The sequence below is a fragment of the Magnolia sinica genome, chromosome 17 (assembly GCF_029962835.1).
Source record: "Magnolia sinica isolate HGM2019 chromosome 17, MsV1, whole genome shotgun sequence".
Lineage (NCBI taxonomy): Eukaryota > Viridiplantae > Streptophyta > Magnoliopsida > Magnoliales > Magnoliaceae > Magnolia > Magnolia sinica.
In genome coordinates, this window is record NC_080589.1 from 25285119 (window position 1) to 25429297 (window position 144179).

The 144179-nt window shown below is 40.3% G+C and overlaps 2 protein-coding genes, 1 long non-coding RNA gene and 1 other non-coding gene across 9 annotated transcripts; 1 reads left to right on the forward strand and 3 right to left on the reverse strand.

The window, feature by feature from the left end:
• Positions 1–27933: 27933 nt before the first annotated feature.
• Positions 27934–84037, forward strand: LOC131231720 (SAC3 family protein B). 4 transcript variants are annotated; one of them, XM_058228017.1, is made up of 16 exons: positions 27934–28140; positions 37527–37769; positions 62685–62744; positions 64606–64851; positions 74128–74262; positions 74778–75251; positions 75379–75629; positions 75821–75921; positions 76279–76494; positions 76582–76809; positions 78390–78481; positions 78582–78675; positions 80439–80531; positions 80619–81325; positions 81415–81529; positions 82133–84037. In XM_058228017.1, exons 1-16 carry the CDS (start codon positions 28001–28003, stop codon positions 83918–83920), a joined length of 4983 nt encoding a protein of 1660 aa, XP_058084000.1. In that variant the 5' UTR covers positions 27934–28000; the 3' UTR covers positions 83921–84037. The 4 variants fall into 4 exon arrangements, with proteins under 4 accessions (XP_058084000.1, XP_058084004.1, XP_058084002.1 ...); XM_058228021.1 differs by lacking the exon at positions 74778–75251; XM_058228019.1 differs by lacking the exon at positions 62685–62744.
• A 2688-nt stretch (positions 84038–86725) lies between these two features.
• On the reverse strand, positions 86726–87863 carry LOC131231955 (uncharacterized). The gene is made up of 2 exons (XR_009164582.1): positions 87404–87863; positions 86726–87163 (listed from the first exon to the last, which is right to left on the reverse strand). It is a non-coding gene; the product is annotated as an uncharacterized LOC131231955 (long non-coding RNA).
• An 882-nt stretch (positions 87864–88745) lies between these two features.
• LOC131231954 (probable protein phosphatase 2C 35) lies at positions 88746–111210 on the reverse strand. 3 transcript variants are annotated; one of them, XR_009164580.1, is made up of 5 exons: positions 109084–111207; positions 91258–91389; positions 90580–90804; positions 90437–90499; positions 88746–88935 (listed from the first exon to the last, which is right to left on the reverse strand). XR_009164580.1 is itself a non-coding variant. In XM_058228377.1 (4 exons), exons 1-4 carry the CDS (start codon positions 110017–110019, stop codon positions 88846–88848), a joined length of 1383 nt encoding a protein of 460 aa, XP_058084360.1. In that variant the 5' UTR covers positions 110020–111209; the 3' UTR covers positions 88746–88845. The 3 variants fall into 3 exon arrangements, 1 of the variants encoding a protein (XP_058084360.1); XR_009164581.1 differs by lacking the exon at positions 90580–90804 and having other exon boundaries at positions 109084–111210; XM_058228377.1 differs by lacking the exon at positions 90437–90499 and having other exon boundaries at positions 109084–111209.
• A 24960-nt stretch (positions 111211–136170) lies between these two features.
• Positions 136171–136277, reverse strand: LOC131231999 (small nucleolar RNA R71). The gene has a single exon (XR_009164609.1). It is a non-coding gene; the product is annotated as a small nucleolar RNA R71 (small nucleolar RNA).
• Positions 136278–144179: the final 7902 nt, after the last annotated feature.

Consider the following 144179-nt stretch of genomic DNA (forward strand, 5'->3'; position numbering starts at 1 on the left):
ATCATCTACATAGTTGGTTTCGTAGTTGGACGGTTGTTAAGAATGACAATCTGTTTATCGTAAGTTGGGCTTCGTTATGTGATACTATCATCGTTCACAGGAGGTTTGGAGGTTTGTTCATCCCTTAGGTAGCTTCGTGTATGGACAGTCATTGTAGCAACTATCAATTTGTCGTGTAGGACCAGGTTTCGCGACAAGACAGTCAATGGTGGGCAGATCTCTAATAGTCCATTCATCGTACGGTGGAGTTTCGTGGTAAGATAGTCGTTAAGAAACGACAACCCCTTCGTTACTTCACAGGATTTAAATTTGTGGGCAAGTTGATCGTTCTTTAAGGATCGATCGTTTGGCACTCGGCTACATTACTTTGTGACGAAAGGGTCATTGGAGTGACAACATATTCGTTACTTCGGGTCCTCGCCTCTTGGAAAGACAGTCATATAAACAACTATCCATTTGTTGCTTGGATCCTTGACTCTATGGGCAACGTTGACATTGGATGACTACCTGTTCATCGCTCAACTAGGCTCTGTGGTAAGGCAATCATAGTTAAATGGTGACATGTTCATGACTTGGTCGAACTCTGTGGTAAGATGGTCAAGCAGAATCATTAAACATGTGGCAAGATAGTCCTACTAGCCATCCATTTGAGACCTAGAGATCTTCCTAGGTCTAACAACATTGTTATAGACATAGGATGCCTAACTTCCTTATTCTAGCCTACTCAATCCAGACTGGTTTTGCATCACTGAGCTAGCTTCGACAAAGGAGTTAAATTGAATGATAATAATAAGTGTCTATGGCAGACGAAAGATAGGCAGTGTTGAGCTAAAAAATAATGTTGTGTTGTATTGGAGTGGCAATGGGCTTTGAGCTCTCTATTCTTTGTTGAATATATAGATGTGTAAGATGGTTTTATAGAGATGCATATTGGAATTAGCCTCTAGGATCATTCTTGATTGATTGACCATTTAACATATGTGGTCATTTACAATTATAACTCAAGACGAGTTTGTGAAATTTTATTCTAATCGGCAAGTGGTTTAGCAAACATAGTTGATCATGCTTCTATTTAAAGATAACCGTCTGTGATTTGCAGTAATCAGTTTGCTTTCATATGATCTTGATTAATTACGTCGCGTCATGTGTCCCTAATAATCACTACCTTAGCTAATTATGTGTATCGAAAATCTCCACTTATGGCTTCACATGTGTGGAGCAACTCACTTTTTGCCATGCATCATAAGAAGCATCACCGCCAACTAAAACAATGGCCATGACTTATTTTCTAGGCCAATATGGAGTTTATGGCCTCTCATGTTGTCATGTGTCATGCAACATCTTTTTACCCAGGCGCGATGACGTGCTCTCATGGTAGCAACATTAATTTTGTTTCATGATCTCCTCTTGTCGATCATATTGATTGGGAGAATCTCGTGTTGATCTTTCATATAGCGATTATGTCATGTGTCGGCTTATTAGCCGTTAGATTTGGCATGATAAGATTAAATGGAAACACTAATTACTTTAAATGGGCCTCATTTTCTAACAAAGCTTGACCTACTAGCCGATTAGCTTGGCCCAAACGATCATTAAAAGTGGGGTCAACATGCCAATTGACACCCTTGCTTGTATATGAGCTATGACCAATCATCCTGACCCACGCGTGGCATCCACACTTCGCCGACGATGATAATTCACCATCAAAATAAAAGAATAACTAAAAACTTAGTTTAAAATGAAGAATACAAGAAAAACTTCATATGTATTAGGATGGCACTTGCAAATAACCATAAATAGAGAAAAATTAAAATTTTACCTATCTAAATAATCGTACATAGAAAAAAATTTATTTTTATTTTTTAAATGAATAACTATAAATCTATAGAAACTCCTATACATAAAATAATAAAATTATCTAAAAGGATGGCACTTGCAAATGATAAAGCAAAAAATGAAATGAATGATAAACCATGTACGCAGGTTGTAAGAAGCATATTGTATGCAATATTATATATTAGACCTAACATGAGTTTTGTGATAGGACCAGTTAATAGATATCAATGAATGACGGTTTTGATGAAACTTTTTTTAAAAAATCTCTCTCTCTCTCTCTCTCTCTCTCTCTCTCTCTCTCTCTCTCTCTTCTCATTTCCCTTGAATTTAGGGATTGCTCATGTATAAAAATTAAATGCATTATGCAATATATTTAAAGAATTAAAAATATTCATAAGATAAATATTCATTTTAGGATGATGAGTTGTATCTTATAGTAAGAAATAAAATTCTGTAGCTAAATTCACTATAGAGGCGAAATACATTGTTTATAATACAACGACTGCTAAAGCTGCATGAATTAGATGATATGCAACTAACTTAAGACTAAAAGAATTCCTTGAACAACCAATGCATATTTACTATGACAATTAGGCCGCAATAACCGCAATAAAAAAATGAAATAGCAAGCTCAAAAGAAAAACATATTGAAATGTAATATCATATAATACATATCTCATGTTCTCAAAAAAATAAAATAATTGTAAATTTTTTATCATATAAAAAAAGATAGCAGACACATTAACAAAAATTGTGATTAATTAATATTATAGAAAACACATATTTGTTGCGGGTCTAAAAATTGAATAATGATTGGTTGAATTGAATGACTTATCTACTATATTCATAAATGATGGAAAAAAATTCTCATACCATGGAATAAATGAAGTAACACTTGATGATCAGAATGATGGAAAAAATTCACATATCATATAATAAAAGAAAATAATATAATAAAAATTAACCATGTTGTGAATATCATAACGATAAAAATATCGTGACTGTTCAAATAACCTAACCGAAAGATTAAATATCATATTAGTAAATGAGAGTATAAATGTAGACAAAAAGTAGCCACAATGGCTAAGTGGAATTGTTGACAATGGCAATATATGTATGTTAGTTGTGGCTACATGATCTCGATTATTTTGGCCTGAACGAGTCTCCCACAACAACTGAAAAAAGACTCGGTTACATTGGAAAACAACTGAATAAAGGCCGGCTTTTTTGATAGGCAATGGGTATGAATCTTAATGATTAGAATCTTATACGTATAAAAATAAGTATACATGGCTAACAGGAAAGCATGCACTTATAGTGATAGCAATTAAATAAAATATAAGTGTTTGGGTGGGTTAAGAATACTAGCACGAGGGGGAGAACCATATGTTGCCCAGTGATCCAGTGCCCAACGGCAGATTAAGCCTCCGTTGACTATAAATTTTAACACAAGCTCTCTTTAATTGATAATCTACCTTGATATTAACAATACATGACCACACACCATATTTATGCTTTAATAATCAATTATATTATTCAAAATATTTATTATTAGTGAAATATTCTTTTTAATTTAATTATTGAGCCTAAACAATATCCCTTCTTGTAGTTATCTTTTTAGCAAAGATAAATTTGCTAGCTCACATGTGCAGACAATTATACCATTTATGTGCCATCGAATGTACTAACTTTCTATATAACTATAATATCTCAGTCATCCACCAAGTGAGTTAAACTATACAGATATTATCACAAAAAAATAAAGATAATCTATTGCTAGAAATATGTGGACAATTGAAACACTTGATGTAAGACCCGTGTCCTAGTCCGTACTGTTCCGTTGGCTTCCGCGGTCCTTCCGGTCAAATTCCGGCAACCTTGGCACCGTATTCGGTGTTTGCGCACGATCCTAAGCTAGGTCCCGCGCACCGACGTCGGCTTGATCCGAAAGTTGTATCATAGCGACCGTGTCGTCACCGCGGTTCCAACGCCGTGACTTGCGCACCGAACCGATACCCTGTCTAGAAGATGTTAATCTGCGTTTATTCCAAAGAAACACCGCGCGTTGCGGATTTCGAGGGAATCTCTACTCAATTAGTCCCATCAATCAACCATTAATGCAAGCCTTACCCAAGTACATCAACCCATCCCTCTTTCTCCACAAAGTCAACTCTCTCTCTCTTCAACCATCTCTCTTTTACTCACTTTTCAAACAAACCCATGCTTCATTAATTACACCCATCACTCCATCACCTCATATCACTCCCATCCTCTCATTTTCTCTCTCATTTCTCAAATCTCTCCAAGCAACTCAATCCCTAAACGTCCAAGCTTTGCTCTCCCTCCCAAGTGTGGTCCACCTTCTTAACTTCCATCTCAACCATCTAAACCCCATCAACCTCCATCAAAGTTGAAGCTAAGGAGCATTGGAGTCTAAGGGACCAAAAAGAAGGAAGATAAGGTAGGTGATTTGTCATTATTTTAAAATTTAGGGCCCACTTGTTGGTGGGACCCATTTGGATGTATGTGATTTAATCAAGAGGGCCCATAGTGGCGGGGTTCCTCTATCTCACCGTATATCTCTCTCTATCTCTCTCTCTCTCTCTTTCTTTGTAACGGTGTGGATCCCACCAATATGTGTTACATCTATCCCGTCCATCTACATCAGACGGTGTGGCCCACTCTATTACAGGTGATGATCCACACCATCCACTGTTTGGATGGACCCAATGCTTTATATATATATATGTTATATTTTGTATAATATATATATATAATATAATATAATATGTATAATATATATAAATAATATATGTATTATATGTATATATTTGGTGGGCCACGTTCATGTGGGACCCATCACAATGTATGTGTTTGTCCACACCGTCCAGCGTCACTGGACGCTGGACGGGCGTGGCCAACTTTGAGTGTGTATACTGACAGTGGTGTATACTCACAAGCTAACAAAAAAGTTATAAAGGGAGCCCTTTTGGAGTAGGCTGCCCATGCAGGCCCCACCTTGATGTATAGACACAATCCAAGCCGTCCATCCTTCTCCTCAGATCACTTTAGACGTTGAGCTGAAAAATGAGGCTGACCCCATTTTCGGCGGGCCATACCATAGGAACTAGTGGTATTACCCTTAAAATCCACCGTGACCCTTCTATTTGCCAAAAATAGGGCGAATATTGGACTCCTTTGGTCTGTCTTGGACCAAGGAATCCAATGACTGGTGTGGATCTGGCTGATGTGGGCCCCGTCTGTGGAAAACCACAGAAAATCATTTTTTCCAAAAAAAAAGAAGGAAGAAGCAGCAGCGCTGCTGCTGCTGTCAGAGCGCCACAGGCGCTGCCTGTGCCCGACGATGGATGGACGGACTGGGCTCACGGCCCCAGTTGTGGGCCCCATCTTGATGCCTTTCGACCATCCACACCGTGCATTTGATGGGTCCCTATGGACCATCCGTCCATACCAAAAATCAGACTTATACGGAACTCATGTGGACCACACCATTTAAAATCATGTGAAGACATGCCTAAATATATAAAATCACTTGGTGGGCCCTACCTGAGTTTTGAACGTTGCTGAAACTTGGTCTGTACCGTCAGTTAGATGGGACCCACATAATGGATGGGCTGGATTTGTGAACCACATTTTGATGGGCCCCACGTCCACCCCCATTCGGGTGGCCCTATAAACAGGTTAGACGTCAAATAAACATTTCGGTGGGCTCCCTGCCCGCGCGACCTGATCAACAGGTTAGATGAAAAATAAACATTTCAGTGGGCCCCTGGTCCACACGACCTATCAATAGGTTGTATGGAAAACAAACATTACAGTGGGCCCTATCCAGGCCCACGTGACCTTATGGATAGATTGGATGATAAAAAAATAAAAATTAAAAAAAAATACAGTGGGCTCTACCCTGGTCCACATGACCCTATGAATAGTTGGGTGGAAAATAAACATTATGTTGGCCTTAAGTTGGGTGGAAAATAAACATTATGTTGGGCCTTAAGTTGGTTGGAAAATAAACATTATGTTGGGCCTTAAGTTGGGTGGAAAATAAACATTATGTTGGGCCTCAAGTTGGGTGGAAAATAAACATTATATTGGACCTTAAGCTGGGTGGAAAATGAGCATTTTGGTGGGCCCCACTTATGTAAGTATTGTAAACCACACCCTCTATTAGTGTGGGCTCCATCATAATGTATGTATTTCATCCAACTGTCCAACTGTTTTGGAGATAATTTAAGGTCCATTGTGGAGGCCCATCTTCATGTATTAGTGGTCTTTGTTGAGGCCTACCTTGATTTATATTAGGCCCATATTATGAGGCCCATTTGATGTACTGGAAGCCCACGGGTCAAGGCCTAATATGGTGTAATTCCACCATGGTATATGTATTGATTTTGTAATGGGCCACGCCTTGGGAGCAATGCTGGTTTGACGTCCACATTGAATGGATAATGTTGGTTAAATGTCCGCATTATAACTCTCCCTAAGGCGCACTGATAGGCCCATACTTGTGGTAAGTAGGCCATCTAGGCCCATCTCCGTTATGCATAGAGCTCATCTCATTATACATGTTTAGTATAGATCCATGATTCATGATCATCCGCATCATATGTATGCCTGATGTGAGGAGTGACCGATCATATCATATGCCTTCGGGTGGACTGTCTATGGGCTCCCTGATAGGCGGAGTTGCCCCATATAAATGCATGGTACACACAGGACTGTTGCATGACTGATAGCATGATTCATACACTTGTATTTGTGTGATTGTAGTTACTATATGCCCTAGCAACATCAGGGCCATAGCCTTCACAGACACATCGTGGATGGCTGGGTTGGATACCGAAAATGTTTGGTTCTAGCATACGGGCGCCATAGACGTCCCTGGGTGAAAATTCCTAAACCCGATGGTACCAAAGGATGACTCCAACGTCGAGACCGAGTGGATATACGAGCGTATGAGGGCCGAATACTAGGAGGTCGCGTCTCCCACTGTGTCGTGGTCGGTTGGAAAGGAGTGTGGCCTTACTCGCCCGAGGGTAGGGGGTAATACTAGGCTGAGTTTGACCAGCTCGCGAATGGGTCCGCTATCGACGTGCGAGATAGGTATTCTATTGTCAGCGGGATAGTGAGGTTTCTTACGCTCACTGGACTGCGAACGGCAGGAGAGCGATGTTCCCGCATTTTTAAATCACGATATTATCCAGAATGAGAACTGTACTGATACATGATGAGGATTGGCATGCTTGATTTGCATCTCGCATCGCATGGCCGTATTATGGCCGATAGCATTCATATCTTGTACCGCATAGCCTTGGTACGGCTGACTGTATTCATGTGCTCATCACCATGATTCCGCATTACTCTGACCTTGCATTTTGAGCACGCTTATATTGCGCACATACTCACACCACCCTCTAAGCTTTCTATAAGCTTATGCACGATTGATGCGTGCAGGTGACGCCAAGACACAACCGTAGCTTAGTAGGCGTAGGAGCAGCGTGCAGCCGAGCTTCTGGAGTTTTGTTTCTTTTGTTACATTGTATTTTCCCTTTCTATCGCATTGTACTCAAAAGTTTTTGATCATAGTGGATTTTGTGGTGGTGTTCTTGTGGTTATTGTTTGTGGGTTATGCTTTTGTTATGCTCATTATGAATCAGACTGATGACTTGAAATCCTCCTTGTAGTATCCCAAGGATCGGAACCTGGTGAATGGGTGCCGGGATCCGAAAATGGAGTTCTGCGGAGGCTGTCGGCGCCGGATTCAGCGATCGGGAATTTTGTGAGCCCGGTTTCCGAGTTCGGGGCGTGACACTTCAACTAATTAATTTTCAATAATTTCATTCATTAATGAAGCCTTAAGGGAGCTTGCTTTATATACATTTGAGTGAATGCACTAGATTTTGTGTCATGGGCTATATGGTTGATGAAGCCTTGAGGAGCTTGGTTCTTCCTCTCTTCTATCAACTTTGAGTTTAAGAGGTGCGTACGAGCTTGAAATGAAAATGGAAGTAAGACTATTTAAGTAAAATGTCTTGTCATGTATTATCTCTATCAATGAGTCACTTGACTATTCAAGTCTCCATACCTTAAAACTTGCAAGTTTACTTGGAATTCCATACACAGGAAAAATATATAAGTGTAACTATTGGGGCTATGCTATAGGAAATTAATTTTTGATTGCTTCTTAACCTATTTTTATGCATGAATTATTCGTTTATTTATTGGTCATGCTAATGTGCATAGAGATTGTTTGTTCTTATAAGGTTGTGAGGCTTGCCTTTATTGTTACTGGGTACCTAAAGATTGAACATAACTGTCAATGGCTATGTAAAAGTTGTGATCCATATTTCTTAATGCCTTGGTCATGACCATGTAGGGCTTTAAGCATGCTATGTCATTTAGATTGATCATTTTGTGTAAGGGGATTGACTTGTTGTCATGATGGCTCCATTATTGGGACTAACTTGTGCCAACTTTACTTTTACTTACCCCACACAAGTATGTGTCATGGATGGTACATTGGTAAGACCTTTGATTCCTATATTAGTAGAATCGTTTGTAAGTAACTTGGAATGTCTTTCATGCCTAAACTAAAAGAGGCTTGTGATTGCACTAGCTTTGTCTTCCTTGATTAAAGGATGTGTGGATGGAGAGATCATCTTTTTAGTCCATGTGAATAATTATATGACGTGCCCTGTAATTTTCTATCGCATATACCTGTTGAGACTCAAATATTGCATATTTTCCCTCATTTATATCTTGGTTTTATGAACATGATACTGCTTAATGGTATATTTTATACATATTTATGTTGCAAGGTGAGTTTAAGAGCTTGGATTGAAAAGAACGTTAAAAATATGAATTTAATGCTCAAGAATTGCCAAAGCAAAGAACGGATTTTTGGAAACCAAGATTGAAGATTTCAAGACCCTCGGATCCAAGAAAACCAAGTAAAGAAGGAAGTTGGAAAAATTAAGTGCTGAAATTCACTTCAAAATTTGTGTCATCGACCACCTGTCGATGACATTGAAGCCACGGTTCGATGACAACGACCACAACTTGATGACATTGAATTTTCACAGGAAAATCAAGTTGGTTGCTGGACATTGGATGCAATTCTCGATAAATCGAAGTCATGTTCGATGACTCGAAGAAGATGTTCAATGACATCGAAGTTATTGAAGAAATTGAAGCAACTCACTGGACTGTTTTAGACACTTTACCGATAGATCGAAGGACTTCTCGATGACATCGAAAGAAGATTCGATGACACAAGAACTTACGCAGTGCGTAAAGGCGCGACTTTCAGAATTTGAACACCCTTCGATGACATCGAAGGACGTTCGATGACATCGAATGAGTTACGCAAAGTTACATAGACTGTGTAAATTTGAGGCGGTTTTGCCATTTTATGCAGTGAAGGATATAAATATGAGTTTTCATGCGATTTTTAAGATATCCAGGGTTTGGAAGAGCAAAGCAAAGGTGTGGAGCTATCATGCAAGAGTTTTTTCTTCTCTTCTTCTTAGTTTTCAATGCTTTTTTTTAGGGTTTTGAATCCAATCATGTCTATGGTTGGCTAAATTACTTCGTTAGGGTTAAGGGGTGAAGCTTGTAGCGTGATTGAGATGTTTTTCTTATTTGGTTCTTGTTCTTATTGAACAGCTTTGATTCTAATTTGATATTTAAGGAATACTTTTAGTTTTTAATGGTTTGTTGTGACTCAAATTACAATAGATCTGCAATAGCTTTAAGTATCTTCTTTTTTTAAATTGAGATTGTGAAGTTAGTAAATCCTGTTGCTCACCATCGTCCCTTGGGCATGGTTGGGTGAGAAAATCCCTTCTAATCTTCACAATTCTCCTATGTTTGATTGTGGGATCGGTATATCCTGTTGTTTGCCATTGTCTCCTGAACATGGTCAGATGATGGAATCACTTTTAATCCTTACAACTCTCATCCATTGAGAATTAGGTCAAAGGAAGTTCAGATCTGATCTTATTGTTATACCTTCCAATTGGATAGGATAGGACTCCAATTCCACTTGAGTTCATTGAATCAAATAAGAAAACATCCTAATAGCTGCAAGTGGATCCCCGGAAACCCTGGTTCCCACCTTTGAATTCTTAAGTTTCTAATTAAATACCTCACAATTACTCCATTTTATTTCCAATTTATATTTAGATCTTCTTCTAGTTCTATTTCTAGTTACTTTCAGAATAAACACAAGATTAGTCCCTGTGGATTCGACTTTAGTCTTATCGAGATTTTTACTACATCACGACCCTACACTTGAGGTTGTGAGAAATATCCATTTTTAGTTCTCACAAGTCTAGGTAATTGCTTGGTTATCATATCATTAGCATATTGCGTTCAACCGATGATAAATTGCTTTTTGAAAAAAAAAAATCTCTTTTACTGAACGATATCAATATTCTCATCCATGACATAAAAATAAACCACTCAAAAATGAAATATAACAAGGGCCCATGTTCATTTGGAATCTATCAACTTGGGAATTGTAGAGGCACTCCATCCATGGTAGTAGCAAAAACGATAAGACAATATGGATTATTAAAACATGGACCCACTTAAAAAATTGAAAACACGTGTATTGTAACATCCCGGATTTTTTCCGAACTTGGCAATGGATGTCCTTGGACGTAGAACTGCCCTAGGACCTTATTCTGTTGTAATTAGGGCATAATTTAGTTAAGTATTAATAGCTTGGATCACTTTTTATACAAACTATAAGGACCCAAGTACCACCTCAGGCAGAAATCACCCAGGACCAAAACCTTTAGAAATTAGGTTAATATTAGCAAGTGCTAAACTAGAGTACTTGTGAAATTAGCACTAATCACTTTAAATATGATCTGCAAGACCCAAACTGCGCAGTATCATTGACGCTACATTACCCTGAAATTTAGAATCCATCATGAAACCCGGTTGCTCTCGGGAGCACACCGAAACTCTGTATTGGACCTGTACCGCACGTCGAAAGTCCGATGACCGCAAAACTATTCAGTTATGACCGCATTACTGGACTTGATAGCCCCCTCGGAAATCAAGTCTTAATTGTGTCTAGAAATGCACAACTTGAGCCCGGAGCAAAGTGTATGAGGAACGTGAATATCTTTAGAAATGAAATCCGAATTTAAGTAATCTGAGTCGTGTTGCTTGCGAGCCAAATATAAAGATTCAGACCGTCAGAATATGACTCAAATATACCCTCGGATCAGGGAAAATGTCCCATACATGGCCATGCGCTTGTGGCCCTGATCGAGTGATCGTGACCGTTGAACTGAAATTGGTCCGCCACGGTCGATCTGCAAACCCGATCGGAGCGAGAACTCAACCTGACCTAGATCCAATGTCAGGGAGCTTAAGTCCGACCGTACGTGGAAAAAGGGCCACCAAAAGTGCTCCGATGAGCTAAAACAGATGCCCTTTGGATATAACCTAAGTATACCTTGGCCCTGGGGTCATTTCCATCAATCTTAGGCCTATATAAGGATCTTAAACTCTCTCTCTCTCTCTCTCGTATTCCATACGAATTCTAAAACCCTAAGAAAGAGAGTAAAGAAAAAGGAAAGGAAAAAAAGAGAAAGTGAGAGTGAGAGTTGGAGATTCTTCCTGGGATTCGATCCCGCTATTCCACGCACTCAACCACCATTCCAGTATCACTATACAGGCGATTCCGATTCCTTTCTTAGGTAAGAAAATCTAGATAGTGTAAGTTATGAAATAGCTAACCTAATTCATGTTATAGGTTGCCAATCCCCCGTTGATAAAGACTGAGTGTCTAAAACAAATCCGTTACGCGTTTACCGGCGTAAGGTGCGGACTATAAATGTTTAGGTTATGGTTTTCAAGGCTTTCAATGTCAGCTAATGATTTATTATTGACATAGGTGTCATTTCACATGCCTAATGCGTTGTCTGTTTTGCCTTACATGTACATATAAACTATGTCGAAGTAGTACAATTCATGTGTTTGTTAAAATGTTGGTATGAGTATGGAATCTAGAGTTGGGTTTACCATGATTAACTGTTGTAGACATATGGTTGAGGTATACGTGACAATTCCTTAGTGAAAAGATTTGCCCTAATACGTGTTATCACCAACATACATCATGTATGTTAGAATATGTAGTCTAAGTGTTTGTAGAAATGTCTGAATGACCAAGTGTGTAGTAAATTGTACTTTGTATGGGCGTTGAGATGAGATTCTCAACTACCTTAATGATGTGTATGATTTCCTCCATATAACTTATATTCTTTGTCTGTTTTACTTAGGGACTGCATATGTGTGAATTCATGTTTAAGTTGAAATCCATCAAATGCTCACATGCTTGTATGATTGGAATTGTTGATCCATTACTGTTTTGATTATCTTATATGATTATTTGTTATAATTGAATGTGTTTGAGACAATGGAATAGTCCAGGCAATCGGTAACAGATCTCGATTTGGTGGCTGAGGTTGTTTTCGCCCCACAGGATGTGTTCGATCAGTCCGAGACGTACTTCAGTTGTCGACAGTGGTTAGGCCACACGGAGTGCTAGTGCATTTCATGTCGATCAATTCGATGTGCGCTCGTACCGGTCGAGCTCGTCAAGTAACCCGATTAACCCGATGTATGTTCATCATGTATGGATGCTACTGCTTGAATCTAAGGTACCAAACTCACCAATGACAATCCCTTTAACCTTGGTACCTCGATCCGCTAAGACTTATTAGCCGGGCATGATGGTATGGGACACCGTGGTCGAGCTGTCGGCCTACGCTGGGGTGACGAGCCTCCCCGTAGTGTCCAGTGAGCAACACAGCCTCGTGAGCCGAATATGGTGGTATGAGACACTGTATTCGAGCTGTCAGCCTACACTGATAAGGTGACGAGCCCTTTGTAGTGATCTCGAGGGTACTCTAAGACCGCGTAGAGGCGACGAGCCCTTACGTAACAACAAGAGTACATACTAGGCCTGCACTGATAAGGTGACGAGCCCTTTGCAGTGACCTAGAACCGTAACATCGTATGAGATTTACTAGGATTGACGACCTAGAATGGATCATCGTTTGAGAATTGATATAAGGGAGGTACCTTAGCTTCTCAATCCTTTTATATGAAAAGGATTAATAAGAACTTGATAATCACGCTCATGCACCGCACTGCATGTGCCATTTGGCGTTGAGTAGAGAGCACAATGAAGTGACTGACATGCGCGACCATTAGATGAAGATCATTTATACATATCATTCTTGCATTAATCAGAGTACTTAAGGATGTTTGATTGTATTATTTTATCATTACTGCTTGACTGAATTGAGAACATGTTAACCTTTGCTTTATTATTCAACTGAGTTGATCACTCACTCCCACGTTATGGGGCGGTGTTTTAAACACCAACCAGACTCTGTCTTAGTTGCAGATGGAGACCCGACTGATGAGGCAGAGGCGGACTTCGCAGACGATGAGGATGCTTTCTCATATATGCAGTATTCAGGTGGGTTTACATAGACCGTTCTGATCGGCGGGGCTTCAGGGTTATACTTGTAGTGGACTATTACATTTTTGACATTTTGTATTTTAAAATAATACATGTAATTATTGAGCTGGCAATGCATACATACTTTGGAGACCTATACTGATTTATAAAGTTATAGATATTTGAGTCAGTCTTCCGCTTGCATATTGCAATTGCCCCTGGATTATGTTTTGCTGATTTGACTTAATCTTATTAATGTTTTATGCACTAATACAGACAACATTTAATCATCATTAAATATATTGCATAAGTGATGCGTTGGAACTCGGGAGTTGGACTTCTACTCGACCTCCGATTTTCAGGGCGTTACAAGATGGTATAAGAGCATGATTTGGATTAAACTGGACCTGGGTTCTGGTAACACGACGCACTCTGACACACTCTGATTTAGGAAGGGGGTGATAGAATTTAGAAACCACATTAAAATCCCAAGTTTCGCCGACAGGCGAGACTGAATACTGTAATTTAGTCCATAACGTATCTTCGATCACGTGAATCGACCTAAGTCGCCTCTAGGCCGTCAGTTGACGAGTTTGAATCGTTAGTTGACAAATTCTAAACCTGGAAATAGATGTCCTTAGGCAATGGATCGATCATAACACCTTATTAACTTTCCAGAACTCAATTTCAAAGCGTAAAGTCCCTTTTTAACCCTTTTCCTTCGAAATCTCACCTTTCACCATCCTATCCTTCAAAGTTTTCTAAGCACATTCATAATACACACCAATCTTAGGGTATAAATGATGAAGAACAATACCAAAGCTAAAACTTACCATAAATAGTAAATTAATGGATAAAATGAGTTTTTGACCCTTAACCTTTTATAATATAACAAAATAAATAGGTTAGTTGGATGGATTAGCGTCTCCTACCCCAAAATCATATATTGCACATCAAATAAACTCATTCTGGTTTGCAAATTGGACCTAAAAACGCCTCACACGAACATGGGGGCCACACGACACAAATCGGGGGGACCCGAGGTGGGTCCCACATGTATCCGGCACCCGGGGGGGCGGGGGGGGACCTCGCCCGAAGGTCCAGCGACCAGCGAGGCCTCGCCAAATTGCGGGCCTGGCAGGGCCGTAGTAGGCCGGCGGCCCGTTTTCGGCAGAAAAATTCTGCAATATACGTTCGACTATGAAAAATCATATCTCCCTCGTTATAACTCTGATTTAGGTGATTCAAAAGCCAAATTGAAGCTTAATAAGTATAATTTTGTATAAAAATAAGTGAAAATATAATAAAAATTTAAATATAGATAAATACAGGTCATTATGACAACTGTCCCAAATAGATTAGCGTGGACAACTGCTGCTTCTCGAATTTTTAGAATTTTTCTATAAGACAAAATCTAATGAAATTTGACAAAGTTGAAGTAAACTTGATGAATAACTACTAAAAAAATAATTAAAATAATACACAAATTAAAAGTACCAAAAAAAGGACATAGAATTACCCTAGGACGACATTGAGTGTTGGTACTCATAAATTTCGAAAAATTCGACAGTATAGGAAATCTATTGATGTAATAACCTGAACCCTAAGACCTTCTTAAATAGTATGGGCATATGTGTAGTACTCAAGTGGAGTTAAATTCAAGTTTAGGCAACTCAATTTCAACCAGACAACTTTTGACCCTAAGCGATAAAACATCTTATTGTATTAGAAATGGTACGAAATCATCTAGCGTATGAGCATAGACTTTGGATTACAACTATTGGAGTACAACTACTTCCAAGTTAAGACTAAGATACTAGTTACATTAAGGAATGTAAAAAACTAATTATGCTAAGGTAATTGAAATATAGACTTAGTTAGTTGTCATGATTAAGTTAGAGTGAGACCTCGTTCCTTCGTTGAATTCCCTTAATACTTATAGGCTTCTTTAATAACTCTTAGGAAGCTTGCTTTGATTCAAAATTAGTTACACTCTGAGAACAACTCATCGGATTGAACGTTAGGTCAAATAACACACCCCCTAGAATTGCCTTCTCAAGGACTCGATACACTCGGGAACACGGAGTAGAGGAACTATATATGAGCGAAGTATTCGTGGTTTAAATCGAATTTTCAATCTTGGTAGTTGCCCATGAACTCAATGCTCTAATCAAACATAAAGTCGAGATCAACTAAGATTAAGAACTAATACGACAAACTTTTTGTCATAGCTAGGCAGAAGGTCCATGTATCCGATTTAGACCCACTACACAACTTTCCTTCCGTGTTGGCCCAACCACTTACAATCACAAATTTCATACTTGTCTTTGAGAGGTGTTGAGAATATATAGCCAATAAAGATTTTTCCCTTTAGGTACAAGAAATTTCTTAAATGGGCAATAGACAGTTAGGAATTAGATCCCGAATCACAGACCATTCTAGCCTACGTATGAACTTAGAAGGAGAGTCTGCCCATTAACCTGTTTTGTCCAACTTCCTTATGTACTACCAATGTATAGATTATCTTACGGTATTAAACTAAACATGATTAAAGAGGGTAAGTTAGGACCGTAGCAAAAGTTCCTTCTTGGATAGAATTAGACATCTTGCCACAAACTCACACCCGCCCCTGGAATCAACCACGACACCTATCATTTAACTTTCCTCTATAACCATAGGTACCAATACCATAGCACACATCATCGATGGAAGGAAGACCAATGTATTGGAAGATCGTATCCCATTTCATGCCAATGATAGGTCATAAATTACACCTTGTTCCGACATACGGATCAGGACATAGATCCTTGAGCCTTGAGGGTGAAAATAATTTTTAAGGGAGGTAGAGCATTATGAGCCCAAATTAATTAGGTCAGTTAATGCTTCAATTTAATCAAAGTGGCGAAGCGGAAGCGTGGTTGACCCTTGCCCCACTGGCCCAGGATCGAAGGAAATTGATCCAGGTTAGACGAAAGGATAGGTCACTAAATAGGAGCTGAACCTTCGTATTAAAGAATAGGCTTAACAATAGTTACGAGTTAAGTCACAATAAACAAAGTTAGTGTATCCGTAAATGTTAATAGAAACCTTAGCCAACTCTATACTATTAGAAACCTCCTTAGGATGATCTATTACGATATTGATTTATCCCTTCCTTGGATATAGATTAAAATGAGGACTCTCTTAGACCAAGACCTAAAGGGCAACCTTAAAAATCGAAAATTTGAACCTTTCAGTGATAGGCATTCCTTAAGCTTTTAGAGTGATCGGACTACGGAGTTACTGAAATATACAACTACGAAACATTCGTGGCTTGACCAAATTCTCAATCCTGGGTGACTACCAATGGACTCACTGCTTGACCGAGCAGAAGACCAGGAGCCACCATGACTACGAAGGGATACGATGAGCCTTCTACCCTAGTTAGGTAGATGATCGATGTATCGAGATCAAGCCCACTATAACCGTCTCTCCGTATTGGTCAAACATTGAACAAAAGCTATCTTACTCTAAATAGATGTGAATCGTCGTCAAGACTCCAAATAGGGAAAAAAATCTATTGTAGCAAACCATCAGGATATAAGTAAAAGATAAAGAAGTAAGTTTTTAAGGGGGGTAGAGACTGAAATGTACCAGACTAGCATGGACAATGTACACCCTACCACGCATATAAACTTGAAATAAATAAAATGTAGGCAAATGAAATAATCAAATCGTTATTTATTCCTCTTAGGCAATTTCAGGGACGAAATTGGTTTTTAAGGGGGGTAGATTGTAACATCTCAGATTTTTTTCTAACTTGGCAATGGACGTCCTTGGACGTAGAACTGCCCTAGGACCTTATTTTATTGTAATTAGGGCATAATTTAGTTAAGTATTAATAGCTTGGATCACTTTCTATACAAACTACAAGGACCCGAGTACCACCTCAGGCAGAAATCACCCAGGACCAAAACCTTTAGAAATTAGGTTAATATTAGCAAGTACTAAACTAGAGTACTTGTGAAATTAGTACTAATCATTTTAAATATGATCTATAAGACCCAAACCATGCAGTATTATTGACACTACATTACCTTGAAATTTAGAATCCATCATGAAACTCGGTTGCTCTCGGGAGCACACCGAAATTTCGTATCGGACTTGGACCGCACGTCGAAAGTCTGATGATCGCAAAACTATTCAGTTATGACCGCATTACTGGACTTGACAATCCCCTCGGAAATTAAGTCTTAATTGTGTCTAGAAATGCACAACTTGAGCTTGGAGCAAAGTGTGTGAGGAACGTGAATATCTTTAGAAATGAAATCCGAATTTAAGTAATCTGAGTCGTGTTGCTTGCGGGCCAAATATAAGGATTTAGACCGTCAGAATCCGATCCAAATATACCCTCGGATCAGGGAAAATGTCCCATACATTGCCATGTGCTTGTGGCCCTAATCGAATGACTGTGATCGTTGAACTGAAACTAGTTCGCCATGGTCGATCTACAAACCCGATCAGAGCGAGAACTCAGCCTGACCTAGATCCAATGTCAGGGAGCTTAAGTCTGACCGCACGTGGAAAAGAAGCTACCAGAAGTGCTCTGATGGGCTGAAACAGACGCCCTTTGGATATAACCTAAGTATACCTTGGCCCTAGGGCCATTTCCATCAATCCTGGGCCTATATAAGGACCTTAAACTCTCTCTCTCTCATATTCCATACGAATTATAAAACTCTAAGAAAGAGAGTAGAGGAAAAGGAAAGGAAAAGGAGAGAAAGTGAGAGTGAGAGTTAGAGATTCTTCTTGGGATTCGATCCCGTTATTCCACGCACTCAACCACCATTCCTGTATCGCTATACAGGAGATTCCGATTATGTTCTTAGGTAAGAAAACCTAACCCTAATCTGTTTTAGGGTTTCAGATAGTGTAAGTTATGAAATAACTAACCTAATTCATGCTATAAGTTGTCAATCCGCCGTTGACAAAGACTGAGTGTCTAAAACGAATCCGTTACGTGTTTACTGGCGTAAGGTTCGGACTATAAATGTTTAGATTATGGTTTTCAAGGCTTTCAATGTTAGCTAATGATTTATTATTGACATGGGTGCCATTTCACATGCCTAATGCATTGTCTGTTTCGTCTTACATGTACATATAAACTATGTCGAAGTAGTGCAATTCATGTGTTTGTTAAAATGTTGGTATGAGTATGGAATCTAGAGTTGGGTTTACTATGATTAACTGTTGTAGACATATGGTTGAGGTATACGTGATAATTCCTTAGTAAAAGGATTTGCCCTAATACATGTCATCACCAACATACGTCATGTATGTTAGAATATGTAGTCTAAGTGTTTATAAAAATGTCTGAATGACCAAGTGTGTAGTAAATTGTACTTTTTATGGGCGTTGAGATGAGATTCTTAACTACCTTAATGATGTGTATAATTTTCTCCATGTAACTTATATTCTGTATGTTTTACTTAAGGACTGCATATGTGTGAATTCATGTTTAAGTTGAAATCCATCAAATGCTCGCATGCTTGTATGATTGGAATTATTGATCCATTACTGTTTTTATTATCTTATATGATTATTTGTTATAATTGAATGTGTTTGGGACAACGGAATAGTCCAGGCAAGAGGTAACAAATCTCGATTTGGTGGCTGAGGTTGTTTTCACCCCATAGGACATGTTCGATGAGTCCGAGCGGTACTTCCGTTGTTGACAGTGGTTAGGCCACATGGAGTGTTCGTGCACTTCATGTCGATCAATTCGATGTGCGCTCGTACCGGTCGAGCTCATCAAGTAACCCGATTGACCCGATGTATGTTCACTATATATGGACGCTACTGCTTGAATCTAAGGTACTAAACTCACCAATGACAATTCCTTTAACCTTGGTGCCTCGATCCGCTAAGACTCATGAGCCGGGCATGGTAGTATGGGACATCGTAGTCAAGCTGTCGGCCTACGTTGGGGTGATGAGCCTCCCCGTAGTGTCCAGTGAGCAACACAGCCTTATGAGCCGAATACGGTGGTATGTGATACTGTATTCAAGCTGTCGGCCTACACTGATAAGGTGACGAGCCCTTTGTAGTGACCTCGAGCGTACTCTAAGATCGCGTAGAGACGACGAGCCCTTATGTAGCAACAAGAGTACATACTAGGCCTGCACTGATAAGGTGACGAGCCCTTTGCAGTGACCTGAAACCGTAACATCGTATGAGATTTACTAGGATTGACGACCCAAGAATGGATCATCATTTGAGAATTGATATAAGGGAGGTACCTTAGCTTCTCAATCTTGCTGTATGAAAAAGACTAATAAGAACTTGGTAATCACGCTCATGCACCGCACTGCATGTGCCGTTTGACGTTGAGTAGAAAGCACGAGGAAGTGACTGACATGCGCGACCGTTAAATGAAGATCGCGGATGGAGTATAGGCGAGGGCATTCATCATTTATACATACCATTCTTGTATTAATCAGAGTACTTAGGGATGTTTGATTGTATTGTTTTATCATTACTTCTTGACTGAATTGAGAACATATTAACTTTTACTTTATTGTTCCACTAAGCTGATCACTCACTCCCATGTTATGGGACGGTGTTTTAAACACCAACCAGACTCTGTCTTAGTTGCAGATGGAGACCTGACTGATGAGGCAGAGGCAGACTTCGCAGACGATGAGGATGTTTTCTCATATATGCAGTATTCAGGCGGGTTTACATAGACCGTTCTAATCGGTGGGGCTTCAGGGTTATACTTGTAGTGGACTATTACATTTTTAACATTTTGTATTTTGAAACAATATATATAATTATTGACCTGGCAATGCATACATACTTTGGGGACCTATACTGATTTATAAAGTTATACATATTTGAGTTAGTCTTCCGCTTGCGTATTATAATTGTCCCTGTATTATGTTTCGCTGATTTGGCTTAATCTTATTCATGTTTTATGCACTAATACAGACAACATTTAATCATCATTAAATATGTTGCATAAGTGATGCGTTGGAACTCGGGAGTTGGACTTTTACTCAACCCCCGATTTTCAGGGCGTTACATGTATTCTTTGTAAAGCAAAATGACATATCTATTATGTCGAATTTAGTCGCATGTGTCATGTGCGCATGTTATGTGCCGAGCATGCCAAAGTCGATAGTGACTCAACTTGTACTAAACACCTTGTGATCCTAAGCACCCAGATTGACAAATTAGGATTGGATATGTAAAGATCAGTCGACTATCAACCCATCAATTACATAGAATGAAGCGATTTACAAATAATAGGGTTCATCCTTCTAATTTGTTCCTTTTGCCTTTGGAGAATGGACTTTACATTATTCAATATTAAGAGAATAAAACTTAAAACTAGGGCGGAGCAAATAAGTTTTAACTATATATGACTAGAAAATAAACAGAAAAAAATAAAAAGAAAATTAATAACTAACGTTAATTTGTTTATAACAATATAGTAATCGGGAATGACTGCCTATTTGCGACAAGAAGGTCGTTGGGCATGAAAGCTGGATCACTTGCTCAGCTGGCTTTATGGCTGGAATGTCACAAAATGACAAGCCATTCGTTGTAGGCTTCGTTAGACAATCATAGTTCACGAGAAATGGGTGAATGTCTGTTCATTACACGGTTGGCTTGGCATTATGGTTAGATAGTCGTTTGTAGCGACTACCTGTTCGTCTCGCAAGGCTGGGTTCTGTGGTGAGATGGTTGATAGCAGGCAGATCTTTGAGAGTTTGTTTGTCACACGGCTAGGCTTTGTAGCTAAATGATCATTGGAAAACGATAGTCCATTGGTTACCCCGCATCACTGAGCTTCGTGGGAAATCGATCATGGTTAGATAATTGGCTATTCCTCACTTAGCAATGTACTTCGTGGAAGGAAATGAGATGAGATGATAGCTTGTTATTCACTTTAGGTCCTCAATTCGTGGTGAGACAGTCGTGGGAACGACTATCCATTTGTTGCTTGGAATCTAACTCCGTGGACAAGGCTGTCGTGGAATGACCATTGTATGTTGTTTGATTGGGATTTGTGGTGAGGCTACCATAATTAAATCGTGACATATTCATAGCATTGATAAAACTTAGTGGCGAGTTGGTTGAGTGAAATCTTTAGTCACATAGAAAGATGGCCCGCCGACCATTCATTCCAAACTTAGAGATCTTTGTTTTGAGGATGTAATCATGAGCGTAGGGTGGCTAGTTATCATATTCTAATTTAATTGATTCAGTCTGGTTTGCAGTATTGTGTTGGATGGCAATATAGGAGTTCGATTAAATAACAATAATGATAATTGCCCACTATAGGCAAAGGATAGACAACTATGTTATGAAAATAGTAGTGTTGTATTGTATTGTATTGCAGTGGCGTGGACCTTGAGCTCTTCATTTTTTATTGAATTTATAGATGTGTAAGGCAGTTTGCTAGAGATTTGTATTGGAATTGACCTTCGAAATCTTCTCTTGATTGATTGGTGAATTAACATACATGGCTGATTATACTTCTAATTGCGAAAGAGTTTGCAAGATTCTCCTCTTAATCGGCCAATCGTTTAGCAAGCATGTCTTATAATAATTATATTCTGAGTAATGTTTTTATGATATTTCATAATCAACTTAGTTCTTCATACACATGACCAATCACATTAGTCATGTGTTGTTGTTGATCCACATCTTAGTTAATAGTGTGCAACAAAACTTTTCATTTATGGTTAGAGGTGTACACGAGTCGAACTGAGTCGAGCTGTGCACAACTCCACTCGGCTCAACCACTTGCTAAACCCAGCTCGAACTCGGATCGACTCAGTCCTTGAGCTTGACTAGCTAGCTCGGCTCAGTTCGGTCAGCAACTTGGGCCAAATCGAGCCAAGTTCGCCTGTGTAGCATTTTCATAAATACATGGACTGCACCTTCAAAATCTCAATGTATGTAAAACAACAACAATGGTTTTACATGTATTTCATCAAACACCTTCTAAGCAACATAAAAATCAAGAAAAAAGGGTATTTGTTTCATATACATACCTTCCTTTCCACCAGCCACACTTCGTTGAGTCATTTCATCAAACACTTGGTGAGCAACATCAATATCAAAGTAACTGAGTCACCGAACTGGTTCGATCCGAGTTTGATTCGAGTTGTGTTCGATCTGAGTCGAGTCAAGCTCGAGCAAGCTCGAACTCGGTTTGAAATTTTTTTGAGCTAAAAAAATCAGCTCGATTTGGCTCAAATTCAATTTCGAATCGAGTCAGATCGAACTTTTTCGAGTCGAGTCGAGCAAGCTAACCGAGCTAACTCGGTTCGTGTACAACCCTACTTATGGCTTCAAGTGTGTGTAGCCACTTGACTTTTGTCATGTGTCTAGTTAAAACAATGAATATGCACATCTTCTCTGGGTCATTACAGAGCATATGACATCTCCTATATTGCCACGTGACATGTAACTAATTTTACTCAGACATGATGACACGTATCTCATAATAATAACTTTCCTTATATTTCATGATCTCTATTTGCTGATCATATCAGGTATGAGGATCTCATCTTGATCTTTTGAACAATGATACTACCATATGTTGGTTTACTTGTCATCAAGTTTGAAATGTAAGCAGTACCATTTATACAAGAGAAACCATTAGAATGAGATGGATGCTAGCCGAACACTTTGATATCACCTAGAAATTTATTTTTTTTGTGACAAATAATCATGTCAATATAATTATGATAAGCAATTTAGATGCATCATTAACCAAAGACTATATGTTTTTTTTTGTCTCAGTAACATATTGGTAGACATTTATTGAATGGTTAAAAATGAAAAAAAAATAAATTCAATGGTATTATTTATGCTAACAAGTGTGCACAAATCAGGGTATATGATTGTTCAACAAATCTAATTTTAGAATCGTGACTTAGCTATAATGGATTCTACAATTTAGGGGACTTGAGTTAATACTTGCCACATGTGCAATTCTAAACGGTTGAGTATCAAGCATCAAATGTAGCAAACTCATCATATAAATATGGCATCAAGTTTACCTATAACATAGTTTTAAGCCCAACTGAACTGTATATCGCTAACCCAAAGTGGGTGGAGCATGGATAGCTGCACTAGAAAGATAATATTAACCATTTTGATTTTTTTCTTTCTAATTTAAACCAGTCACAATTTATTTTTAACCGTTCATTTGATAACTATTAGTTGATGGATAAAATTTTTTGATCAGTTTGATTTTACATATCTATACCATCCACAGTGGGACCTGCATTTTGGATGGTTTGGATATATGCAAATCCGGACCACATGTGAGGAAGATGGGTCACCATTTTTTGGAGTAAAACTAAGAAGTCCAACCCTTCAAATAGAAACTCAGTCCCTGGCTCATTTGATGAGTGGGTTGAGACATGCAGTGCATGTGAGTGATGGTGAGCCTCGGTTGTATTACCTCGTAAAAATAGTTACCCTTACAATTTTTTATTATATAAAAACAATTAATTAATGTAAAATTTATATTTCAATACCTTTTTCAAAAAGGTTTTGAAAAAACTGCTCACCAATTAATCCACATAATTATCATTTCACTAAAATATTTATAAGGAAAGGCTGAGTTGGCCGTGCAAGCAAACGGGTAGGCTACCTGGGTGGGTGTAACACTCCGAATTTCGGAGGCCAAGTTGGTACTCAGCTCTCTAATTCCTAGGTGTCACATATGCCCTATTAGGTTTCAGAATTGGCATATTTTATTCATTTTGTAAGCAGTGGGGGAGTATAGCAGGCTATGCAACATAAATCAGGATTAATAAAATGAATTCAAGTGCAGCTAAAAAAAAATTCATGTCCAAACATAAAGATAATGTGAATAACAGGAGGGACTAGTCCCGCAAAATATATCATCCCCTAAATAATTGGACCCCTGTCATATGTCCCGTGGCCATCCCTATAGCGGATTACGAGGATCCACTGAAGATCTAAAAGTACGACAACTCCTCCTCGTCATTCGCACTTGCTCCATTAAGGGCATCGAGCTCCGTGATCCCTGCATCTAAGACAAGTTCTGGTTGGTGTTTTAAAACACAGTCCTGGAGTGAGAGTGAGTAGCTAACTCGGTGGTTCCATTATCACTAAGTTACACATATCATCATACACATGGACAAATTTAGTGAAAAATAATCACTCATATAATTCTAACTACTCTTATTAATATATATGCATGATTTCATGATATGATGCATGCCCTTAGTTCCAACACTCTCTCAAGCGACAATGTCTAACGATCGCAATGCACAACACTCCCTCAATGCAACCTCGACTGTTGAATCGTCAATTCTAGCTAATGCAGTGTGATGTGAGATGTTAACCAAGTAAATTAATTATGTTTATTCATCTAGCAGTTTGGAGAAACCGGAACATCCTAACAGATCAATGCCATATTCCGATCGCGCTGCCCTGGCGGTTGTGACAGTATTGCTCTTGTGATCCTTGACCCGTTTTGGGTTCATCACTCCCAATAATAAAATCATATGAAGATTATTTTTGCGAAAAAGTCCTTACTCGCGGTCACTATGGGGAGGCTCATCACCCCAACGTAGCCAACAGCTCAGGCATAGTGTCCCATACCACCATGCCCGACTCCCTAGACTTGTGGGCCGCAACCAGTGGGTTATCAATAGGTGAAAAAGGACGCAGGGTGTCTCGGGTTCAAGCAGGCGTGTACATACATGGTTAATGAACATGGATGGCCAGCTGGTGGGCCAATTTGTCCCCACTAAACGAACTACGAATTGTACGGCTTTGAAAGCGACGTCCTGCGTAGTCTGACTATAACCGACAATCCGCAATTTGACTAATTGGGTAAAATTTGCCCGTGGGCGGGCCTACCGAAGGGCTACCTAAGTGGGTTTTGAATTTGCTGGCCGATCCGAAAGGGAACAGTGTACAGATGCAACATAATAAATGAGACGTCGATCTACTCAAAGTTGTGAGAGATTTAGACTTGCATAACGATGAATCACATCCAATATCAGCATAAGAGTTATGGATTTATAATATTCAGGGTATTTTTAGATAAACATGCACACAAGTCTTAAGTTACAAAAAAAATCATAGGAGAAAATGAGTACAATAACTGATTTTGGAAGGAATTAAACATGCACGGAGTAATTGACAATTAATTTACACAATTCGCACATGTAGGGGATATGCAATAGGATTCTTCTTGTTAAATTTATGAATTTGGGGGTATCATGCTTAGAATTTCATATTTGACAGAAAAAAATCAGACAATGCAAGCATTGGGGTAGTTAGGGACCAATATTGCTTCCATATTTAGAAATTATCTATGCTCAAACTCAAATCCAACAATTTCACTCCACGCAAGTAACATGTAAAGCAGGTTGTCAAACACAATCACTAGAATTCGTCCTAGGTTTGATAAACGGCCACCTAGAGGTAATAGTTCGCACCTAGGGTCGGTTGAAGGCTTGCGGAGTTGCTCTAACAGTGTCAGGCCCGAGAAATGATCCTGTGCTAATTGAATTTGCATGTTAGGATACATGCAAGTGGCCTAGCATACTAAAATCTGAGGAGAGTTTGGGTGATTACCTTCCAATTAACGACAATCCACTTCTATGATGGTGGAGCCGCAATTTCCAGCGAGTAGTTGTGGTAGGAGAGGGAGATCTCTCAAAATCCAGCTCCCCTTCCACTCTCTCTCTCTCTCTCTCTCTCTCTCTCTCTTTTACTGGAAGTTTTGTAGGGGAGTGAGGGAGAGAGGGTTTAAGGTTTATATAACCTTCATTTTTGCTCCAATAGCCCTGGGTGGCAACTCTTATTACATATGACCTTGTGGGGCACATTTTACGGTCTTTAGGGCTGTCCCAATGGCCCCATGGCCCATCCGCACCATGGGATAGGTGTCCCATGATCTGATGAGGGGCTGTCCAAAATTTACTGGCAAACGGATGCGGAAGTTGATCGCAGGGGTCCAATTTATGATCAACGGTCACTGTCTTTCGATCAAGGGTCTGATTCGGTGGACGAGGGTAGGGAAATATCTATAATCTATGGCGTGAGTTTGGATGAAATCTAACGGTTGGAATGTCGTAATTTGTTGTCCCAAGCGGCAAGGCTAATTGTTTAAAATTTCAGATTTTTATTCTGTTGACTTGGAGAGTCATGTCTCACAAGTGCCAGCTTGACGGTGCAAACTGTCCATTTCAAGGTGTCGTTTGAGTCCATTGTCCGTGATGGAGCACAAGCCCAGTGAAGTCCACAGCTTCCCATAATTTCGGATTTATTGGCCCCTTTTTGTGTGCTGCACAGCCCATACAGACTATCGCTAAGTATTATTGGGTAGACCGACTCCACGGCCCGTGCTTGACTCGAACATATTTAGGCTTGTTCGCGTTAGTGGCTTAACTTGTTCTAATTTATTGATAGTGGGCCCCGCATGTGCGACCGTCTAGTGCGGTCCTACGACAATCTGCTAGTGGACGCCTCCGGACACAGCTCTATTGGCTTGTGTGTTATAGTGGGTCCGCCCTCATATTTATATAAAATTTACCTTTTACTCCATAGGTGCACCGCCACATGTTAGGCCAAGAGTCAAAAAACCAAAAAAATACCAAATTCATAATTTAGGTGGATTACATAATTGGAAATAGTGTATAGGGCAACAATCACCCACCGAACTTTTTTCCTTGACATGACCCTCTTAAATTATGAATGGATCTAATTTTTAGGTCCTGTTCTTGAATTTTAGCGTGGCATTTAATGGTTGAAGTGGATTTCCTGTAATCATCATAGTGGGCTTGTAAAATTAAAGTGTGTATGCTCTCTTTTAACTATTTTCTTTAATATTTTCCATTTTGATTTTTTTTTTTTTAAATGGGCCTAAATTTGGATTAAGCATCTAATGGTCAGACTAGATTTCACACACATCATGGTTGGGCCGCCAAAATTTGTTCCAAAGTTTACCGGAGGATGCTCTTGATTTTGACAAGGTGCTCTTGATTTTGACAAGGTCCAAAATCACATTTATGTAAAATTCACGCCCAATCATTAGATATTTAGTTCTATGTTTAAACCTAATGACGAGAACCAGAATAGTTGTGATTTTGTAAAAGAGGTAACCCTTAAATTTCACAGGGATCATTGTAATAATTATATGAAATCCACCCCTATGGTAATTATATGAAATTCACCTGAACCATTAAATTCCACAATAGGCTTGTGCCCAAAAATCATATCCATTCATGATTCATGTGCACCGTACTAGTGGAAATAGTTTGGAGGGTGAGTGTTGCCCTATACATTATGTTCAAATCTTACGGTCCACTTTAACAAGGATGAAGCTGATTTTTAAACTCTAAACATAACATGGGGTGATGCATATGATGGTAGGAGTGAATTTTATATAAAATTTACTGTGGGGCCCACTTGATCCACCGATTCATTTTCTCATGCGCTGCCAAGGTAAGATTTTGAAACATTTTTTTTTAAAGTACCGAAATATAAATTAAATAGTGATTGGTAGTTTTTTGTAAAGTTCCTAAAACAACAGACACTCCTGAAATAGAGAGAGAGAGAGAGAGAGAGGGTGGGAGAGAGACAGAGAGAGCTTCGGATGCTGCTTTAATGGCGTTCCAGGGTTTTGGCAAGAGCTCAGGCCCTTCTGTTCGCCCAAAATCCCAAACTCTTTTTGGAAATCCCCCTAAATCTCCCTCCCCTACAAACCCTTATAGCAATCCAACTGCTCCACTACAGCAATTTCCAAGGTACGAAAGAAATACAAAATCTCCCATTTCTTCTTAGAGCCGTCTGAATAAGACCTTGCTTGTAAGGACACGCGGGTGGCAGGCTTGGATTAGATTTGCTGATTTAGTTGATTTTCTTGTTTTTTTTTTTAAAATTTATTTATTTATATTTTAATTTCTTATTATAGGGTTAATGTTTGAGATTGTGTTGATATTTTGGATTATTAAGAATTCTGGACTCTTTTATGTATTTAGCCGCTATTTAATAATGAAAATATAATCTTTTTTTTTTTTTTTTTTTTTCATTTTGTGCGTTCGCACGCAATGAGGAAGGTTCCCCTTGAAGAGGACTGAATGTACCCCCCTTCCTATTTGAGCGAGGTCATATCATTTGGTATCAGAGCATACGCTCCTGGTATGCCCAAAGCCCAAGCAAGGATTCAGCAGTTGAAACCTATGGGAGGCCCAGATTGGAAAGTTGGGAGGAAGAAGTACAACATCATTCCGGTATGTTGCCAGAGATCAAAGAGAAATTAGTGGTTGGCGTCTCTGGTGATCAAGAATACAACAGATTGAATCAACAACTGGGATGGCGGGGTGAATCTGGTGGATCGAACGGAGGGCCCAATACCGATGGTGCATTAACTATCCAAGCAAGTTACACATGTATCGGCTTTCCAAAGTTCAGTGGCGATGATCCAACTAGTTGGATTTATCTTGCTAACAATTTTGTAAGTTCTAGAGCAAGCCGGAAGATTGGAGAGTTCTACTAGCACCTTTCCATGTGGAAGCGGATGCTGTGTAGGGGTATCAGTGGTGCAAGAAAACACATGAGAATCACATGGGCTGACTTTGTTAAGGCCTTGTGTCTTCATTACAGACCAAAAGAATACGAGGATTTCGATGCTGCAATCTCGAAACTAAGGCAAACCAGGACCGTTCGGGACTACCAAACTAACTTCGAGTGGCTTACGAATTGGGCGGAGGGGTGGACTGAAAAGCCACTATGGGTGCTTCATTCGATGCTCGAAAGAAGGAATTGGGACTGAGGTCCAAATGTTTTGGCCCCACCACCCTGCTGACCACAATTGGCTGCGAGAGGATAAAATCTAATCGTGCAGATGAAGTGGTAAGGTAATGAAACTAGATCAAGGAAGAAACTGATTGCAATGAAGTTAAACATACTGGATTGAAAGTTCGAATCACACAAGAGAAAAGATGAACTGATTTGAGCAAGCACAACAGCCCTCTAGTATTATACTAGGGATCACCACTCCTCCCTAGCACACTATTGTAGAGAAAGAAGAGAACTTGCTCAAAGAAAGTACCATTCAATTATGTCTCATTCCACAGGGCCTATACCTTATTTATAATGAGTGTTACAAGGTTTCTTTCTTGAGAAAATCTCTAACATAATCTAAGAAATCTAAAAATAGAATTTCTTGCCAGTCAAGATCTCTAAAACAATAAAATTCTCAAACATGAAAAATCTAATAGTACTCATTTCCTAGCATAGAGATATATTTTTTTTGACACACACACACACACACACACACATATTTGAAAGGTAACGATTTCTATATTAGATGATAAAGGAATACACAAACAGGGATAATCAGCCTGCTGAGATAGCGGACTTACTACGCGCCTAGAAAAGATAAATTACATCCCTTTAAGGAACCAACATTGGAAGCCCATTCTACAATCAGTTATTTCACCCTTTTAACTAGAAATATGAAAGAATGGAAATTTGAAACAAGCTAAAAAGGAAAGTGGGCCTTTTCTTGTGCACACGTGTGGAGTGTGCATGTGTGAGATGTAGCACAATTGCATCAATTCCCCTTTTCCTGCTTCATCGAGTTAATGATAATGTACTTCTTATAAAGCTCCGGGTTGATGTGCTTGAAATCACCAATTGAGATCCACGTGTTGTTGGATCTCAGTTGGCCCTTCCACATGACGAGAAACTTTTGATACCCTCCATGGTGTGTGAAAACTATCTAATCATCCAACACATCTTTAATGATTTCTTTGAACCGGCATGGTACATCGGGTATCTAGATATCTTGTTCTTCTATGCTCTCATCTTTATGATGTTCAAGATAAACCATAATGTCTTCCACATTGAAGCTCGATTAGGCATTTGTTATCACCCAACTTCTTCAAAATACGATAAGAACCTACCTTTTTGGAATGGAGCTTGGTGTAAGAGCCTGCCAGAAACCTCTCAGGTTTGAACCACACTGCAACCCTATCCTCTTCTTGAAATTGTGCCAAAGTGCTGTCAAACAGTTGCATACCCCTTGTAATTTTCATTAGTAATGGTGATCTTCTGTTTGAATTCCTCATGTATCTATTCTATGCAGGAGCATTGGTGTTGTGGTTCAATCAAGTTGCAATAGGAAATGGGACCAAATTGATAAGTTGTTGAGGTCACATACGGCATACCAATCACAATTTCGAAAGGAGGGTCCCATAGTAAAGTTCATAGAACTGTTATAGGTAAACTCAGCTTGTGATAACATGGTCCCACGAAGTGATGTGATCATCAACCAAACATCAAAGTAGATTCCCAAGAAGCGGTTGATGACCTCAGTCTATCGATTTGTTTGCAGAATGATAAGCCCTCGAGAACTTTCGTTTAGTTCCCATCTTAGACCATAAAGTTCGTTAGAAGTAGCTCATGAACAACTTCATGATGAGATACAATTATCTTGGGAATACCATGTAGACGAACCACCTCTTTGAAGAAAACATTGGCAATGTGTAGGGCATCTGATTTCTTCTTATAAGGGATGGAATGAGCAATCTTAGGAAACCTGTTGACAAAAATGTAGAGTTATAACCACGTGGAGTCTTAGGTAATCTCAAGATGAAATCCATGCTTATGTCTTCTCATGGAGCATTTGGCACATCATATGGAGTTAAAAGACCAACATTTTGCTTGTTACCTTGCATGGTTGACACACTTAACATTGCTAAACGATGATTCCGCTATCTTTCTTCAAGCCCGATCAATAGAAATGGTCATTGACTGCGGCCGTTATTTTGTCGATGTCAAAGTGATCGCTACAGCCACTTGAATGAAGTTCTCATATCACAAGCTCTCGCAAGGAGCTTTCAGGAAGACACAATCTCATATGACATATCATAAAATAAGTACCCATTGTGCAGAATGTATTGTCATTCGTCAGTACTTGGTGCCCGAGTCGACAGAGAGTGTTGAAAATACTGTCCCAAAATCATCATCTGTTGCACAGTCTCATTTAAGTTCCTCTAACCTAGGGAGGCTGATGAGGTAAACACTATATGTGATTTCAACTGAGGGCATTTGCTACCTTATTTTTTTATACTGGCCTGATGCTTCAAATTGAACGTGAACTCCTAAATATGAGCATTCCACTTAGAGTGCCTTGCACTCAATTGCTTTTGTGAATTCAAATAACGCAACGCCTCATGATCATAATAGAGTACAAGCTCCTGATGAATGAGGTGATGGCGCCAATGTTTCAGAGCCTTTACAACAATGTAAAACTCCACATAGTATGTAGAATACTTCTTTTGTGTCTCATTGAATTTGTCGCTGAAGAAAGCCACCGGATGCCCTTCTTGAGTGACGATGCTTCCTATGCCGATGTGGGATGCATCACATGCAACCTTGAATACCTTCACAAAATCAGAAAGCCTGAGAACTAGAGTTTCATTTCTTGAAATGCCTATGTTTTTGCTTTGGTATACTTAAATTGAATGACCTTCATACATTCAATGATGGGCGCCATGACAGAGCTAAATTTTTGGATAAACCTTCGCTAAAACATTGCCCGTCCAAGAAAATTGCGAACCTTGTGAATATTTGTGGGAGTACATCAATCAACAGTAGACCTTATCTTTTCAAGATCAACGCTCATGCATTCTGCTGAAACGACGAACCCTAGAAAGACCACGTTGGAACTCATGAAGATACCATTTGTCAAATTGATGTAGAGTTTCTCGTGGTGTAATACTCTCATCACTTGGCAAAGATGGATCAAATGATGTTCTCGTGAATGGCTATGGATGATGATGTTGTTGAAGTACATGACAATGGACTTGCATATGACTGGTTGTTGAATTTGTGTCATCACTTGCATGAACATATTAGGTGCATTTGCCAATCTTAGGCATGAATAGCCTTTCATACAATTCGTCCTTTGTTTTAAAAGTGGTCTTCCATTTATCCCCAGGGTGCATTCTTATTTGATGATACCCACTTTGCAAATCTATCTTCGAAAAGATTGTAGCATTCACCATCATGTCCAGCATGTCATTTAGGCGTGGAATTGGAAAATAACACATTACCATTATCTTGTTGATGTCACAACTGTTAAGATACATCCGCCAACTGCCATTCTTCTTTGGTGTCAATAACGTGAACATGACACACGAACTGAGCCTATCATGATTCATAAATGAAACCCTTGGCCAACAATTCCTTCACCTGTCGATGAAGCTCTACATGCTCTATCAGGTTCATTCTCTGTGTCAATGTTTCAGGAAAGAAGCTTAGAGGTGGACTTTTGACCAATTTTATAATCTCCACAAAAATTATCGCGAGGTGTGGTTGGTTGTAGCTGTGCTGTGGAGCCCTGACAGTAGTGTGGGTGGGTGGAAAGTGTTCGAAGTATCGGTATCGCTACAAGTTTTGCTAGTTGGGGATACGGAAACAATATTGATATCGTCGATAATGTCGCCGATAACTAGAAATACAGGAAAACATCGGAAAAATGGTAGAATTTTCAATGAAACTTCAGGAGATGCTAAAATACACATATTTGCATATTTAGGAATAAAAAATTTGCAAAAAGAATGTATACACAATAAGTTTCCATTTAATGGGGGCTTAAAAGCATGTGTTGTCATAAGAAACAGTCTAAACATTCCATCTAACCATCCAATCATCCATCCTAACATCCATTGATATTGCAGAATATCGACAACTCACGATATTTTGCCAAGGAATTATCAACAACCGGAAAGGAAACGAAAGATTGTGGTCTTGATATCGCGCATGTTGCGATAACGATAATATTGGGATATTATCAATATTAGCAACGACAAATCGAAAATTGCATACAACAATGTGCTCATAAAAATTTTGAAATGGATTTTATTTTTTTTAATAAGCAAACTTTCTGTGATATCTCTACATTGGCGATATTATTGAAATATCGCCGATACGCTTGGGATACAAGCGTTACCTAGAATTTACACGGTCGAAAATATTGACAATATCAATACATTGACAATACAAGCGACGCTTGGAATTTACATAATTGAAAATATTGGCGATATCGATACGTTGGCAATACTTAGCGATACATTGCTGATGCCTGGAATTTTTGACACTACCGGTGTTGTTGGTATCGCCAAGCTGGAGGTAACGATAATATCAGAGATAATTCAAACAATGGGTGGATGTACAACCCCTAGCTTGAGGCTTACTGCGTCTTGTCACCAATTTCTGCTCTTTCACTTTTCGGGCGATTTGGTATGCTTCGTCCACATTGTTGAGCCGAACAGTCCCCAATTTTCTTTGAATATTGAACGTAGTCCATTGTAATAACGTTCCATTTGTTGCTCTCGTTTCTATGAGGTGTCAATGAATTACCAATTAATAATAATGTTGTGTGTGTTCCTCCACAATTAGATTGTTTTGCCGTAGTGTGAGGAGCTATTAGAAGGAAGTTGTCTCATAATCTAGCAGCAGAAACCTCTGCTTCAATTTCACTTTCATTTCCTCCCAATTGCCTATGGAAGGAAAGCCATATCATTGCAAGCTTCTTCGACAACGTACCACAAATCTTGGACTGTGCCCTTAAGTGTCAGAACAACAAAACATAGCTTGATGGATTCTTCCGTTTTGTACCAGCGGAAACACCGCTTCAACAGTGACATGTATTTATTGCTGAAGGGGTCTGACATAGTATTGCCATCCAGTGGCTCTGTCAGCTTGGTCCAATCATATGGGTCTTTAATAAGTTGACAATGGATTTCAATACGGAAGGACGACTGTATCACACATGGTGGGGCAATGTTATGGGGAAACGCAACTTGCCAGTCAGCATTCTATGGAGAGAATGGTGAGGCACTGTTCTCAAGACTTCATCATACAGATCACTTCACGCACTACAAAAGGTAATTGAATTTCTGAATCATTTGAGTTGGCTCGTTTACTTGATGAATTTGCTGTGGTGTTTGAGGAACCCAAAGTGTTACAACTCAGATGCTCACAGGACCATCAAAACAACATACAACCTGGCACATAACCTGTGAATGTATGGCCCGATTGGTATATCCATATCCAAAAGAATGGGATTGAGTGGCTCGTATGAGAGATGCTGACAACGGGCATTATCACTGAGTGTGAGTCCTTACCCTTCACTGGTCCTATAGGTTCGTAAGAAGGATCGATGGCACGTTTCTGTTTCGTGTGGACTATTGGGCTTTCAGCCAACACTCAAACAACAAAATTCCATACCCGTCATTGATGAGTTGCTCGATGAATTGTAAGGACTTATTCACATGCTTCTAACATTTCCATGGATTTTATTGATGGGCTGCTAGAATGGTAAGAATACCATAATGGTGGTGATAGATTGGGCAACTAATATGCTCATTTTTGCGCTCATTCTCAACCTAACATGGTGGGTTTAGTCATATAAGCCTGTCTGTAATGTTTCAAGCTTGCACGGGATGCCTCGATCAATTGTCTGTCATTGCGATCCAGTGTTTATGAGCAAGTTCTGTAAGAATGGTAAGAATACCATAATGGTGGTGATAGATTGGCTAACTAATATGCTCATTTTTGTGCTCATTCTCAACCTTACACGGTGGGTTTAGTCACATAAGCCTCCGTAATGTTTCAAGCTTGCACGGGATACCTTGATCGGTTATCTGTGATCATGATCCAGTGTTTATAAGCAATTTCTGGCGGGAATTCTTTGGAATGCAGGGAACACAATTTCACATGAGTACAGCTTACCATCCACAGACCGATGGACAAACTGAGGTTCTCAATTAGTGTCTGGAAACTTATTTGCAGTGTTTTGTGGGAGAGCAAGCTACGCGGTGGGTGAAATGGCTTCTGTGGGCTGAGTGGTTATCAAACAACAGTTAAAATGTTCTTGTTTGAGGCTGTCTATGGGCAGCAACTGCCAACTATCAGCTCGTATTTGCTGTGAACCAGTAGTGTGGACCCAGTTGATCAGGAACTGCGAGATCGAGATTGAGATCAGATACTCCATGAACATAAGAAGAACATCAACATGGCACAAAATAGGATGAAGGTGCAACATGATTGACACAGATTGGAACAAGAATTTAGCCTGGGTGACTTGGTCTTCTTGAGGTTGCAACCTACTGGCAGTCTTCTTTGGCTATGCATTTCAATAAGAAATTGGCTCCTCAGTATTTGGGGCCATTTCAAGTTATTCAGCGAGTGGGCCCAGTAGCATACAAGCTTTACATTCTGCCAGAGTCAAAACTACATCTGGTGTTTCACATCTCGTTACCAAAACAATTGGGACAACATGTAGAGGCGCATCCCAAACTGCCACCTATTACGGAAGAGGGGATCCTTCAACCCGAACCTTATGCTATTCTCAACAAAAGCATGGCCAAGAAGGGCACTAAGGCGATTTCCGAAGCCTTATTTCAGCAGACCAATTTACCTATGGAGGACTCAACCTGGGAAGAGAACTATCAATTCAAGAACCTTTTTCCAGATTTTGAACCTTGAGGATAAGGTTATTTTGAAAGCGTGTGAATAAGTCCTTGCTGGCAAGGACACGTGGGAGCAGGTTTGGATTATATTTTCTGATTTGGTTGATTTTGTTGATTTTATTCTTATTCTAGCGTTAGGGCTTGAGATTGTGTTGCTATTTGGGGTATTAAGAATTCTGGACTCTTATATATTTAGCCCCAATTGAATGATGAAAATAGCAGTTGCATTTTCTTCCATTTTGTGCCTTCACATGCTCGGAAGGTCCCCCTTGAAGACAACCCAATCTACTGCCCTTGCTCTTGGAGTGAGGTCATATCGCCTCTCCCCTTCGTTTTTTCTTTTTTCTTTTTTCAATCTTCTCTTATTTCATTTCACCCTTGTTTGTACGATGTTTGTTGGGTTTCTCTTTGTTTCCATGACGATCTGTGTTCCAGGCCCCGGCTCTTTCAACAGGTTTCAATTTTGCCGTGGCTCTATTGAAATTTCAGCCAATTATTTTGTTTTTTAATTTGATTGGTGGGGATCTCAGTTGGGTTTCTCCATTGCAATGATTTGTGACATTGGGTTTTCTCGCCCAGTAGGTAAATTTCATCTTTTAGGATGGGCAAGTTGGGAATTTTGCAGAAGAATGTGATTTTCCTCTTTCTGAGGGGATGATGGGGCTGCAAATGCCTGTGTTGTGTCTAAAGTTGGTTTTAAAGAGACCCAAATGAAGGGATTTGAATTTGTTTTGGGTATAAAGCAGTAGTCATTATGTTCTTTTCTGATGTTGTCATTGCTATTACAAACTTGTTAGACTCAAGATGGTTGACTGTGTTTCTTTGGTCCATAAACTGTACATGTGGGCCCACATTCTGATGATACAGACCTTTCATCCAGTAAGCCCCATATTGGTTTCAGGCCATGCCCAGAAGATCTCTTCTACTGGACGAGCATTACTGCTTGAATGGTAGGCTGCAAATGGACTATTTAGCTGAGCACATTTTTATGGGATTTTAGTGAACTGCCACCTTTATTATAGTCTATTTGTAGGGAAACATCCTTATCTTTTGGTGTTATATGGAACTACCCACATTTTAGTGTGGGTGTGTTCTAACATTTTCCATCTAAAATTGGTCACTGCTGTCCACCCCTTGTCAAAATGATGAAAATACCCCTCCAAAATAACCAAAATGCCGCTGTAGACGTTGAAATACGGAATTACCAGTACCTTTTGGAAAGCATGTGCAACAGATTATCTCACATGTCTATACACAAACGTGTGCACAGTGAAGCCATTGATATTATAGAGAACTGTATGTTGTTGTAGTTTGTACACATGGGTCCCATAGTCTAGTGATCTAGAGTATTGACATTACAGAGGTTATTCTGTGTTTTTAGTTGAGTGATCTAAAAAGGTGCGGATTGCAAAATGCAAGTTTAATGGCTGAACAAGTCATTGATAATATATTTATTGCGTAGAATGTTAAAACTGATTGGCTGATTCCATGTTGGCGCAACATTTATGGCAGCTAATGATTGGTGTTGTTGTATAATATGAAAAAGGTTACCAAACAAAGAAACTAGTAGCTTCCCGTAAACAATTAATCTTCTAATTTCCTTTTATTTCTTTGTTTATCAATAACCTAGCAATCACTTTGTCCAGGCCTGCTGTAGCTCCTCGTACAAGGGATATTTGGCCAAACTCTCCACCACTTAATGGTGCCGATTCTCTAGCTCATACGTGGCGAACGCCTGTTGCAACTTTTGTTGATGCACGCAACACTAGAGTTAGGTTTCCAACCAAGTCTGCCAACTTGCAAGGTCCAAAGAGCATCTCTCCTCTCTTGCTACCTCCTGCTGAAGCATCATTTGGGAACCCCCGCTTTTCTCAAGTTGATACCGAAAGGTAAATTCACAATTTCCTTTTTCTGTTTGGCTCTCTCCCAAAAGTTGCCCTTTCATTCATTCATTTTTAAAAATTATTTAATTATTTAATTATTTATTATAAATACCGTAGTTCAGTTCTCATGCTCATCATTTGTATTTGGAACCATAATTACCTAATTCTGTAGGTTGCTATACATTCTTTAAGCTGGTATACCGTATACTTCCGACAACTTTGCAGCATGGTTTCACCTAATTGGGATCAGTGTTCGAGTTGTCGGTATCGCTACAAGTTTCGCTGGCTGGAGATAAAGAAACAATATTGTTATCGCCAATAACTGGAAATGTGAGAAAAACAGAAAAAACTGGAATTTTTCAATGAAACTTTAAGAGATGACTAAATACACATCTTTTTCATATTTAAGAATAAAACATAATAATTTTCCATCCATCCATTCAACTGTCCATTCCATCTATACAATCCACCCACCCATCCATCCATCCATCCAACCTCCTAATCCATCCAACCTCCTAATCCATCCAATCCACCCACCCATCCATCCATCCAACCTCCTAATCCATCCAATCCACCCACCCATCCATCCATCCAACCTCCTAACCCATCCGTTCCATCCATTCATCCTCCCATCCATCCCTCCCTCCCTTCTACCCATCAATCCAAACCATTCATTACATAATCCATACAAATAGATTTTTTAACTGTTTTTTCGTTATACATATTATTCATTTATTTTTCAAAAATATTTAAAAATAAATAATTTAATCTTTTATTTTTCTTTAAATAGAACCAATGGATGCTAATGGACCACTTTCGGTCAGCCTATCCTCATCAAATGGCAAAATGGGCCTCAATGAGCCCCATTTAACGAAATAAATGAATAATTTATTATATTCCAAAAATATATTTATTTTAATATTAAAAAATACAAAAAATGAATTTTATATGCAGGTACTTAGAAATTGCACACATGACACACAAGTAATCTAATTAAATTGTCCAAATTATGGTACCTAGTGTAGTTATATCATAAATCCAAAGTTAAGTATCAAATTGGTCTACACTAATTGGACGGTTAAAATAAAAGAAATCCAATGGTCCTATTTTCATAAACAAGCATCTATGGGTTATAGGTTATGATTGTTCAATCAATGTCCATGGAATTGTGACATGGGCTGCTCACCTATGCAATTTAAATTAATACATTCTGCGGGAATTAGCTGGGATGAGGATTGCTTGTGAGAGCACAGGAAGCTGGGTGGGGCCTACTATGATGTTTGTGAGAAATCCACCCCATCCCTCTATTTTTCTAGATCATGTTAGGACATGGGACAAAAAATGAGGCAAATCCAAAACTCAAGTGGGCCACACGACACAAAATAGTGAGATTGAATGTCCACCATTGAAACATTCGTAGGGCCACAAAAGTTTTGGATCAGGTTAATATTATAGTGTTTTCAGTTCATCCCAACAGGAATGACCTCGTTAATGGTTTGGATGGCATATAAACATTACAGTGGAGCCCGGGGAGGTTTTAACGGTAGACATTTCCTTACCCACTTTTTCCTGTCACACGGCACGCTTGAGTTTTGGATATGCCTCATTTTTGGGCCCATTTCCTAACATGATCGGGCAAAACGGATGAATGGGGTGGATTTGTGACCAACATCACGGTGGCCCCACGACACTGAACTAGCTTCCCCGTAAAGGAAGTTCCTGCGGTAGGCTTTGCGTAGACCTTGAACTAGCGAAGTAGATGCGGCATGGCAGTGGGGCCCACCTCAACGTATGTGTTGTATATCTACGCTGTCCATCTTGTTTTTCTAGCTTATTTTAAGGCATGGGCTGAAAAATGAAGTAGATCTAAATCTCAGGTGGACCACCGACCACACCACAAGAAACAATGGTCATTCACCATTAAAAACTTTTTGTGGGCTACAAAGGTATTGGATCAAGTTGATATTTATGTTTCCCCTTCATCCAGGTCTTATGTGACCTTATGAACAGCTTAGATGGCAAATAAACATGATGGTGGACCTTAAGAAAATTTTAACAGTGGGTGCTTAGTGACCATTATTTTTTACCATGTGGTCCACCTGAGATCTGGATTTGCTTCTTTTTTCGACCCATCCCATTAAGTGACATGGCAAAACAAATGGACGGCTTGGATGTACAGCGGGTGCATTGAGGTGGGCCCACAGAATCACACACACGACACATTGCACATTTTGAAAGTCACAACTTCAGTTGCGTTTGGATGATGTAAACAAAAGGGGAAAGTGGGGAACAAACCCCAACTATTTTTCAAACCCTAAAAGGATGTTAGGAGGCATCTTCACCAGGGAAATGCAAAAATCGGCGATTCTTTCCAATAAAGTAGAGGAATTTTCGACGGAAAATCCCAACAAGATTGCTATCCAGTCACCGAAATCTTTGAAATCCTCGAAATCGAAGATTTTTTAGGTTATTAGAACAAATGTTGTGCTGAAACTCCTTGCAAGGTGCTGAAAAAGATTTTTTCAAACAGATTCGAAAGGGAAAAAAAAGTATTTTCTTTTTTCTTTTATTTATTTATTTTTTAATTTTCCAGTTTATACGCTGGACCTTCACTTGCTTTTATCACCAAAAATCAATGAAAATGTCGAAAATTTGAAAATATCGGCGAAATCTCGCTGATATCTGGAAGAGAAACGATATTTGTGGTTTCGGGTTTCGTTGAGCTGGCGACTACAAAATTATTGGCGATAATTCGATAATATCGCCGACAACTTAAACACTGATTTGGATAAACTTGGCAAATCAAATGAATGTGTGGAAAAAACCCTACACGCATTCTACATGCAACTACATATGTGATGTGTCAATATGGCACATGGAGATGAGATCCAAGCCATCCATTGGATTGGTTCCCTTGTATAGATTGATTACCTGGCCCGAAACTAGAAATACTGGCCACAATATGAGAAACAAATGCATGGCTAAGAAAAGCTTGGACCAGTTTTTTCAGCCATCTACCTGTTTTGAGCACTAGCCCCCCTTGATGAGTAGACAGGCCTGATTCTTGGGTCAGGGAATCTACATGATGGCACTCACCTGATGGACAGCTGGGATCTCACACCATGTGCCATGTTGGTACATGTGGCATTTAGGGGGGCTCTTTGTACATGAGTGTGGTCATAACTATCTTCGAAGTTCGATTGGCAAATGCTAGCTTGATTTTCCCCCATTAAAACAAAAGATTACAATCTTAAACAATTTCTAAAATTTTGGATCTAAAGCTTGTTTAAGATTAGTACTGAAACACCCTTATTATCCACAAAAACAAATATGCCATCATTCTGTATTAAATTATGTGGGAAAATTTTAAGAGCATGTTCTTCTCTTTTATCAATGATGTATGGTGGATGGGAAAGAAGAAAAAAAGAGGAGAAGAACAACTTTTGGCACATACCATTCAATTTGAAGCGATTTTTGTTTTTAAAGTTTCTCCTATATTGGGGCAAACTGGTTCTTTGCTTGTTCCTAGGCTATTGCTAACGTGGCCAGTAAGTCAATAGGCAGGACTTTGCAATTATGTGGGCAACATCCTCTCCTCTGGCAAACCAGCGATCACTGTCTCTAATTGAATGTTCCTCACCTAAAAGATGATATTTTCTCCCAAAACTCACACTTCTTTTAATTCCAATTTATATTCTCTTTTTCATACGTTTATAAATAAACTAAGAAAACATGGGGTTTTATCATAGAAAAGCAAGTGCCCTCTCCATACCTCTTTTTTTTCTTCTCCTCATTTCTTCCATTTTTCTTCCGTTTTTAAAATTAATCTTTTGAGAGAGAGAGAGAGAGAGAGAGAGAGAGAGAGAGAGAGATTCACCTTAACTTTATTTTATTTTTATTAACATTGACTTTGTTCCGCCACCAACTCTTTCACTTCATGGGGCATCACCCGTTGAGTCCTGAATTTGACCATAATCGTGTCCACAAGAAGGATTTTGTTGACAACGGGCATGTGTTGAAAGTGATGATGCTGTTCTTGCTCTATTGTGGCTTCTAAAAAATGGAAGCTAAAATGGGAAAGAGATTGCAACAAAGACATTGAATTATCTCGTCCTTAATGCTTGAGACTGAGTTATGGATGCTAGAGATGAGTGTTTGTGTGCTTCCAAAGAGTCCAGAGAGGATCAAGAAGCAAGAGATTGTAGGGATAAATGATTGATGATCGAAGGTAAGATTCGAGATGATGACAGAGTCAGAGTGTTCCTCCAAGGCCTTAACGGAGAAGGAACGATAGTAGTTGAACGTAGGGGATGGTGGCAATGGAAAATGGTGCTTGAGAAGGATGGATCAAACAGAGGGCCTGCGGGAGTTGACATGGTACTCCTTGAAGGGCCCCACGACAGGGGACATGTGATAGCTGTTAGGAATAGAGAAGAAGGCGGCCTATGAAGAATGGAATACACAACTGATACTTAGACCGAAGATTCTTCTCCAGGTGAGGTGCTTACTTCTCAACCCTCGGCTATGGCATATGCAGACGCCTGTGGTAATGAGGAGGAAGCTTGAATTCTGGTTGGAAAAAGGGAGGAAAAGAACATAGGGTAAGGGAAGTAGGGGTAGTCTTGCTCCCATCAAGGAACTCCCTACCCTCTTTGTAGATTGGTTCCCTGTAGAGTGGAAGGAGTCTGTAGGGTGTTTGGTTGCTTCGACAACGTTATGAACTTATCTATGTTGAGGATTAAAGGGACCTCTTCCATTAGAGGGTTGCATTCGTGAGGATGCAAAAGGACTTAGACCCCCCATAGCTATTGAAGGTCTGAATGGTCAGAAGTTTGAAGGGAAAGCCATTAGAGTTCAAGTTACTTGCTTCAGTGATGCAGGACATGAAAATTAAATATGATATGCGAGATTTCAGGCTTAAGATCACGTTAGTTCAGAAACAATTACACAAATTCCATATCCCACATGAAAGTCCAAACATTCAATTAAGGGGAATCTATGCGGGTCCAGGCCTACACATGATAGGGCTGGATCAATAAAAATTATGAACCAAACGATACTCAAAGATAAGAAATAATCATCCACGCATGCATGGTAATCAGTCCCTAATCCAAGGGATTCAGAAATTCCAATTCGGGGAACCCTAGGGTAAGAAAATTGGCAAATAACTTAGGAAAAACGTAATCCAGGGCTAGGATTCATGAAAAAACGGCTATGAGAGGATAAAAACCTTAGCCAAAAGACGATCCCGCATGTGGATAGCAACAATGGCCCAGATGGACGTGCGTGTGATCCCGGCCGCACGTGTGTGGGGCCCACTATTTAGAAAAAGGCCACCTTGGCCCTGGTCGGCCAGGGATGGTCTCCAAAACCCCCAAATCTCAGCTCGATCCGATGTACGGTTTGTGCGTGGTGCTCCGCCGAAGTTTCAGCTCGCCTGCGGGCCGAAATCTGGAAACCTGCTGTAATGAAGAAATCTGATGCAACAAAAGGACGAATTTAAAGTACGGATGGTGGGGGAGGATAGAAAAAAAAGATGACGGAGGATGGGGGTGAATCGGGATCGATGTGGCTTCGCACCACGGTAGTTAGCCCTTCGAAAAGGGAGGGCTTCGCACCCACTTTTGAATTCTTCCACAACTCACGAAGAGAGCAGAAAAATAAAGCAGGAATTTTTTTATTAACTTCAATGAATCAAAAGAACTACAAGGGGTGCCTATTTATAGGGAAAATCCTATACCCCAAAACTCGCACCATGTGCGCAACCTATTACTTGGCGATGAAGTAAACTAAAATAAAAACCAAACAGAGAAATCTAAAGCATTCACAATATTCTAAATAATAACAATAAACAAAACCTAAAATATGAAATTAATCCGACAAGTGGGCCACGATCATGAGATCCCATGATGGGCTTTTCTTGATTATCGGGCCCAATCTTTTGAACCAAACTTCGTCTTCTAGGTAGGAGGCCCTCCCTGGACGTCGTCATCGAGACAGATCGATGGTGGGGCCCTCCTACTCCATGCGTACGTGCGTAGGTGAGGCGGCGTGCGTGCGCGTATGCGCGAGATGTCCCCATCAATTCTCCTCGACTGTGAAGATTTCGCTACTGGCGAAATAAAACTCCTGAACCACTCCAGGACGTCAAGATCAAGTCTCTGGAGCTCCTCCATAGTGAGCCACGTGTTGTCTGAAGCTGGGCATGACTTCCACTTGACCAGGTACTTCTAAAACTTGTCGTTTGACGTTAAAACTATCTGATGGTTTAGGATATCCTCTATTTCCTCTCTGGGTGTGTGAAGGTTAGGTATAGGAGGGAGTGACTGAGAAGAAATGTCAGGAAGAATAGATATGGGAGGTAGATGCTGAGAAAATGGGTTGGGACGGGTAGGTATGGGAGGTAGAGGCTGGGAAAATGGGTTGGGAGGGGGCCATGGATCAATGGAAAGGTCTGATGAATCAGGATGGTTAGGCGAAAGGCTAGACAATGCATCAATGGCCCCTTGAAATGTAACTAGATCCTCCACATTGAATGTGGAACTAATTCCCATGGAAGGTGGAAGATCTACCTCATACACATTGAGACCGTTTCGTTTTATAATTTTGAAGGGTCCAGCGCTACGCGCGTGTAACTTACGAACGGCCCTCGGAGGGTACCGCTCGGGGCTGATGCGGACCATCACGGAGTCCCTTACATTGAATTCTTTGAAACATTTATGCTGGTCTGCAAAAAATTTGTAATGTTCATTACTAATAGTGATCTTCTGCCTGATTTCTTGATGTCATGAATGAATGTGATACACAAAAGACTCTGCAGGATCTGACGGCCTATGAGACTGACATAGGGACAAGATCAATAAGTTTCTCAGGTTTATAACCAGTAACGACTTCATAAGGACTGAGACCTGTGGACCTATCGGCGGAACTATTAAACGCAACCTTAGCTGTAAGTATTACTGTGTCCCATGTTCTGGTGTGCTATATATCCCTCCTAGGGGGAGACTCATCCGGTAGATCATCTGAAAATACATCACGAAACTCATCTACTACCGGAATGGCCTCAGTGGGTAACTCTATACTAGCCTCTAGAGCACTCTCTCTAGCCACAAGGCCGTACGTGTTGTGCCACTCAAAATAGTGGTCTTGATCCCCTGTTGGGGTGGGTGCACGGGTGCATGCCCATGACTGATTCCTTGGCCACCTCCATTCATTGGTCTATCCTCCTGGCCACCTGCCTGAGATTGGACATCTACCCCAATGTTGGGATTTGTCCTGGCGGAGGCCTCTAGTTGGGTAATGCGCACATCAAATTGATCAAAACGTTGGTCTATATATTGTTCATAGCACTTACCCAAATACTCGATTTGCTGGGACAACTTGTTCATTGACTCTAGCAGTTACTCCATGTTTAGTGTAGGGTGTAAGCCAAAACCATGTCCCGTACGTGTGGGCATACACTGGCTAACTCAACCTAAGGACTTTCTATGATGACTATATGTGTCTAAAAACTAAATGACCCTACGAGACTCTATATGAAGGAGACTACACACCGTTACGAAAATTCAGCTATATATATATGTATATATATATATATATATATATATATATATATGTATATATATATATATCAGGGACTACGGTTTTCTAGCAGCTATATATGATGGACTGGATGTATGAATGACTCAAACAAACTAAACCCTAAATATGTGGTGAATTCCCCTACAAGAACCCTAGGCTCTGGTACTAAATTTGATGCAGGACATGAAAATTAAATATGATATGCGAGATTTTAGGCTTAAGATCACGTTAGTTCAGAAACAATTACACAAATTCCATATCCCACATGAAAGTTCAAACATTCAATTAAGGGGAATCTATGCGGGTCCAGGCCTACACATGATAGGGCTGGATCAATAAAAATTATGAACTAAACGATACTCAAAGATAAGAAATAATCATCCACGCATGTATGGTAATTAGTCCCTAATCCAAGGGATTTAGAAATTCCAATTCGGGGAACCCTAGGGTAAGAAAATTGGCAAATAACTTAGTGAAAACGTAATCTAGGGCTAGGATTCATGAAAAAACGGCTATGAGAGGATAAAAACCTTAGCCAAAAGATGATCCCACGTGTGGATAGCAACAATGGCCCAGACGGACGTGCGTGTGATCTTGGCCGCACGTGTGTGGGGCCCACTATTTAGAAAAAGGCCACCTTGGCCCTGGTCGGCCAAGGATGGTCTCCAAAACTCCCAAATCTCAGCTCGATCTGATGTACGGTTTGTGCGTGGTGCTCCGCCGAAGTTTCAGCTCGCCTGCGGGCCGAAATCTGGAAACCTGCTGTAATGAAGAAATCTGATGCAACAAAAGGATGAATTCGAAGTACGGATTGTGGAGGAAGATGGAAAAAAAAAAAGATGGAGGATGAGGGTGAATCGAGATCGATGTGGCTTCGCACCACGGTAGTTAGCCCTTCGAAAAGGGAGGGCTTCGCACCCACTTTTAAATTCTTCCACAACTCATGAAGAGAGCAGAAAAAATAAAGCAAAATTTTTTTTATTAACTTCGATGAATCAAAAGAACTACAAGGGGTGCCTATTTATAGGGAAAATCCTATACCCCAAAACTCGCATCATGTGCGCAACCTATTACTTGACGATGAAGTAAACTAAAATAAAAACCAAATAGAGAAATCTAAAGCGTTCACAATGTTCTAAATACTAACAATAAATAAAACCTAAAATATGAAATCAATCCGATGAGTGGACCACGATCATGAGATCCCATGATGGGCTTTTCTTGATTATCGGGCCTAATCTTTTGAACCAAACTTCGTCTTCTAGGTAGGAGGCCCTCCCTGGACGTCGTCATCGAGACAGATCGATAGTGGGGCCCTCCTACTCCGTGCGTACGTGCGTAGGTGAGGCGGCGTGCGTGCGCGAGATGTCCCCATCATTCAGTCTGTCGGAGGTAAACAAGGAGAGGATCAGGAAAGGTAAGCAATGTCCAGTTGATAATGGTGGCTTGGGTTCCTTGAACACCCTAGACAGGCCTGGAATATTTGTGGCACAGGGAGGGATGTGATGAGGTCAATCACTGTCTTCCTCAGGGGATAACTACTCTGAAACCACGAAGCTCTCTGGGCTCCTCACAGAGCTTCCTCGAATCCACGAGGGATAAAAGCATGAATAATTCCTAATAAATCCGAAATAACTTGATTGATGATAAAAAATGAAATTACAACTCTTTAAATAAGGAACTCAAACCTAGGACAGAGTTTTAGACTTAAGACTCCAACTCAAACACCTTAAAAATGTGACTTACTATAAATAGTAAACTTGCTATTTATAATCAACCTCGATTCCTATTGGAAGTTGTGGTTTTCAGCCAAAAATAGAAGTGTCCAATTTGGCCCAACCACGTTATTATCCAAGCCTTTCTAAGCCCTTTTCATGTTATGTATGACTTCTACAACTCAAAGCATCATAAGTTATACTCGAACTAAAACTTACTATTTATATTTTATAGTAAAAACGAGACTAAAAAGGACTTTTGACAGTCAACCGATGGAATCTCACAAATTTGGTGTGGGCAACCTGGTGTACCGGGGTTGGTTGGCTTAAGTAGATCCTCCTACCCCAAAATCATATATAATATGTCAAAAAACTCATCCCGGTTTGCGAGATACGACTAATTTAAGGTTTTGACGGAGGCCTTCTCTGGTCCATCTTTGTCATGAAAGTGTCTGCGACCCGCTCTACATCAATCTGCTATTCCAGGAGGTGACGGAAGCTAGTTGGTCTTTGAGATTTTTTAATAATGCCGTTTTGGGAAGTTGCCCTTTACGGTGTCAATTAGGGATCCTTCAAACCCTTTTCCTAGTCAGATTCAATCATTTTTTGCTGCCCCCTCGGTGTCCATATTAGAGTTCTCTGTTCCAGAGATCATTCTCTTCGTCTGTTGTGTCCAAAGCCTTGTAGGGGTTACAATGGAGCCTGGTGGTTAGCTTGAAACTTGGCTTTTCGTTATAGGACGTCGTGATCTAATTTGGCTTTTACTGTAATTTAGGGTCAAACAATTTCCTCCTGCGCTACCCTGATCATCGTTCTGTTTGGGTTTCCCTGCGGGAGTTGGAGGACTTAGATAAAATCATCGACACAAGTCAAATCCACTGAGTTGGGCTGGTGGACTCCATTGTTAAATGGTAGGATTGGTCTCCATTTGGGTTTTCGAACGTCTGGTTCCATTTTCCAGGAGTCCCCCTAGAACTTTGGTCCTTCGAGTTTTTTCGTGCTCTGGGCTCCTGCATTGGTGAGATTAAGGTCATTCGAGGAGTCTTCTAAGAGATGGGAAGAGCTTTGAGTGGTGAGGCTCCTCATCCGTGTTGGGAATGCAAACACAGTGCCATTTGAGGTGAAGGTTTCCGTAGGGAAGGCGACTCTGAAAATAATGGTACTTTGGGAAGGATCTCCTACCTTTCATTCGTGGACAAGAAATGCCGTAGGTCATATTAATGGCTGTTTCTAGCCTCCTGTCTCAGCTCTGACATTGGAAGTGATGGCTGTGGGTCCTCTCGTCTCAGTGCCCTATGGGGCCTGTTAGGAATAGTAATTGGTAAATTCCTCGAAGACTGACAACAAGTGCTATATTTTCACTGCTTTCTTCTTAGTATGTGGAAGACTGACAACAAATGCTCTTGATGTTCCGTATGGCTATAGGATCGCATTACCAAATCGTCGACGTAACATTCAACATGTTTATGCATCACATCGTGAAAGATGTTTTGCATTGCTCTCTGGTATGTCGCCCAGACGATCTTGAGCCCAAATGGCATGACCTTGTAATAGTATATTCCCAAGGTTGTTCGGAATGCTGTGGGCCCGTGGCCTCCTCATCTTCTAGTGCCATGCGTATTTGATTATATCCGGAATATCTGTCCATGAAGGACATGAGTCATGACTACATATTTCGTCGTATTGTCGATCAATAATTCTGCGATAGGCAGTGGGAAGTCGTCTTTTGGGCATGCTTCATTAAGATCCCTGAAATCGACACATACCCTTATCTGCCCACTCTTTTTCTTAACATGGACTATATTAGAGATCCACTTGGGATACTTCACTTCTCTAACGAAGCCCACTTTAATAAATTTAGTTCTTTCCCGATTCCCAGAACCAAATTTGGGTAGAAGCGTTGCTGAGCTTTGCTTAAATGGTTTTTTCTCCTTGGAGATGTTAAGCCGGTGTATCGCTATTTTTGGTTCCAAACTAGGCATTTCTACATATGTCCAGACAAGCACGTCTTTATTTTCTTTCAACAATTCAACATACCGGTTTACTTCATTTGGCAGACTGGCACTTGTGAACGTATTCTGAGGTTCTTCATCTGTCCCTAGATTTATTTCTTGTAATTCATTGGCGGTGGGCTGGCCCCCCGTCTTCTATCTGCGTTAGCGTTATTCCGGCTGATTTATCTACTTTCCGTCATTTTTATCTGTCTCCTCATCTGATTCCCTCATACCAGTCACTTGGAATGTGTTAATCATGCTCACTTGCGCAACTGTAGGGGATGCCCCCAACCCACAAACGTTTTCTCATTTCTTTTCATAAACACCAATCGAGACTTGTATACCCTTGCCATTGTTCAACCTCGTCAGTTCATCACAATCGAATCTCATCTCTTGCATGATTTTTCGACTTGCTGGGCTATATCTTTTTAGGTCTTCCGGTGAAAGCATTTCATTGTTCATCTTCTCACCGTCTTTATCCACGACTTCCTTATCTGGCAACGAATAGAATACTATCGACCCCAGATTATTGGAGTTTGGCTATACATAGAATCTATAAGGTACAACTGGGAATGGTTTGACTCTTTTCAGTTGCGGCACGGGTATCGTATAGTTTGCTTGCAGAATTTCCATTTGTTCTAGTGACAACATTATCAAGGGAGGTTTTCCCCAGCAGAGTAGCCATTTTGTTAGGAAAACAAAATGCTGTTTTGTTTCTTCTTTTCCTGCCAGTTTGGCCCGCGAAGCCTCCCTTTCTACCATTGAAGACTTATGATCATCTGATTTCGAGCCTTTCTCACTCACCCTTTTCCCCTCTTCTTTAGCAAATTCATCATAATGCTGTGCATATGCGAAAAATGATTCTGTTACTATGTATGGCTTCGTATTGGCCACGACTCTGTGTTGAATATTGTTTTGGCAATATTTGAAACACCGATGTAGCATGGAAGAAACGATGCCATATTTTTGCATCTAGGGTCGTTTAAGAATCAAATTGTAGGTTGTTACCGCATCAATTACATGGCGTACAACCTTTGTAACGAGATTTTCGATTTCCAACATTAATTTGATCATTCCCAATGCTTTCTAGCTGCCTTGGTTAAACCATTGGATCATCATTTCACTTGCATGCAAGCAGTGTTCGAAATATTGGTATCGCGTTACGTATCGCACTCTTGGGATATGGATACGTATTGGTTATCGCATGGGATATATCGGTTGTATCGCGTAATGTATCGCTATTGTTGGAAACATGGGGAGACATTGAAAATTGATCGATTTTTTCAATGAAATTTTAGTGATTGTTAAAAAAGACATAAATACACACTTACAAATCAAAACATTACAAAAAACAAGTGCACATAATAGGTTTTCTTTGTATGGGGTCCTAATTTATGCATTATCTAACTGAATTGATGCAAATAAATTAAAAGTCTATTCATATAATTTATAAATGTAAGAAGACATTTGGAAACACAAGCAATACATTCAAAAGCAAAAGAAGAATCACTAGATTAGGTTACATATATGTTTGATTTTGATTGTCTTTCAATTTTCTGCAACTTGGTCCTTCTCCTCCAAATCTCGAAATCGAAGCTCCCAATCCATGATTTTTCATACAAAACATGAAAAATCATGGGTTTGTAACAATTTGACACTGATTTAACATGATTTATAGAAAAATAATTGAAAATTTAAAAAAAAAATGCTCATTGGATCGAACATGGGGGATATATCCCACTACTTGTGCGTTTCGCATCGCATATGTGGGATACAAAATATTTCGTGGGATATATCGGTCGATATCGTCGATATTTAAAACACTGCATGCAAGTGAGAACGTCGATATCCCAATTTAGTGAGTGTACTTAGTGGTGGGAGATTTATTGCAGAACCATTGTCCAACATTATACGCTTGACTTGCTTCTCACAAATGTAGCTGGTAACCATAAGTGGTCAGTTGTGCTCTTTCTTGCCCAAAATTAAGTCTTCATTAGGAAATGTAATAACAGACATGCAGTCGGCCGCCTCTGTCTTTTCAGATATGGCATTCCAACGCGTACCGTCGTCTTTTCTAGCTTCTGTGTTTTCCACTCGGCTAGTAGTGCTTCTCTTACTTTGTCATCTAACAAAGCTTGAATTAACGTTTGTCGGAAGTCCTTGGACAAGTGCAAAGCGCCATATATGCTTAATCGGGCAGGGACCCTTTTTAGGTGATTGATGACATCACAAGTCACTCCTGAGGCTGGCGACATCTCATTGTGTAATATTTTATCTGTCTTATTTCTTTCATTACACAGGGGTTCCTTTACTTGGGAGCTTTCCGAAGCTCCTCATGATGTTGTTGGGCCATGCTTTCTCTAAGGACTCGCTATCTTCTTTCCCAAGCGCAAAGTTACTACAACCATCTCCTTAGCTTTTCACGGGAGAGCCAACTAACTCTTTTACTGGCTTTATAGTAGCCTTATAACAATCCTCATGGAATTGCCTTACCAACACCTTTAACAAATTCTGAAGAGTATTTGGCAACTCTATGTTCCTTGGGAATAGCTCGTGTTTGAGGACGTTCGCTTGGACATATTCTTTCACCATAGCTCCTTCTGATATAGGCAATGAGAGGTAACATGAACGTACATTCCATCATCATCGAATAAAATCTATCATGTCTTTTTCGGGATATTGAATAGTTTGTCTCAATTCGGTTTTCAGAATTCGAGTGTTAAACTTGTAAAATTGCAAAACGAAGGCTTCCTTCATTTCCTCCCATGATTGAAAGACTCTTGCCAGCAAGGCCAAATACTAAGCCATCACTTTACTTGATATTGCCAACGAGTATGTGAAAATCCTTAACAGATAATTCTCTGAGACGCTTCCTCTGAAGTGGGCTGCGTTCTCATAAGCTATTAGGTGTTCAAATGGTGACTGTGTTTCCTCTCCATACAACATAAACTTTGGGAATTCCAGAATTCGTCACATTTTTGCGGACTTCATTGTCTCAAATGGCTGAGATGCTAATGAAGTTAGTAATTGTTGTACTTGCCTTGCATGTGACTCACTGAAGAAATGTACTGCAGGCGGCGCATTACTAGGGGTTGGCCCCACAGTTGCCCCTTCCTTCATAAGGCTGAAGAGCGTGTGAGGCTCGTATCATGCCTCATCGTACAACTTCACACTTTTTGCACATGATTCTGCCACTTGAGTTTCAAATTATTCCAACAGCTTTTATGAGCAGTTAACAATTCTCTCAACGGCACAACTCTTCTCGGCACGAAGAATCAGAGCAGGAATAAATACAAGCCTATTTCCAACTAGTGATTCCTTCCAGTACTCCTGACTTGAACCAAAATCTAGCCAGGCCTGTTAAGGATCCGCCTAACTATTCCACTCAGAATCTCTCACTGGAATCACAACGAATGCTCCGTCTGACGTACTCGGAATCACATGAAACTGTTCTACTAAGTATAAATCACTGGAATCACGATTTCTTTAGGAAGATCTTTCATCGGTCTTTCTTCTTCTGAATCTTCATTTCTTTCCTTATGGGCTACCTGCTAATTTTCATTCGGCTTCGTTCTTCCACTCTCGACCTCTGAATCGAGTACTTTTGGAAGGAGGGTGAAAGGTGCCATGTTAAATATATTCCACACAGACATTGTGTTTGCCATAGCCTTCTTAGCTCGCATGTCGTCCTTCTCTATCACAATTTCACTTCTGTCAACCATCTTCTGGAGTATGTTTTTGATAGTATAGCAGTTTTCAGTTGGATGGTCGAGCATACGATAATAATGATAATAATTCTTTTCCTTTGTTTTTCTCACCTACTTGGGGTGTTTTGGTTGGGGTAACTCAATCGTCCCTGCGGTTTCGCAAATGCATACCTCGTCATGGGGACTACATCTTCTTTTGCAAATGCATACCCCTCATGGTCATCATATCATCTAGGCTGTTTATCTATCGCTCTGCTTGTATAATTGTTTCCGCTTTCTCTTCTGCTATCTCTTTGTTTGTTTCAGGAATCTTCTCTGTTTTTTCGTTTATTAGTGACATTTACTGACATCTTGTTGGAGCCTTGACATGTCGCCTTCGTTTGAAAGGTAGGCATTCTTCTAGCCATGATTTCAAGAGCATGGGCTTTAGTAGTGAGATCACGAAAAGTTCATATATCAGTGCTCGTTAAACCAAATGCTACCCTCGACTCTATAGAACCCAAACACATTTACCTTGTTCCGACTCTCACGGGAGTTGTCGGCATGACGCTCCTAGGGTCTTCCATCGATCGATGAACTTCTCAACCGGTTTGCCTTCTCTTTGTCGGACATGAGCTAATTCGGTCAGGCTAACGTCTCTATCAGATGAAAAAAACTTTGCCATAAAGATGTCTTGCATTTGATTCCATGTACGTATAGATTCAGGAGCCAGGGCTAAATACCATCTAAATGCCTTTCCCGTTAAGGACGACCCGAACAATCGTAAACACTATTGCGGAACGACAGAGAAATTCCCCGTGGTTGTTGTTGATGCAGAAATCTGGTTGTCTTCCTTAAACCGCTCGAGACCTGCAAGACGAGACAAAGATGGAGACCCTGGCTGCTGAGGGGACCCTCCGATGCCAAAGTCAGACAGGCAAGCTAGGTCTAGTAGGACGTAAGGTTTTTAAGCGTAAGTTGCGTTGCGCGTACCTTTCTTTGTAGGAGGGGCACATATATATAGGTCCTTTGGTGGCGGTGTCGGGTATGGCAATGAATTCGCCACCCGATACCGTCTTATACTAGGATTTTGATTATGAGGATGCGCGATTGTTCCTTTGAGATTCTCAGTGAAAATCCAGAGGATGATCTTCTAGTAGATTCCCAGGCGGTGGACGATCAACTAGGTCAGGGCCTAAGGTTGAGATTGACCTCAAACTCAGACAGGCTAAAGTAGAGGTCGAGGTCGGGCAGACCGAGGTTGAGGTCGGACAGACCGAAGTCGAAGTCACGGTCTGTTCGAGTTGAGTCTATAGTTGAGTCTGGTTAAATCCAGGTCAACTTTGAGGTTGAGTGAATCATGATTTAACAAGCCTCTTTAAGTTTGTGCTCTCATCTTGCCTTAGTCTGGTCAGTCCATTTTTACCCATAACAGTAGCCCCCCTTGCTTCCGAGCGTTTTTAAATGCTCGGGAAGCAAGTTATTGTGGACTGACTTATGCCTGGTGTCGAGTAGGTCGGAAGATCGAGGGGTTGGACCATCTCGTTGTCATGACAAATGATGGGAGGGCGGTGAGTGTGGGAACTGAGGCAGATCAGGCAATGATGGTCGAGTATCTCAAAGGCAGCGTGAGTGACGACGTCGTTTGGTTTTTAGATGTGTGGTTGGGTGACAACTGTCCGTGGCTTGGTGCTTGAGCTCGTTCATGAATCGGGGGATCGCCACGTGGTTCGCTGGGGACGCTTTCGTGTGACGCTGCAGCTTTTGCAGCTTCTCGAGCTGGAGCATTGATTGGTAGTCATAAATGCGCCGGGCTGGGCATGAGTATAAAGAGGGGAAGGAATGCCTGGCTCCTCATTTTACTTTGCCGTTTTGCTCTCCACCGGACTAGGTGATTTCTGGTAAGTCGGAATCCCTTTATTTTCCCTTTTTCCGGCTATATTCCCTTCTTCGGCTCATATTTGCCCTTTTTCCGGCTTGTATTGCATTTCTTTTTCTGTTTTGACTTGTTTGGGACGTCGGGCATGTTTGATTAGTGGTCGGTGTCGGGAGCTTTCCACAATGACTCCTACCATACCATTGAGGACTCCCGGATGAACAGGCCTGCTCCTTCCTCTCCGGCGCTAGGAGGCGAAGAGATGGAGTTCCAAGGGATCAGTGAGGAGAGCTCGGCCAAGACCAGAAGGCTCAATAGCCGAGTCCTGGGAGGTCGGTGACTCGGTGTCTTCGGGTCTACCATGATGAGTGCTGACCTGGCCCGGGTAAGGAGGGATTATCAGATCCCCAAGTTGATAGTACTTTGGGTGCCTGAGGTAGGGGAGGTGCCAGGCCAGCCTCGCGAGGGCGAGCTAGCTGTTTACATTGTAGCTTTATAATGTGGTCTTCGGCTACCCTTGCATCCTGTAGTTCAGAGGGTCATCGTCGCTCTGAGGCTCGCCCCAGGTCAATTGATCTCGAATGCCTAGAGGGCACTGGTTGGGACTTGCGTTCTTTGGTTGCAGCTCGGTCACCCCTAGCTCTCTGTGGATGAGTTCCTGTACTTGTATAGGGTGAAAGTTAATCTTGCGAACCTGGGATGGTATTACTTTTCTGCTTGGGCTAATCAAGGCCAGGCTCTCATCACCGACAACCCTTCTTCCAATAAAGGGTGGGAAGATAAGTGGTTCTCCGTGTCGGGGGAGTGGGTAGACCCAGTGATCGGTGTCCCCGTTGAATTTATGACTCCAGGTCGGGAATTATTGAATCGAACTAGGTCGGCCATAATTTGTGCCTATATGCTAATCTCCCTTTTTTGTGCAGCGAGCCTTCCTCGCGTACAGCCTGAGCTCTCCCCATCGCAACTTCAGCGTGTTGCTCGTGCAAGGTTGTTAAAGCTCGGCCAGAGGAGTTGGAAGAAGCTGATCACTAAGTCTCTCTTCTAGCTGGTATCTCCAAGGTTGCTTCCAGGCCGTCAGGTGTGATATACTTCTCGAACTTTTGCTTGGTTCTTTTTGCAGACATGTCTGGGAACCCCCGCTCCCCAAAGAAGATGAAGCTGCTTTCCTCGACCGAGGTGGAGCGGGTCAGGAGAGTAGTGAAAGAGGGTGCTCCTCGTCGGGGCAAGGCGCATGGTGGGGTTGCGGTCAATCCTCCGCCTGGGATCCCGGCCCCTGCTGAGCAGCTCGAGGTTACCACGGGCGAGGCGGCCTCTGCTGCTATTGCTGTCCCCGAGCCGAAGCGTGCTCATGAAGGGGGCCCTTCCGCCAATGGGGTCGAGAGGGTGGCTCTCGCTCATGAAGCTGAGGGGGTAGCTTCTGCTGCTAATGAGGCCGAGGGAGGAGCTCATTCCGCTCATGACATTGGAGCTCCTCTTGCTCATGAGGCCAAAGGCAGTGGGTCGACCTTCGAACTGGGCCCTTTGGCGAAGTTTGCGGAATGGGCATCTCGCCATGTGGATGAGATCGACCCTTCATCCAATGGATGTGTTACAGGAGGTGTCGATCTCCCTTCTGAAGGTAGGTTGCTGAATTGTTCCTCGACTATTTTTCTCTTTTCTCCATAGTTTCTTGATCTCGTCTTTGTTTTCAGGCGACTCCTACTCTCCTGGCTACTCGTTTGACCTTTCGGGATGTCGACTGAGATTACGAGAATTGGAGGCCAACCTCTGGGCGCAGACCTCTTAGTTCAAGGTCGTCGCGAGTGATAGGGATGTGGCCATGGCCCAGTCGGAAGCTCTGCGAGGGGCTTTGCAAGTTCTGGGGCAAGACCGGAGGATCTTGAGGGCTCAGTTGGATGAGGCCCTTCATGAGAGCGCTTTGAGGCAGTCTACGTTGGAGGACATGGGACTGTGCTTCTCCTCCCTAGAGATTGAGAAGCTGAGGTTAGAGGTCGAGAAGCTGAGGGCAGAGGCCGCTCTCTTGGAGGCAGCTTCTAGGTCGGCGGAGGCCTCAGCTTGGCTGGTTGAGGTCGAAGCTTTTATCCCTGGGGTACAGTCAGCAGCGGTAGAAGCCTTTAAGGCCTCCAAGGAGCGAGTTGAGGAGCTCGAAGAGTGCTTCGACATGGGCTACGCTCGGTGCGAAGACCTGGTCAAGTTGAAGTACCCAGGTATCGATCTTGATGGTTTAGCCAAGGAGGTAGCCGAGACTCCTGCTCCTGCTGTTGAGGTCATTGCTCTTGTTGCTGACGACCCGGCTCCTGTCGAGCCCAAGGCCGGAGACCTTTCCTGAAGATCGGCCTTCCTCTTTCCTCTCCATGGGATTTTCTAAGTAGACTTGTCAGGTCAGTTTATCGTTAGTTAGCAGGTAGGCCCAGTCGCGATGATCCCCTTATAGAAGGTCGAGTAGTTGGCTTTTAGGGGGGGCACTTTCTTTAAAAGGGGGGCCCCTCGTTTGTAGGTCGCGTGATTCGAGTAGTGTTGTTAATTAGTGGTTCGACCTCTTCTTTCAAGGTTAGGTGATTGGTTAGGACTGTTCCTCTCTTGCAATAAGAGAAGGCCGTAGTAGGTCGTGTAGAGGAATCGATTAATGGTCCGACCTCTTCTTCAAGGGTCGGATTGGTGGGAGGATAGTTTTCCTTGTTTTTTTAAAAAGGAAATCCTCGGCGGGCTATGTAGATCAAACCATTGTAGATAATGAGTAGAATGCAAATTTTTTCAACTTTGGAAAATTTATTGAAAAATCTGAATTGTAGACATGTAGAATGACCCCGTAGGTTGACTATTTGTCGAGCTTGGAGGTGGTTCTTGATGATCTTATTGACCGCCTCGACTTGACCGTTAGCTTTGGTGGTGCCGAGGTGATGAGTAGACGTTTCATATTCTGAGGTTCTCGCACATTCCTTGGAATCGGTCGTTGTCGAACTGCTTCCTGTTGTTCGTGACGATTGTGTGTGGGATTCCATACTGACATATGATGCTTCTCCAGACGAAGTCGGTAATTTTTGCTCGGTAATCTTGACTAGGGGCTCGGCCTCGGCCCACTTGGTGAATTAGTTAACCGCAACGACTGCAAATTTTGTCTGGCCTTTACCGGTCGGCAAGGTTCCGATAATGTCTATCCCCCATTGGGCAAATGGTCATGGTCCGGTCATAAGGGTCAGCTGCTTAGGTGGCTGATGGGGTACTGCTACGAACCTTTGGCATTTGTCGCATCTCTGGGTGTACTGCTTGGCGTCCTTTCGGATGGTTAGCTAGAAGTACCCTTGTTGGATGGCTTTGTGGGCAAGGGCGTGACTACTGAAATGGTTGCCGTAGATTCCTTAATGTATTTCTCTCAGGACGTACTCGACTTCTTCTGGTCCGAGGCATCTAAGGTCGGGCATAGAGAATCCCTTTTATACAAGTATCCTCGACCATGGTATACCGAGCCGACCCGGATTGGAGCTTGCATGCTTTGAGTCGGTCTTCGGGCAACTTTCCTTCCTGAAGGTAGCTGACTATTGGGTCCATCCAGCTCGGTGTTGAGTTTATGGGGAGGACTGTTCCTAGGTCAAATTTGCTAATGCTCGGCTCGACTAGGAACTCGATCGGGATAGCCTTTAGGATGTCGTCTGCGGCCGCTATAGCCAGTTTTGCCGGGTTATCCCCTTTGGAATTTTTCGACCTAGGGATTAGGTTGATGTTGCACTTGGGGAACTTGCTGATGAATTCTTGGGCCTTTTGTAGATAAGTGATCATTCTTTGCTCCTTTGCCTGGTATTCGTTGGCTATTTGGTTGACGACAAGCTGTGAATCACTGCGGACTATCAAGTTCTGAGCTCCCATTGCTGCCGCTAACCTAAGTTCGGCGAGCAGTGCTTCGTATTCCGCTCCATTGTTCAACGTTTGGAATTCAAATCTCAAGGCATATTGTGTGCAAGTCTGATCGCGAGCCTCTAGGACCACTCCATCCCCGCTTCCTTTAAAATTGGATGAACTGTCGACATATAATATCTAGGTTGGCAGGTCTTGCTCTTCCACCAGTTTTGTAGGTTGATCGATTTCTATGTTCGTACTGACTCCCGGACTCTGGGCACAGGTGAACTCGACAATGAAGTCATCTGCTGCTTAGCCTTTGATGGTGGTTCGTGGCTCGTACTTAATGTCAAACTCGCTGAGTTCGGTCGCCCATTTTGTAAGTCTTCCTGACGGTTCAGGTTTTGAAGTACCTGGCGAAGAGGTTGGTTTGTCGGGACTATGACGATATGGGCTTGGAAGTAGGGTCGAAGTTGGCGGGACTATATGACCAAAGACAAGGCGAGCTTCTCGTGGTTTGGATACCTGGTCTCGGTGGGAATCAGGGCTTTGCTGACATAGTACACCGATAGCTGTTTCCCTTCTTGCTTTCGGACAAGGGCCGAGCTGATCGCTGCTATTGAGACTACCAAGTATAAGAGCAGCGACTCTCCTTGCTCGGGCTTTGACAATAGCGGGGGTGAACTCAAGTACTGTTTTAGCTCTTGGAAGGCGAGCTCGCAATCCTTGGTCCACTCCATCTGCTTTCCTTTTAACTGTTTGAAGAAGGGCAGGCACTTGTTGGTGGCTCGGGAGACGAACTGTTTTAGGGCGGTCACTCTTCCCGCGAGGCACTAGATTTCCTTTGTTGTCTTGGGCGAGCTCATGTCCAGTAGAGCTCGGATCTTGTCGGGATTCGCCTCGATCCCCATTTGGCTGACGCCGAAGGCGCATTTGCTCGGGTTTAGCTTCGTTTGGTATTTTCGCTGTATTGTGAACATCTCCTCAAGGTCAGCGATGTGGTCTGGAGCTTTGACGCTCTTGACGAGCATGTCGTCGACGTAGATCTCCATGTATCGTCCGATTTGCTGAGCGAACATTCTTTTGATGAGTCGCTGGTATATCGCTTCAACGTTCTTCAGCCCGAAGGGCATGACCTTGTAATAATAGAGTCCTTTGTTTATGACAAAGGTTGTTTTCTGCTTGTCGTATGGATGCATCTCGATCTGATTATATCTTGAGCAAGCGTCCATGAAGTTTAGGAGCTCGTGCCCAACAGTGCAGTCGACCAACTGGTCGATCTGCAGGAGGGGAAAGCTGTCATTAGGGCAGGTTTTGTTCAGGTTGGTGTAATCTACATTGACCCGCTACTTGCCATTAGACTTCTTTACCAAAAAGACGTTGGCGATCCAGTCCAGATAGTAGATTTCTTCAATGAATCCTGCTTCAAGGAGTTTGCTGACCTCTTCATAGATGATGGCGTACCGTTCTGCCTCGAACGCTTGCCGTTTCTGTTTTACTGGTCGGTGGTCGGGGTCGACATTTAGTTTGTGAACTGTTACTTTTGGACTGATGCCGGGCATGTCCCGATGGGACCAGGCGAATACGTCGGTGTATCGTCGGAGGAGATCCACGATCTCGTTCCACAAAGCTGGAACCAATGATGAGCCAACTTGTACTGTTCGGGTTGGGTCGGATTTGTCGAGAAGGATGGTCACAAGGTCCTCCATCGGACACCCCCTTTCGATCGAGTCCTCTCGAGGATCAAGAGAGGTGATGGTCATCGCATGATGCAGTGTCCTCAATGCTGTGGAATAGCCTTGGCGAGCTTCTTGCTGGTCTTTCCCTAGTGCTTTTTTCTCTAGGAGACAGATATTGAACTGTGCCTTGCTCGCTCATTTTAATTTTTATTTTTTTGAGAGATAATGACAATTTTATTAAAAGGCTACAAAAGCGGATAAAGAATACAATACCCTGCTCGGTTAAGAGTGTCTAGATTCATACCATAGTGCTGACAAACAAGGCGTTCTTTGTAAATTAGATTGGGAGAAAGCCTATGATCACGTTAACTGGAATTTTTAGGATTATATGCTTGACCATCTGGGGTTTGGTAAGAAATGGAGAGGTTGGGTCCAATGTTTTAAATATCAATGATTTCGGCTGATATATCCCATGATATATCTTGTATCCCACCTGTGTGATATGAAACGCACAAGTAGTGCTGATTTATCCCACATGTTCGATTTGGTGAGCATTTTCAATTTCTAATCATTTTTTTTTTTTGCTCAAATTATGTTAAATCAGTGTCAAATGGTTACAAATCCATTGGTTCTTCATGTTTTGCATGAAAAATCATGGAGTTGGAGCTTTGATTTCGATATCCATTGGTTCTTCATGTTCTCCGTGTTTTTTTTTTTCCCCGAAAATTTCCTTCTACCAGCTGTCAATTGAGACTAATTTCGAAGTATTTAGGAGTATTTGATTAAATGATCATCACATACAGTCTAATTTTGAAATTTGAGTGTAGGTGGTTCCATTTGGGGAAAATTGAGGAAATTTTGAAATTTCCCCAATTTCTCGCAAATTGCTTGCAATGTTGCACTCCAAACATGAAATCAAGCATGAATGAGGGCTGATCTACTGATTTGTTAAGTTCTCGCCAAATTTTGGAAAATAAAATCATTTTATAAATAATTTTTTTTTTTTTCGAAAATTCCCTTTAACCAACTGTCAATTGAGACTAATTTCGTAGTATTTAGGAGTGTTTGATGAAATGATCATCACATACACCCTAAATGTTATGCATTCAATTTGAATATAGTTGTATTAGTTCAGTCAGACATCGCTAAGGAAACCTATTATGTGCAATTCTTTTTTGAGATGTTATGATTTAAAAGTGTGTATTAAGGTCTTTTTTAACAATCCTTGAAGTTTCATTGAAAAATTCAACCATTTCCCTATTGTTTCCCCATGTTTCCCAAAAAGTGCGATAAATTACCCGATACAAAACGATATATCCCGTGTGATAACCAATACGTATCTGTATCCCAAGGGTGCGATACGTAATGCGATACTGATATTTCGAACATTGGTTGGATCCACAACTATGTTTCCTCTGCTAGGTTTTCTGTGATCTTCAATGGGTCCCGTTTTGGCCTTTTCAAGTCCACTTGGGGTCTTAGGCAGGGGGACCTTTTGTCCCCTTTTTTGTTTACCATAGTGTCTAAAGCTTTGAGTAGGATGCTGTCTAGGGGTCAGGAAGTGGGCCTTTATCGTGGATTTGTATTAATCATTTGCAATTTGCTGATGATACCCTTCTCTTCTATGAGCCTTCATACTCGTTGGTAGACTGCCTGACCATGACTGTTTGTTGGTTTGAAGTGGTTTCTGGCTTGAAAATTAATCGCGTCAAGAGCGAATTCTTTGGAATCCATATGTCTAAGGAGTAGGTGGCTGTTTTAGCCTTTGTTTTTGGCTGTCATGTGGGTTCCCTCCCTTCCACATACGTGTGTCATCCGCTATATATTGGTAAGCCTGCCCCACACCTTTGGGATAAGGTTTTGGAAAGGATAGAGAGAAAATTGTCCCTATGGAATAGTAGCCTCCTTTCTTTGGGTGGCAGAATTACTTGGATAAAAGCTTCTCTTTCTAACCTTCCTCTTTATTTCAAGTCATTATTTTGTTGTCCTCAAACAATTTTGCTTAAGATCGACAGGCTCTGGAGAAATTTTCTTTGGTAGGGTGGATCTTAGACTAGGAATTTTCCTCTTTTGAAAAGGAATGAGGCGTGTAAGCTGGTCTTCAAGGGAGGGGCAGGTATTAAACATCTTGATTAGGTTAATTCTGCCTTATTAGGTAAGTGGGCTTGGCGTTTTGGTTACAAGGAGATCAGTTTGTGGAAATCCGTTATCATGGCCAAACATGGTGTGGAGCTGGGAGGATGGCGGACTAAAAAATCCTCCCTATGTAGGGCCTCCACTCTTTGGAAGGAGATTGACAAGGTGGCTGCCAAGGTTTTTCGTAATCTTACCTTTTCTGTGGGGAATGGAGAAAGGATTAGATTTTGGTTGGACCCTTGGTGCAGAGCCTGGCCCCTTGGATCCTCCTTCCTAGCCTTAACCAGGCTTTGTCCAGCTCTGGACATCTTGGTGGTTGATTGTTTCTCGATCAGTGTATCTAGTGGGGTCTAGTCTCCCCTGTTTCATAGAAATTTGGAGGAAATAGAGGAGTTAATTGCTGTCCTTTCTTGTGTGCAGGGTTTTGTGGTGGACCCTGGGGCAGAGGATTCAATCGTCTGGAGTTGCGACAAGTCTGGGGTATTTGCATGAAATCCTTCTATGGCATCCTCTCCTCCCTTGAGGTTCAAGATTCTCCTAGTTGTACGGGTCATAGGGCAACCTTCCTTCGCTTGGTTGGCCAGCAGGAATCGCATCCTCAGTATGGACAAACTCCAGAAGAGAGGTCTCGTTATTCCTAATGTCCATCTCTCATGCCTGGCCGATGTGGAATCGGTGAATCACTTGCTGCTTCATTGCTCCTCTGTGAACGTGTGGAGTGGAATCTTGCAGCAGGTTCATGTTGCTTGGGTGGTGCCTTACTCTATAGATGGGCATCTTTGATCTTGGGACATTGGGGGTGGCAGAAAACTTGGAAAAAAGAGATGCAAGCTTGCTCGCTTGTCTCCAGGTCATTTGGTTAGAAAGGAATAGCTGTTGTTTTGATAACAAGAAATGTTCTATCAATGGGGTTGTTTGTAAAGTTTTTCAGTTTATCAAGGAGTGGGCTCCTTGATTTCCTGTGGGTTAGATCTTGAGCTTTGGGGGCTCTTTTGTTTCTCCTTTATTTTAGTTTTTGTAGTTAGCTTTGTCTCTCTTCTTTTGCTTTGCCTTCTCACATTTCAAAAATAAAAAATAAAAATTGACTCTGTTCATTAGGTGTAGCCCATCATGTTGACCACACATCCTAAATATAAGCCTAATTTAAAACTTAGAATGGATAAATAAAAGTAAAATCACGTCTAGAACCTATAAATTCACATGTTGTTTCTCATCTAAGCTCCATATCAGGCTAATGTCTGTGTTCCTAGTCCTGGGCAGTTTCACTTGATTAATGGGTTAGATGGGAATGGGATATACACTTTGCAGTGGGATACATACATCTGGAAATTTTCCATTGTGGACGTTCCCATCTGCATTGTTCGACATGGTGTGGCCCATCTAACTTATGGATCTAACTGAATTTTTCCCCATATGGTGTGGCTCATCTGATGAATGAAGTGGATGTCATACACACAACACGGTGGGTCTCGCAGAGCTCATGTGCTGCAGCCATTGGCTACAACACCTGTTATAGAGGATTTTGTTTCGTTGCAACCTTCAGAGTTACCCAAAAAAATTGCTTGGGGGTATGCTACATAGGAGTGGAACAATGTGTAGCCATCCTACTTTGGTACAAGTGGCATGCTTGTTTACATTTGTCCCAATGTGCTTGGGAGCCTTCTAACTTGTGTAGTTCTTTGACAAAAGATCATTTCTCTAACATAAAAGTACATCAAGTTGGATTGTTGTTCAAGGCAAAAGGAAAAAATAATCCTCTGGCATGTTTCCTTACTTTCTGTGTGGTTCTTATGGAAAGAGCGGAGTGGCAGAACTTTTAATAGTCGATATGATACAACAGTGATACAACAGGAATTGTGTTCCAGAAGGTTAAAGGGGTCTCTGGGTTTACACCAAATAACTATGATTTTTGGTGGGAGAGGATGATTTCTTATCGTCCTTTTTCCCTCACTTTCTTTCTCTTTTTGTTTCCCCTCTTCTTTGATGCTACTAAACTTTGGAGCTACTATTCAAAAGAAAAGTAAGTTCTGTTGTTGGCATCGTGCGAATGTAAAGTTAATTGCTGGTGCTTTCAGTCCAGAAAATTGATTTTGTGAAGGTGTATTCTCTGGTTCCTTGTTGGCATGGTATTCATGGAAGTCTATAAGTCATCATTTCGCAAATAATCTAGCAGCTCCCTAAAATTACCAAATTTTATCTTTCTCCATCCTTTTGTCTTCAATGCATCTAGAGTTTACATCGATCTAAAATTACCAAATTTCATTTTTCTCCATTTCTTTTTGTGTTCAATGAATGTAGAGTTTACATCGACAAAAATCACAATAATAATTACCTTGTCCAGGCCTGCTGTCTCACCTCCTAGATGGGGCAACCAGCCAAAATCGCCTATCAATGTTGCTAATTCATCGGTCTATAGAAGGTCCTTGACGACGGTTGCACCACATGTTGATGTGCATGATGCTGAACCCAACTTTTTGACCAAACCTGCCAGCTTTCAAGCCTCCAAAAGGAGCAGATCGCCTTCCTTTCCATCTACTGGTGAAGGTACCTCGGGAAACTTTCATTCTGCTCAAGATGATACTGGAAGGTAAATTTACTAGTTCCTTTTCCTATTTAACTTGCTCTATGGGAAAATTGTTCTTTTTGTGGTAACTATTGTATTTTGCTTTCCACACTATTCATTTATATTTGGAGCTAATAATGCTTATGGGAGAGTTTTGTGCTCTCATTGCCCATCCTGAGCCTGGATGGAGGGTTGGGTCTGATTGGCAGCTGGTGCAAAACTTATGCCACAATGTTTATCACGAACAAAAAAATGGCGGAATAGGATTTGTGAAGCTGACCCCAATTACTTGGGATAAGGCTTAGATGATTATGATGTTGATGATTTGTATTTTGAACTCAAAATTAAAGTGAATTCAAGCGGAGGAATGGTTTGACCCCAATAGTTTCATTGTTGGTGATCCATAAGGGTTGTTCGGATGTCTAGACCATTGTTCGAAATATCAGTATCGCGTTACGTATCACATCCCTGGGATACAGATACATATCGGTTGTCGCACAGGATATATCATTTGTATAAGGTAATTTATCGCACTTTTGGGAAAACAGGGGGAAATGGCCGAACTTTTCAATGAAAATTCAGGGATTGTTAAAAAAAGGCCTTAATACACACTTTTAAATCATAACCTCTCAAAAAAGAAGTCCACAAGTTTCCTTTGTATAGGGTCCTAAGCTATGTGTTGTCTTACTGAACTAGTGCAACTATATTCAAATTGAATGCATAACATTTAGAGTGTATGTGATGATCATTTCATCAAACACTCCTAAATACATCGAAATTAGTCTTAATTGATAGCTGGTTGAAGGGAAATTTCAATTTTTTTTTTTAAATAATTTTTATTTAAAAAATTATTTTTATTTTTCAAAAACTGACAAGGACTTAACAAATGATCAACCCTCATGCATGCTTGATTTTATGTTTGAAGTGCAACATTGCAAGCAATTTGGGAGAACTTGGGGAAATTTTGAATTTTCTTCAAAATTTCCCAAATCGGACCACCTACACTCAAATTTTGAAATTAGAGTGTATGTGATGATCATTTCATCAAATACTCCTAAATACCTCGAAATTAATCTCAATTGATAGCTGGTTGAAGGATAATTAAAAAAGAAAGAAAGAAAGGAGAACACGAAGAGCCAATGGATATAGAAATCAAAGCTCCAACTCCATGATTTTTCATGCAAAACATGAAGAACCAATGGATTTATAACCATTTGACATTAGTTTAACATAATTAAAAAAAAGGGATTGGAAATAGAAAATGCAAACTGGATCGAAGATGTGGGATATATCGGCACTAGCTATGCGTTTCGTATCGCACAGGTGGGATACAAGATATATCGTGGGATATATTGGCTGATATCGTTGATATTTAAAACATTGGTTTGGACAACTCACTTAAACAAGGATGTCCATGTTGAGGATTCGAATCATGGACTTGTGTGTCCATGTATTGTGTTTAGGCATGTTGACAACACTGTCCATGGATGTTGTTGTTTTGCATTTGGCTGATGCGACCTGGACAATCTTTCCTGAGAAGTGTCCTGCAGGAGCATATATTGAAGAGTTAAGAGTTGTGACACATCAATACTGTGTACGTGCATGAGACCTGAACTTATAAGGAGGTTTTAAAATGCAATCATGCTTTCTCCTGGAATCCGGTCCATGTAGTTTTTTTTTTTGACATGGCAGAGTATGGTTGCAGGTAGGATGTGGAGTAGAGAACCTTTTCTTTCTTCTTTTCAAACAACCTTGTCTTGGACAACTGCATTCAGCCTCCCCTCTTGGATGGCATAATATTCAAATTTTCGACAACCTTGTCCAAATGGACATACTTGTCAGAACTCTTAAATGAAGGCTGCATACAAACACATTTCAGGCTCCTTAGACAAGGGTATCCTTGTCTTAAGTGAGTTTGTCCATGCATCCAAATGGCCCCTTAATTCCCCTCACTGCCACTGGTGGATCAAGAGCGAATGGTGATGAAAAACAGGCCTCACTTGATTCCACCACCTGCTAAAAGCATAATGACTAGGAAATTATGAGAGAGATGGGCCAGAAACATAGACGTACGCATGCATAACTTCCTGATTATCAAAATAGGTTATTGTACTACAAATCGCGAGCACCATGGAAGATCAAATGTTTGGAAATGGCGGGGCTTTTGCCAGGCTACCGGGGAACATAGAGAGCACATTTCAAAGGCAGATCAAGAAGAGGTAGAGAAGCATCCGCGACTGCGGAGAGAGGCTGGTCCAACGGAAGAGGTAGCAAGACAACGAGGAGTAAGGAGGAGCAGGTATGGAAGGTCGAGGGGGGAGAGAGGTGGACCATCTATGAAGGGGGCAAAAGTTGGGCGAGAGGGAGTAAATGGTGGGGGAAAGAAATGGTAGATATTTTCAGGATGAGGCTTCCAAAGAAGGGGGAATTATCCTCAAAGTGAGGAGTTTTGTTGTTGAATGGGCTTCTTGTATAATTTCATATAATTTCGTTACAAGACTGCAATTTTTCTTTTTTCCTGAGGTTGTAATTCTTTGCACTTTTTGGCGCCCTCTCAATAAAGTGATCAGTCAATCCTCAAAAAAAAAAGAAAAGAAAAAGTCGCCACAGATTGGGTGTGGGAGTCGGGAAGCGTTTGTTTTAAATTTTAGCGAGTATAAACAACTAGGAAACAGTAGCAGGAGCACGAGTCCAAAATGCAATTTGAAGTGGGAGCAACACCTACTTAGAATGATTGCGTTTCCAAGGAACTGATCACCAATAGGCAAGGTGCCACAACTTGTCATGATGTTGGAATCAGTGGACAACTGAAAGTCTGACTCAACATACGTGTGTGGCCTCACCTAGTTGGCAGATTAACTTAATTTTCTAGAACAGTGATCTTCATAGTTGGGCCTATCTTTTTCATGGTATCGTTTCATTACACAAGAGGAATGCTGGTGGAAAGATAGAACACTACCACAAGTTGTGGTGCCATTGCCTGCAGTTGATCAGCTCTCATGTCTTTATAGTTTTTCCAAAGCAAAAGAAATCCTAATTTAATCATAACAAGTCATTAAAAATAATTCTAACCATTCATTAATCGTAATCCTTACCATATATTTGCTAAACTATTAAAAATGAATAGAAACCTGTAAATCCCATCATTGCCATGACGAACTTGTGTAAATTGTCCATAACTCATTTTATTGCTATAAGATTCATACTCTACATGTGTATCCATGGAGGGCCAAAGTGAGTCACACATGATCACATGTGTGGACCCCACAACATGCGGAGAAACTAGAGTTTGGGTATTTGATTGGATTTTAAATTCGTTGGGATAAGGTTTTGATGATGAGTTATTTTCTAGGGTTTTATGTTGTCTAGAACTCATTTTATTGCTATAAGACTCATACTCTACGTGTGTATCGATGGAGGGCCAAAGTGTCAGGCCCCAAACTCGGTGAACGGGCTCACATAATTCTCGAGCTCCGAATCTGACGGTGACAGCCTCTGTAGTACCCCATTCTCTGCTCCTAGCTTGCATGCGCCAGGTTCCGATCCTGAGATCCCACAAGGAGGATTTTCAAGGTGATTTTTTTTTTTAAATTATTTTTTTGTACATTTGCATAACAAGAGTGTACCAAAATTAAAAACATCATCACATTTCCACTATAATATCAGTTCGAGTACAATGATAAAAGGGAAATACATGGTATAACAAAATTTCAAAAGATCAGGCACATGATCCTGCCTCAATGCTGCTGTGGTCTAGTATAACCCGCACGTAAATGATGTGCATATAAGTTTACTACGAAGCTTAGGGAGTGTGCGTGTGCGAAATGCATGTACCAGGCATATAAATATCAGAGTAAGCGGAAATGATGGAGGGCTAAACTGGCAAGTCCATAAATCCTATAAGCTAAACCCAAGCTATTCAATGCAATGACCTACATGGCCAAATGTCATATGCTAAAGATGCAATGCAACGTGCCAATCCTCCACTGGTCCACATGTCAGAATAGTTCACAATTGGATCATCACTGGGGTTTTGTATACTTCTGACACTGGTTGCCGCTCATCGGGAAAAAGACCAAGCGAGTGCAAAAGACCTCACTATCCGCCTTGTCAGTGGTACACAGAAAACCACCCGGCCTGTTGATAGTGAACCCATTTCACGACCTGGTCAAACTCAACCTAGCATATAGCCCTCTGCACCCGGACAGGTAAAGTCAAACCCCGTTCCAACCGACCCTGAGACAGTGGGAGATGCGGCCTACTGGTATCTAGCCATCATGCGCTTATGAATCTACTCGGTCTAGACGTTGGAGCATCCTATTGGTACCACAGGGTTTAGGGACTTAGGGACACCTGTGACACCCTGTAACCTCAATAGTTTTCGATGTCTATAAAATCATCCGCTAGTCACAACAAGGCTATGGGACCACCTCCCTGGTGTTGCTAGGGAGTAGACGTAACGGGTCACACATAGTGCACAATGCATGAATCACACTATCCAAGACATGCATCAAACTGCCCATATGCGCGAATCATGCGGGGCGACCCTATCTCATATAGAGTCCCCTAAGTGTCTCAAGCCGAAGGTCATATGCTATAAACAATCGTCATCCACAACAAGCATACAACTGAGCATGATATCCATTACACTAAGCATGTTATTAGTGTGTCCTATCAGGCCAAGCACACTAGCATGTTATCAGACATATCATGATATAATTGACCCTATTTGGCAAATCATACACAGAGTGTGGGAACCAAACGACAGGCCCCACAAGAAATATAGAGGTATATGTGGTGTGCCCCACTTTAGACTAAAATCGGCTCCTCGTGTAGCCTGTACATAAAAATCTAGTAACTGAATGTAAGGCATGGATAAGATACATATGCCAAGGTGGGGTCTACTGGGAATGACCCGGATAGACACCCACATGTGCAACATGTGTGCCACTAGGTTATCAATCTATTGGGCGTTGGTCCATTGATGATATCCCAAAACGATCAGATTATCATTGGTATCACTATAATTACTCTAATAAGATGATCTGCACTGTTTGAACATTGTCAATATAATCGATGGTTATAAATCGTTGATTAGTCACTAGGATGTGATCCTGTGCTTGTGGCCCATCTAAGTCTTGGGATTTCATCATTTCAGGCAAAGTATATGCCTCAACGGATTTAATACAACCATTGTGTCAACATTACATACACACTAATTAGGAACTTTAAATTGATTTAATAATTAATTTCAAATCTTGCAAATACACCTCGCTTTTAACTTAGGATTATTCGGATTCTGAATCTAGGGTGCCAAACATAGCCAAGGGATTCCAGAAATCTAGGAATCCCAAGTCCAAGAGAGCCCCAAATCCAAGGGATCCCCCATTTAGGGATTCCCAAGTCAAAGGGATTCCATATCTAGCGGATTCCATAAAAATCAGATTTCCACCCCCCAACATTCCTTGTGGTGCAGCCCACCTAAGATCTGGATCGGCTTGAACCTTGGGCCCCTGGCCTAACACAACTTGAAGAAGAGGATGAACAGCGTGGATGGCACATATACATCAAGGTGGGTCCCACGAGTGGGCTCCATGTGTTGCCCAAAATGGGCACCACCACCCTGCCATTGTTCCCCTCGGTGTGGTCTGCCTGAGATTCAGATTGGCCTGCTATTTGGGCCCATGGCCTAACATAATTTAGCAAGACAGATGAAAGGAGTGGATAATTCACATACATCATGGGGGGTCCCAAGAGTGGGCCCCACTCCACGCCCATGCCGGGCGTCCGCCCGCCCAGGGTGCTGGCAGCGGGCGCCGCTGACAGTCTCACATATATATATATATTTATTGCACTATTAAGGTGGGTCCCATGAGACTGATCTACTCCATCCACCATCTTGGCCAGCTCGAACAAAGTCCAATGGGCCCTGATATGGGTTGTTTTGGACGAATAGGGACCCCACAGTGGGCCTTGGAAGATTTCAACAGTAGGGGATTGATTCCCTCTGTGTGGCCCACTCACAAATCGGAGCTGCCTCATTTTTCGGCCCATGGCCTAGAATTATCTGAAGAAATAGGTGGATGGTGTGGATCTGGTAAACACATCATGTTGGGTCCCACGATTGGAAGCCCACCCTAACTTCCCATGCAAAAGTGCTTGTGACGTATGGGCTTCCAACCCACTTGCACCTCACGGTGTGGCCCACTCGAGAGTTGGATCGGCTTCATTTTTGGGCTCAACGCCTGAAATGGGATGGAGAATTGGATGGATGGTACGGATGAAACATATACACCATGGTGGGGCCCACGAGTGGAGGCCCCACGCCCCATTTGTATTAATGGAGTCTGGACGCTAGACAGTTCCAACGTCTCACACTGAGAATGTCTAGCGTCTGGACATTCTTGTGTAATTTTTTTTTTTAATTTATAGAAAGGGCAAGTAGGTGGGGTCCACGTGAGAAATCTATGCTATCCACTAGGTGGGTGGCCAACTCATGGTGTGTCCAAAGAACCTCGAACCAAGCCGAAATTTGTGCCTTTCCTTCATCAATATATATGTGATCTAATCAATTGGTTAAATGGAAAATAAATATTATGTGGGCCACACAAGGTGGTCCATGCTGTGATAGCATGCGGGGTACGCTCTCCAACAACATGGCCCACTTATGGGCCCCACAATATCATAACTTAAAAGAAAAGGTGGAAAGAAAGGAAAGGGAAGAGATCCGGTCATCGGGGTGGCCCCTCGCCACTATGGGGTCCAACATACAATCTATACATGATCAAGGTGGGTCCCACCTTTTTTGGCTCACCAAAATGGAGAAAATCACAAAGAAATGGAGGGTTTTGACCCTCCCAAGTACTCACAATGACGGATGAATGGTTGGATCGGCTCGGATCGGCGATCGGACGGTCCACCAAGCTCCTCTCCACCCCAAATCTTCTCTAATATCTCTTCTCTCCTCTCCGCCTCTTAACCTCTTGATCTCTCCTAATTCTGTCTCAAGCTCTTTCTTTTCTCTTAAACCATCTCTCTAATCTTTCTTTCTTCTCTCTCTCTCTCTCTCTTAATCTCTTCCTAATTCTCTCTAATCTCTTTCTTTCTCTTAATCTCTCTCTACCCTCTTGCTAGCAAATGGTAGAAATGAGAGGGAGTTAGGGGATTTGTGGTAGAATTTTTAGGACATAGGAGGGATTAGGAAAAGATGGAGGGGTAGAATGGGAAGAGAAAGAAGAAGAAACATATGGCTTAGCATGGGCAAGGCATGGGTTGCATGATGGGAGGCATGTGTTTGTTTCACTAATGGGGAGAGAGAGAGAGACATGAGTGATTGATGGCTTGATTGATGGATTGATTGATTGGACAAGCTATGGATTTGTGCAAGTGGGGCTTGCGTGTGTTGCGCGGTCCACCTCGAATCATGCCAAAACTGTACCTTCTAATCTAGGAGTCGCAATGGGGCATGCCGTGCGCCGTTGGAATCGTAACGCCCGCGAAATCGCTAGGGTACAACTATCAGGTTGATGCGGTATGAAAATAGGGCCGCAATTAAAACTCGTCGATCTGGTCCACCTGGAACATGCCAATGCCGAAGTTAAAGTGTATGGAAGGTCTCACGAGGTTACGGGTCTTACACAAAGTGAGTCCACATGATCACATGCGTAGACCCCACACTGCTACACATGTAGAGAAACTAGTGTTTAGGTATTTGGTTGGATTTTCAATTAGTTGGGATAAGGCTTTGATGATAATGAGTTATTTTATTGGGTTTTATGTGAGGGTAAATGGCTAAAGCACACCCTCAAATATGGGCTGTTAGTGAAGAGTTCCATTAGTGAGGGCATTTTAGTCATTTTCATTGCATTTAAGCCATCTTTCATATCTCACGCCTATATAAAGCCTCATGGACATGCAACCCTCTTCTCATGTTTTGCTTTGAACAAAAAAATGTGCTTTTGAGGTTTTCTTCATTATTTTATGGTAGAAGAGTTGGGAATTACAGAACACTAGCTCTTGGCTAGTGGGTTGTTGGGCTTCATCTGATAATCTGGTCATCTTCTTTTCTTTCTTTGGTGGGCAATTTTATAGCTTTACTTAAAGGGGCTTTTGAGGGTTTTCATTATTTTATGGTTAAAGAGATGGGAATTAGAACACTAGCTCTTCACTGGTGGGTTGTTGGGATTCATCTGACAACCTTGCCATCTTCCATCTTTCCTTGGTCGGCAATTTTACAGCTTTGCTCAAATTTGGGATTTTGAAGATACCGATTCACAACAGCCCCAGTGTTCGGCATGTTTAATCGGATCTTTGAGGTCTTGATTCGAGGCAACTGGTTTGCACTGCCCAGTGCCCTCCAGAGAGCTGCCATCAACATTGAGCTTCCAACAACCAGAGGAGGCTTCCGAGAAACAATAATGAGAGGCAGCTGCTGGTAATCCTCAGTAACTGTTTTCTTACCCAATAAGAGGCAGCTTGATCATCAGGTGTGACACAGTTTATGAAACAAATGGGCACTAAAACAAGTTTTCTCTAGTGTCCCTTGTTTTGCACACCATAACCCATATGACAAGTGACCAACCTGATTTTGGGCCATAAGATTCACATTGTGTCCCACCAAATGGACTGCTTGGATCTCGCATGTGTTTTATTAGCATGCTTTCTAGCATGTAGATTGACGAGGCTATACATGTTGGTGAGCTTTGTAAACCATTGCTTTCATTCATGCATTCTTTTATCTAGAATGATCCTATTCAACTAATTTTTATTTTGCAAACTAGTTGTATACTTGTATTGGACATGTGGGCATTCTGTTAATAGATCTGGACTGTCCATCTGGTCCAGCTCATTCTTCATGGGCTGGCAATCCGAAACTATGCTTATAGGATGATCCTATCCATCCAATTAATGGCTTGCAAATGGATAGTCCATTATGTTATGGACAAGGTCTAGTCATCAAATTTGATAGTCCACTCTAGAAGCCATGGTGGATGGCTTGGCTTGTCTCTCAAGAGTCACTCTGATCCAATGATTCTAACTATCCTGTAAGTCTTGAAAAACAAATGGTTATGGTGAAATGGATCAATATTTGGATGGTTCAAATCATCCAATCTGTGATTTTGGCTCAATAGCCCATAAAGAATGGAGGCTCGAATTTATGGATGGTTTAGATCAGCTTAGCCGCATTGGTTCATCCTCCCTTCTTTTATTATGAACGCGAGTTGTATTATGGTGCTCGTTCATATGGAAAATCATTGTTGCTCCTGTTTGGATTACAATTTAGTTATTTCTATTTGGTAGATTGGGAACTCACACGGGTTTGCTGTTCAATAATGGGGCTTCTAAAGCACCACGGAGGACGCTGTCACCTCCTTTGGCTTTTGAAAGCAACCGGCCTGTGAAGGGGCATCGTTACCCTCTTGAAGAAGCTCAGAGGTAGGATTTATTTCAAACCTTTAGTTTTGGTGTTTTCTTTTCCCATTGTACTCTTTACTGAGATTTACATTTCTGTACATTCAAAACCACAAATATAATGTTGGGCAAGTTATAGTGATGAAATTCATATTAATAGTATTGTTGTATATGCTTGGGACATAATCTGCACACTTTGCTTTGAGAGCTGTTGCGCACATATCCCCCATCACCTAAATCTGATGGGCTGGACCCAAAATGTATGTCAATATGTGATTTTAAAAATTCCACTTTTGAGTTACCACCTATCCTATTTGGGGAATGGGAGATGTGTGTGCACCAACATGAAATTGCTATCCGGCAGTGGATCTTGCAGGTTCCCTAGAGTTGTCATATACGTTCAAATCACTGTCCATCAGTGAATCTTGCAGATTCCCTAAAATCCCAAAATTTATAATCAGTTAGTAAATTTTCATTAGAAAAATCACGTAGTAAATTATGTAGATAAAAATAGTGAACGTTCTAATTACCTTGTCCAGGCCTGCCATATCACCTCCGAGATGGGGTAATCAGCCTATGTCTCCAGCCAATGCTAATTCTCAAACTCCGCTGAGTTCCTCCCCAGTTGCGCCTTATGTTGACGCACATGATGCTGGATCCAAGTTTCCAACCAAGCCTAACAACTTTCAAGTCCCGAAAAGGACCAGGTTGCCTCCTATATCATCTACTGATGAAGTTATTTTAAGGAAGTCTCATTTTGTTCAAGATGAGCTGAGTTCCTCCCCAGTTGCACCTTATATTGATGCACATAATGCTGGACCCAAGTTTGCACCTGATGCTGGACCCAAGTTTGCACACGATGCTGGACCCAAGTTTGCACATGATGCTGGACCCAAGTTTCCAGCCAAGCCCAACGACTTTCAAGTCCCAAAAAGGACCAGGTCGCCTCCTATATCATCTACTGATGAAGTTATTTTAAGGAAGTCTAATTTCGTTCAAGATGATTCTGAAAGGTGAAAAAATTACATGATCCCTTTTCAGTTTGACTTCTTCATTGTAGTAATCTTTTTAATGACAGCTAGTTTAGTTCAACTTTCATACATCAATTTGCTCATTTATATTTGGAACTTCTAATTGCAGTGAAACCCAAGCAAAGGCGAAGCGACTGGCTCGCTTCAATGTTGAATTAAGCCAACCAGTGCAAGGCCCACATGATCTTACAAGGCAAAAGCTTTCTGGGATTAAAAACGATCAGGCCATGGAGAAACAGAAGTTCACTGTCAAGAACCCTGTTCAAGAAGTAGATCTCTCAAATGATAGTATTTTATTTGACAACGAAGGGATTGAATCATCTAGTGTTGTAGTTGGGCTCTGTCCAGATATGTGTCCTGGTATGTTTTTCAGCTTTCAAGTCCAAATATAATTTCATATTGCTTTTCATCTCTTTAATAATCAGAGGATAAATCCAATAAAAGAAAAAAGAAAAAAAGATCCAACCTTCTTATTCTTTGTCCTGAAAGTTCCATGAGTGTTCAAGTCATTGATGTATAACATAGGCTTGTGTTCTTTCGTTGTGCGTTAGAATCCGAAAGGGAGGAACGTGAGAGGAAAGGAGATCTTGACAAGTATGAACGTGTGGATGGAGACCGAAACCAAACAAGCAAATACCTTGCTGTTAAGAAGGTAGTCCATAATCGCTCTACCAGACTTTCCATGTAATCAATCTGGTCTGTACAAAAACCAAAAATGTGCAGAGCTGCTCAATACAGGGTAAAATGGTGAGAGCTCATATTAACTGGCAGTGAACCAGTATAAACTGTTATTGAGCTGGTCCAACAAAGCAGTTATCGAACTAATTTATATATGACTTTGCAACAATGCGATAGGTGGAACTGGGGTTAAACTGGTTTTCACCTAATGACCAACCTCATCGATTTCGCCTCCAGTCTGCTGTTCAAAAATTGCTTACTGAAATTTCCTATCTTCGTCTACAAGTCTACAACATGAATCTTTACGGAAGTTATTGTCTGATTCATACAGTATAACAGGACAGCTGAGAGAGAGGTAGGCCTGATAAGGCCCATGCCTGTCTTGCAGAAGACGGTTGATTATCTTCTGTGCTTGCTGGATCAACCTTATGATGATAAGTTTCTGAGGATGTATAACTTCTTGTGGGATAGGATGAGGGCGATCCGGATGGACCTCAGGATGCAACACATTTTCAACCGGAATGCTATAACCATGCTTGAACAAATGGTTTCTTCCTTAACCTGATTCCTTTCATACCTCTGATTTGTAGCAGGGATAGACATCTTTATTAAACGTTCTTGTTGCTGATGCTAGATAAGGCTTCATATCATAGCCATGCACGAGTTGTGTGAATACACAAAAGGGGAAGGGTTCTCAGAGGGATTTGATGCGCACCTCAACATTGAGCAGATGAACAAGGCATCAGTTGAATTGTTTCAACTGTATGATGACCATAGGAAGAACGGAAGCAGTGTACCTACAGAGAAAGAGTTCCGGGGTTATTATGCACTTCTCAAGCTGGACAAACATCCTGGGTACAAAGTAAGTAAGGGTGTGTTTGGATGCTCTATTGAAATCAATTGCAAACACTCATTTTAGTCAAGTGAAAAACCACCAATATGGAGCTAGTCCCACTCCACTCATTATGATGGACTAACCTCTGTACTGCTACGTTCGTTTAGATTCAAATTTGAGAGTCTTGCTAAGCCCACACGTTTGCAATCATTGTTTGAAATATCGATGATATCGGCTGATATATCCCACGATATATCTTTTATCCAACCTGTGCGAAATGAAATGCACAGGTAGTGCCAATATATCCCGCATGTTCGATCCGGTGAGCATTTTCAATTTCCGTTCTCCTTTTTTATTTATATTTTTTATTTTATTTTTTATGTTAAATCAGTGTCAAATGGTTACAAATCCATTGGTTCTTCATGTTTTGCATGAAAAATCATGGAGTTGGAGCTTTGATTTCGATATACATTGGTTTTTCATGTTCTCCGTGTTTTTTCAAAATTTTCCTTCAACCAGCTGTCAATTGAGACTAATTTTGAAGTATTTAGGAGCATTTGATGAAATGATTATCACATACACTCTAATTTCAAAATTTGAGTGTAGGTGGTCCGATTTGGGAAAATTTGAAATTTCCCCAATTTCTCCGAAATAACTTGCAATGTTGCACTCCAAACATGAAATCAAGCATATATGAAGGCTGATCTACTGATTTGTCAAGTCCTCATTAATTTTCGAAAATAAAAATCATTTTTTAATTAAAAATTAATAATTTTTTTTATGAAACTTCCCTTCAATTGGCTGTTAATTGAGACTAATTTCGAATATTTATGAGTGTTTGATGAAATGATCATTAGATACCCTATTTATGCATTCAATTTGAATGTAGTTGCATTAGTTCAGTCAAACAACACATAGCTTAGGACCCTTTGTATGTTTCCCCATTGTTTCCCCATGTTTTCCAAAAAGTGCGATAAATTACCTGATACAAATGAGATATCCCGTGTGATAATATGTATTTGTATCCCAAGGGTGCGATACGTAACGCGATACTGATATTTCAAACACTGTACAATAAAGCTCATGTACCTGCCACATGTGTCAGCATAGCATGATAGGTCTGGAGCCAATCCATCCTTCAGAACAACACCACCATATTGATGCCCTAGTGCAAGAATCAGATTGATCCAATGGCCAGGTGGGCACTAGTCTGCAAAAACAAATGTATAGTTCTGAAAAACTTGGCTGAGGTTTTCTAACCCATCCATGGGTTTCCAGTATTGGGACCCACATGCTGATTGGGCCAGATTTTAGCTTTGGGAAAAAAATGTACAAGGTTGGACCAACCTGATGTGGATGGATTAGATCTTGCACATATGTGCCATGCTGTCACATGTGTGGCGTGTACATGAACTTTATTGCATGCGCGTGTGCGCACTTGGCAAAGCTCCCAGCTTGAAATGCATGGTATTGCAATCAGGTTTTGGTTGTCATTAGCTAAATGGTGGTATACCAACTCTGGTTTTTCCTATTTATTTAATTGATTGATCACAATTCTCTTTGGCTCAGTTTCAATGTTATCACTGAATACAAACCCTTGTTGTTAGGTGGAACCTGCAGAGCTTTCGCTTGATCTTGCCAAGATGACTCCAGATATAAGATGTACACCAGAAATTTTATTCACACGTGACGTAGCAAGGTAATAACATTGTCTTAGCATTTTTAATCAGCTGATGCTAAGTCATAGTGTTCCTGTGTGTTAGCATAACCTGATCGCTGAAGCAATTGTGTTATTCCAGAGCTTGTAGAACAGGTAATTTCATTGCCTTCTTTCGTCTTGCAAGGAAAGCGACATACCTTCAAGCGTGTTTGATGCATGCTCACTTTTCAAAGGTATTAGCTTCTCATCCATGTAATTCCTGTAATTTGTAAGATAGATGTTAGTGCCTTTCACAATTTTGTGTTTTAGTAATCTGAATATCCCAGTGAATAAGATGCTGTTTCAGTAAAGCTTGCAGATTTACAGTCTTTTCTGTTAGTTTTGTTCCTGTAATATGTTATTTTCATGTGTAGCTCATGAGCTATGTGACAAGGATATATACTTTCCTTTAATTGCCCGTGTTAATAAGTGCCCATCGTTCATGTCTGACATTCCCGGACATGGGTCATATATTTTTAATGTTTACTTGTTATTTCTTTTATTTCTGGGATACCTTTTTCTAGATGAATACTTGATGGTTTCTATACTGTTAAAAAATGATTTTAAGGTTTTTTTACTATTATAATTTTTTGGGATCGTTTTACAGCTAATAATTGATGATATTATTAAAGATATCGTACTTTTTAACATGTCTGTGTGGACTTGTTGGAAATCTGACTTTTAGAAGCCACCGGGTCTAACACTTTCATATTAATGTCCGTCACTGACTCTATGCTACATGACTCATGAGAGTTCTGTTTTGGTGTTGTAACCAGCAGCATACCCCTAAACACATCCATCATGGGTGCTCTTGCATGCGCAGGTCTGGCCAGCGGATCTCTGTACATATGGAAATCTCTGTTCCCCTCTTAACCACGTACTTAGTTATTTCTCAGTAAAGTTGTAACTACCTCATCTAGCTTTTTTGTCCCATCTATTTGTGGTTGGCAGAAGTTGTTCCTTGTCAGGAGAAAATATTAATAAAGAAAAAAAATGGTAGGCTTGCTGAAGGCCTTTTCTTCCTAATCTGTGTATCGCATTATCTTATCCATTTCCTTCATGGGTTCTTGTAATCTTTAAATTTTGTTTAATAAAATTTTCATTATCAATCCAAAAAAAGAGGGAAAAATATATGTAATAACCTTAGCCAATTAGGCTGGTCAACATGTTGCCTGTGGATCTCATTCATTAAGTCAGTGTTCGAAATATCGGTATCGCGTTACGTATTGCACCCTTGGGATACGGATACATATCGGTTATCACATGGGATACATCTGTTGTATCACGTAATGTATCTTTGTTGTTGGAAACATTGGGAAATTGGTAGAATTTTTCAATGAAACTTCAGTGATTGTTAAAAAATACATCAATACATACTTATAAAGCAAAACATTACAAAAAACAAGTGCAAATAATATGTTTTCTTTACATGGGATCCTAATCTATGCGTTGTCTAACTGAATGGATGCAAGTATATTCAAAGTCTATTCATATAATTTATAAATGTAAGAAGATATGTGGAAACACATGCAATACATTCAAAAGCGAAAGAAGAATCACTAGATTGCAACTGATTGTGATGATTTATTTATTTTTTTTCTTCAATTTTCTGCAACTCAGCCCATCTCATCTAGATCTTGAAATCGAAACTCTCAATCTCATGGATTTGTAATAATTTGACACTAATATAACATGATTTACAGAAAAAAAAGGATTAAAAAAAAATAAAATGTCACCGGATCGAACATGTGGGATATATCCCACTACTTGTTTGTTTGTATCACACAGGTGGGATACGAGATATATTGTGGGATATATCGGCCAATATCATCGATACTTAAAACACTGCGTACAGTTTGTAGTTCTGGGCTCCTTTTTATGCTTTATGTGTATGTCAATGCCCGTTGTGTTTGGCTATTGTATAGTGGCATTGAGCATTGGATTCTCTTTTGACCAGTTACGAACCCAGGCGCTTGCTTCTTTACACAGCGGTTTACAGAATAAGCAAGGAATCCCCATCAAACAAGTTATAAACTGGCTTGGCATGGAGGTAAAGTACTTGCATAATGCTGGTAATTTTTGCTTTTGTTACCAGGCAAACTGACATTCATTTGTTTTTTTTTTTTCTAACAACCAGGAAGAAGATATTGAAAGCCTTTTAGAATACCATGGGTTCTCAATAGATCACTACAGAGATGTATATATGGTGAAAAGAGGCCCATTTCTTAACAGTGACATGGATTACCCGACTAAGTGCTCACAGCTTGTTCACCTGAAGAAGTCAGAAAGGATTATTGATGATGTGTCTTCCGGACCGGCATTATCCTCCCCCAGGGAAAGAAGAAAGATTTTGCTAGATATGGTGGATGATTTTGCTCGGAAAGAAGCAAGTTCCAGTCTCAGTGAACCAGAAACCTGGGTTGATGCTATTGATGAAGATATGCCTGATTTTGAAGATAATTCTTTTTCTCAAGACAATCACCAAGTCCAGCTGTTTCTTGAAACACCTACTGGTCAGGATGCTGAAAACAACGCCGAAGTGGCTGAATTGCACTTCTTGCCATCAGAATCATTAGACTGTTATCCACCACATGTGGTTGTTGACACGGTCAGTGACTCAGCTGCTGATGTACTAGTAGGAAGCTCAACAAACAAAAATCTACATTACCCACATAAGGCAATGCTTCCACAAACTGCGACGGGAAGGCCTTTGCAATTTGAGACATCTATGGTGGAAAAAACAGTACCCCAAGAAGTAATGACCAGAGATCAAGGAAATGAATCTATGATGCTCTGTCAAAGGGATGAAGCTGCTGCTGCTGCGAAACTTAAACTGATGCTGAGGTTCATAACTTGTCTGATTCAACTTAGCTGAAAACCAGTGTTGAACATTTAATCATAATTGTTTGTTGAGTATTTTCTTCTGTGGTCAGGATATGGAAGCGGAGATCGCTGAAGCTGAGGGAGATTCGTGAGCAGCGCCAGTTGGAAGCAACTGCTGCATTGAATTCACTGTCACTGGGAGTGCCGATCCTGAAAGATGAAGTGGTAAGTGGTCTTCTAAATCATTCTCAAAAAATAAAAATAATAAAAATAAACAGTAAATAATAAATGAATAAAATAAAAAGTGGTCTTCTAAATCTTTTGCTTCTCAGTACCCTTTTGTGTTAGGTGAGTCACCGTTCATTCTTGTTCATCATGCATTGCAGCATTGGGCCTGCATGCAGGTGATGGTTTGATGATTGGAACATTTCATCTTCTGGTTGTTGACGTGGATGGGTCGGGGAACAAAAAATAGTGCTGAATGGAGGTCACGACCATCGATATGTGGAGCTGAGTTTTGAGTATGGGCTGTTGACAATTTTTGTTTTCAGGCATCCACGTTCAATTGTGTGGTTGGGATTGTCTGGTCAGTGTGATTTCTGTACCATTTACCCAACCATAATAGCATCAAGAAACAGAGAGTTTTGATCATCCAGCTACATGTGGGTTCCATGGAGTAATGCATACTGATTCATGCAAAACAAAATCTTCACCTTAAATTGTCCGAGCGTTGGTGTGTTCTATTTATTGATTAAGAACAAAGCTGACGTGTTCTATTCAGTTTTTATCTGCTCATTCAATTTATTTATTTTTTTAAATCTTGTGAAGCAACGGATCCATGCCACTGAGCTCAACATCGATCGTGTTGTGAGGGAGAGGCTTGACAGACATGTGAAATCATGGTCTAGAATGAATGTTTCTGAAGTGGTGGTGCAGATATTAGGAGAAAGAAATCCAGATGCTAAGTGCCTCTGCTGGAAACTGATCGTCTGTTCTCAGACGAATGATAGTGGAGGACACAAATCGATGCAAAAGAACCAAACTAATAATGTGGCAGGCACGTGGTTGCTCTCTAAGCTCATGGGTATTAGAAGTGAAGATGATGATGAACTGGCAGTCTGTTCTTCAGGCCTGTCGATATGGAAGAAGTGGGTTCTTAGCCCTCAAATTTGCTGTTTGTCTGTTATTAGACATGTTGCATTTGATGGTAACAGGCCGGTTGCAGCAGATGATGTGGTTACTGGTGCAGGTGCCGTTCTATTTCTTGTATCGGAAAGCTTACCTTGGGATCTTCAACGAACTCGACTGCACAACCTTTTATCATCACTACCTCCTCTCTCTGGATTGCCACTTCTGATCTTAACCAGTGGGGTACATGAAGATGAGGTTTCCGATCCTTCCCTTACCATCGTTAACAGACTGAGCCTCAATGATGTTGATAAAAGAAGGATAAGTACTATCTCGATTGTCTTTCTTGTTGGCAACCAGGCCCCACAAAATCAAAATGGGTTTTTGAGCGACAATTATTTAAGAGAGAGTCTGCAATGGCTAGCGAACCAGTCGCCCGTGCAGCCAGTTCTTCGTAAGGTTAAGACGCGCGATCTGGTTCTGGGATACTTGGGTTCTTCACTAGAGGTTCTTGACAACATGAAAATTTCTGAAGTGGGTCCGGACCACTGCATCTGGGCCTTCAATGATGCATTGGATCGTTCATCAGAAGATATTGCCACTGCAGGAGATATGAATCCTGCCCATTGGCCAAGTCCCGAGATTGATTTGCTTGATGAATTCAGCGATGAGCGTAGAGCCACAAACTCATCCTTACCAAACATCAGTTGGAGCTCCAGTGCAAGGATCAAATCAACAATAAGCACGATAAAGTGTTGCAAACTTCCATGTTTTGCCACCGACTTGTCGTGGCTAAATCAAGGTTCAGATATGGGCAAGGAGATCCCGAACCAGAAATTGGCACTTGAAAAGTGCTTAACAAGGTATCTGACAGAAGCAAGTAAAATGATGGGCGAGGAGTTAGCGGCAAGGGAAGCATATGTGATGCTGCAGAAGGGCGCTGGCCTCAAGGTCGATGGTTTGAGATATCAAATCATTCCAAGATGGGCAGTTATTTTTCGGCGGGTTTTCAACTGGCGGTTAATGAATCTGATCAGAAGGCCGTTCTCGGAAGCTTATGTTTTGGAGCACTCGAGTAGGCCTAGCGCGAAACCATCCAATCCAAGTAACATATTTACACCTTTGAAACGAGGTGGGAGTGAGTCTGATTTGAGTGCCGATATGTGGCCGGTGCACCATGTTTCAACTGAACTCTCCCTTGATGAAATGGTTGAAGTTAGCTGCAGGCATCCATTTGGGAGGCCCATCTCAGTTTCTTTGGTCTCTCAATCTCCCAAGGGAACTGTCAACAAAGGCGGTGAAGTATCGGAGACTATCCATGATTCTCCCGAGGATGTTGAAATTGGCAATGATTCTTTATTTAACAAGCGGCGAACTAGTAGTGCAGTTGTATTGAAGACGAAAGAGGGTGACAAGTTAAGCATGTTGTTGGAGCAGTGTAAAATGTTGCAAGACAAGATTGATGATAAGCTCACTATATATTTCTGATAGCCTAATTGTCATCTGCTTCTTTGTATCTTTGCCAGAGAGTTTGTTTGTATCATGAAGAAATGACAGGCCGCGTTGAGGAACAGAATAATGGATGTTGATTCCATGGTTCGGTAATCCAGACCGTTGATGCGTTGTGGATGGGGGATTCTGCCAAGATTTCTTGGATTGGATTAGCCCTGGGCAGAATTGAAAATAGAAGGCCAGAGATTTTAGATGTGAGCCAGAGCAGTGAAATGCTTTTAAAGCCCGAGCCCCAGCCTGTAAAACAATTTCTATATCTATGCAAGGGGTATGTATGCGGGCTGCACACATTTTCATGTACCTGATTTGAGCCAAGCCCAATCCAATTGACCAATAAGCTTGACCCGAGCCCCATTAAATTACTATGAAAGGCCCAAGCATTTTCGAACCTGCCCACGCTTAACCCAACTAGCCTAGGAATTTTGGTCTGTGGCTGACCAGTGATGGGCTGGCCTAACATGATGAGGCTGTTATAATTATTTCAATCTCTGGGAGAAATGGGCCATCCATTCTCCATTCTGGGACCTTGTCTGATCAATGGTCTTAAAAAGGAACAGGGGCAGAATTTTATGCCCTGGCACATCGGGTCGGGTTGGGTTAAGGGTCAACCCAACCTAAATTCCAACCTGAGGTGCTGAACCTGAACCCAACCTGAAGTGTTCTTTACTCAACCCAACTCCATCTGACCTGATTTGACCCAAAATGTATGTGATGATTCCCAACCCGACCTAACCCGATTAGATTTGCTCAAACCTAAACTCAGCCAGAATTCAAATCAGATTGGCAATTTTCAAGCCAGACCCAACAACCTGAGGACCCTTGACAATCCAACTGGATTCTGGGTCAGCCCTTTGTTTGCTTGGTGGTTTGAATACTTGAAAACAAATAGTTTTTAAATATAAAACATAGTAAGATTGAATGTATTAAGTCCTTATCTATGAACAATTTTGATTCACTTACTCAGGAAAGGTAGAAATAAGAACTTCCAAAAACTTCAGAAAGCAACTCAAATTCAAACTTAACGGTCCAAAAACTTCAGAAGGAACTCAAATTCAAACTTAACGGTAGTTTGGTATTTTGATTATAGGTATTTATTTTTTTTCAATATTTGTAAGGTCTGTTTGGGTTCCAACAAAAAATAAAAAAATAAAATAAAAAATCAAACTCATCTGATTGGCACGGTTAATGTGCGAATGGTTAGAATTCTCCTGCGTTCCACCTAAATTTAGTATGGAATTGATAAACGGGCATGCTATTTTTAGGTCATTGCGCGATGCATGGACGCTGGATCCTTCAGATGTGTTAGGCTTTGTGAGAGTATCAGAGGACGATGCCTCCTTTAAAAAAAATAAAAAACATAAACAAGAAAAAGAAAAAAAGGTCCTATTCCATGTGAATAGGGAACTTTCCTATTTGATGCAAACCATTGATCTGATCTCACCCATTGATCTGTACATATGTGTCATGTTGGTTTAATGCAAACCATTGATCTGAATTACAAACAAGGTGCCCAACCTGAAGCCCTCTATACTTACAACAACCAGACCCAAATACATGTGACTGTGTGGGTTGAACCCTACCTGATCTCACCCAAATACATGTACATATCACCTAGATTTTAAAAATCTCGCAATCTTTTTGTAAAATATCAATCAAACAATGGTATCACACTAGCAAGCAAAAATTTCAAAATCTCTGCATATTTTAAAATTTTTTTTACATGAAATATCGTGATATTGGCACCTTTTTTTTTTTTTGAAATTTTAATTAATCATTAAATACACATAATTAAAATTTTAAAAATGATTTATTAATTTTAAATAAAATATTTTAAAATTTTATGTTTTCAGTGAGCAAAGCCTCAAAATAGTACATGGGATAAAATGTAGTTTGTGAAAGTGCATCCGAAAACACAACTGGAAAAAGGTGTTTTGTCACGACCTGAAACGGTAGCAATCAAACTGGTCCTTAAATGTGTTGGGACCCACCATTGTATCTTTTTGGTGGTAGTGGGCCTGGTTTAGGCCCGCCCAATCTTATCAGTAATTGGACAAGAAAGAGGCCTAACTTCAGGCCTAGTCCCACATAGTAATATCATAAATGGGCTCAGGTCGGTCCATGATGTGTGTCGCTTTAGAATCATGGATTGCCTTGATTTTGTTCCCATGGCCAAATGACGGTTTTGTATTCTAAAGAACCAAGGTGTGGCATACAACATTTGAGAGGGTTTACCCTCCCATTAAAACATTCAAAATCATTTATTTGGCCCACCAAGATGTGGTTCACAAATCTAACCCATCCATTGTGTGTGTCCCACTTGGATGAGGGGTCAGACCAAGTTTCAGCTGCATCCAAAACTCAGGCAGGCCCCACCAAGTACTTTTTATATATTTTAGGCATGTCTTCACATGGTTTTAGATGGTATGGCCCACCTGAACTCTATATATGGCTGATTTTTGGGATATCCCATAACTTAGAGGGGACCCATCAAATGCACAGTGTTGATGTTCAACACACATCACGGTGGAGCCCTCACAGCTCGACCTCATGGGAAGTTCCCATGAGGAGGAATATATATGGAAAGTGGTATTCAAATTTTTGAAATAATGTTTAGATAACAAGTAGAATTTTTAGATTTATTAGACAAACAGTTGTCACATAATCTCAACTGTAACTTAGATATTATTTTATGGAACTGATCTATCCAAACATGCATTGTTGTCTTATCAAGAAAATCCTGGTAAAAGAATTCCAAGACACTTACAATACGGTAGAAATGGATTTTCATAATAATTGCAGAATTTGTTTATTTTACCATGGAATTCTCTTATTCAAACTCACACTTGGGAACAATAGATGTTTGGTAATTCCACGAGTGTGGAACCCGACCATCAACATGTAGGCCCATATGCCTAAAGAAGCTCAGCTGCCGAAAACCAATGAGCAGATACAAAAGTGGAAATATCTGATAGGAGTCCTAAAGCTATGTAAAACAAACTCTCCAAAGAACACAAGCATTTAAAGTGTAGGAAGAGCTGATGTTGAAGTTGCAGTTCCTACTTGAGAATGTGACGTGTTCAATGCAGAAGAGACTTTGACAAATCATTCTGATGGCTGACTTCAAGGTAATCTTGGTGAAGGACATGATATATAACCATAAGAAGAGCAAACATGGAGTCCCTATATATATGGAGTACCTGATGAAATGGAAGAGACCACCTGAAAGTGAAGTCAGGAGTGAGCCACAATGTGGCAATTTGCATATCAAAGACAACAGTTCTAAAAGAAAGGTTCTATGAGGATGTAGATGTAATAGGTGGGGTAGACTTGTCACATGCTTTGGACTTGGCCATTGTCACATATTTTGATTTGGCCATTTTGTCTCACATTGAACATAGAAGGCTTGTATATTCTGTAGAGAGACATCTAAAACATTCTAACGTGGGAGTCGGAACTTACCCGACAAGGAATTTCGCTACCTTAGGACTGTTATAGTTACGTCCGCTGTTCACCAGGGCTTTGGTTGCTAGCTCCCCTGTCATTAGGTCACCCACATAATAGGTGCCTTGATTTAATATTTGTACCTGTTATAAATGTCTTATGATAAGTATATAATAAGTGCAAGGAATGTAGAACTAAATGGGTGTACTTATATGCATGATAATCTGCTTTTTTATTTTTGTTCTCCCGTCCTTATCTTGTAATAAGATGAATAATTCGCATTAGCTGATGTTTTGAACTTACCTATAGGAGACAGAACTAATCCAGCTGTTGTGGTATGTAGAATAAGAATTCTTCTGCCTATTGGATTCTAAGAATGGTATTGTTTCTTTCTTTCTTTTTTTCTTTTTTCTTTCTTTCTTTCTTTTTTTTTTTTTGAGTTTTGTAGAGAACCCTAGAATGTTCTAGAGCTATCGCTCTCTCTTTTTTTGAAAGAACCCTAGAACGTTATAGAGTTTATCTCAGAGATATGAGAGACTTGTACCTAGACTTGTGTGAATTAGCCTAGAAGCTTTCCAGAGGATTCTAGACCATTGGATAAATGCCACACGGCTCTATCCTAGCCATTAATGTATACTCCTAAAGGTTTCTAGACCTTGCCTATAGGGAAGTCCTCACTTAGGACTCACTCCTAAAGTTGTCATGGTCTCTCCTTCACTACAACGCAAACTTTTATAGCCCCCCTCTCGTGTTCTCTTGAGTTCTTTTGCATCCTTATCTAGTTCTTGATGTCAAGAACAAATGGTGCAAGTGAGAGATAGGCTGACTCGAATCGCGTTGGGGTATTGCACAAGTGTAAAACAGGTGAAAGTGCGAAGTACCACACAAGTGAAAGTGAGGAGTTGGCATGTTCACGACACTAGTCCATTGTATGAATACTAAGATAATAACTGCAATTTGGTTATTTCCACTTTATTGAACCAACTATTGAAATTCAATCCATCAGTGCATCCAAATGCAGCATAAGAGCAAGACAATGAACTTACTGACACCAATACCGGTGAGTCACTCTAACATTCCAAGTATCTGAAAATGAGCATCCAAACCAACCTGTTGAAGAGTATGGCAGTTGATGAGCTCGGTGCAAACAAGTGCATGACGGAGCAGCCATAAGCTTCTAAAAAGACCACCTTGTTCTTTCTTAAACTCAAATGAAAGTCAACATCTTCATAACCTCCTTATTGTCAGCCATGCCTTCCATTTTTTTGTAGAAAGCACGCACGAACATCCCACAGCAATTTCCCACCTCTTCTTTCTTTATGTTGGATTAGCACATGTATAAGAGCTGAGTAGTCAAAGATGTAAAATGTCTTTTGCCTTGAATAAAAGAAAGCCTAATCAACTATATACAAGATCTGTGTGTAGACAAGGTTATAAGAGTTGATTAAAGAATTAGTAGGCTAAGAATATCTGATGGTAAACTGAGAACAGCACCAAACTGCTCCTGCCACCATTGTTAGAAGATCAGACCCCCCAAGCCTTCTGCTGATCTGCCACCATAAAGCAGGTTAGTATGACATGCATGTTAAATTGAACTTTAACAGATGCGTTTTTAAAGTGGGTTCACTGGGGTAAGCTAGACTCAGTTCAAAATATCGGCACACATGTATATCAATGCTTTGGAAACAATGATACCATTATGTTTTTTTTTTTTTTTTTTTTAATTGGACATACATCAATGAATCAGTCAAAAATCACATTGGCATCTCTATGTATTAGACATACGGCACTAAAACAGTAAAAAAAAAACAGATGAGGATTAGCTACTTACAGGTTAAGTAGCCAACTCGCTACTAAAGTGACATCACCAGGTTCTGTGGCCTCACCATGATGCATGTATTGTATCCACACCGTCCATTCATTTGGCGAGATCATTTTCGGGCATGAGCCCAAGAATGAGTCGGATCCAAAGCTCTGTGGACCCCACTACAGAAAACAGTGGGGAGAGTGATGCCCACCATTGAAACCTTCCTAGGGTCCACCATGATGTTTATTTGAGATCTAACCAGTTCATAAGTTAACAAAGATATGAGCGAAGGGAAAATGCAAATATCAGCTTGATCAAAAGCTTCTGTGGCCCCTTGAAGTTTTTAATGGTAGGTGTTCAATTTCTACTGCTTTCTGTGGCAAGGTCCATTCAAGCTTTGGATCTGACTCATTCTTTGGCTCATACCCTAAAATGATCTCTCCAAATGGATGGACAGCATGGATACAACACATACATCATGGTGGGGCCCACAGAACTTGGTGACATCACTTCAGTAGCAAGTCTGCCGACTCAACCTTTCAGTAGCTAATCGGCGTCCTCAAAAATCACACTGGTATCTAAGTACATATTGGTTGATATGTGTCGGTTTTAGGGCCTGCTGATACGTGCGCCAATCCCAATACTTTGGAACTTCAACTAGACTCCAAATACGCATTTCGACTTGCAAGTTTTGGCAGCCACGCTATATGAGGCATAAGTGCACACCAATCTAGACTATCCAGAAAATGCATCCCATTGTGAATGGAGCATAGCCTGCAGATGCTAATAAGACCATCTTAATCATCTGACTTAGCCTGATGAATTCAAACTGTTTTTTTTTTTTTTTTAAATTAATGAAAAGATTGATGAATTTGGAGTGCTGATGGTTAGGATTGTCTAATTATAGTGCATTTTGGGCTATGCTCCATCAGTTCGTCCGCAATGGTGCTCATGAATTAGCTGCTTTAGATTGGTGCGCACGTATGCCATGTGTATCATGGATGAATTCCCACAACTTGGTACTTCCTGGAAAACACGCCTTTGGGTCTTAATCCGTGTAATAAATACAATTGCAACATGTGTATTTTAAGGTAGATGGAATGCAAATTATTAAAAGAAACAAAATTCATTTTAGTTAAGTACATTCGATGATTCAGTATGACATATGAGAAGTTCAAATATATAAACCACTTTCCTACGATTTCCATTCAAGGATGAGTTTCAGACATGAGTATGAACATTACCCTTTAATGCATTTTAAGCAGGATATAAACGATCAAATTCCCTATGCCCGTCTGATTTTATCACTGTCATGAAAAGAAGAAACAATGTAACTTTGTAGAAAAATGCATGAAATATCAACAGTTGGAACAGCACAGCAACACACCGTTTCTGAGGACTTGGTAGGTGACGGAGATTGTGCGACACATGCCAAACTGAGTTCAGTGGGAAGATCGTGAGGACAAGGTTGGAGTTCTGAGAATCTCCCGCTCGTGCAAGGATAATCTTCTGATTTCCTGAAAACCAATCTTTCAGATGGTCCTTTTTCTACCACTAGTCGAGCCGTCTTGGTGTTGGTTCCAACGGCTCGATCAGTTGCACCAGCACCTGACTGATCATATCCCAAGAAAGATTCAGCAATGAACCCACATAGATACGACGAATCATCGGCCACAAGCCTCAAGAAATGTATATTTTTTGATGAGTTGAGCATTCCTTGCAAGTGGGTCCACAGTTTGATGATCCAAGCCTTTGATCTGACGATCTCCACTGTTGATGGGGAATGAACCCAAAAACTTTCCCAAGCTAGAACACACAAACCCTTTGGCATGAAAATAGATTATCATGAAAAACAATACAGCAATGCTTTGATTAGAGATGGAAACAAGGCCAAAGATTGGAAGGTTGGGATCTTCAATCTGGATGTTTCTGGGGTAAACCCCATTGATCAATGGTCGATCACCATACCACGGGCTCCAAATGTACAGAATCCTATGACTCAGTATCCTATAATTACTTGATAATCAGCTTCTTTCAGGTGATCAGTACAGAGTGGCATTCATACATTACACAAGTCTTTGATGTGTACGATGATGATTGTTATATCATCAGTCCGATTTTCATGCTCCAACCACTTCTGATATGATTCTGCAGCAATTGCAGCACATGCATCCCGAGGATCTGCAAATTTAACCACCTGTATAAAAGGCAGCAGTATTTGTAAGGAGATATGAGAACTGAGGGTAAGCAAGAAAACACGAATGGAATTAACCATGAATAACAGTACTTGACTTTATATATACAAAAACTCTGTTTGATAGATACTATTATATTACCAAAAGTAGCAAAGAGTGTGTCCATCAAAAAGGGTGGGTGTAGATAGCGGTTTCAATTTGCCATTTATGGATAGCAACAAATGTGTCAGTCAGTTCCCCTGCGTGGTACGTTTAAGAGTGTATACAGGGCTTCGGGCGTGAAAACCCTGTAGAACATTTTGGCTAAAACTTAAACGATCTGAATTTACCAAGGGACTGTTTGGATGGACCTGGAAATGCAGATAGAGGGATTTGCAGGACCGTTCAAACAATCTCATCGAAACAAGAATGCACAGTCTGCCAAGAAGCCACAATCAGCGTTTTCTGGTTCAACATGCAAATGGTATAGAACAGCCAAAATTTCTCCCATTTGCATATCGGAAAGCTGCCCAACTGTCCTGTCTGAAAAAATTGGGACATCCAAACTGGCCCTATATCTGAGAGCAGATATGCAATTGGATGCAAGAAATCAAAGGAAGAAAATTAGATGTCATAATCTTCTCTGTGTTACATACAGAGTTGCAAGCAACAAAGCAAATATGATACTATGTTCTAAAACTTCCAAGGAGTGGACAGCTCAAAAATATGGGTTGGGAATATGGATCCATCTCTTGGCAGCTTCTTTTTTTTTTTTTCCTTTTTTTTTCACAAGCACTCACACCACAATGGGTGCTCGAACCTATGAGCTCATGTTGAAACTCTTGTGAGTCTACCACTGAGTCATAGGGTCGCAGGCCATCTCTTGGCAAGTTAACTTTTTTTCTTTCTTTCTTTCTTTTTTTGTTGAAAGGTAATGAGATTTTATTGAAAAGAGAAAGCCCAAAGGGCAACAGGGGTTATTCAAAAGCACAAGCTGGAGCAAGAAAAGAGAATAAGAAATCAAGAAACCCACTCCAACAAGAATAAGAAGCCCAAGAAATCAAGAAACCGACTCCAACACATCAGATTTTGCCCTTCTAAAGACTTCCAAAGTCACTGGTTCCGAAAGCATTGGTTATTACTCTCTCCCCAAGGACCAAAGGCCAATCAACAAAGCTAACCTCCTCATCGCACTTCCTTTTTTCCCAGACCTGCCTCCATGCCATGCAAGAAAGAAGACCTTGATAGTCCCCAGGATCACCCAAGAAAAAAAAGTAAAACAAGCCTTCTCACACAACTTTGGCGAAAGGGAAGTGAACAAGTGATAAATCGACTTCGCGTCTTATATGCACAGGATACAAATGTTGAAGGGGACGTATACTAAATAAATATTATATATATATATTATATATATATATATATAGAGAGAGAGAGAGAGAGAGCGAGAGAGAGAGAGAGAGAGAGAGAGAGAGAGAGAGAGAGAGGCATGCTCACCTACGCACGTGCGCACCTTCGCACATGTGTCATGGGTGTCGAATCCGAACGGTCCATAAGATGCAGAATCCCATGAAACCTCAGGGGATGAATTTTCACCATCATCTAAGATTCTGGTGGGCCATAGCAAAGAGATTCAAATCAAGGGAAGAAACTGTTTGCATTTTTCATGGCCCACCGAAGTTTTGGTTCAAAGTAAAATTTGGTATCAGGGGGTTTCATGAGGTTCTGCTTCATGTGGACCGTTCAGATTTTCGAGACTCATCAGATATGATGAGCTCTCAAAAAAGTTCGTATGTAGTACATACGAACTGGTTAGTAGGTGAGCGTTCCACTATATATATATATATATATATAAAGACCCTTTGAGCAGTAGGTATGTGGGTGTGGGAGTTTGGCTTTAAGCAGCAAAGTGACACTCCAAGGAAGATGCAATTCTAATTGAATCAGAAACATAGCCCTGAAATGGAGAGCGAAAGTAACATGTCAAATGTGGAAAAGGGCAGAGAGTAGAATGGGAAGGTAGTTGAGAGAACTCAATTACTACTCATCCTTGTCTAATGTATTGCTTCATGATTGTTTTGAACAAACCATTTGTTAGAATAGTCACAAGTGTGATGTGATCACACGTGTGGATACATGTGATGTGTCCACATGTGACATGATCACATGTGTCCATCATGTTGGGATCCGGTCATTGTGCATGGGTTGAGTATACACAAGCCTTTGAGTCTATGGTAGTGTGCTTATTTATGTTTCTTGGTGTAAGGGCATTTTTGTAATTTTCCTTTTTAAGTGAAGCCCTACTAATAAAACAAGATGGGTGGGGGCATTAGAGCTCTCTCTCTCTCTCTCTCTCTCTCTCTCTCTCTCTCTCTCTCTCTCTCCTTACATTCTTTCTTCTAGATTGAGAACATGGTATCAGAGCGACTTTGATCCGGGTTTTGCTACTCGATCTCTCTTCTTTACCTTAGTTCCTCTTCTTATTCTTTTTTCATTCTCTCTAGTGTGGGAAACCCTAAAGTGTTTGGGGCTGATCTAACCTAATCTCTTCCGGGTGTTGTACCCCCACATGATGAGTGGTGAAATCGTGTTTAACGAGTATGTGTAAGGCCCGCTTTTGCATTATACCCCAGTGATGGTTCAAAGTGGGCCATCATTCATCCAGTGTGCGATCTACATTAAGTTTTGTGAAGCATGAAATCCGATTTGAGGGCTGAAAATTCAGATGTTCGTGAAGACCCTCATTGTGTTGATTGAGACAAGTTGTAGGTCAAAATCAGGTATTGATTTTGTACACCAGTTTGTTGAAGGAAAATTGTTGTTATTATTTAGATGGATTCCAAAAAAGATCCCAAGAACAGTATTTTATCCTCACTGGATTTGGTGCCCCTCCAAGTAACTTTAATGAAATTGATGGCACAAACTATCTACAGTGGAGTACATCTATAGAAGTTTTTCTGACTAGAAAGAGGAAAGTTAAATATTTGACATCCTCCAAGCCTAATACCATTGCAACAGATTATAATGATTGGGTGGCAGAGGATGCCCAAATTAGGGCATTGTTGTGGAATAGCATGGAATCACGTATCAATGCCAATGTTATCTTTCTCAAGAGCACCAAAGGCGTCTAGGATACCTTAAAGGAGATGTATTCTAGGGAGAAAAACCCATATTTATGACCTACAAAATATATTTGCATTTCAGCAGGGAGATAAAAGTGTGGGAGAATATTATTTTGCCCTATGCGGAATGTGGGAAGAGTTGAATGTTTATCAACCGTTGTCAACAGATTTTGAAGTTATGCTTAGGCAAAGGGAGGAATTTCATGTTGCTAAATTTCTCTTTGCCTAAATTTCCTTCGAGTTTATTGTATGTGGGTAAACTAAACAATTCCTTATGTTTTGTCACATTTTACCATTCTTATTGTGAATTCTAGGGTCTAAAGATGGGGAGGATGATTTGTGGAGAGCATAAACTAGTGTTCAAAGCTAAATACAATGTTAGGTTGAGGGAGGAGGAGATCAAATGGTGTCAAAGGTCTAAGGCAACCTGGTTGAAAGAGAGAGATAAGAATACCAAGTTTTTAAATGCAACAGCTAGTGCAAGGGTATGCATAAACAAGATCTCTTCATTAGTGGGGGATGGTCAAAGGATTGAGGGAAAGTAAAAAAAATTGTGAATTTGTAGTCCAATTTTATAAAGACCTACTGTTTAAGTGTGGGGGAATTAGGTCGGCACTCGATAATTTGCAGTTTGAAGCTATTTTGGCCGAAGAGGCAAACTCGTTGGAACTACCGTGTTCTAAAGATGAAATCAAGCAGTGGCAGATTTGGGTAGCAATAAGGCCCCTGAGCCAAATGGTTTATCGATAGCATTTTTTTCAGAAAGTTTGGGGATGTGTGAAAGGTGATGTCATTTCGGGTAGCGATAAGGCTCCTGAGCCAGATGATTTCCCAATAGCATTTTATCAGAAATTTGGGGGATGCGTGAAAGGTGATGTCATTGGTTTCATGCAAGGATTTTTCAAAAAGGGCTTAATTGCAACACAATTGGGAGCTACTTTTATAGCATTGATTCCCAAAAAGGAAGGAGCAGAATGTTTGAAAGACTTTCCTCCTATCAATCTGTTAAGGGGTCCATATAAGATTCTAGCAAAGGTGTTGGCTTCTACATTCAAGAAAGTGCTAGGTAATGTTATCTCAAAATCGCAAGGGGCCTTTGTGGATGGGAGACAAACCGTAGATTGATCTCCCTTAGCCAATGAATGTGTTGACTCTTGCTATAGGAGAGGGAAGGAAGGTGTGCAAGTTTGATGTGGAAAAAGCTTACGACATGTGGATTGGTCATTCCTAGATTATATGTTGGGCAGGTTAGGATGTGGCCCAAAATGGCGATTTTGGATTCAGACATGTGTAAGTTCGGCAAAGTTCTCCATATTGGCGAATGGCTCATCAAAAAGGTTTCTTTGCTGCTTCCTATGGATTGCGACAAGGCGATCCTTTATTGCCTTTACTTTTTGTCACAGTGATGGAGGCCTTCAGTAAAATGTTTGATAGAGGGGTTCAGGTGAGATTGGTAAAAGGTTTTGCGTGAATAATACGAATTTTCAGATTTCTCATATATAGTATGCGGATGACACACTCTTATTGTGTAAGCCATGTGATTTTTTTGTAGAAAGTCTCCACTCAATTATAGTAAGCTTTGAGCGTTTTAGGTTTGAAAGTTAATATATCCAAGAGTGAGATTTTAGGGGTAGGCATTTCCAAAGAGAGGGTGCAGGCTTTTGCATAAGTGCTCGGATGCAGGGAAGCTTCTTTTCCAAAATGTATTTGGAGCTACCATTATGTATAGGAAGGCCGGCGAAGCACATGTGGGATGGCATAATTGAAAGTGTGAAAGAAAGATCTCTAAATGGTAGTCAAGGTGCTTATCTATGGGTAGGAGCTTGGTCATGATTAAATCATCTATGTTGAATCTTCTGGTCTATGTTATGTCTCTGTACAAGTGCCTGAAATCCATTTTGAATGCATTAGAGAGGCGAAGATGGGATTTTTTTTTAAGGGAAGGGTCGGGAGAGAAGCACAAGCCATCTAATGAAATGGGATGAAGTTTGTAAACCAGTGGTTCAAGGAGGAGCAGGGATCTTAAAGTTGGAGGAGATGAACCTAGCTCTATTAGGGAAATGGGTATGGAGGTTTGGGTCAGAGGTAGAGGTTAGGTAGAGGGAGGTAATAGCGAAAAAAATATGGGGTGGAGGAAGGAGGGTGGTGGACAAAGGCTTCATCCTTGTATTGATGTTCTTATTTGAAAGAGAGGGTGTGGGAGGGTATAGGCTTTCATTTGGGGGATGGTAAGAGAATTACATTTTGGGTTGATAGATGGGTGGGAGAGGTGTCGTTGCGTGAGAGATTTCCATCTCTAGTAAGGCTAGCTAGGAAGGAGGGGGCGATGGTCAGCAATTTCTATTCAAAAAGAGAGGAGGAAGTCACATGGATGCCGAGTTTTAGAAGAAATCTTTCGAACGGGGAATTCGAAGAGTTGTTGCTTATGCTTGAGTTGTTATCGAAGTTGTCTCTTCTTACAGAAGCGGACTCCTTGAGATGGTTCAAGTCTAAGACAGGTTCTTTCTCAGTTAGATTATTCTATCATCTCCTGAGTGCGTCGGCCGAAAATGCAGAGGTGGCATCAATGGCTTTCATATGGCACTATAGTGCTCCTTTCAAGGTGGCGGCTTTTGGTTGGCTAATAGGTAGGAACAAAGTGCTAACAATAGACAATCTTGGCAAGCGAAACATGCATCTCCCAAACGTTTGCCTGATGTGCTTCAAAGACGCGGAATTTGCGAATCGCTTATTCATTCATTGCGTATTTGCTAGGGAGGTATGGGGTTTGCTCCTCTAATCTTTCAGGGTTCTATGGGTGTTCTCAAAGTCGATGAAGGATCTTCTCATAGCTTGGCACTGCGGGGGGATAGGGAAAAAAGGGAAAAGTGAGAGGCAATTAAGTTTTTTAGTGTCCCTTTGGGCGATATGATGGGAAAGAAATCAACGTTGCTTCAACAACAAAATGAGTGGAGCAGTGCAAGTGTTCAAAAGGGCAATTCTTAATATGAAGGATTGAGGTGCAGCTTAGATATTTCAATCTTCCCCTTTTGGCTTTTGAAGGGATTTTGTCTGGGAGTTGTTTACTTCTATATATTTGTATATTTGTATGTTCTGGCTTCAGCCTTTTTATATTATATCATCATTGTTTAAAAAAATGGACTCCATTACTTCAATAGTGGAATAACTAGTGTTGCAGTACGAACATACATCTCTCCACATTAGTGGCATTCCAAGGTTGGTCATCCCTCTGTAAGTAGTTTGAAAAGTCGTTAATGCAAGGGCATTTTCATATCGGGCTCAGCCTGTGGGATGCAGGGGCACACTCGGGGTGGGTGGCCCGTGTGAGGGGGGTGGCTCATGTGAGGCGGTACCCATGTGATTTGGGGCCCACGGAGGGTGTTCGGCCGAGGTCCTAACCCATGAGATGTGGAGCCTGAGCTATGAGATAAAGTGATTAATTCGCTACACTTTATCAGTTTGAGCTTTTAAAGCAAGTGGTTAGTTGTCCCGCATCAAATTGGTATCAGAGCGGGAGGTCTCGTGTTCGAGACTCCTCACCAGGGGTGATTAATGCAGATACATTTTCACATCGGGTTCGAGTGGGGTTGCCTGTGGGATGCGGGGGCACACTCGGGGTGGGCGGCCCGTGTGAGGCAGGTGGCTCATGTGAAGCGGTACCCATGTGATTTGGGGCCCATGAGGGGGGTTCGGCTGAGGTCCTAACCCATGAGATGTGGGGCTTAGGCTATGAGATAAATAGTTTGATTCGCCATGCTCTATCAGTTTGAGCTTTTAGAACAAGTGGTTAATTGTCCGCCATGCTCTAACAGTTCGAGCTTTTAGAGCAAGTGGTTAATTGTCCTGCATCAATCTAGTTCCATTATTGTCGCGTGTGTCTAGATTAGAGTGTGAGGCTTGTGAGTTACGTAAGCACTATAAAGTGTTGCTTCTTCCTCGTGTGGACAAGAGAAGCAATTAACATTTTTATGCAGTACATTATGATATTTGGGGTCCAGATCATCTTACTGGTTTATTTGCTTTCAATTACTTTGTTATTTTTGTGGATGATTATTGTCGTATGACATGGCTATATTTGATGAAACATCGGTCATAAGTGTTTTATAGTATTAAAGAATTTCATATGGAAGCACAAACTCAATTGAATTCTAAGGATTGTGTTCGACATTCAGATAATGTTGTGGAATATTTATCTCATGACTTTAACTCACATGTTTCATCTCATGGCATTATTCACCAAACTTTATGTACACACACACCATAACAAAATGGAGTAGTTGAATGTAAGAATTGTCATTTACTTGAGGTTGCAAGAGTGTTGTTCTTGAATATGAAGGTTACTAAAATATTTTAGAGTGATGCAGTTTTTATAGTAGGGTACCTAACAAGTCAGATGCCTTCATCGGTCCTAGATTGAAAGTCACCATTTTATTTTGTGTCCTCAATTTCTTCTCCACTCTATTCCTCCAAAGGTGTTCGATTGTGTGTGTTTCGTACATCAGCTTGATTATGTTCATGACAAGTTTGAACCAATAGCTATCAAGTATAATTTTCTCGAGTATTCCCGTACCCAACGGGAACACAAATGTTATTGTTGAGACTGTTTAGAAAAGGACCTTTTTAAAATATTGGATAGAATAAGGGCCTATTTACAATTTTATGAAGTTAGCCTTGCTCGTGGTAGGGTCAGGCAAGCTACCCTTTTAGTTATCAAAAGGCCTACTTTACAAAGGGAACATCGTTTCCCAGGAACCTTGCAACCTTGCGGTTCCCAGAGTTGGTAGCAGACGATTTGGACAATGGTTGTGTCCTTAACCCAGTCAGCGACACATCTCCTATTTTCCTTTCCTCCAAACATTTTCTTTTCTTCTCCTTTCTCCTTCTCTTTTTCTTCTTCTTCTCTCTACCTTTCCCTCTAAGATTTATTTCTCTTTTCTACTTGGTATCAAAGCATGTTCTTGCATTAATTGCAAGTTTCATAAGAGGGGCCCACTGCTAACATCATCATGCCATATGGGTGATCTCACCATTAGATGGTCCCTTGAAGAAGAAAAGTAAGGGATCTAGCAGAGAATGATTTTTAGAAGAACTGCTGTGATTTTTTCGTGATCTTTGGGTAAGTATTTGCTATTTTTTACTTAATAAGAATTGAATAAAAGGGGACCTGATTTGGTTTATTGTGTGTGCCATTTTTAAGTTTATTTTTTATTTTTTTGTGGAACTTTTCCATATTGATTTGATGCGGCTAATGTTGAGATTTAAGAGTTTTATAATGAGATCTATTAAGGGTGGTGGCATATAACCCTATTTGAGCCCCTTTTTTGTCAATTTTTTTGGGTTAGTTTTTTGTTAAGCCCCTATGAAATTCAGGACTGCATTTTTTGCTATTCTTTGGAGAATAGAAGGAGCTATTTCTATGAGAAGATGTCTACTACCAATGGTTCAGAGGTTACTTCTAATGTTTTTGAGGCCTCAAGTTCCATACCAACTATGGTGTTTATAATAACAATCCTAGAGAGGAAATCATAACTGTAAACTTGGATGGCACTAACTTCCTAAAATGGTCTCAATCTGTCAAGATGCATATTGGCAAGCAAAGAAAACTAGGTACATAAATGGTCGGCGGAAGGAACTAGCTATTGATGATTCTTCGTATAATAAGTGGGAGCAAGAAAACTTATGGTGATGTCTTGGCTACTTAACTCTATACAACCTCATATCAGTAAAAGAATCTTGTTCCTGCATACAACTAAGGATAGGATAAAGTTACTAGAACTTATTCCCAATGGCAGAATGTTGCTTGTGCTATCGGCTATGCTAGGAGGCTGCCACTCTTCATCAAGGAAGAAGAGTTTGGCTACCTATTATTCCACTCTTCAGGGTCTATGGGAAGAGTTGGATCATTATCAATTATTATAATGGGATACTAATGCTGATAGAAAGAGGCATGAAAAACGAGTTGAATAGAATAGAATATTTCATTTTTGTTCACAACTTAATTGATTGGTTAAGCATAGTGGAAAAAAATTTGAAAACAAGAAAATCACATACAATCAGAAGCTTAAGTTAGTAGCTATGAAGTTAATGAGGACATCACTTCACGTACACCTTTGCGTATGTATCAGAGAAGGCGGGCTGCACCGATTTCTTTGTGGCTAGGCGAGTATCCGTGATCGTGCTGAAAACCCCATGTGCGAGCATCTGGAAGACCTCACACTGAGAAGATGCACATAGGCTGCTTTATGGAGTGATCCAGACCGTTGGATTGGAGGGAATCGAGCCGTTGGATTACATGATCGGGCCATTGATCGTGGATTTTTCACACTAGTTTTTTTTTAGATTTTATCAGCTTATAGGATTTAGTTTTGTTTATATTATGTTTGGACACTATTATGAGTGTTTTTAGTTGATTTTAGTTAGACTAGGGCTATTTTCGTCAAAATTCACAAGACATGGATTTTATTGATAGGAAACCGGTACTTGACCGTGATTTTATTGATGGCTCGACTACCTACACACATGCGTCACGTGCCATCTTTCTTAGGTGTGAGAAGCGCTGGAATGACACATGAACTCAAACTCTCATTAATGAAACCTTTTTTGAGGAGCTCATCTACTTGCCTCTTCAACTTAGCATACTCCGTAGGGTTCACTCGATAATGAAGAAGGTTTAATAGAGTCAACCCAGGGAGAAGATCAATGGCATGCTAGATGTCCCTCATGGGTGGAAGCTCTCTGATACCAAATTTGATGCAGGACCGATGCATGAACCAAATAGCATGTGAGATCAAGTAATAAAATTAAGACAATTAACAAAATAACACAAGCATTGCCATAATAATCACGAATCCCATGAAAACCAAAAGAACATCATGCACAATCTTAGCCTAAGTTACCAACATCGTCACACAAGATCATTAAATAAAAGGAAACTAGGATCTAATGGATGTTGAGATATCCAATTAGCATAGGGTATAGTTTATTTCAAAGTAGAAGACCTAATACAACCTAGGGTAAAAATTATAGTTTGGATAATTTGGGAAAGTAGGAAAGTTAGAGATTTTAGATTTAGGGTTACAGTTTTGGGAATGAAAGAAAGGAGTTTTGATATAACGATGATGGAAAAGCAAAAGGGGCAAGGTGTGGCCAACCCGAAGGACTCACACGTGTGGCATGGGATGGATGGGTTTAGGTCGGTTAAGGTTTGGATGGTAGATAGATAAGGGAAAGATGGGTTTAGGAGAAATGAAGGCTTAGGATGGGAGAATCGAATAATTAGAAGAAAATACATTGATGGAGGGGAAAAGAGATGATGATGTGAGGATAAATGGAAACCTCACACCTCCGTTGATGAATATTAGCCTCACGCTAATCTCCCTTCCAAATCGCATGGAAGTATCTTCGAATCTCATGAAGATGGAAGAAGAAGAAAGCAAGAGCTTTTTCTCTCTGTTTTTTTTTTTTAATCACAAAATCCAATGAGGGAGAGGTTCACATGCCCACCCTCTTTTATAGCTCCAAGAAAATTCAAAAATTACAATAAACAACATGTTTTGTGAATTTTGACGAAAATAGCCCTAGTCTAACTAAAATCAACTAAAAACACTCATAATGGTATCCAAACATAACATAAACAAAACTAAATCTTATAAGTTGATAAAATCTACCAAAAACTAGTATGGACAATCCATGATCAAAGGCCCGATCATGTTATCCAACGGCCCGATCGTCACGTCCCTCCAATCTAACGATCTGGATCACTCCATAAAGCAGCTAATGTGCATCTTCCCAGTGTAGGGTCTTCTAGATGCTCGCATATACACATGGGGTCTTCGACACGATCACGGGTACTTGCCTAGCCACAGGAAAATCGGTGCAGCCCTCCTCCTCCTCTGATACGTACGCAAAGGTGTACGTGAAGTGATGCCCTCATTAGAAGTTCTCCACCATTCATTAGTATGATGGAAGTTCTTGCCGGTGAATGACGCCATCATAATCAAATTGCATAAAATCGCATAAGCAATATTTCGTTGTAGTTTGGCTGTTAGACCATCTATACATTGAGTTATATTATATTATATATAACAAAACAAATGTAATCAATCAACAAGTTACACTAAGAAAGAATTAATTATTGAAAATTACAAACATGGAAATTGTATTGATAACTTGAATCTTGATGAGTTGATGCATACGATACAAGTTACAAGTTATAACTTATTACAATTTACAAGAAATTTGACTGTTGGCCATTATGCCATCGCATGCTAGAGTATGTCATGGTTATGCCATTATGCCATCGCATAACCATTGCATACTTTAGTATGCCATGGCATACTTCCTGCATGGCATATACAATTGCACAGGACAACACTGCAGTGTGACCTCTATCAAAGATGTCACTATCTCTATCGAGAGAATAAATCGATATATGATGCAGCGAGGAGTTCCATACATTGACAGCATGGGCAGGGTTTCATGAGTATGGAGATAAGAAGATATCAAGATATCTTAATGGTCTTAACCAAAACATAAAAAATGAATTGACATTCAAAGATGTATTTAAAATGTCTGATGTATATGTACTTGAATTAAAAACTGAGGAGATAATTACTTGAAGACTTGAGAGACGATCTGGTGCCCCATGAGGACCGTTAACAACAATGTAGTAGCATACTAACTTCCCATGTAAAGCAACTACATGGCCTCCCATGGGTCAAGGGACTTTGGGCCAACAATCAAAAATTAAGAAATACACCAACCTAAGGGAAGTAGTTATGGACGAGGGCTAATGCACTCAAGACGGAACAAAACAACACTCCTTACACATGCTTTAAGTGTAGCCAGCTAGGACATCATTCTTTTCACTGTCTTGAACATTAGTCCACAGTTAAAGTAACTTCGCCCAAGAAAGGCAAATATGTTAAAGACACTTCTAACTGTATGCAAATTAAAGCCAAAGATGACACAAAATATGAAGAAAATGCATATGATGATGGGGCGCATGTTGGGGAAAATGTAGCATATGTGTAAGGCGATAGGAACGAGTTGGTTATCTAACGGACCATGCTATCGATGCCTCAAGTGATTGATGAGGGGCAATGGTTGTGATACAATATCTTCTGGACCACTCACACTTCTTGTGAGAAGATATACAGGATTCCGGTAAATGGGGGAGTAGTGAGAACATCGTCTCACAAGAAATGCTAGATAAATCAAAACTTAAAGAACACAAGCATCCATGTTCATACTAGATTTGTTGGTTAAAAAAAGGGGAAGAAAATTTTGTTAACTCCAAATGTTTAGTTTCCTTCTCTATTGGATCTAAGTACAAGGATGAAATGTGATGTGACGTGATCCCCATGGAAGCATGCCATATTTTTTTGAGACCAAAATATGGTGCATTTGACTCAGGCAAACACCTATTGCTTCGTCAAGGATGGTGTTAAATATCACATCGCACCTAATGAAACATCTTCCAACACCCAAATTTGAAAAAGAAGGGATGAGAAATCGCTCAGTGCAGAAAAGTTTGAAGAGAAAAGCAAGGAGACTAGCATCATTTATGTCTTAATTGCTAAAGAAGACACACACAAGTAAGATCCACCTCCTATCAAAGAGTTGCTTCATGAATATGAAGAAATGGTGCCCAAAAAACTCACAGCCCGGCTTCCTCCTATGAGGAACATTCAGCACCACATGATTTAGTGTCTGATTCGAGCCCCCCAAACCTTGCGCACTACTAAACGAGTTTAGCCAAACACATTGAGCTCCACCGACAAGTGAATAAGTTGCTACAAAAGGATCTGATTTGGAAAGCATGTCACCATGTGTAGTTCATGCATTATTAACCCCTAAGCACCACATGATTTAGTGTCGGATTTGAGCCTCCCGAAACTTGCACACTACTAAATGAGTCTAGCCGAACACGTCGAGCTACACCGAACTAAGTTGCTACAAAAGGGTTTAATTCAAAAAAAAATGTCAACATGTGTAGTTTATGAATTATTAACCCCTGAGATGAATCTTGGAGGATGTGTGTGAACAGTCGTGTGATCAACCGGATTACTATCAAGTACCGGTTTCCTAGCAATTGGACAATACGTTGGACATGTTGTATGGAGAAAGGATCTTTTCAAAGATTGACTTCAGGAGAAAATATCGTCATATTCATATCCAGCTCAGAGACAGTTGAAGATCGTGTTTAAGACTTGAAATGGATTGTGCGGGTAGCTTCCGATGACATCTAGCCTCTCAAATGAGTCAAGTACTTTCATGAGGTTGATGAAAAAGATTCTCCTCCCCTCCATGGGGAAGTTCTTAGCTGTTTATTTTGATGACATTTTTGTTTTTAGTCTCGGTTCATCTGTTCACCTTGATCACTTACAGAAAATATATGAAGTACTATGGATAGAATCACTATATGTTAACTTGAAAAAGTGTTTCTTCCTTGTCGATAGTGTTGTGTTTTGGAAGTATCTTGCGTCTGCAAAAGGTATCAAGTTTGACCAGGAAAAAATCAAGGTCATTACGGAGTAGCCCAGCCCATGTACCCTTTAAGAGGTATGTTCTTTCCATGGCTTGGCAATATTCATCGGAGATCTATCCGGAATTTTATTACTCTCATTGCACCAATCACCGAATGCATGCGCAGAGGGATGGACGAACGATGCTTTAGTATCATAAATAAGAAAACAACGAAGGTTCTAGTTCTTGCACTTCCGAACTTTAACAAAATCTTTGAAGTGGAAACGAAACTTCGAAAGTTGGCATTTACACGACGTTGAGTCAAGAAGGCAAGCTGATTGCTTTCTTTAGCAAGAAGCTTAATGATACATGAAAAAACTATTCCACATATAATCTTGAGTTCTATGCAATGGTCCAAGTGTTAGAACATTGGAAGCATTACCTGATTCATCAAGAATTCATTATATACTCAGACCAAGAGGCATTGAGATCTCTCAACTCTCGGAAGAAACTTAGTGCTCGTCATGCAAACTGGATGGTTTTTCTACAAAAAATACTTTTCTTTTGTGTCATAGAGCTAAAAGTCAGAACGAAGTGGTAGATGCTTAAGAGTAGGATGGTTTTTCTATTAGGAACATGTTCAGGATATTCAATAACAGTAATGGTGGCCATAACGGCCAACCTTATGACTATTATGGTGTTATGGCCCTATAACGGTCAAAAGATTTTTAAAGGAATAAGCTATATTGCCCCCATAACGGCCGTTAGTTCAAAATGGCATTATAGCCCCATATCACAAAATGTTTACCACTATTACTGTTGTGTAATAGACTAACAACCATTACGGCTGTTGAGTAATTGTTTTTTAATACCATGCACACGCCATGGAGATCATAGGAATTGAGGCATTAAAAGAACAAAAAAAGAAGGGCCCCATTTTTTACAAGGTGCTCGACGGATGTGTGGATGGCTGATGGTCAAGGTGTGAATTCATCTCGCATAATGGATATTTATTCAAGGATTCGCACTTATGCATTCCCAAATGATCGTTGTCAGAGAAGATCCTATCTGAGTTATGCAGAGGAGAATTGGGTGGCAATTTGGAAGAAATAAAACATTAGCCATGGTGGAGTAAAAACACTATTGGCCTCATATAACTTGTGGCGTTGAACAGTTCGTAGCACGATGTTGCCAATGCGAAGTCTCCAAAGAACATGGGCCTTTAAATGATGCCTCCCATTCCAGTGGCCCCGTGGGTTGATATTTCCATGGATTTCATTATGGGTCTTCCTAGGATTCAAAAGAGGGGTAGATTTGATTTTTATTTATTTATTTATTTTTTTAATTTTTATTTTTTATGGTGGACTGTTTTTCAAAATAGCCCACTTCATTTAATGCAAAAGGATGATGAACACTACGCATATCGCCTACATATTCTTCCAATGATTGTGCGATTGGATGGGATACCGAAAACGATAACTTCAGACCATAATTTGAAGTTAGTTATAACATTTCTGGTGCAGTTTATAGATGCGATTGGAGACTGAGCTTCAATTATCTAGTGCATATCATCCTCAAACAGACGGCCAAACCAAGGTAGTTAACATAAGCCTTAGTAACCTCTTAAGGAGTATTGTAGATGACAATATATCTCAGTGGGACTTGGCCTTACCTCAAGCGAGTTTTCTTACAACAACTTAGTAAATCATACCACTGGCAAATCCCATTTGAGATCATAAATAGGAGAAGTCCACATCATGTACTTATAACTATCATCAATATAAGATCAAGTGAGCAAAAATTGTTGATGCTTTCGCCAAGCAGACAAAAAAAGAAGGGCCCCATTTTTTACAAGGTGCTCGACGGATGTGTGGATGGCTGATAGTCAAGGTGTGAATTCATCTCGCATAATGGATATTTATTCAAGGATTCGCACTTATGCATTCCCAAATGATCGTTGTCAGAGAAGATCCTATCTGAGTTATGCAGAGGAGAATTGGGTGGCAATTTGGAAGAAATAAAACATTAGCCATGGTGGAGTAAAAACACTATTGGCCTCATATACCTTGTGGCATTGAACAGTTCGTAGCACGATGTTGCCAATGCGAAGTCTCCAAAGAACATGGGCCTTTAAATGATGCCTCCCATTCCAGTGGCCCCGTGGGTTGGTTTTTCAAAATAGCCCACTTCATTTAATGCAAAAGGATGATGAACACTATGCATATCGCCTACATATTCTTCCAATGATTGTGCGATTGGATGGGATACCAAAAACGATAACTTCAGACCATAATTTGAAGTTAGTTATAACATTTCTGGTGTAGTTTATAGATGCGATTGGAGACTGAGCTTCAATTATCTAGCGCATATCATCCTCAAACAGACGGCCAAACCAAGGTAGTTAACATAAGCCTTAGTAACCTCTTAAGGAGTATTGTAGATGACAATATATCTCAGTGGGACTTGGCTTTACCTCAAGCGAGTTTTTTTACAACAACTTAGTAAATCATACCGCTGGCAAATCCCATTTGAGATCATAAATAGGAGAAGTCCACGTCATGTACTTATAACTATCATCAATATAAGATCAAGTGACCAAAAATTGTTGATGCTTTCGCCAAGCAGACAACCGAGGCTGCAAGCTTAGATGAAGAACTTTGAAAAGAACAATGCCAGGTACAATGACACATTGGTGAAGAAGATAAATAAAGAAGGTGACTTAATTATGGTTTATTTCCGTAAAGAAATATTTGCAAGGGGAACTTACAACAAGCTCAAGTCTAAGATGATTAGGCCATGTTGAGTCAAGAGGAAGTTGAGTGGCAGTGCCTATGTGATTGAATTACCAGATGACTTAGATATCTCATTGACTTTCAATGCGGCAAATTTATTTGGGTACCATGGTGCGGTGTCTGACGTGCAAGATGAAGTCATTGTCGATATGGATAAATAGTTCCCAAGGAAAAAGAAGGGAGAAGTTGAACAAGTGTTGTGCATGAAGACTACTAACACTCAATGGGGATAATACAAGCAACCTTGGTTAAATGAAAGAACAAGCTATATTCTGAATGCACATGAATCACAGGCAACAAATTGAAAAGATAGGGTGAAATCTACTATTTGTATGAGGTGTCCAACTCGCTGAAGTCGAGTTCTTTCCAACCTGGGGAGAATGATGTAGGCCCACAACCCACTTTAGGGCCCAACATATACTGATTTTGAGTTGTTTGTTGCAAAAATTGAGGCCCAAAAGTCAAAGATCCCATTTGCCATTTATGGAAGATAAGGAGGCAAATGTGAAAGATATGATTGAAGATTTTGGGGGTATTTATTTGATTTGCTTTAACTATTTTAGGCCAATATTTATTAGTAGAAATGTTATTATCTTAAATAAATTATAGGTTGATTTGAAATCAACTGAGATTGATTTGAAATCAATTTAAATAGTTGGGGGATATTCATTAAAGATTCATTGGGGGGGGGGGGGGTGTGGGGGCTTAAGTATTTAGAAGATAAGTTTGATATCAATAAAGCCCCCTACTCAAATATTCTTATGAGTGTACTCTTGTCCAGTTATTTGCAATTCAGGTGTCCAGATCTCATTGACTCGATAATTGGGTTGCACCACATCTGTAACAAGCACTGTATGACATAGGAAATCAAAACATTCAACTGCCAAATGATGCAGTCACCAAAACTGCAATGGCTTCATGAATGGAATTAAAAGAACTACACAAACTTCAGCGAGAACCAAAGTTCTTACTTCTTCATCATGAAAGTGAATTGCAAGATGAAGAATTTTTACCAATTCCCTATACAAAACAAAACACCGTAAATAGAATCCTTGGCAATCACCACCCAAAAGAAGCGATACGAAAAAAGAAACAACCAAGACATACCAAACACAACAAATCTGTGTCAAACTGTCAATTGAAAAACACAACTTTTCCAATTTCCACTTCTTTCTTTCTATTACTGAACTTAATTTATCAGCAAGCAAGAGCAGTTTATCAGCATGCAAGACGTACAAACCCCCAAACACAATACCCATTAGCAGGCTATCAATAAATAAATAAAACAACTAAAATGCATAAAATTCAAAGGAATTGGATAAGCTAGCAATGGCCTTACCATATTCACAACCGCTTGACTGTTGAGGAATTCGAAAACCCCATCACTTGCAACAACGAAGAACAGGTGGTCCGGCGTCAGATGAACCATTGACACCTCGGGATCAGCAATCACACCGATCTTCTCAGCAGTTGCATCTCCCACACTTCTCGTAAACGCCGTCCCAGGATACATCCCATTCTGCACCCACAATCTCGGTGGGTCACCCTCATCACTTTCTTCATCACCCCAGCTCTGGATATCTGGATCCTTGACCCCTTCCACCTGATCAATGGTCAAAACTCTGGCCCCACAAAGCTTCACCCGCTCATACTCATCCTGCCGAAATGGTGTCTGATCGATTGAAAGATCCTCTGCTAGAACAGAATTCCCACTTCTAACACCCATCACAGCCCTTGAATCACCCACATTCGCAACAAAAAGAGTGTTCCCGCTAACAAGAATAGTAATCGCGGTAGTACCACTCAGTGAATCATCAATCTCACTATCATGGAGTTCAGAATTAGTAGCTAAAAATGCCGAATCATAAGCTTTCTTAGGATCATCTGCCAATGTGGGGTCATTTCCCAAGATATTAATCAACCTATCCCTGACGAAATTTGAACACTGAGTGCCGAACTGACCGTGCCCATCGAACACCCCAAAGAAATGGAGATTCGGGTTACCTTGGACTCGGGTATGAATGCAGAAACTGTCCTGATTTTCCTTATCCGGAGAGTCAGGATAGTATCCACGCTGTGTGAGGAATGAGTATTGCAAATGGAAGTTGTGAGAAGGAACGGGGACGAATCCTACTGAGCTTTCGGTGAGTATGTGTCGGTGATTTTCAAGGATGCTGGTGGTGGAATGCGGGCCTATGTCTCTGTAATCTTGGCCCTCCTCATCAGATATTGACGGCGTGCAGTGGCAATAGCACTTTCCATGAACACAACCCATGTTTCTGAAAATTCCCAAAAGGCAGCAACAAGTATGGGATTGTTTGTATGATTATTTCAGTTATTGATGGAAGCAACAAAATGGGTTTTCTTGATAAATGACATTTCCATTTTTACAGAAGGTTTTCTGCACAAAACCCGTGTCTGCAAACAGAAATCAAGATCAAAACGGTCGAAAACAGAGGCTTTGATTATGATTTTTATCTAGGTTTTTTTCTTAGAGCTGTTGGGATGTTTACACGAGTTTCTCTGCAGAACATCCAATCCGAAAAAAAAAAAGAGTAAAAAAATGCAACAAAATCTTCAAAAAAAAAAAAACCCAACCCAACAGCTTTTCTTTTTTGAGAATATCAGCTTCTGTTGGTGATAGGAATCATGGGTCCTTGAGAGAGGAGTTTTCTGGCTATTTTCACATGAGTTTTCTGCAGAAAACCCATATGACAATATGGATGGAAAGCCTAAAGAAAAAAGAGAAATAGTATCTCAGGGAGGAGGTTTTCTGTTGTTTCAAGAAGATTATATACAGAAAAATCGTGTATATCTCAAGAACGGCGTTTGTAAAGGCTAAAACACTAGAAAGGAAGGTTTCATGAATGGTGAAATGGGTTTCTACGAGAGAAGTTTGTATGATGTTTCCAGAAGGTTATACACAGTGAGGGTTGAAAGAGGAGGTTTTCTGATGTTTCAAGGCCATATACAGAAAAAAAACGGTATATGTCCCGTGAGCAGAGGATACGAAACCTTTTAAACACTATAAATAACAGTCCAGACAGAAGGGTTTGGGGAATGATGAAATGGGTTTCTTCTGAGGCAGGAGTTTCCGGAGTTTCGTAGGCGTGTGGAGAAGGTAAGGTAAGGTAATATACAGAAATAAAACTAGTGTTCGTGGTGTTTCAAGAAGGCTATATACAGAAAATCGGTGTATATCCCAGTAGCTGAGCTGACAACGCTTACAACACTAGAAAGAGAGGGTTCGAAATGCTGAAATGGGTTCCTGCTGTTTTGGCTTTTTAATATAACAAAACAAAATAGTTCTGTGGTGTTTCAAGAAGACTATATACAGAAAAACCGTGTATGTCCTGAGGGAAGAAAACAGTACATATTGGCTTTTCTTTTTAAAGGTAAATCTTTGGGCTTTGGGTGACTAATGGAATGATGTTTATTGCGAGTGGGAGGGATTGCGATGGGTTTGCATGAGGTTTTCTGCACAAAAAGACATGTCTGCTATAAAGAGAGGAGAGAAAATGGAGGTGTAAGGAGGAGTTATTTGATACTCTGGTAGAGTGCAATGCTCCATACTCATGCCCACGTAAATGGTGAATGTGCCATATATTTACCTAAAATAGAAGTGTCCAAATAATGGACCTATTGCGAATGGTTTATGTCCCAGAAATCAGAATGCTTAGATTATTATGGCCTCAGATCAATGTACATTTGCTCGTTTGACGTGGACCGTTGGATGTTTTCCATTTTAATATGTCCACCAATCAAGCATCTAGGATCATAAGATTATTGTAATTTTTGGGTCATAATCCATTTTTAGTAGACCCACTGATTGGACAGCTAAATTTGGTTTTCAAGTATGCTGAGTCTATGCTATATGAGTGGATGTGTATGAAGCATCACACACTATCCCTGAGTATCCGAGTTTTTTCAAGCTGAAAACCCTAAGAAAAGTGAGGCCATACACACCATTAGTGGGTCCCACATGCAGCTAGTTGCACTGAATTCTCTTCTACAACAGTGGTAGTAGAGGAACCAGACCTTAAGAAAAGGACTTGCTTTTGTACCTACCCAAAAGCAACAATCTTTGTAGGGGTGGTGTTGAATTTTGTGAGAAAAGATTGGATTTTCAGGTATGATGATTTATTTTATATTTTATTTTTATTTTATGTATTATTTACTGTGGAAAGAGTTCTTTTGTGCACTAAAGCTTGAGTGAGTATTGTTGGCCAGTTTTCCATTGAGATGGGTCTGTGGATTACTTTAAGTGGGCCATGGGTCTTCATCAGCAAGTCGTCGCTTGAACTGCAGGATTCTGAATTTGTGTTGCCATACATAGCTAATCTAAGCCATTTAATTGATAGTCCTTGATGTGAAGGGTAGATGGATAGAAAAGCTTCCAGATTGGAAGGTTAGCACCTTTATTTATATCAACGGCGTAGGACTTGATGGTTACTCTTCAAAAAGCATATATATCATAATAGCCTGAAGATCAAAGGGCTGTACTAGATTATACATCTGTATCAAGCTCTTCATTAAATTTTTTTATTAGATTGTAACATATTTGATTAGGCAATTGTATAGCTGTTCTTACAATAAGAATTTGTTAAAATAGCTTGTTTCTTTTCTATAAGAGGATAATTTTCTCTCTTAATGAAAATCATTAATGATTTCTTCATGTAGCATGGTATCGAAGTGGAGAGTCAAGTGTTCAAATCCGAGGGCACAAATATGCCTCTGTAGTATATTCTTCAACTAAGAGCCATTATTTATGGTATAAGTTAGTGTTCTTCCACCCTTGCCTAATATGTTCTAGTGCAGTTGTTTATGGTGTGACTGAGTATCCATCCACCCTTGCCTAGTATGCTCGCGTGCGGTTGTTTATAGTGTGAGTGAGTATCCCTCCACCCTTGCCTAATATGTTCCATGCAGAGTTCCACCCCACGTGTGGGGGAGTGTTAAAGTCCCTTAATATATATTGATACATTATCTTCTAATAGCTCAAGCTTTTAGATAAAGTGATTATTTGACAATAATCTTCTAATTTGGGTAATTTTTGGGTAATCATCTATCAAAACAAGGAAGGAAGGGATCACTACCCTTGATCACCAAATTGGGGTCCACTTGCACATACTCTTGTGCATCACCAAAATATAAGTACCTAGAATTTCTCCTTATAACAATGGATTTTAGTTGTCCATGAAAAACTATAAATAAATATAAATATATACATAGGATTTTGCTATAGTCCCCACCTTCAAGGTGAAATTAGCAATATCCCCGAAGTTTTGAATGATAGGTGGATGCCTAATCATCATCGAGAAGGTTCATTCAATAGTATCAATGGAAGCCAGCCATGGTGCAAAAATCATGTGAATTGAATGAGCCTAACCCTTTAAGGGAGTCAATTTGTTACAATTGTTCATTGTTTATAGTCATAAATCAATTCAATTAAATTGGACCACTCGTGTAACTGAGAGTTTAGATTTTGCACATGTATGTGTGAGTAGGATACATGGGCGTATATAACTCAAGGGTCGATTGAATTATTGATGTCCCTTTCCTCAAAACAGACAGATTGGAGATTGTGATCGAAGATCAGAGTCATCTTGGTCACCAAAATTACACTCTATTCAAGCGACTAGTAAAAAGGAAAGGAGGCTAATCATTTTGAATGAGTTCTTTTTGCCTTGTGACAATAGACATGAGTCTACAGACTTAAGGACTTGTCCTTTCACCAACACTTTAAGTTCAAAACAATTCTAAAATGAATGAAGTTACCTAATCAAATTAAATAAGGTAAAATGTTGCTGATTTCATTAGATATTGTAAAATAATGTTTATTACAATTGACAACCTGTGAAACAATCAAATGAATAAATAAAATGAAAATGGATAAATATCTGACACATCTTTCAGAATAGATGAATTGAGGTGGGTGTGATCAACCAAATCAAAACTTAGATGATCATGATTTTCAACTTAAGGTTAGAGAAAGACTATCTCTACTCTTAAAGTATTGTAGCAAGAGTTGTTAGGTAGTAGCTATATACTAATCTAAGCTATGTTAGAAAAAATAAAGGAAAGATAAATAAAAAAAAACCTGATGTGTCTGGCATAGGGCCTCGAGCTCTTTTTTGATTACTCATTTTATAGCTTCTCAAGGCGGTGAAAGCCTCGTTAGGATTTTCTTAGTTGCTTTTGGATCCTTTACGCTTATATTGTTGGGATTTCGGGACTGTCGGCTTGCATTGGAGAGAAAGAATCCCAACCCAGTCTAGATTTGTTGGCTTCATGGATCTTGCTTTGTTGCATGGTGTCTGTGGTCCATTAGGGATGGGCCTAAATCTATCGAAATTCATCTAATTAAGACAGCTAGATTTGGGGCTAGATCCAGATCAATCTTAACCACTGTGTCTCTAATGACATTTTATTGAATGGACTTAGCTAGAGGTCACCAAAAGGTGTCAAATAGTCTAAATCAGGACTCCTCTGACATTTTCACCATTCACTGCAGGGTGGCTTTATATGTTGGGAACAATGGATGGATCGGATCTATCACATCCTGACCCCCCAGGTTCATAATCAAGATGCGACTCTATGGGCATCTGGGTACTCTCTCTATCTCTTCCTATCCTCGATTTGTTGGGTGTACTAGATCTTGTCTTTTCATCCAACTCTCTCATTGTCATTGTCCTAATCAATGGACGACTTTGGATTATCCGATGAGAATTTATCTCCTGATTTAAGTTCAGACCCAAACTAGATTAGCTTGGACATGGGTTTGATCTCCTGATGTTCAAAACATTCTCGATTGCAACTGCTTCTTCAAACGTCTCTGGGGAGATCTCTCATTTTGGAAGGACTATAAGAGACAACTTCGCTAAGGATATCATCTACATAATCATGGTGGATTTGTTCCTTGACAAGTCATTTATAAATGTGCCTAGGACGTTTCCTCATAAATGGGCATGATGATCAAGGCTGCGTGGCGTGGGACGATTTGCTCCCCAAAAGGCATCCATAAGGGCTTATGCCTTTGTATTTATGACAGAATGCTTATTGTCGAAGGAAACGTGAGCAACAATACTCTCAAGTGAGAGTATAGTTTACACCAGTTGCAGACTTGTGGTGTCAACACCTGGTGGATATTGATCGGTCCATATAAGGCAGCTGAAAATGGGTGTAAACAATGCCCACCACGTCCCTTTGTATCGAGAGGTGATTGGGACATATGACACATGGCAAGACACAATTGGGGCCCAGCCATTGTGGTTTCACACAAAATTAATGCTCTCAATGAGCAGCAACCTAAGCTCAAAAGCTTGGCTACTATTTATTATCTGGGTAAGGACAAAATATTATAGTTTGATCCGCCTCATTATTGAATGTTAGATTATTATGGGGGTCGATCTTTGTTGCAATTTTATTCCTCACTTGGGCCTGCTTGATCAGCGGCTGGTTCTTCACTCATAGATTCCCACAACGTCGAATAGTGTTTTTTCAATTATCGGTTGTTAATTGAGTTTTTGCTTTCATGACCATTTATATCTTCCAAAAAATAAGTGTCAGCGTAGGACCTTCTTTACTCTTAAGAGTCCTTCCCACGTTACCTTCCACTTTTCATACACTATATCCATCGTATTGATCGGAAGTCTTGTTTTCTGTATGATCTCACCCTCAGCAAAGCTCCTCTTTCACATTCTTATTGTAAGCCCCGGCCACTTTGAGCATGTGGACTATGAGATTATTCGAAAACTGCAACCGTACATAGTTCAACTCTTCCAGTTCCATGAGCATGGGCTCTTTGAACTCTTTTGGGGTCAAATTATGCTGGTGCGCCACCCTTAGGGAGGAAATATTAACTTTCATGGGAAATATTGTGTCATGTCCATAGGTTAAAGTGAAAGGTGTCATTTTGGTACTTGTCCTTTGTGATGTTTTGTAGCCCATAGTACCTCGGATGATGTTATATGCCACGACCGTGGAACATGCTATAAAGGGTCATGCCTTTGACAGGCTTGGCATCTCTTTGTTGTAGTTCATGCAATCTTTTTGAATCATTGGCCAATAGTAACTGTGTCTTTGAATCAACCATTACATCTTGAGACCTGCTTGGTTAGCTCCACAAATGCCTTTGTATACCTCCCCCATGACTACCATGGCCTCATTTTGTTTTAGACATATGAGGAGAAGGTTGTCTACCCCTTTCCTGTATAATTCATTTTCTAGGATCAGGTAATGGAGGGAGATCCGTCGTATTGACCTTTCAGTTCTCGTACTTGGCATCATTAAATAACGCACAATGAAAATCGCTAATCGCTGGCGATGAGCTCCAATGATGCTACCTTTAGGCGAAAGGCCTCTAGTGTGCTGCACGTAATGAACATTTCTGAACTGTGAGAAACCTCTCTGATATTATTTTGGGAAGCTTAAGCCCTGATGCAATCTGTGCCATTTCGTTGGCATCTTCATTTTGCTCTCGAGGAACGTGCCCTAAAGTAACCTCGACGAATTCGTCTAATAATTATAAAATAGTCTTATAGTATGGTAACAATGCCCAGCTTGTGCACTTATATTTTCCTAAAAATTGATTCAAGACCAGTAACGAGTCATCACTGATTTCAACAGTCTTGGCTCCTAACTCCAGGAGGATATCTAGGCTGATAATAAGTGCCTTGTATTTAGCCTGATTGTTAGTACAGTCAAACTAAAGCTGAAATGCATATTCCTCCCTTCTTTTAGTGGGAAATAATGATTATTCCTACTATGGAGGAATGCTCTGTTTGTGATTCATCGAATGTGAGTCGTCATGGAACCAGGTGGACAATACTTATCTCTAGTTCCTTCGACATAATCTGATCATCGACCCTCATGGGGTGGTCAGCCAAGAAATCTGCGAGTGCATGACCTTTGACCACCTTCTAGGGATATACTAGAAAGAGAACTTTGATAAGGCGAGGATGCATTTCCCCATCATCCCCCTTAAGATCGGTCGTGTAAGCATGTTCTTGATTAAATCTATAGATGAGATGACATGGATTGTGCCAGTCATGAAATAGTGACGGAGCTTTATTGTAGCAAAATAGAACGTCACACAAAGCTTCTTGATGGCCAAATACCTCTTTTCAGTGTCATGCAGTGTTCTGGATAAGTAATAGATGACTTGCTCTTTCCTGTCGTTGTTTTCCTACACAAGTAAAACCCAACTAATTCTTCCATGACTGAGATGTATAGACGAAATGGCCTATCCTTCCTTGGTGGAATCATAACAGGAGGCTTCCTAAGTTACTCCTTTAATTACTCGAAAGTGGCCTGATGTTCTGGTTTCCAAACAAATTCATGGCCAACCTTAGGAGAAGGGATCGATCTTCCCTACTAAGTTTGAAATGAATCGGCACAAAAAATTCACTTGCCCGGTAAACCTTTACACTTCCTTCTTGTTTTTAGGTGTTGCTTTTAGGATTGCTTGTACCCTATTCTAGTTGACCTCTATGAATTGTTGATGCACGAGAAGCTCTAAGAAGTTCCCAGTAGAGACTGCAAACATGCATTTCAAAGGATTCATTTTTAGCTGGTGGTTCCTCGTGCGTTTAAAAGATCTTCTTGGATCGGCAAAGCGGTCTCTAAAGTCAGCAGATTTTACTACAATATCGTCGATGTATACCTCCATGAACTTGTTGATCATGTCATGGAAGATGACATTCATGACCCTCTGATAGATAACACCTGCATTCTTGAGCCCAAAAGGCATTACAACCCAACAATAGGTCCCAATTACTCCTGGGCACTGGAATGTTGTCTTTAAAACATCATCTTCGGTAATGAAGATCTGATTGTATCCTGAATGGTTATCCATGAAAGACGTGATCTTGTGTCCTACAGCCCTGTCAATTAGTTGATCTGTTGTGGGCATAGGATACTTGTCCTTTAGTATACAAGATTCGGGTTCCTAAAGTTGATGCAGATTCTCAACTTCCCATTTTTTATCATCATCATGATGTTCAAAATCCAGTCAGTGTATCTAATTAGTTTAATGAACCTTGCTATTGTAATTCTGAGCCCACGACAAACTTGGATCAACCCTAGATATTAGTGAAATTACATGTATTATCTACCATGGCATGCGGAAGCTTAGTGGAGCTTTGAATTATGGCTATGTCCTAGAGGGGGGGGTGAGTAGGCCTTTTTAAATTTCTTCACTAATTTATATAATTATGCACTACAAATAAAGAACATAGACTAATTAAGATGTAATTAATTGAGCACAATAGTCTATGTCGGAGATAGATATCGTGTGCGTGCATGTGCAATCAATTAAGTGCCTAACATACAATCTAATTATGCATTCAACTAAATTAGACCATTCAACTCACAAATACAAATACAATAGTATGCTCAAATCACAATCACAAATACAACAATATATAGTGGTTCGACTAATTGCCTACTCTACTCCTGGTGGACACACTCTCCTTAAGTATACCGGATTTCACTATCTCAGAGGTTTCTAATAGATTCACCTCTAACCTTTACAATGGTTTTACAAGTTCATAACAAACCTACACGTACACACTCGTGTCGATGGACTACATACACACTCGTGTCGGTGAAAGTCCTACACAGAGACCTACACGCACTCACCCGTGTTGGTGAAACACTTTTACACCTATGTCGGTAGCTCCCACATAGACTTAATTGGTTTTCTATTGGTTAATCAATAATCTCAGTCATAATCCTAGGACCTACATACACTCCCGCCAGAGGCGGTCCTACACAAGGACCTACACTTTTACACCCGTGTCGGTGACCTACGTACACACTTATATTTGGTGGCGCTATGGTCTTACATAAGAACTTACATCAGTTTGGGTTACAGACTATATATTTAATCCTACATAAGGAAATAGTATGTGGACTCTAAAATAATAACCTACTTGTTAGATTGAGCCCCATTGATGCACCTTCTTAAGATGTGTCTTCTCTTCTTGAATCTGCTTCTCCTATACTCTCCAGATCTTTGATGCAGATGCTTCGGCTCCTACGATCGGTTACCTTATATATGATGTACCTATGAGGCTACTAAGGTAATGAGAGAATGGGGGAATCTCCTAAACTAATGGATAGTTAGTTTCAATAAGGGGATTCACGTAGATAGGCATTCTAGATGATGATAGACATGAGAATTTACCCATAAGATTAATGTCTAATCTCTAGAGAATGCTTGAGATCACGATATTCTTAAAATGGAGTTTAGAATACTTATTAGAGTGAATAATCACTAAGAAGATAGCATGAATCTCTTTCGGATAAAGCCTAAGAGCAATGGTAAGGCTTGAAATACACTAGGGTCTTTAAAACACCAAATTTCATCATTTGCACAAAGATCTGAATGTAATATTTATAAAGAAAAATCTCTAACGAATCTCTAACGGCTTGATCATCGATTGATCGATCGAACCTTCGATTAATCAAACAAGTCCCTATTTTCCTGTTAAGCTTGCTAGACACTTTTAGTCGATTCGATCGATCGAAGAGGGATTGTCGATCGATTAATGATTCAATTGACTTCAATCGAAGGATTGCCGATTCGATCGATAGAACTCAGAGTTCTGCTATTTTAGATTTTTGTTTAACAACATCTCTAAACCTGTTTTAAGCTTAAGTAAACATGTTCATTTAATGTCTAAGGCTTGGGTTAGGAATCAAATGTTTACCTATGGAATGAAATATCTAGAGGTAGGGTGTTTTGGAACTTAAGGGGTTTAAGGTTAGGTTTACCAAGGCACATCATATTTACGTGTTGTCTTTAAGCCTTTATGCTTCAAGTCTTCGAATCTTCAGTCTTCAATGTCTTCCAATGAAGGCTCAATCGATTCAAGACTTCCTAACTCATGTCATTAGCAAACCAATGTACTAACCATTAGAAATTTGGTCTAACTGCTTGTTAATCTCGAAGCACTAAGCCGTACAACTCGTCATAAAGGTGCAGACCGTTATTCCTAGGTTGCCGTTTATCAAGTCTTAGGTTTCAGTAAATGATTTTTTCTTGCGAATATGTAAATTCATGCTAACTTGTGTATCTTCCAACTTTTATTTTATAAAATATCATTTCCAACATAGTGACACTTATGTGTTCGATGAAATGCTTGAATGAGTAAATTACTAGATTTAAGGTTCATGCTTTATTCTCATAATTATTGTTGCTAGTTGGCTAGTTTTGTCAGAGATTAAGGATTACTTGAGTAGTTGGGTTAGTCGGCAAATCACGGAATATGGGGGTGGCCCGAGTTAGGTCGGCCACCTTAGACTCGTTTGATTGATTCGGGTCAAACACGGATAACCAACAGTAGCTGGACTACATGAGATGCTTGCACTTAGTGCTAGTTGCATCGGGGTTAACTCAAGTCAACTGAACTCATCTAACGGCCGACTAATTGTGTATGTTCACCATGTATGATCATGACTGCCTGAATTTGGGATACCCCATACCCATAGAAAAAGTCCACTGATAACCATTAGCGATACGATCCACAAGTCTCATGAGCTAAACATGGTGGTATTGGACACCGTGGCCATGTTGTCAGCCTACGTTGGGGTGACGAGCCTCCCCATAGTGAATATGAGTGATGTTGTTTACAACTTGCCTATCGTATGTGTTCAACTGAGAGTGACAAACCCAAGTAGATCAAGGGACACAGGAAAGGGACCGTTACGACCATTTCGAGCCTAATGATCCAGATGAGACTAATGATAAAATGGGGGTACTCTAGCTTCCCCAATATGCTGGACAAATTTGACTAATTAACTACTCAGCTAAATATAAACATCTACTGCATTGAATTAGATTAAGTTGTGGTGATTTGGCATTGTATTCACGTGATGAAGGAGTGTTGGCATTCGCAAAATAGACGTCGAAGTCGCTTGTGAAGGAGTGTTGTATTGTAAGAGCATGCATCATTTCACGATCTCATTTATGCACATTAACAAGAGTAGTTAGGAATTTTGTGTTTAAATGCTTTATCATTACATGTGCTAATAGTGTTGATAACATGCATAACTTAGAACTAATGGAACCATTGAGTTGATCACTCACTCTCATCCTGGGAAGGTGTTTTAAAACACCAACCAAGTGATGTTGTAGATGCAGGTACCATTGAGGTCGATGCATGGGAGGAGGCATATATAAACTTGGAGGAGTTTTCATACTTCCAGCTATTAGACGGACCGATGTAGCCGGCGCGCTGCTTGACTAGGAATGTCGAGTGTTTTGGTTTATTTAAACATCATGTTGACACATTTATTTACTTGTGAGCATTGTATATTGGGCCTCAGTTGTGTACCTATACTTTGGATACATGTGCATTGCTAGTTTAGTTGATTTACTTTATTTCTATGCATTTATTACATAATATATTACACTATCTAACTTAGTTCTATACTAGCTTCGATATTATACTAAACGTATCGAAAGAACAAGCTTCTGCAAGGTATAAGTGATACCCAAAATATCGAGAATTGCATGTGCTCGACTCTTGAAATTCGGGACGTTACAACTGGATCATTAGGAAAGAAGCAATGCTCTTTCTCCTTAATGTCCTCTAACAACCCAGTGTGTTGTGCTTGTAGCACACAGAGCAAGTATGATTGAAATAGTGGATTCGATTCCACCATAATCGATCATTCTAAACTAGCTCATAAGCTTTTTTGACTACCAGGGAATCCTCCTTGACCGCAGCCTATTGCCGTAGATATTCGGCAAGCTGCTCGGATTCAAAGACAAGTTCAAAATAACGATTCCCTAGAAAAAATAGACACTTTAGCGTTTGCACAAGGTCTTCCAATGTAGCATTTGGTTTGGCCACTTTCGAGGCTTCCCTGATGAAGTGATTCACATTGAAGATCAGAGAGGATTGGCTAAAGTCGGTGAGACCCCAGTAAAAAATTTCTTACAAATATCTCTTTGCACCATCGAGGAATGAAAATGAGTTGGAAGCCATGGTTGCAAGGGTAGGAAGCTAGAAAGTTTACGTAGATGTTAGTGTAAGTTCAAGGTAGGATCCAAGGTAGTTTAAATAAATAATTCAGGAGCCCATGTTTGGTATAGTTATGGCAGAAAAGGACACTTCCTGTTCTAAGAAATTAGGAACGCACAACCATCCTGGCCTTTATTTCAAAGGATCATGCACGACCCCTCGAATTTTGAATGTTAGGTCATCGGTTGGTTATGAAGAATAGAAAAGAAAGAAAATACTAAGGTGACCATTGATAAAAAGAGGGTTTTATGACCGATTGTATTAATGAATTGGTCACAGTTACACGAGTTTGATCATTACAAGTTAAAGAAATAAAATTGTTGAATCGATGCTTTGACCTCTTCCAATCGACCCTTCGCCGTGCACAAAGCGACTTCATGTTTGATGACTGCTTGATGAATTCGGCTGATATTTATCGTTTAGGACTTAGCGGATGCTACCAAATCCTTGACCATTTTCTTCTGTAAATCGCATTTAACACTCCTCTCCTCGTAGTTTCTCTTCAGAGTTATCAACTCTACCTCCAGAGCAATGATCCATATGCTCATTTCCTCCAACTCATCCTTATGTATTTTTAGTTCCTTGTGGCTTGCCAATAATTTACTTATGATATCCTTGGTGGTGGTCATCTGGGATTCTGTTATTACTTACTCAATCTTGAAGAGACTAATGATGGTGTAGAGATTGCATTTCTCTTTAACATATCCCAAGAAAATTTTGAGGGCTGGTAATTTGTCCATGAGACTCATGTCCGACCAAGAGAAAGCCCTATATGGATTGATCAGTGGAGTGAGCCTATCAATCATCTCGATCGACATAGTCATGGATAATCCTGAATGTACAGGGGTTCGGAGTTCTTCTTTGAGGCTTTGCAATTCAGTCGAAAAAGAAGGAGACTCAGCCACACTGATATCGTCGGCAAGAGCTCGTTCGAGGGAGGAGAGGATGTCCTCAACCGGAAGTGTGTCTTCAGTGGTTGCAGAAGAGGCTGAGGCATCATCCATGACCATTGACGTTGATATAAGAATCATCACCGACCTAGGAAGAGAGATATCGGCCACGAGAGTCTCTTCTATTGCCTGATCATGGAAGATCACCTAGTGTGATGCACCCAGTTGAAGAGGTTCTTCAACGGTTGGAGGAAGCTACTGAACAGATGGATGAATAGGTCGAAGAGACAATCTTCTGTTTGAGCCCTAAGTGGCACTTAAGGGATATTCATCTTCTTCTTCTTCTCGGTCAATAGCGGTAGGCGACTTCTGGGGAAGGTCGACTATATATTTAGGCTCTATAACAAGAGTCGTAGCTTCAGTGGAAGCATGAGAAGGAAGTACCTCGATGCTAATCTTGTCCTCAGAATCAACGGTCTACACATTAGGAATTTTAGGAGCATCGGTCATTTGTTGGCATTGTTGTAGTGGTTGTGCCACAATGACTTGCTTCTCTGCGTCCCATAGCTCTCGAGTAACTACAAAAGAAAGACATAGTTAGCCGATGTATGAGATAAAAGGTTCAGCGTATTTATATGAGTGAAAATAGCCTCCACCTAAATCAGATTGGACGATGTAGGTGACGAATCATCTATCCATGGTTTGAGAATTTTTTATAATCATCGTCATTGCTCATGTAAAAGTGGGGAATGGTGGTAGACTAGGGTAATAAGGAGTAAGTTATTTTTCATCGAACGAGAGATCAAGATTGTTTAATCTTTTCCTATCCTACCACCATTTTTTTTTCATCATTTATTATAGTGAGCTTCCTGGTGACATTTTAGACCCTCCTCAATTTTTTTTAAAATAATCTTCAGCAGAAAACCTTGGCCAATATTTGATTTTGAAGTATTTTTCAAATTAAGACACGGCCTCAGCTGAGGAAGTAGTTGATTGTTATCATCCTTAGATGAGGTCATCAACGGACGATCTGCTATGATTGGATGAGGTGGGTTGGAGCGCTTGAAGACTAGAATAATGAAAAGGCCGAGCTCTAAGTCCTAGAGGGGGGGGGGGGGGTGGAATAGGACTATGCCAAATAAAAAATAAATGTGGAATACAAAGACAGATAACACAATTAAATAGTAACCTCAAATGCACTAGTCTTGAGAGGTTGATATAAACTGAGTTCTAAGGACAACCTTTCACCAAAAACCAAGGTTTATGGTAGGACAACCTGATGTCTAGAACGTTGGTAAGTATCAAAAACTCAAATTGAGAATGGGGCAAAGGAAATAAACTAAATTATTACAACATTCACCACAAGCGCATAAAGAAAATTACAACATTCAGAACCACACATACATCACAATCATCATCCAAACTCCGAGAATTATATTGGTTCGTGTGTGTACACCAATTGTTCGCAAAGAGCCACACAACTACTCCATTTCCAATATCCACACCCACGGGATATTGGCTTTCACTAAGAAGTAAGGTTTTCCAAGGTTCACCTTAAAACCTTCACAATTGTATTTTTTAAATGGGCTTACACAATCACAAAAACCCTACGATGAGTTTTTCCTAGCTGAGTCTCACAAACCAAAAATACAGAAAATGAAATTGTACTTATCTGAAGATTCTTCTTTTGATGTAGCCTGGTAGAACCAATTCGATGCAGACATAGATGTTCAATGTCCAATCTCACAAATGAAAGAGTTCTAACTCTAAATAATTTTTAAATTAAATTAACCTGGGGCTAGGTTGATTTGATTTTGATCTCAAAAGGGTAAATCAAAATTCCCCTTTTAATAGAATAGAATTGAATAAAGAGATCTCAAAATCAAATACAAAAAAGCTATAACAAGAATATAAAATTAATAAGCAATAGCTTCACAATAGTAGGAACTTATCTCTTAGAATAATGGCTTGACTAGGCTTGGAATGAATGAATAATTCTGAGAAACGTCCTCTATTTATAGGTAAAAATTTTGTTCCCTCGACTGGTCTAAGGGTTTGTTCGACTTGTCGAAGCAGCAACCAATTTTTTAAAATTCTAGCGCGATAAGATAAACCCGTTACTCGACTGGTCGAGTGGGTAAAAATCTCCTTGCTGGAGTTCGAGTCGAGCCTTGTTCGACTGGTCGAGACTGTTCACTCGACTGGTCGAGCAGTGTGCACGACCGGTCGAGCCACAACAAAAAATTTCTGAAAATTCTCAACAAATCTTGGACTGGTCAAGAAACTTCTTGGACTGGTCGAGCCAGTACTTGGACTAGTCGAACAATGACTAGGACTAGTCGAAGAAAAGTCTATAAACTTATACATTGACTTAAATTCAATATGCAATTAATATGACCTAACCTATGGTCAATCTAGGGTCATCCATACCTTAAATGTGAGTATGAAATATTGAAACATCGATCGCTTCAGTAGATCGTATATATTGAAGCATATGAAACTTGACCTCGTATTCTTAAGCTTGAGCTTGAGCTTGTGATCTTAAGCTTGAGGTAGCGATCTTGAAATATGAGCTTGAGTACTTAAGACTTGAGCTAGAGGTAATGAACTTCAACTTGAGCTTTGAGCTTGAGATAGACTTTGTGTTCTTGTACTTGAGCTTGTGTTAGATCTTTGACAAAGTTCTTCAACTTGAAAATGTAGAAGAGTTGACGATGGTGATCTTGAAGGTGAACTTTCCATCTTATCATTATAAGATACTGACTCCAAGTGCTTTGGCACAGTAAAATTTGACAATACCGGGTGTCAGAATAGCACTTACAAATAGGATAGTTAGGAGGCAGGCTGAGAGGAGCTCCTAAGTCAAGGATTCTCTTTGGAGCAGATAGAGGTGGTCGAGTTGGTGGAGATGTGGGAGTGACAAGCACCTTCATCGTAGCTTTTTTGCACTTCGGTTGAGGAGTGGTTTGGGTCGGTGAAGCTTGTGGGGGAGAGATAATGGCCGATTTGGTCTTCGAATTATTCAGTTTTCGGTTAGGAGTTGTAGCCAATTAGGGTGCTACTCTTTTCTTTCCTCGAAGCTCTATGGAAGAAGAAAGTTATGTTATGATAACTTGAGGAGATTTATTGATTAGTTTTTTTATAATGTTCATCCCACTAGGCAACGAAAGTGTCCATTACTTGGGGCTAATTTGGATAGTAGGTACGGTCGAGAGTTAGACTGGCCGACTAGAAAGTAAAGTTGAGAAAATGATAGAGATCGATTTGATCGGCTATCGGTTGAGTGAAGGGCGATTGATTGTAGGTTGTCTAAGTGAACGGATAAGGAATGCATTGAGCTAGACCAAACTGGAGAGCGAGTTGGTTTAAACAGTACTGCTCGATGCCAGCTTTAGCATTCCTGTCGGTGCCGATCGTGCCGTCATAAGGGATATCTCTATAGATGAGATAACTCTCCCAAACGAGATGCATCTGAGATGCCTCCTGATCATCCTCATTCTTGTTTCAGCCGGTGAACCAAGCTGGGTTGAATTCTCTACCACGAAAGGGAGTAAATGTCACGCTCCAGACTCGATGACCGGACTCACAAGGAACCCGATAGCCGGTTCTGGCTGCAACAGCCTCCTTAGTACCCCATTCTCGACTCCTGAGGCAGGTTCCGATCCTGGGATCCTACAAGGAGGATTTCCATAATCGTATATTCATTCCAATGTGAGCATACCCAAGATCACAACAAGTAAATCTCGAAAATAACAAAGGGACATATTATAAAATCCACTATAAATTTGAACTTTTACAAGTACATAGCTAAAAATAAATACATCTGATAACGAAAGAAGTAGGAAGAAGATCTGCAACACTGGGGGTCCTCGGCTCAACTCTAATCCAAGCTCTGTCACTACGATGCTGACCTAGGATCTCCTATACGCATCAATCGTGCATAAGCTTATAGAAGCTTAGAGGGTGGTGAAGGTGTGTAATAATGGTGTACAGAAGAATAATAGAGGTACAAGAAGGGAAACATGATTAATGACAATATTACTAGCCTTACCAAGGTTTGCTATGAATATAATGTAGTGAGTACTGGGTGCCAACCAAGACGATGCATAAAGGGGTTTATACAGCTGATGCGAATACAATGCGAAGTGATGCCAGTCCTCATGTCTAATCCATATATCAAATGCGTTTCCATCATAAGGAAATCATCGGGGTCAATTACACTACTAGATGACTACCGCTCTCTAGACCCGCACAGTCAAACGAGCGTAAGAGATCTCACTATCCACCTGTGGACAGCCAATCACCAATAAGGCTCATCGATAGAGGACCCATTTATGAGCTGGTCAGACTCAGCCTAGCAATGTCTTCTTACACCAGGTGAGTAAGGCCACACCCCTACCCAACCAACTATACGACAGTGGGAGTCGTGGCCTAACGGTGTAAGGCCCTCGTGTGCTCATAGTTTTCACTCGGTCACGGCGTTGGGGCAGATCCTTGGTACCATGAAAGTTTTGAGAATTTCACTCATGGGCATCCTATGCACTCTATATGCTCAAGTAACATTTCTAGTGTCCACACATACGACCATCCATGAATGTCCCTGTGGAGGCAAGGCCCTGATGAAGCAAGAGCAGTATCATCATGAAATGCAATGCCAATGCATGAGTCACACATACAGATCATACACTAGCTTCAACCACTCGATGTGCACAAGGGGAGAAACTCCATCCCTCTATCATATCAACCCAATGACCACAAATAATGCAATCCATTCATGCAGATGATGTATGGGTCATAATGGTGTAAGTGCGCTACTCGGTGATGATGACATGGAACATATTCCTCCTTCCTAAAGAGGGACAAGGTTTAGATATATAGACAGATACTCTAAGGAGAAGTCCTCTAATGGGGGCCCAATACTTTAGGGTAGCCCACAAACTAGGAGGGTCATAAAGGCCCAAGGAAGAAGCAATCCTAACAAGGGTCCAAGGTGGGCCTTCAACCACCTATACCAACCCTATGGGCGTACCTTAGGGCCACTAAGGAAGACATCCAACCTCAACTGGGTCCCAAAAGGTAGCCCGCTACTACACGAATATGAAACAAGGCTCGATGCCTAAGCAATCCATGGCCTAGTGAGCTGTACACCAAGCCCAACACATAAGCAACATGGTGGGTCCTCAAGCAAGGGTCGGGCCTAACCATAAAAATCACAAAACCCATACATTATGGTGGGCCTAATGGGCAGCCTGGTGTTCCAACCATATGGGCAAATCCTTATGTTTGAAATAAGTGAGTTGGGCCTTACATCTTGGCCCAAATATGGGGTTAATTTAATGGGCGACCAAGGGCCCAACTACTTGAGAATTTTGGCCCACAAAACCCATCACAATAGTATGTTAAATATAGGTCCAAAGGTCAGGGGCCTATCAAGAAAGTTCCAGGACAATGGGCCTAGGAAACCCAACAATTAACTATGAATATTAGTCCAATAAAAACCCAATTGAAGTGGGCCTTAAGAGTACACTAATTAAGCCTAAACCTGATTAGAAATAGGGCAAGATATGTATAAAAATATACCCAAATCTGGTGGGCCATGCTACCCTAAAACATGCATTTATGGGTAACAACTTTGGGCCTATTGCTGAAATTCTAGCACACCCATTATCTGAGCTTGCTAGAAATTCAATAATAATTAATTTATACAATTATTTCAATCCTTGGTGACTCACACATGTCATAGAGGATCCCACCAAATGAAAGGAGTGGATAAGATACATAAATCAGGTGGGCCATGCTGCTGGACTGGACATCCAGCAATAGCCCAATGGGCCTGGGCATCCCATGGTGGACGGTCCAAGGGGCTGGGATGTCTCCCCCTTAAACACATCAAGGTGGGTCCCACATGTGGACATCCCACATGGGATATGGGCCACACACATGGGGTTCACAATATGGAGGGTGGCCTGGATAAAACATACATCATAGTGGGCCTTAGGAGGGTGGATGGCCAGCCCTGCTGGAACGTCCAGCTATGGGCTGCCATTCCAGCAGCCATACCTCCTTTTTTTTTTTAGATAAAAGTGGTGGCCCATACCCCCAAGATGGGTCCCAACATGATGGGACACAAGATGGGCTATTAGGGAAGCCACAAACCTAAACAAAACATGAATGAATTTCATGGACCCGCAAGGTGGAGAATAAAAAATCTGCTACATAAAAGGTTGTTGTCCATACAATGTACACCCCAAAAAGTGGGCCCAAACTTTGCCTAAGAGGGGAGGGATGAATGTTTGATATTTTTCCCATAAAATACAATAAGGTGGGGTCCACAAAAGTGGCCCACCCCTCAAGAATTCAAACTAGAATTTGTGTTTTCCTCTCATTTTATAGGGCTGGACGGTCCAGCAAGGTGGACTGCCCACCCCCTATGGGCCTCATTTTTGGGTGCCATTGCATGGACAATCTGAGGTATGATCCATCACACTTCAAGGTGGGGTCCACTCCTTCAAAATACACCCCACAACAAGAAGAAAAACTGTGAAAATCAAGGACCAATCCCATGCCAAACATCAACTACAATAGTCCATGCAAACAGTCCAGATTTTTGGACAGCTATATATGGTTGGACATACCACCCCATAACTACATATATACAGAAAATAAAAAGAGGTGTGGCCTTCCTTAGTGGGCCCCACACATGTCCAGATTAAGAACTTAAGTCAGGACACTTGCATGCATCAAATAAGGTGCCTAAAAATCATGAAATGGGTGGTAGGGGCGTCCCACCATTGCTGGATTTTCTGGATGTCCCAGGCCCACTAAGTGGGCCACACATATCATCATCCAAAATAAGAGAAAAGAGAGAGAAGGACAATTCGGCCATGAGAATAGGGCCCCGCCACTAATGGGCCCTCCCAAGAACAATCACACCCACACATCTACATTGATTTATACTTACAACATAAATCTATCACATGCATGGCCTATAACCACAATAGATGGTTGGGATGTCATCCCAACGTGATGTTTAAGGTCTAGATGACCTTAGAATAGTGTAGATCATGAGATACATCATGATGCGGTCCATGGAGAATGGCCCCATCATGGAATATTGCATGCATGTAGGAAGGGCTAAGGGCCACATCCATGGGATCAAATGGGATCCCCACTATGGATTGGTGGGTCCCATGTGATCCATTCATGAAGAAATAAGAAGATTAAGAGATGAAAAGGAAATCAGAAAGATATAGTCACCCACATGCAAGCCAAGCTCTCAAGCTTTCACACAATGTAGATCTTGGTCCAAGGAAGAAAATTTGATGGTTGAGATGAGTTTTTAAGGGTGGGATTGGAAGGATTTTGGAGCTTTGAGGGCTGAAGAAATGGGCGATTATGGGATGTTGGGGGAGGGGTTTACTAGTAATGGAGAGAAAATGAGAAGGAGGGAGAGAGATAAAGAGAGAGAGAGTGTGTGTAATGATTTGTTTGTAAGAAAGATAATGATTGCCTATGGGAGGAGAAAACAAAGTTGTAGGGTAGGGTAGGCTCTTGGGTGGTGTGTGTGGGGTGGGTAGTGTGAGCTATGGAATTTTATGTGATGTGTGTAGTATTGCATTGGAACTTGTGCCAAGAGTGGAGGTCCACATGCACTACACCTAAGTGGGCCACATGATTAAGGGTCATACAATGAAATGTTCATAACTTATGATCTATATATCGGATGGACGCATAAGATGCGTTGTCGGAACCGCAACGACGATGCGAACAAGATGGCATAGGTTTGGGCTAATCCGAGTCGGGTTAAGGTCACCGGACTTAAGGTTGACTGCAAACACTATCCAAGGGTCGCGTGTGGTCGGGATTCGTCGGTAGGACCGCGGGACCAAGAGGAATGAAATGCATACGTACACATACACATGCACATATAAGAACTCGAGTAGGGTCTTACAGTAAATGACCAATTTCGTCTACCTGTATCTAAAGAAAAGAATAAGGTGTCCATATAGACAAAATGTGTGGATCTATTAGGGAGAATTGATGACATGGCCACCATACGAAGAATAAATATCATCAAAATGAAGAGGATGATGTACAAGGAAATGATGGAAGTATTCGAAGACCCATATCTGAAGAAGCCATAGTGGTCCTCCTCCATGATACAGACCTTTGGTGGTGATCTTAAAAATGCCTTTATACAAGTGGCCAAGCACAAAAGGTATGAGAGCAAGTTTTTGACCTTGTGCAAGCACCTTGGCCAGTTGAATGTACTCATCATGACCTGTAGAGCATTCACACATAGTAAATGTCGGCAGATACAAAGTAAGAGGAAGGCCCTCATAATCGATTAGTCCTTTGTGTTTGTGGTATGTCAGCATGATGTGAGAGTAAGCCTTGCCAGCTTTATTCATGAATCATTTGGGTTCTTTTTTAGCGAAACATGGAAAGATGGCCTCACCAAAAGGAAGAATGGGTCAGAGTTGTAATGTCCAAAATTGTTGGACTCATAGGGCCACACCCAGAGAAAAACGTGTTGGTGGACGAGTTAAAAAATGTCAAAGCTGCTGTAAGAAGGTCAGGATTTGATGGGTAATTGTGGATAGATATTTTGATGTATTCATAAATGCCTAAATTCCTCCATATTGTCTCATTTTGAGATGAGACTCGAGCAAACCAAATATCCCATTTTGGCAGTAGTCTCGGCCAGGATCTAGGATTCTTCAGAGCATTGATGGGCTCAGGGATGGATTCAGATTGAATCAATAAAGTCTTGCCTGAGCAGATTGGGAACATGGGATATTCCATCATGCTAACTTCATTAGCATTAGTTGCAGGGGAGAATGTCAGTCCCATATAATAATAATGTCGGGAAAGGGGTTAGGGTTCGTGCCGCTGTGCGGGTAAAGGAAAAGGAGTAAAGGTAAAACTTAAAAGGGGTAGTTTTTTTTTATAAAGGGTATATATACCCCTGCACCGAGTCCAGCCAAGTTAAACTGAGTTCGAGCTAGATTCGATTCGAGTCGAGTCGAGCTGGGGCAAGCTCGAACTTGGCTTGAACTCTTTTTCGAGCTCCAAAAATCAGCTCGACTCGGTTCGAACTCGGCTTCGAACCAAGTCGAGTCGAGCGAGCTAACTGAGGTAGCTCGGTTCCTGTACACATCTAGTCACAACTGGGTGTAGTTCTTATTTCAAAAAAATGGTGTTTACAGCTAACATGTAAGGATGTATAGCTTGAGACAGTTACTATGACACCGCCACGCATATAAGATTATTGTTGCATTAATGAGGGGTCACATGTCGTTTTCACCTTTTTCCAAAGGCGAAGCAAGGCAATGTTCATCCACATTGTCCCCCTTTCCTACAGGAACCAATTAGAGTGAGTTACGTGTGATTTGGATGGATCCACAAGTTGTACTTGAAGATCTGTGGGGATATACGAAGATGATTCTATGATAGTATAACTAGAATGCATTGAGCAGCGCCACGACATTCGCTTAAGCAACCGATGGAGGAGTAATTATGTAGAAACTGTTATAGGACATATGGTAAGAGTATGAGCAAAGAAGGTCATGTAGTGTTAAACAGTTATAGCAATTGTCAGAACGTGTGAATGATCTAAATGGCAAAGGTAAGGCAATAAATAGTAGAGAAATTCAGCAAGAAAGTTCATCTCATAATCAAGCCTAAACATTATCTTTCAATTATCCTTTCAAATTACCAGTCAATTACATTCCTTAGTATAATCATTCTATTTTTTGGCAAGTAAGTTGCATTTCTTAGTGTAATCCTTTACTTTTCGCATGCTATTTATATTCATAAGGCTCGTTTGTTTTCCCATTTACCATTGTAAATGGTGGTAAATAGGTAATTATAACCTATTTCTATTGTTTGGAAGAGAGGAAATATAAAGCATAATTACGCCTCGATTTTCGGAATTTACTTTTTGAAAAAAAAGGGTAGGAATGGCTGAATGAAATTTTTAGATTGCACCATGATGTATGTGATTGATTGTTGAGTGTGAAATATTACATATTTTTCCTATTTATACCTTGGTTTTATAAACATGATAGTGCTTAATCGATTTAATTATGCATATTTTCATGTGCGAGGTGATTTCGAGAGCTTATAGGTGACATTGATGCCAAAAGAAAGATTTATGCTCTAAAGATTACTAAATAAATATTTAGAGATCTGGAAGTCATTAATGAAGAATTCACATGTCAAAGATCTAACAAAACCAAGTGAGGAATGAAGAGAATCAAAGATTTGAAGTGAAGAAAAGGAATCTTGAAATTATCCTTAAAACATACATATTGCTGAAATTATCCTCAAAAGGAATATTTTGAAACTCCGAGTCTATTTTCAGAAATTGCACAGAATGTATAAATTTGAGGCAGTTTAAACTCTGAGCATATTTTGAGAAATTGTGCAGAGTGCATAAATTTGAGGCGGTTTCTAGATTTTTCCAACTTGGTGCGAAAGTTGGAGTTCTACAACTATAAATAGGACCTAGGATGCTCCAAAGTATCTTATAGGGTTTGGAAAGATCTCAAGGAGTATATATAAGGATAGAGTAGCTGCCAAAGAGGTTTTTTTCTTCCCTAGTTTATTTTTCATGCTTTGTTTAGAGATTTGGTTTCAATCATGTCTATAGTTGACTAAACCTCTTAACTAGGGCTAAGAGGTGAAGCTTGTAGTGTGTTTTGATGACTATCTTGCTTTGATTCTTGTTCTTATTGAACCTCATTAATTTTTAGTTTAATATTAAAGGAATATTTTCAGTTTTCTATGATGTATTGTAACTCAAATTACGATAGATGTTGTGATAGCTTTGGATATCTTCTTTTCCTATTTTGATATTGTAAGATTAGCTAATCCTATTATTCACCATCGTCTCCTGGGCATGGTAGGGTGATGGAATCCCTTCCAGTCTTCATAATTCTCCTCCATTGAGAATTAAGTCAATGAAAAGTTTAGATTTGATTTAAATTGTTTTATCTTCCAATTAGATGGGATAGGACTTGTTGAGTATCAAATATTGCATATTTTTCCCTATTTATATCTTGGTTTTATAAACATAATACTACTTAATGTTATATTTTATACATGTTTGTGTTGCAAAGTAAATCTGAGAGCTTGGATTGAAAAAAATGCTAAAAGCATAAATTTAATGCTCAAGAATCACCAAGCCAAAGATTGGATCTTAGAAGACCAAAAATAAAGAATTCATATGCCAAAGATCCAAGAAAACCAAGTGAAGAATGAAGAAAATCAAATATTTGAAGTGAATTTGTGTTATTCTGACTATCCTAAGCCCTCCTTCAACCAGTCTAAGCTCTGCCTCGGCTAGTCGAAGAATCTTCAGCTCGAACTCCAACAACATGAACTTTTAAATTCGTGCGATCCTCGACTCGTCGAAGATGACCTTCGACTCGTTCAAGGTTACCTTCAACTCGTCTAAGGTTACATAGATTTTGCGCGGACAACATAAATTTGAGGCGGTTTCTGGATTTTTCCAACTTGGTGCGAAAGTTGGAGTTTCACAACTACAAATAGGAGTCCATAGGATGTTCCTATGCATCTTCTAGGGTTTGAGGAGTAGAGCAAAAGGATGGAGCCGCTGTCTGAGAGTTTTTCTTCTTCTTCCTTAGTTAATATTTTGTTCAAGAGTCTTTAGTTCAAGCATGTCTATGGTTGTCTAAACCTCTTAGCTAGGGTTAAGAGGTGAAGCTTGTAGCGTGATTGAGATGTTTGCTTTACTTTGATTCATATCCTGTTGAACTCTCTTGGATTCTAGTTTGATTATAAGGAATATTTTTAGTTTTTAATGGTTTGTTATAACAAATTATAATATATCTGCAATTGTTTTGAATATCTTCTTTTCCTGATTTGAGATTGTGAAATTAGTAAGTCCCGTTGTTCACCATCGTCCCTTGGGCATGGTAGGGTGATGGAATCCTTCTTAATCTTCACAATTCTCCTATGATTAGTTGTGGGATTAGTATATCCTGTTGTTTGCCATTGTCTCCTAGGCATGGTTGGGTGATGGACTCTCATCTGTTAAGACTACGTTCATGAGAAGTTTAGAGATCTGACCGTCTCTTCTTTCTCTAACTGGATAAGATAGGACTCTGATTCCAGTTGGATCTCTTGAATTATGCAAAGTAGCCTCTCAATTGTTATAAGTGGATCCTTGGTACCCTAGTTACTGCCTTTAAATTGATTGTTTAACCTTATTCACAATTACTCTATTTTAAAATTTTGTTTTAGATCTTCTTCTAGTTATAGTTCTAGTTCTAGTTACTTTCAGAATTCATACAAGTTTAGTCCCTGTGGATTCGACCTTGGTCTCACCGAGATTATTACTACATCACAACCCTACACTTGGGGTTGCGAACAGGACTCCAATTCTAATTGTGTTCCTTGAATCAAATAAGGTAGCATCTTGTTAGCTACAAGTGGATCCTTGGCACCCTAGTTCCCACCTTTAATTGATAGTTTAAATATTATTCACAATTACTCTCTTTTATTCCAAAATTCAGATTTAGATCTCCTTTTAGTACTAGTTCTAGTTCTTTTCAGAATACGTACAAGTTTAGTCCTTGTGGATTCGACCTCGTTCTCATGAGTTATTACTACATCGCGACCCTACACTTGGGGTTGTGAACAAGTTTTTGTGCCGTTGCCGGGGACTACGGCTACATTTTTTTGAAATTAATTGGTATTAGAATTAGGTTAAGATTAGGGTTAACTTTTTGCTTTTTTTTAGGCTATGATTTTTTCTGAAATTGTTTTTAGAAACTAACATTGTTTTCTGTTTTGTAGGATCTTAGCATGGCAGTTCTAATCTGGTAACCTTTTTCCAATTCTCTCTTTCTTTTCTAGATTTCTTATTTACTTTAGTTTTCTTTCTTCTAGGTTTTAATTATTTGGTGCTTGAGGGCTGTGCTTATTTCATGCCCAAGTGGGGCCGTGAAAACACTCAACGTTTCTTGAGTGAAGGAGGATTAGTCGAAGGGTTGCCTATCCATCAAAGGATTATACACTACTTGAGATCCTCTCAGTTAATTGAAGTAATGGTTGCAAATCAACCTCAACCACCAGTTGAAGAAGTTCAAGATGAAAACGAGGTGCATAATGAACCCCCACCTCGTACTCTATGAGATTATTTACAACTGACAGGGGTGAGTACACCTTCCTGCATGATATTTCCATTGAATGCATGAACTGTGGATATTAAACTAGGGGTAATTCAACTCCTCCCTAAGTTTCATGGACTAAAATCTGAAAGTCCATACTTACATATGAAAGAGTTCGATGAAATCATATGTACATTATACTTCCCAAACGTGTCTGAGGATATGGTTAGACTGAAATTGTTTCCTTTCTCTTTGAAAGAAAAGGCTAAGTCGTGGTTACATTCCTTAAGACCAAGGTCCATTGGCACGTGGGTTGAGATGACAAGGGAGTTCCTTAAAAAGTTCTTTCCCTATCATAAAACAAATACTTAGGAAAACAATCATGAATTTTGTACAAAAAGATGATGAGACCTTCTTCCAATGTTAGGAGCGATTTAAGGATCTCATAAATTCATATTCACAACATGGTTATGAAACATGGCGTATAAGAAGCTTTTTCTATGAGGGATTTACCTCACCCATGCGCCAATTTGTGGAGATGATGTATAATGTGGAATTCATGAATAATAAGGAAGCTGATGATGGGTGGGATTATTTTGATAAACTTGCTGAAAATGCACAATCATAGGATACTTCTTCAAGAATTACCACTTATAAGCCTACTTAATCAAAGGAAAGGGGAGGAATTTATGTTCTAAAAGAGGAAGATGATATAAATACAAGAGTGGCCAAACTCACAAGAAAAGCCGAGGCCATGGAACTTAAGAAGGTAGAACCTGAAAAGACTACGGAAGTTGTTTGTGGTATTTGTACTTGGAACATACATATAACTGAGAATTGCTGAACAATTCATTCTTTTCAAGAGATATTTAATGAGAAATCAAATGCCATAAACAACTACCAAAAACCTTTCAGTGGACCCACCTTAAATCGTATAACTCAAGCTGGAGGAACCATCTAAACTTTAGTTGGAGGAATAAACAAATGGCTATTTCTTAAGGGATCCTTAACCAATTTATTAATTAAAGAAAACCTCAAAAGGATCCGGTCTTAAAACATATACAAAACCAAGAGTTTTTTAATCAGGGTATGCTGCAAGCCTTTCAAGACCTTACAAAGGCCATACAAGGGCTTGAAACAAAAAATTAGATTAGGGAGAAAGGAATCCTTCTGGCTCAGGCTCTTCCCAACCCAAAACAACAATATGAAATCAGTGACCCAAGCTCTTCAAAACAGATGGAGCAGGCTAAGTCTATCATCACTCTTAGGAGTGAGAAGACAATTGACAAATCCATTCCGGTGAGGGCCAAAAAGCCTAAGAACCTAAAAATAGATAAGAATGATAAACCTCGCAATGCTCCACATGGATTAGAACCAGAACCTCAAAGTAAGCCGATTGTGCCATTTCCTCAACAGTTATTGCACCAAAACCTCTCTCTAACTCTCAAGATATTCTAGAGGTACTTAAGCAAGTGAAGGTCAACATCCCTTTACTAGATGCCGTTAAATAAATCCCTTCATATGCCAAATTTCTGAAAGATTTATGTACGACTAAAAGACAATAAAACATACAAAAGAAAATCTTTTTTACAGAAAAAATGAGTGCCATCCTCAAGCAAGATGTGCCACAAAAATACAAAGATCCTGGTAGCCCAACCATCACTTGTGTAATTGGGAACCACCAGATTAAGCACGCACTTCTTGACTTGGGGGCGAGCGTAAATCTGATCCCTTACTCGGTTTAAGAACAATTGGGTCTAGGTGAATTAAAATCCACCAGGACCACATTACAACTTGTCGATCGCTCAGTTCGTGTACCGAGAGGGATGATTGAGGATGTGTTGGTTCAAGTTGATAAATTCTACTATCTAGTAGATTTTATTGTCCTAGATACTCAACCCATCATAGATATGAGCACTCAAATACCCATCATTCTTGGTCGCCCATTCCTTACTACATCAAATGCTATCATTAATTGTAGGAATGGAATTATGAATTTATCTTTCGAAAATATGACATTGGAGCTCAACATCTTTTTCAATATGAACAAACGTTAGATGATGATAACAATACCCACGACATTAACATGATTAATTCTTTTGTGGAAGATAGAGCACTTTCGACTCTATAATCTGACACTCTAGAGACATGCTTGGCCCACTCCCCTGATTTAGATGATGACATGATTAGGGAAATGGATGACTTACTTGATGCTACGCTGATACTTGAAGTTAACTGATGGAGGCCACAATTTGAGAAATTACCCCAAACCGATGTAGTGCCTCTACCGTCCAACCTCAAAGCACCGAAGCTTGACCTAAAACCTTTGCTCGCTGATCTTAAATATGTCTACTTAGGTCAAGATGAGACATACTCGGTGGTGATTTCTTCTTACCTAGAGAAAGAATAAGAGAGTGTGCTCATTTTCACTCTTATTGAGCATAAAGGAGCTCTTAGATGGTTGATTGCGGACCTCAAAGGAATTGACCCTTTGATTTGTACTTATCACATTCATCTTGAGGAAAATGCGAAAACTTCCCGACAACCACAACATCGACTCAATCCAAATATGAAAGAAGTAGTTAAGGATGAGTAATTAAGTTGTTGGATGTTGGTATCATATACCCTATATCCAACAGTCAATGGGTGAGTCCAACTCAGGTAGTTCCTAAGAAATCCGGAATCACCATCGTAGCTAATGTCGATAATGAACTCATGCCAACTAGAGTTACTACTGGTTGGAGAATGTGCATTGACTATAGGAAGTTAAATACTGTCACAAGGAAGGACCACTTTCCTTTGCCATTCATTAATCAAATTTTGGAAAGGCTAGCCAGTCACTCTTACTATTGCTTGCTTGATGGACATTCGGGCTACAATCAGATAGAGATAACCCTTGAAGATCAAGAGAAGACAACATTCACATGTCCCTCTGACACCTTTGCTTGCCGAAGGATGCTATTCGGACTATGTAATGCCCCCGCCACTTTTTCAGCGATGCATATTGAGTATTTTTTTTTTTTGACATGGTGGGGTAATATTTAGAGGTCTTCATGGATGACTTCTCTGTCTTTGGTCCATCATTCAACGAGTGTTTGGAAAATCTTAAATGTGTGCTGAAGCGATACAAGGAAAAGAATTTGATTTTGAATTGGGAGAAATATCATTTTAAAGTTTCCAAGGGAATTGTGCTTGGACACATAATTCCATCCAAGGGAATTGAGGTAGACAAGGTAAAAATTGATCTTATCTCTAACCTATCTCCACCCAAGAGTGTACATGACGTGCGATCCTTCCCAGGACACACCAGATTCTATAGACGGTTCATAAAGGACTTTAGTAATCTCTCTTGTCCTTTATGCAACTACTTCAAAAGGATGAAACATATGAGTGGACTAAACAATGCCACGAAGCTTTCACTAAGCTCAAGGGTATGTTAATCGCCACACCTATCATCCAACCACTCGATTGGAGCATCCCTTTTGAGATTATGTGCTATGCATCTGACTATGCTATTAGGGTGGTGTTAGGCCAGAGAAAAGAAAAAAAGCCCTACGTTATTCATTATGCAAGTAGAACTCTAAATTCTGCCCAAGTGAACTACACTACTACGGAGAAGGAACTCTTAGCCGTAGTGTTTGCTTTGGACAAATTTAGGTCCTACCTGATCGGATCTAAGATCATCATCTACACGGACCATGCGGCACTAAAGTATCTTCTTTCTAAGATGGATGTCATGCCCCGCCTAATAAGATGGATCCTCTTACCTCAAGAATTTGATATTGAAATACGAGATAAAAAATGAGTAAAAAATGTAGTGGTAGACCACCTTTCTCGACTTGACCTCCCTGATTCTCTTGAGCTAACACTGATAAATGATATGTTCCTTGATGAACATTTGTTTAAAATCTCTCAACGACCTTGATTTGCTGACATTGCAAATTATCTTGCTACAGGTTTCATGCCAACATATTGGACTGCACAAGATAAGAAGAAATTCTTCGCCTAGGTATGTAAGTTTTCTGAGATGATCCTTATATGTTTAAATATTGTCCAGACCAAATTCTAAGGAGATGTGTGCTAGATAATGAATATCAGCGTGTCATCTCCTTTTGTGATTCTCAGACCTATGGTGGTTACTTTTCTTCTAAAAAGACCATGGCTAAAATTCTGCAGTGTAGCTTTTACTGGCCCACGATGTTCAGAGATACTCATGAGTTTTACGAAGCTTGTGAGCGTTGTTAGAAATTAGGAGGGTTATCCAGTCGAAATATGCCTTTGAACCCCATTCTTATCATTGAAGCATTTGATTGTTGTGACATCAATTTCATGGGACCATTCACCCAATTCTTTGTAAATATTTACATTTTATCAGTAATAGACTATGTCATTAAGTGGGTCGAAGCGATCCCGTGCCGAAATAATGATCATAAAATGGTCATTTAGTTCTTAAAAGAAAATATCCTTTACCGGTTCGGAACGCTTGGGGCCATCATTAGTGATGAAGGCTCACACTTTGATAATAGGCCATTTGAGAACTTAATGAAGAAATATGACATCTCTCATAAAGTGAGCACTCCATACCACCCGCAGACAAAGTGGGCAAGCTAAGATTTTCAAAAGGAAAATTAAACAAATTCTGAAAAAACGGTTAACTCTGACCATAAAGATTGGTCAATCCGTTTAACCGATGCTTTATAAGCTTACCGTACAACTTAAAAAACCCCTATTGGAATGTCTCCCTTTAGACTCGTTTATGGGAAAGCTTACTTGCCTGTGGAGCTAGAGCATAGAGCCTATTAGGCTATCAAAAATCTAAACTTTAACTTGGACAACGCTAGCTCGCTGCGCAAGCTCCAACTAAATGAACTTGAGGAAATCTAGAAGGATGCTTATGAGAACTCGAGAATTTACAAGGACAGGATGAAGGTGTTCCATTGCAGGAACATCCTTCAAAAATCATTCATAACCGGTCAAAAAATCCTTCTATACAATTCTCGGTTATATCTTTTTTCGAAAAACTTCGATCTTGTTGGACCGGCCCTTTCACTGTTACTAATGTCTATCCTCATAGAGCCATTGAGATAAAAAATCTAACAAATGGCAATGTTTTCAAAGTGAATGGACATCTTCTTAAGCCATTTATTGAGAAGTTTAATTTAGAGGACATGTCCATGCCTTTGACTAATCCTATGTACCGGGATTGACCTCGTACTCTGATGGAGGTGTAGTTAGGTTTATTGATTTCATAGAATTTAGGATTAGAATAGTTTGATTTCAGTTTGTTTAGTCTTTGTGCTAACCCATTTACATGTTAAGAACTTTGAAAAAGCTTCAATTCTCCTTCTTCAGGTTTTATCTTTTCATCAATTTCCATTTTTTTCGTTGTCTCATATGCATTACATGCTCATATCTTTTACAATGAGGATAATGTAGGTTTTAGGTTGGGGGTATGTGTATCGAGCAAAGCTCAACTCCCGAGATCTAATGTATCACTTATGCAACATGGATAATGATGTTTAAATGTTGTTCATATTAACGTCTTAAACATGAATGGGATTATACTAAAACAGCATATCATACTCCAGATGCAATTAAATTATGCAGCGGAAGACTGAAATATACGTATCTTAGAACGGTAAATGTTATACAACCTCTAGAGTATGATGATGTAACAGGGTTTAATATATACAAAAGTTATTTCAAAATATACAAAATGCCAAAATGTAAAGTTTTCGACTAATTCATATATCCCTGTAATCCCGTCGAATCAGCATGAGGTCTACATAGACCCGCTTGATAGTCAAACATAGGAGAATTCCTCCTCTTTATCTATGAAGTCCAGATCAGCAGCATAGACTCCGGCATCACCTGCATCTAAACCAAAGTCTAGTTGGTGTTTTAAAACACAGTCCAAGAGTGGAAGTGAGTGATCAACTCAGCGGTACTATAAGGCAAAGGTTAACATGTTATCAATTCAGTCAAGCAGTAATGATAAAGCAGTACAAAAATTATATCCTAAATACCCTTGTTAATGCAAGGATGGTATGCTGTAATAATGCATGCCCTCGCACGAAGCTCCCTCACAAGCGACCCCGTCAACCGTTCATGCATGACAAACTCCCTAAATGTGCACTTCCTCGCCAAAGCACATGCAATGTCGTGCATGGTCGTGTTAGCCAAGTACTTAATTGGGCTTATTCATACAACAGATTCGGGAAGGTAAGGTACCTCCCTTTATATCATTAACTGAAATGAAGATCCATCTAGGGTCGTCAATCCCAGTTAACCACATTCAATAGGCAAGTTGTAGGGCATCACTCCTAATGAAAAGCAGTGGATAGGCAAATTCAAGAGTTTATACTCGAGGTCACTACGGGGAGACTCGTCACTTCAACGCAGGCCGACAGCTCGATTACAGTGTCCCATACTACCGTATTTGGCTCACAAGTTTGGGTTGCTCACTGGTCACTAAGGGGAGGCTCATCACCCCAGCATAGCCGACAGCTTGATCACGGTGTACCATATCACCATGCTCGGCTCATGAGTCTTAGCGGATCGTGGTACCATGGTTGAAGCGGGTCTGTACATTGGTAAGTGGTACCTTAAATTCAAGCAGTGATGTCCATACATAGTAAACACATAATAGGCTCATCAGTTTATTAGACAAGTTCGATTAGTACAAGTGTATGCTGAATTAATTGACATGGAGCACATAAGCACTCCACGTGGCCTAACCACTATCGACAATCGTCGTATGACCCAGATTCATCGAACGTATCAAATGTGGCGAGACTAACTCGGCCACTCAACGGGAATCATTACCGATTGCCTGGACTACATTGCTGTCTCAATCTTACTCAGATGTAGCATGTAAATGCATGTGAAAATCATATCAGCATTTGACAAACAATTCAACTCAATATCTCATTTGAGCATTTCATCAAGCATATTGAATATGTTACCAAACATTGCATTTCATTCATAAATTGCACAGTCGAAATTAAGATTACATGAAGAAAACTATACATATAGATAAGGTAATTGAGAATCCTATTCAACACCCTTATTAAATAAAATTCATCAACAATTTCTCATTTGGGCATTTTATTAAACACTTAAACTATACATAACTAATTACATAGACTAGATTAGTTACGACATGAACCATAACAATTCATTACACAAAGAGTTCGTGATACACACGAAAAACATGAATCCTACATCTATAGTCATGACAAACACAAATCACAATTTCATATTCATTCAAATATTTCAACAAACACATAGAATGCATCATATATTCAACATAGTTCACACATGTATAATTTGTCGAAAACGTCGTAACTAAGATCATATGGTAGCAATCAAGTCAGACATAAATCATTGCTGACATTGAAAGCCTTGAAAACAATAACCTAAACGTTATAGTCCACACCTTTCGTCGGAATACCCGATTCGGACGCGGTTCGAATCCTACGTTCCCGAAACTGGAATAACGGGTACCTAAATCATGAAATTTGTTAGTTAAGTTGACAAACGACTACTCTAAACTTAACTACGGCATTAGGGTTCAGATTTCTTACCCAAATCGTAGTTGGAATGCTTCGTGTTGTGATGGTGGGGAGGTGAATCAGTGTGTGGAGCTGTGGGAAAGAATCGCAGCAAAGATCTCCAGGAATCTCTCTTCCTTCCTTCCTCTTTCTCTCCTTCTCTCTCTCTCTCTCTCTCTCTCTCTCTCTCCCCCAAGGTTTGGAGCAAATTCGTATGAGAGAGGGGTGGAGGGGTTTAAGGCCTTTAAATAGGCCCAGAACTGATGTCAATGGCCCCATGGCCATGGGATACTTAGGTTATAACCAAAGGGTGCCTGTTTCGGGTAAACGGGGCTCATCCGGAGGTCCATTACTCACCTATTGCATAGAGCAAGTTCCCTGACTATGGATCTAAGCCAGGTTATGATTTCGGTACGATCGGATTTGCGGATCGACCGAGGAGGACCAGTGTCAGATCAACGGTCGTTGTCGCTCGATCAGGGCCACAAGTATACAGATATGTGCAGGAAAATTTTTCTGATCCATAGGTGCAGTTCGGTCAGAAACTGACGGTCTGAAATCTTCAATTTCGCCTGCAAGCCAATGACCCAATTCACTTAAGTTTCAATGCATTTTTCAAAGGTATTCGCATTTCTCACACACTTTGCTCAGGGCTCAAGTTGTGCACTTCAGGATACTATCTGGGCTCGATTCCCATGATGGTTGTCAAGACCAACAAGATGGTCATAACCCTATAGTTTCACGGTCATCGGACTTTCGACGTGCGGTCCAGGTCTGATATGGAGTTTCAATGTGCTCCCGAGAGCAACCGGCTTTTAGG

What these genes read in the sequence shown, in the direction of transcription:
- LOC131231720 (XM_058228017.1), top strand. Translation starts at nt 28,001, where the DNA reads ATGGCGTTCCAGGGTTTTGGCAAGAGCTCAGGCCCTTCTGTTCGCCCA. An exon ending in AATACCTTGCTGTTAAGAAG is followed by an intron (nt 75,922 to 76,278) that starts GTAGTCCATAAT and finishes TGATTCATACAG; the next exon opens with TATAACAGGACAGCTGAGAG. An exon ending in TAACCATGCTTGAACAAATG is followed by an intron (nt 76,495 to 76,581) that starts GTTTCTTCCTTA and finishes TGCTGATGCTAG; the next exon opens with ATAAGGCTTCATATCATAGC.
- LOC131231954 (XM_058228377.1), bottom strand. Translation starts at nt 110,019, where the DNA reads ATGGGTTGTGTTCATGGAAAGTGCTATTGCCACTGCACGCCGTCAATA. An exon ending in GTCAAGCGGTTGTGAATATG is followed by an intron (nt 91,390 to 109,083) that starts GTAAGGCCATTG and finishes CCTTTTATACAG; the next exon opens with GTGGTTAAATTTGCAGATCC. An exon ending in CTACCAAGTCCTCAGAAACG is followed by an intron (nt 88,936 to 90,579) that starts GTGTGTTGCTGT and finishes TTATGGTGGCAG; the next exon opens with ATCAGCAGAAGGCTTGGGGG.